Source organism: Furipterus horrens, unplaced genomic scaffold (assembly GCF_987537825.1).
Source record: "Furipterus horrens unplaced genomic scaffold, mFurHor1.1.pri manual_scaffold_5, whole genome shotgun sequence".
NCBI lineage: Eukaryota > Metazoa > Chordata > Mammalia > Chiroptera > Furipteridae > Furipterus > Furipterus horrens.
In genome coordinates, this window is record NW_028327175.1 from 68,004,098 (window position 1) to 68,148,276 (window position 144,179).

Consider the following 144,179-nt stretch of genomic DNA (forward strand, 5'->3'; position numbering starts at 1 on the left):
TCTTAACTACTCAGTAAAATGAAAGCTCAGAGCCAAGGCACCATGTCAGTTTGGTATGCTGTCATTTAAGATGTGTAACATGCATTAAAATAATAGCAATATATGGTGCTGTATTCCTAATATCTAGAATACTAGACTCATAACTAAGTAATAAAAGTACCATTGGTTTCTCTTCCCATTTTCCCTGTCAATCCATTTTGAAAATTTGTTTTTTCTATACTTACAATTCAGACTCTGTTAGATTATAAGTCCTGGGGGAATGCTTCTTTCAGAGGACACAGTAAAGATTTCACTGAACTTGAAGCTATGACTACTACCTTATCAAATTGGGCTGCTGATGCCAGTGAACCAATAGTCAAAGAAAGGAATTGTTATACTGGCAGGAGTAATTGAGTTCAAGTTGGTGATACACATTGAGGAAACGGAAGAGTATGTCTGAGACCCAAAATGTTCACCGAGTGCAGTGCCCAGAAACAAATCTGAGTGGACAATTGCAGCAATCAAGGCCCATCACAGACAAGTCAACTAAGTGCTCAGACTCCTTGAGGACTTGGGTCACCCTCAGACAAGAAATCGACCCTAGCTGAAGTGATGGACTTTAAGAAAAGAGATAATAAATAACAATTTATGACTTGAAATGATTCACAGTTCATGGGACTACAGTTGCCAAACTAACCCTCTTATACAAACTCTTCTGCAAAGTTTATAGCAATCTAACTATTTGAAGAATTTGTTATTGATTGGAGTTAATGGAGGTCATAAACATATGCAATGGTGCACTAGAATTATCATATTAAATACCCTGTGCACTACCTCAAAATTTTTCTGCCTCACCTCTAATTCCAGTCACTGATTCAGCAAACAATATTGGGCAACGTCTCATGTCAAACTGCATTTGGGTGATTCTGGCATATGCTTTGGGATATCTATGGGAGCTACCTTAGAATTTACATGTGTAACTCAGAAGTTCTGGGAATTTAGGGCTCATAGGGAAATTCTCAGTGGGGAAGAGGTCCTGATGGGTAACTGCCATCTTTTTACATCCCTTGAATTCTGAGGTCCTTAGTAAAAATTTCCTCAGTCCAAGTAGGATTCAGCACCCAGTATCTACAGAAGCAGTTGATTTGGAAACATCTTTATACAGGCTTTACCTCCTTTCCTGTTACACTCTCCCTGTGTCTTGGTCTATTCAGTCTGCTATAACAAAACATGATAGACTAGGTGGCTCATAAATAACAAGTTCTGGAACCTGTGAAGTCCAAAATCAAGGCATCTGCAGATTGGTGTCTGGTGAAAGCCTGCTTCCTGGTTCAAAGCCAGCCACCTTCCTGCTGTGTCCTCACGTGATGCAGGAGGTGAGGCAGTAATCTAAGATCTCTTCTATGAAATGCACTAATCCCATTCATGAGAGCACCATACTCATGACCTAATCAGCTCCCGAAGGCCCTACTTCCAAATACCATTACACTGAGGATCAATCAGGTTGAACATACAAATTGTGGAGGGACACAGACATTCAGTTTATGGTACCCTGGTTCCTCACTTCTGCTTCCCGGATGCATTTGCCCAATAGTCTATTTGCATTCAAACACATTTCAGCTGTGTGTTTAAGGGAATCTAAGTTATTAATATGACATAAATATGCAGGCTCTTCTATGAACAGATTTTTTAACTTTAGTGTTATCTCCACTTATCCATGCCTCTGTAAGTTTACAAAATGTCAGAATAGATAAGATCTCTAGAGTTGTGGAGATAAAAGTAGGCTATAGAAAATCCAGAAATACATTTTAGGTAGGAACATAAAAGAGAGAGCTGGCAGGGAGAGAGAAATTATAGTCATTGAATGAGAAATCACATTAGAAGGCTTATATTCTGTATCTGAGAAAGTTTGGGCAGGTGGATTTTCAAATCCTAGGGTCATCCTAAAATCAAACTTAAAAGTTTTGATAATTTGGTAATATATTGAAGAGACAGAAATAGGTTAGTTTTAAAAGTCATTACTTGGAAGAAAGCACAAGACATTTTCTTTCATGGTAACTTTCTTTCAGCTGGATACATAAAGTAAATGGTAAGACAGATATTTGGAAGTGGAGAGCTTTGTACAATGGGTGATGTCAATAGGTCTACAGTTACTTGGTCTTGGTGGTAAGTGCTTGGTTTAGGGTGGACTTCAGTTTTAGTTAAACTTGTAATTTGACAGCAATTCAGGGGAAGTATGTTCAGGAGCAGGGGTAGAAATTGTGTAATTTCTATAAGCAGGGATTATTGAGTATTTCAGTTTTTTCAGATAATGGTTTCTCAAACCCTACTGATTGGGTTAATAAAAGAATAATAAAAATCCAGCTATTATCTGTTCTCTGGGTCTTCTGTCTTAACTGAGTATTCACCACTTGACTACCAACCATGTTCAATGTAGCCCGTGCCCTATGTCTGGCCTCATCTGTGCTCCCCTAACTCCCTGGACACTTTAGGAATAAAATACCTGTCACCAAAGAATATGATCATTCATTTTCTTAGATGTCTTTCTATCTAAGTCTTGATAACCATGTGGATAAGTATTTCTCATGTTTAGTTGAGTAACTGGTAGGTAGCATTACTTTATAAATGCCCAATAATTATAAAATGAAGTATTTTTAGATTTTGCATACTGGCAAGAAATTTGCAAATATATCCATATTAAATGAGTTGATAAATACAAATAAGAAGAACATGCCATCAGAGTCTATAAAATTAAATCAAATTACCCCATAAATGTCGTCGTCGGCAGCCGTCCGTCTCGAGAGACGATGGTGTAGTTTCTTAAGAGTCTATCTGCACGGCCGAGAATGGCTGTGCAGTCCGACTCGGGAGTGACATGGTATCTGTCTCCTCCCATGTTGAATCGACATCTTGCGATGACGCTGAAGCTACAGAGCCTGGGCAGGGTGATATGGAGGGCCAGCTGTTGCCCATGCAGCAGACCCCCGCTCTCTTCGCAGCTGAAGGATCCAAGGGAAAGACGGAGTCAATACAGCTTGGCTTCAGGTGCGCCGCAGGAGTTGCCGGTGTTGACTACAACGTCGAACCGCCTTAGGGACTCCGGCTCCGGATTTTCTGTCGGGGTTTACTCCCTTAGCCTTTCCCCTGAAGAGGTATGCCGCAAGGCAGCGGAGGTTTTTTGGAGTCAGAGTTTTCCTTCTCTGATGTACCCTGACTGGAAGATCGAACCAGCGACACTTAGCTCGCAGGCCGACGCTCAATCCACTGAGCTAAACCAGCCAGGGCTGACCCCATAAATGAATGCCTAGTATATTGATATAAAGAAGGAATGAGAACTATGAATACAGACAATTATTCTAACTCACAGAAACACTAACTATTGCAGTAATGACCATAGAAAATCAGAGAGTATATTTATTTTTTGTTTACTAAGGGCATGTTTTGCCTTTGAAAAGCTCAGCAAAATAGATTTATAAAGCCTTATATTTTAAAAAAGAAAAACCTTGACCTATTAGTCGAGCCTTTTGAGGCATTCCTGAGTGTGTGCACATGGTAATATCAAACAGTTGAGCATGCATTTACCATTATTGTTCTGTACCTGAGAGACAAATGATCTATTTGGACACAATGACCTTATGCCCAATCATGGAGATCAACTAACATAGAATCCAAAGCGGAACAACTCCAGTGGTAGCAATCTTTCCTGGAAAACATCTGCTACCAGCTGAGTGTGTTTACTTTGTGGCAGCACTGGCAGATGTGCTCATAGACAGCCCATCTGTGTGGTGATGAGAGGTTGGAGGTAAGGAGGCTGGGCTGGACAGACAGCAGGGAGAGAGCTTACTGTAATATACTGAGTTGTTCTAGAAATGCAAATTAGCACCTCATAGCATTTTTCTTCTTCCTGTGCTATTAATGTCATAATGCTAATTAGTTTGTGCATATTGCTTACAATGAGCAATAAAGTTTAGCTTTGGGACTGTTCCTAGGAATTTAGCCATGATATAATTAATATTTTAGAAAGAATAATTGTTAATGTGAAAATTAATATAAAAAGGTTAGAGACTAAATGTCAGATTTATTTTCCAATTTGGAAATATTATTATGAAAATATTTTGTTCTATGGGAAAAGACAATACTGAATAAAGTCAGCATTAGCCTTTCTAACAGCAGCTCTTTCCTGTTATCTTGCATTGTTATATTCAGAAGTGTTATCCCAAGTATGGTCTGTAGAACATAATTTCATGGTAGACAAGTTATGTACAAAATTATCTATGCCTTTTTAAACAATAAAAATGTCTTTCTTTATTGCTAAATTTCTCAGACCTTTTTCTGTGTTAATGAATTTTCTGAATCTCCAAGGGAGAGAGATACAGAATTGTCATTTACTGAGTGCATTTTTGTGAAGCAAATCCTGGACTAGTATTCTCTTATGTTTACTTGAGGAACCCTACTTTGGTGATTAAATCAGAAGTCAGCTATAACATAGAAGCAAACAAACAAACAAAGAAACAAACTTACATTGGCATTCAATTCTTTCATATAATTTGTTTATTGAGATTAGATAAATTAAGCAATGAAGTGACAGAACCTATCTCTTAGAAATAGATTCAAATAATAATTTTATTCCTGTATCTGAGGTTTTCTTTCTCCCTTTTTTAACTTTCATGGGCTTGTGCAGAATAAAGGTCATATGTAGCGGGAGTCATTAGCTCCCCCTTAAATTTGGAGATGAAGTTACTTCCTTTTCCAGGATAAGAAGGAAACTAGTTTAAAACACTAATATAAAATGGATGAACTTAGCTGTCTGCACAAGTTCAACCTTAAGATGTTCTTATAAATAGTTGCTAAGGGAGTTGACTGAAACAAATTCAATCAAAATGTTTGTATAGGAACCTCACATTAGACTTTAAGATAGCTGTAATGTAATAAATTTTGTGATACATAAAGTCAGGTCCTAATATAAGTGTTATCTAGCTTGTATTAAAAAAATATAAGAAGAATTTGGAGCAAGAACTGGCAATGTTTATGCCACATCATCTGGACGAAGGCCAGTGAACTAGAAGGCACATATTAGAGATGACTGTTGTCTTTAGGGGCAGGGGTCATATAAGCCTGAACTTTATATCCCTCCTATAGGCATACCTATGTTTTTGAGCTGTGTTCATTAAATAATAATTTATTTGCAAACTTAAGTTTCCCAGGGAATTCCTTGCCAGTTTAAAGAGGCAGCATCAAAATGTTAAGACAGTAGACACTGATGTCAGGCTAATCATGTGGCTTCAAAGCCTGATTCTTTCACTTCTGAACTGTGTGACCTTCTAAAGTAACACAACCTCTTATTTAATCTAATCTGTATTTCTGGGATATTTATAATATGCATTTCATAGGTTTATGATAAGGTCTGAGTATATCCCCAGAATAGATACAAATGACCAATAATATATGCATCTTGGAGATTAAAGGTAATTATGAAAATATAAATAATATCTTTATTCATTAACTGTTGTTAATGGTTTGTGTCGGTCTCTAGTAAATGTTTTAAAGTTTCAGAACGCTAAAAGTGATCTTATGTAATAATTTATGGAGAAAATAGTGCAGAGTCAGAAAATATAGAAAGTCGTGTAGTTTTATTCATCTCCTGGAAGGTGAACGGCAAAGCATAGCAAGTGGATGTAATAGTTGAAATCACAAGTCAAAGGACAGCCTTAAGCATGTATAGTGTGTAAGAAGCCGTTGGCCTCTCCAGCCATGAAGCTATAGGCACTGACTGATGGCTGTAAACTGAATTTAAATGACTAACTTGTGTAATATTTCATTCCTCAACTACAAACAGAATGTGCCACACATAAAATTGTTAAGGATTTCCTGGTGTTTATGGGCTTTTGATTTTGTTCATAGTCCTGTGCGTACACTTCAGAATAAATACCAAATTGCCAATGGCTAGGGCTGAGAGGCAGGGAAGACAAAATCTTGTTAAAAACTAGGATCTTATGTTGATGTAAAAAGTAAAACCAAGGGCTTGGATATAAGAAATAAAAGAAAAATTGAAAAAAGGGGGAATTTAATTTATTTTACAATTTTACAGATCATAAAACAGTAACACCAATTGCTATACATAAACAATAGGGAAACAGTGTTGAACATAATGAATTTGACAGAATAAACCTTATCTTTCAATTCCACAAATTATATAAGAAATACTCAGTAGCAATTATTCTGTGCAGCAATGCTATCTCTGTAAACGTTTTTTCCTGCTATATACATTTGAACCACTTGTGCTTTTGCCTACACAAAGAAACAGTCTCTATTAAAAGGTGCTACTTAAATGGGAGACACAGGACCCAAAGCCACAATCAGAAAACTGCAATTCAAATACATTGCCAGCTTGAAGACAATTTTTTTTTAATTTTAATTTTTCTTTTTTTAAAGATTTGGACAGACTAGACCCTTATTGTAACTCTAGGTATAAACAACATAGAATTCAGTGATAAAGTAGATCCCTCTTAAAGCAGGTTAGGAACTGAAGTCTTAAAAGAACTTCTTTATTTCAAAGTGGTCTTATCTCCAGAGTGCTTCATAGTGCCACCCTTGAAGATGTTAGCATAACACAAATCTAATGTGTGTATATTACAGGCTCCATGTGTATACACACAAACACACATATATAACATTGTATATATGCATCACATGTCTATTTGTACTATATAGACATATCTATAGCACATAAAAAATAAAATATCTATTTCTAGGTGACTTATTTGGATTTTCTTTCATTAAATATGAACAATAACCTCCTTTAACTCAGTTTTTAAAACATTGGTATATTGATGATGTCTGGTGGGGACATTTCAAACTTGTAGAGGTAACAACTAACTCTCCCTACACCCCTTCCACAATTACAGCTATTCTCATGTGAAAACAACTCTTTCATGAACCATACAACATTGTGTGCATTGTGACTAACTGGCTCAATTAGAAATAAATTATTCTTTTCATCCTTTTTCTGTATAGTAGCTTAATAACTAGTTGGTATGTACACTACCCATAACATATAGAAGGCAGCTATGCTCACCACTATACCACCAATGCAAGCATAGCATTATTAAAATAAATTGCTTCTGTAAGCATATATGTAGAAATTTCCATTAGCAACTGATACACATTTCATATGATATACATTACATAAAGACATTTGAGTGCGCAGCACCTTCTTTCAGGTAAAAACAAAACAAAACAAAACAAACAAACAAACAAAAACTTTCTACAGTTATCCTTTCAATTCTATGGGCTGAATAACTAGATTTGCCCGGAAAAATCTGTCACTAATTCATATTTTTTATTCCAGCAACTTAATAGTAAGTATAGAACAGGCTGGGTAATAATGATGAAAATGTTTCCATGGCCCATTCATATCAACAGTACAGTAACAATTATGTTTTCTAAAGGACAGGAATATTTTCACAATCAGCTGCCTGAGCATTTGCCAGGTACAGTGTTAAATCATGGAAAAGAACTAAAAAAAAAAAAAAAAAAAAAAAAAAACTAACTAAAACTTTGAACATATAATAGTACAAAAAAAAAAAAACAACCATATATTTCAAGTATGTATTTATAATTTAATTTTATCAAGATTCCTTTTGCCCTCTTATTGGTTAAATCTCAATTCTTTTTCTGATTCTTGCTGTTAGCCTTTGGTGATCTCCTTGCCCCATCCCTATAGGAAGGCCACAGTAGATCTTGAGGGGGGTTGGAGTGTGGATGGAAAGGTATACAATAGGGAATGAAATGGTCATGTACAGTTTATATTCTTTGAACACTAAGTGCCTTTAATTGAATTTATTCTTGAGTATTGAAAGTTCCCTGAGATGAACGAAAGTAGTCTCAGTTGAAACTGAAGCCCTTTTTATATGCAAAACATTTTCAGAACTGGGCAACACATGTAGAGAAAACAAAGCATAGGGTCACAACACAATGTGAGGTGAAAAAGGCACTACTCAATGCTCTAGGAGATAAACGTCAATGCACAGAACAGTGAATGGCTGGGATGCTTTTGCCGTGGCCTTAAAATTGTTGAAATACATTTGTTGAAAATATAGTAAAAATGGCAAAGGTACTTTGCTGCTGCTTTTTAAGACAAATTTTGAATAATTTCTGAGGTGGATTTTACCTGTAAGAATTTACTTGTGACTTCAAAATTTCCATTGAATTCAAATTAAAGGCTATTCAAACAACTTATTAGCAAATAGTCAAAATTAAATTTCTATAAATCACCTACCTACCTTTGATTTATTAAGTCAATCAGACTTTTAAACTTTACATTCAAAATATGTGCCTTATTCTTTTAAGATTTCCAATATATAGGAGGTTAATGATAAAAGCACATTAGGTTCAACCCATTTTCACTATGCATCTCCTTTATTCATTCTATTTTGTTTTCTTAGAGATACATGAACTCTCAGAAAATATAGTCTTCTATATCCCACAGTTCTACCATATTTTTTAAAATAATACCACATATCATTAATATATTGGGAACTGTACTACTGTGAATATCCTTTTTCATAATAACATATATATACATTCTCCATGTTATTTAATCTTTTTTTCACACTGTGTTTCCCGATAAACAAAACATACATATTCTACATGCTATTCTTTTCTCCGACTGGACTGCCTTGCCCAAAAAACAAGAAGTCATCTAAGTTGTTTCAGGCCAAGAGTAGAAGTGGGAACAAGTACTTCTGCTTTTGAAAGAAACAATTTATCATCAGAATTACCTACCACTGTAGGAAAAGTTACCAGTAAACAGGTCTATTGGTCAATTCTGTTATATGCTAAAACATTTTAAGTTACTTTATTAACCATTTCATGTGCTTTCTAAAAAACACATTAATATGATAATGTGAATAAATTTAACCACAGACAAAATCTTGGTCAATTTAATTCATACAAAGTGCAAAATACTGACACAGTTTCATTGTTAAACCTCTGAAAATGAATCATCCCTGTTATGGAAACAGCACTCTATTAGTCATGTTACTCCTGCACTAACGAAATTTAACTATGGTATGAAGAGCATGCCAATCTTTCCATTTGAATAAGGGGGATTATATCAAAGAACTGGAAGTCACATTTCAGCCCTGTCAACACTTATTCTAAAGGGCAAAATGCTTCCACAAAATTATTATGAAATGTAAAAGCTGTGGAAGTCTTGAGTTTGGAAAATGTAAACTATCTAGAGAAAACTTTCACATTAATAGAATAACACATTTATATATTATTTTCACCAGAGAATGGTCTGTTGTGTAGAAACAGCAGTATAATCTTTGGTAACAAAAGTACATTTTTTTTTTTTTCAGCCAATATTACCATCTCAGGTGACATAGAACATCTTTCCTTTAGAATGGCTCAAGATTACTGGGTGGTGCATTTCAGCTGGTACCTTCTACACCAGTGGAAAAAAAAATCTGTAGGCTTAGAGTTGTGCAAAATAAACCTTTTTAACGAAGTCACTGTGTGATTGCTCTTTAAAAATGTAAGAACTTTAAACGTGATTACGTAAAGGTTATTCATCTCATTCATATTTATCTTAGAATTTCTAAGCACCCCAATACCCAAACCAAAAGAGATTCCAGACAGAAACAGAAACAGAAAATTCACGGTCAGACTCAGAGTACTAACTGAAGGCATTTACTTGAGTTGTTTAAATTTATGAATCTCACTGATCAAACTGTTTGCATCTTCGTATCTGCTGACAAGGATGGTTAACATTCCCAAGGGCTGAAATGGGTTCCTGGGTTCCTCTTCTCATGTGCTTGGCGGTGCAGCGGCAGCCCGACCGTGATGAGCATCTTTGCTTCGGTAACATTATAATGACGAGTGCATTGTTGGATCTTGTAAACACTACTGATTATACATTCAAACTGTGTTCTTCGTGGAAGTGGCACTTACTACGACCCTTGAAGTCGAGATATTTAATTTTCAGAGCACTTTGCAGGTATTTCATCAGCTGGTAGTGTATTTCTCATGGATGTCCTTTATCACCTTTCAGGTCATTGGTGAACGCTGAAACCCAATTTTGTTTTGGATCCTATTTTCAAATCTTAGGAAGCATCTTCAGAAAAGAAGTGCGTATTCAGTTTGTCTGTTTTCAAATGTGCTTTATTGCTTTACACACTTTCCTGTTGTCAGTTTCAGAGCGCCTCTATTATGTAGCACATTTAATGTTTTGAATTCTAATGGCATTCTGTGAGGACTCGCATTAGAAAAGTACCTATATTTTAAGTCATCATAGTAATGATATTTGACGGCTTTTCCATTCAAATCCTTAGGGAATGGCCAGAATCCATACAGGTGAATTTCATCACAGAATCTTGTGGCGAGTGTGTACATGAGGAGGCCTGTACTGGGTCTTTTGATGGGAACTTTGTTTGTCAGCCAGTAACTGGAAAACACACACATACAAACACAGAAAGGATAATTTAGAGAAACATACAATATAGTCTATAGCAAGTATGTAGAATTAAGATAAATGAAATTGGAAAATATCTTTATGAATAACACTAAAAAAATTACTGAAGAAATATATTTCTTAAGCACCTAGAATATTAACACATTTATTTTATTTTCCTTTATCCTTTATTTTCTTGCTTATTTTTGAGGTCATATAATTATCAATGGGAACTGAAATGTAGATGAATATTGCTGTGTAGTCCCATATTCAAAATAAATTAGCAGCAAACATTTATATACTATGCAGAGTAGAATCTTCTCAGGAAGTGTTAAATATGCTGTGAAAGACACACTAATTGTGCAGTGACAAATTAATTCTCCTGGAAAAAGGAATGTGAAACTATGTCTGTAGTTTTTCAAAATCTAATATTTAAATTAAAAATCCAAACAAATAAGTGACTTACCTGTGTTGTAGTAACTGACTTACTAAGCTTCAGTTGTCTAAATCACATTTTATTAAGGCTAATTAAAAGTACTGTCTCAACCCATAGAAGAACAACAATACAAACATATATCTGTAACTAGTCCACTATTTATGCAGTTTAACATTTTGTACAATTGATAAAATATAATTCAGTGCTGATAAATATTTTGTGCTATTCATTGCTCCGAAATGTACAGGCCCAGCATTGTTGCCATGCTTTGTTCACCTGAAGAGCACGCGTGCAAACTCAAGAAGTTAATCATCACTTCTAGTGTGGAAGAGGGTTTCCAATAGTTTTTCACATATTCATTACCTCATGCTAAAGAGTAAGTTTATAGATTTTCTCTAACTTTAAGAGTTATCCAATAATAAATAAAAAATTTTTATTTGTTTTTTTCTAACATCTTCTATTTGGGGAAATATATTCTCTTCCATTCAAATGTAAGAGAAGATTGTTAGATTCTGGTCATTGCTGTATTTAGATACTTGCTTTAGATTTTACATAATACTATTTCCTTTTTAAAAATGATTCATGAAGCTTTTCAGGGAAGAAAAAATATATCTAGACTATTAAATATGAAAATAATTTTATTTTATTTTATTTGATAGAGAAATATTGGACTTCAAACCTCACTACAAACACTGAAAACAGGAAAAATATACTTTGCCATTATCAGTCCCTTTTTTACCTTTGTTCCTTTCCTTCAAACCAGAATTGACCTTTCAGATGTTTTACTTTTTCTTGGGGTGATGGTCACATGCTGAAATGTGCTAAGCAATGTGAAATGTCTCACTGACCTTTCATTGTCACAAGTGTTTTAAGAAAGCCTATTCTCAGTAAAGAAGGTTCATAAAGAGTTTTCAGAGAAGAACATGTAAGAAATTTTTTCAACCCAAAGATAGCTGAATGATAAAAAAAAAAAAAAAACACCATACATATTGGTATTATCATGATGAAACCACGGACATTGGTTTCATGTCCACAGTCTCAATGGTTTGAAAAGACTCTGGCACAGCCTGAAGTTCTCTCAGCTTTGAGGAAGCAGGGGTTGTTTACATAAAGTTATCATTAAAGGAAAGTCTTGTGAGTGTTATCTGTGTGTGGTTAAAAGTGTCACTAGAAGCAGTTGGTTAGTTTTAAAAATACATTTATTATGAAAATTTAAAGTGGGTGAAGTTCAAAGTCAGTAAAAATATAATTATTTTCATCAGGGAGTATCAAAAATTGGAAATAGTTTGGTAGTATGAAGGTCATACTGAGCTTATTTCAGGATGAGAGAAAAAAATAATTATCAGGCAATAATATCATGCTCTATTATGGAATGGGAGTGAAAGATTACATTAACTGTGACTCTATGATTATATTATAAATAAATGTTTTCCATTTCTTAATTCTGGTGAGATTTACTGGAATCTACTTAACTATGGTTGGTCATAGACAAAATACCATTGGCAACTTATATATGTAATACAGGTAAGCAATTCTAATGCCGAAGCAAATGCTGAAGGCAATATTACTGGCCTAAATATTTGAAAATAGTGTCAGAGATGTACAATCACTCAACATTTTTAGATCCAGGCACCTTCTGAGATACCACAGACACTAAGTGAGGTTGTCTTTTTACTCTCAAGTACCTGACATCTAAATGCAGAGCAGGCAAATGAGCATTATGGAAACATTAGCACATCCAGAAAAATGTAATAATAGAAAAATGTAATTCTTTTTTTTTCACTACTTATAACTTCACTTTATTCTTTTTGATTGTATTGTACAGCACATAAATTTTAATATAAATGATAGTATTGTTCACAAGCATATTTACCTTCTTTCTGGTTTTAATATAAATACATAGTACCATTACTTTATCATTTAGCATCTGCTGAATTAAGTATATGACTTATATCTTTATAATATAGAGGTTCTAGTTTCATTAAACATATATATCATGTATATATATGCATATATAATATATACCTCAGTACATATATATACACATTCTATATACACTGTATGTACACTGTATACACTATGTACACACATGCATGTGTGTATATGTATACAATGTATATATACATACATATGTGTATGTGCAAATACAAACACATATACACATATATACACATATAATCTTTTTAAAGTGTATTTTATTGATTAGGTTCTTACAGTAGTCCCAATTTTTTCATCTTTGTGCCCCTCTGCCCATTACCTCTCTACCCTCAAGCAATCCCACCCCCCTTAGTTCATGTCCATGGGTCATGAATATAAATTCTTTGGCTTCACTCTTTCCTATGTTATTTTTAACTCCCTCCTGTCTATTTTATACCAACAAATTACGCTTCTTAATCCCTGCACCATATCCCATTTATCCCCCTCCCGCTCCCAGCTGATAAACCTCCAAATGATCCCCATACTATGATTCTGTTCCTATTCTGGTTTGCTTAGTTGGATTGTTTTTATTTTTTAGATTCAGTTGTTGATAGTTGTGAGTTTGTTGTCATTTTAAAGTTCATAATTTTGATCTTCTTTTTCTTAAGTAAATCCCTTTGACATTTCATATAATAAGGGCTTGGTGATGATGAACTCTTTTAGCTGCACCTTTTCTGGGAAGCCCTTCCATTCTAAATTTTGGCTGTAGGTCCTTGCTTCTCATCACATTGAATACTTCTTGCCAATCTCTTCTTGACTGCAAAGTTTCTTTTGAGAAATCAGCTGATAGTCTTATAGGCACCGCTTTGTATGTAACGCTCTGCTTTTCTCTTGCAGCTTTTAAGATTCTTTCTTTATCTTTCACCTTTGGCATTTTAAATATGATGTGTCTTGCTGTGGTCCTCTATGGGTCTAGCTTGTTTGGGACCCTCTGTGCTTCCTGTACTTGTATGTCTATTTCCTTTACCAAATCTGGGAAGTTTTCCTTCATTATTTTTACACATAAGCTTTCAATTTCTTGCTCTTCCTCTTCTCCTTCTGGAACCCCTATGATTCAGATGTTGGCACTTTTAAAGTTGTCCCAGAGGTTCCTAAGCCTCTCCTCATTTTTTTCAATTTTTGTTTCCTCATTCTGTACTGGTTGACTGTTTTTTTCTTCCTTATATTCCAAGTCATTGATTTGAAGCCCAGTTTTTGGGTTTTTTTTCCCTTCACCATTGGTTTTGTGTGGATTTTCCTTCGTTTCACTTAGCATCACCTTCACTTCTTCCCTTATGTGTTCGCCATACTCAAGCATATCTGTCAAGCCTGTGAGCAGCTTTATCACCAGTGTTTTGAATTTATCATCTGTTAGGCTGGCCATCTCCTCATCTGTTAGGTTGGCTATGTTCTCATCGCTTATTCTCCCACTGGAACCTTGATCCATTCCCCCTTTTGGGCCAACTTCTCTGTCTCCTCATCTTGACAGGCTCCTGTGTTTGTTTGCCTCTGTGTCTTATGTAGAGCTGTCACCCCTGTTACATTGTAAGGGGTGGAACCTTAGGTATTCATCAGTAGAGGGCAATCTGGTTCACCACATTGTGGTGCTGTGTGTTGGGGAGGGGTCTAAAAGGGGTCTGAAAGTGCTTGCTTAGCACTTGTCCCTTTTATAGGCAGTTTTCCAACTTCTGTATGGTACTGGCTACTCTCTAGCTGTTGTGTTGACTGTCATTCCCAGAGTGGGTGGGTCTGCAGATGTTCAATGACCATGGGGGCCCTTTAAACAAGTGGACTCTGTTGAGATAGTGGCAGTTTCTTCTTCTGCCCCAACCCCCACTGGTTTGCAAGGTCAGAAGCAATGAGGTTTGATTTTTCCTTGCGCTGGGACCGTGAGCTGCTCGGTCTGGTCAGGAGCTGGGAATTCTCCCCAGGTGTCATCCCACTTTTTAAAATATGTGACTGTGCTTTCCACTGGCCTGCTGCTGCCACCGCTACCACTACTGCTGCCACCACCACACCATGTCCTTTCTGCCCAGGCTCTGCCCCTCCTACCTATCTGGATGAGTATTTCTTCTTTATATCTTTGTTTGTTGGACTTCCATGCAGCTTGATTTTCTGGAATTTCTGGTTGTCTCTAGTTTTGAGATAACTGTATTTCTTCTTAGTTGTGGAGGGAGACCCAGCATGTCTGCTGAGGCCTCCATCTTGACCAGAAGTACTTAAAAATGTAATTCTTGTGACAATTCTTAACTCTATAATGTGACTTCAGTGAGAAATTTATAGAAGAAATAAATGTATTTTTAATATAGAGGATATACCTATAATATTAATTAATATTAATAAAAAATGTGTTTTGAAAACTACTGATCACAAAGCATCCTATCTAAAAATTATCAGTAGAGATACTTTAGAACTTGTTGTGTCTTAATCTATGCAGTTAAATACTGATATTAATAAACTTTTCTTTAAAAATGCTAACAAAAGAAGAAATTAAGCTTTGTGATATTTGGCTTATAGTAATTTGAGTAATTTTAAGGGAAAATAAATCACACATTTTTCAGGACTTTTTTGAAAAAAAAATTACAAACAAAATGCCATTTATCCATTTGAATAATTTTAGAAATCACAAGAAAACAGACCTTAATAAATGGCATCAATGTGTAACAGATAAATTTAAAAATTTAAAGTAAGTCAAAAACTAAAGTCACAGGTAGTAACATTCTGTGAAATTAAAAATATAGGATCTGATCCAAATATAGTCACTAACAGTATACTATGTGCTTATTATAAATCTAATGTGCTTGAAATTACATAGTCAAGTTTAATTATAAGGATTCAGTATTTGCCCAGAAACATATTCCACATGTGAAAAAAACAAAAATGAATATTAAAAAAAATTCCATTAGCAGGTTAACATTACAAGCAAAAGACCAGAATAAAATTGGAAAGTCATATTTGAAAGTATCTGCTGACATTTAAAAACTATAAGTTTATTGTGATGATTTTATTTTAAAAAGATAAAATATTAATTTAAGTTTTCAATCTTAATTAGGACAAAATTGGATTGAAACAACTGCACTGGTAAAATAATGAACTACTCATAACCTAATTCAGTACAGTTGTTTTGAATTTTATCTCAAATTCGTGTCCATTGTAGCTTAAAATTTAGTAATGCTTTCAAGTCAGGAAATAATCTAGTGTCCATGTACGTATTTAGTTTTACAAAAAAATAATTTTTAATTATAAAATAAATGCAAACTTCCTGTAGAAAACTTGAAGAAAAAAGAAATGAATGAGGAAGAAAAATATTACCTATAATCCATCAGATAGAGATAATAACTGTTATAATGTGCAGCATCCCTTTGTTTCCCTGACAGTTTTGGATATTAAAATATATTGTAATTATTCATAGACATACACAGAATATTTTTCATCAGCTTGGCTGTTTTATTTCAGATATTATTAATTCTCTCTCTCCCTTCTTTTCTGTTGTAATATTATAATACTCTGTCCTGTATGAAACAAACTCACCTTGGATTTTATGTGTAAATTGAGTTTTTCTTTTTCTTTTTTAAATAGATGTAATCATCTCATATTTCTCAGTATGGAAGCTCTGTTCTTGCTCAACAAAGTGTCTTATCTACTGTTCCTCCAACATATCAGTCCCATTTCTTATTTCAGATAAACTCAACACTTGGGATGCTTTTACTCACCAAAGCAGTGTGCTATAGGTGACCAAACTTATGGTCCCATGTGTGGGTGTGAAATAATGTTTTTAAGTCCTTGAAAAAACTAGTTATTTCTTTGGACATTGGTTAATAATATTTAATATATAAGCTTACTATAATCATTAAAAGAGACAGTACATGTGGAAGAATATAGCATAAAACTTGACACATAGTAAGTAGTATTAGTTAAATTTCAAAATATCCCACAACGACCCCTTCTTCAATCCTAGTCACACATCCCTCTTCTGTCTTGGCATCTTTGGTATCTGCATATTGGTTGGGCAATTGAGATCATGCTTCCTTAGTTGAGAAACAAAAACATTTGTTTATATGACTTTGGGGTTTTTTCTACCTGTATGATTCTACTGCTGTTTCAGATCTTCTTTCTCATGAAACTGCACGTTCCCTGACCCATTCTTGGTCCTACTCTGCTTCCTCCTCCCTATTCTGCTCCCTTTACCTTCTTTTGGGTTTTAATGCATTACAAAGTAAACAAGTTACTCCAAAATACTCGGTTTTAAAGCCAGCAATATGTTACATTTTATCTCATAAAAAATTAGATAAGAACCACTTGATGAGCCAAAATATATGATTATTTCAAGAAACCAACATTTTAAAAATAAAATTTAAAAAATGTTATATGCAATACACTCAACATATTAGCAAGTAAGGAATATTAATTCATATTTATTTTTAAACAAAGAAGCCTTAAAGTTTAGAAGTATTATTATATTCTTCTTCTTAAAATATTATAATCCTTCTAACAATTGAACATGATAATTTCTAGAAAAATCTGAATAAAGAGAATAGAATATCACTATGTCAACAATTTTAAACAATATTATGTTACATGCAAAGTTTCCATTTGTGAGCCCAGAACTTCTTTTATCTGAAATGTGAGAGGAAGCACATAGCATAACACAGTGCACTCTTAGTTCAGAGGCGTCTTCTCTGTTTCTCCTCTCACATTTAATCTCACAACTGTGCTCTGTGCTCGGTTCCACAGGAAGACTCTTTAAATGGTATAATATAGCTTCTGGTTCTAAAATGTCTGTAAAGATTTGAGATCTTATAAAAGAATTAGCTTTCTATAATTCATCACCAGAAATATATACCCCACCCCCTAAAAGCCAATTCTTTTATAACATCTGAATAATATATATGAATTTTCAGGGATTGTGTCCTACATGTTTGTCAATATGTTGGGTCAGCTCATTCTTTGTGTACAAGCTATATAATTTTAAACTTAAGGCAGTCATCCTAAGCATAATGAAATAAAATATCTCTCATATTTTGCTTTCAACTATTCAAATAGTCCTGTCATTGTGTTTCCAGTCTGTAGTATGCTATATAACATTAACTCATTTTTAAAAAATTGCTTAAAACCTAATTTTGTTTTAAAACTCTTTTGGTAAAATTCATGATTGTTTTAAAGACTATGAGATGATTTGTCTTGTCACAAAAGTAGGGTTGGTGATCATTTAAAAAGATACAACTTCCAGTACTATACATAGAATAATTCAATTCACCATGAATTAATCAATCCCTATATTATTCCAGGGAAGCAAAAGATGATGATCTTAAATCTGCCTCTCATATGAGGAAACAAAGTGACAGAGGGGCATATTTTATTTGATTTGGAAAGCTAGAAGTAAACCAAGAACTAAAAACATAAGCAATTTATTTAACAGTAGCAATGATAATAATAATTTACTGAGTATTCATAATGGGTCAGAGACAGTGTTATGAGCATTAGGTAGGTTGTTGATTTTTTCCTTCATTTAATCCTCATCACAAACCTATGAATATATGTTTTTTTATAGATGAGGAAACTGTGGCTTGGGAAGGTTAAATAACCAGTTTAAGATCATGGAAATTATAGGTGATGGAACCAAGATGTAAGCTCCTGTCTATCTGGCTATTAAATATTATCTAAAAAGCAGTTGATTTCTTTTACTTCTCAAGAGCACTCAGCTTCTAAAGGCAAGTCCTTGGGACTATTTTTAACACTGAGTTCACATGGAGAAAAATAACAGATCGGTATAGTGTTTTAGTGATGAACAGTCTGTTTTCGGTGGTATGTTTTATGCATGAAGTATTTTGGGTTTTTTGTTTTATATTCAAAGGTAAATAAGACTTGACAAATATACAGGACCTGTGTTTCCTAAGTACACTCTCAACAGTGTTTGAAATCAGAAGAGGATTTTGTACTTTCAATATATAACTCACTTAACCACATTGTAAATGCCAAAGGCAGTGACTCCGTACAAAGGGTAGGGATTTCCATGCATATTTGAATAAGACTTCTTAAAGTACTCTGAAGTGTCATGAAAATGAAAGCAGAAATTTGTAACCTCAGGAGGTCAGTCTGTCAATATTTTTTTTTTTCTATGAGCCCTTTGTTTGCAGAACTCTGAATTAAGTAGGTAATACAAAGAAAATAGAAAATTCTTTGTTCAGAGGCCTTTCTAGCCTACATACAAAAAATGTTTTATCCACCTTCCTAAGCCTAATTTATTAGAGGCATAGAGGACTTACAGCATGGGGAATGGAGTAGAAATACTACGTTAGGCCCAGTAATCTCTATATTCTATTTGGTACCTATTTATGTTATTTAATGTCCAGTATAGGAATCAGACTTTGACCTTAACTCTGAATTTTATCCTTTTCCTTTTTATCTGGCCAGGTTCATAGTCAGTTTACTTATAGATGCAGTGTTAAGAAATTCTAGATCTCCCTCCACTATATTGGTTTTGCCAAGTGTCTCATTTTATTAGTGAACATATAACTCTCATTACTGGGTACTAGTTTCAAAGTACTCTTACATGAACCTCATAAAAATCCTGTGATATATGCTATAGTGTATATTATCATCCCTACCACACAGGGGAAGTAGTTAGTAGCTCAAGAAGTAAAAAAGTTTGTCCAATTTTGCTCAACCAATGCATTCTACATTGGTATGTTGGTAAATGTTTCACAGCAGACACTGACTATGAGTGACAGTTACTGAGATGCAGCATTTGCTATTTTCTGTGATGTAAATATTCCCATCTCAGTTGTTTTCAAGCTTCTATCCTGACATCAGTGAACACTGAGATGGGAAGAGATGGTACGATCAGCTCTGCCAAGCCAGCTCCATGACACCACTGACTGCAGAAAAGACAAAGAAAATATCCTCCTAATCTGTGGCTCCATAATGTTTGTACAAGGAAATGCAAAGTTAAAGAAACTTGTCTCCAAAAAATGTCCCAGTAGTTTTTTTATTTTTACCCCATTTGTAAAGAGAGACAATGGAGAAATAACTTGCATCTCTGTAAAGATAGTTTCAGTACAACTAACAGAGAAGTTTAACATTGTTATATAATGAAATAGATATAACTGAATTTATTTTATGTCATGATATTTTAGCACTGCGCTGAATACACAGTAGGTACTTAATGAGTGCTTATTAATTTCTTCTTGCTGGCATTTTAGAGATTTGTAGTGTTAATAAAATGGAGCACAGTCACGGCTCGGCCACCCCTGAGTGACAATATTCAACACTGGGAAAGCCCAGAAAAAGCTGTAGTCTTGGCTTGACTTTGCCTTTAGCTAACTATGTGATCTTGGGCAAACCCCTCAAACTTACTCCACTACAGATTGCCAACCAATAAAATGAGATTCTTAATATGGTTTCTACCACAACTAAAACTCTCATTTATAAAAATCAACAAGTGGTCTGAATTAATGTTGAGGAACATGAATGTTCAACCAGGTGTAGCAGTATTCTAGCTTTTATATTTTCCTTCCCTTTAGTCACTACTAATACTTTTATAATATGTGATCTGACATAATATGCAGCATTTCCTGTCAATAACATTATGAGCTGTTTGATAATATCATTCCTGCTGAAAAATTTAACGTCATTTCCAGTTTTCTGTGATGCTTACAAAGAAATGACTTACTTACAAATTCATAATAAACTGATTTTTACCCTCTAGAACTTATAAAACTATCCACTATAATTTCAAAGATAAAACTAATAGACGAGAATGATATAATATAGGAAAATGGAATTTTGCTGAGAAATTAGAACAATAAAAGTAAACAGAGAAATCCTTTAGATTTATTTACCATGTCAGAAACCTGAATGAAATTTAAGTGGGTCACACTAAAAGTGCATCATATGTTAGATTTTAGTGAAGGAGAATTTAAAAATGATTATTGTATATAAATGTATTCTAACTGTATTTTGGAACTTCTCAGAGATAATGTTTAACAACCTGAACTGGTATATGGCGGCTATGGCAAAAAATTAAGTAGATTTAATGCTACAGGTTTTAATGACGTTCTCTTTTAACCCAATTTAATTCTGAAAGACAATTGAAATTCACCATCTAAAAAGTTAGAATGAGGAAGTAGTTATGTCCAAACAGCAAAATACTGGCAACATAGATAGGAGACAGCCTTTTGAAGCATGATGATGGAGTTAAATGAGGTTAATGTTAAAGTGCCTTTTGTGTGATCCTTCTTATGAAATCAGATTGCTTCCTGAAAAGCAACAATTATGGAAACCTTACATTTTTCTTATTAAGATTAAAAGGAAGCAATAAAACCATTTTGCATAAGACATGGAGTACTACCAAAAATGAAGGAAGAATTAAAATCAAGTAGGGATAGGTAATCCCAAAACCTAAAAAAAATGTGTTTAATATTGCAAAATGAAAATTATAGTGGTATTTTATCCATGCAAGTTTTTCTTTAATATAAACATTTATTCCAAGTAGCCACTTAGAGATTCTGCTTCCACATTCCCCAGCCAACATAAGAACAGTTTCCCAATAAAAGTTCATTTTACTATTATAACAAAATCTAAACTACTCTTCTAATGGTCTGATGATCTTATTTAAGCTTAATTTAGACTATTTTCAAATGTATATTCTTAGTTTACATCAATAAGTCCAGTTACATTAACCTTCCAGATAGGAGTTGTGCAAAAATCTATTTCAGGAGTAAGGACAAATAATTGTGATCTATAATCCATTCAATAATGTAAAATGCTTGCCAGCAAAATGTACAAACATCAGCTAAAGATCAGAGTTCTTCTCAAAGCCCAGTGAAGTAATGGAATCAAGATAGTCATAAGCAAGTTCAAAGTGGTTCTTTAAAGCTTCCCGAGCAAGTATAAAAATAATAGCAAGTGGGGAGGTTAGTCAAATTTAGGTCATTATTCTTTATTTTTATTCTTGCCATAAAGGATGTGATGCTGAAGGAGTTGACTATTTAGACAATTGTGTTGGCTTTGGCATAAACTTATCACTCAGAAAAGGGTATTCTATGAGCAGATACATTGCGAAAGGGGCTTCCAGCTTAAAAATAAACAAAACTAAACAAAACAAAACAAAACAAACCATAATCATTGCTGAAAGAATGCCAGGGATGTGGGCTTTGAGATTTGAAATATACTCCAAACCTATCTGTCATTAGAAATACTACTATTGTAGTTCTGCTCCACAAAATTAATTAGGGAGTCATTTTAAATTTTATTTAAACTTTTAAAGGCTATAGGGTGATATATAATATTTCATCAATCAAATGTCAATATTTGTTTTTTCTCCAGAAGTCAACATTTATTTGATGCAAGTCCAATCTAATGGGATCAGTGCAATTTTCCTCCCCTTTCTCTTTCTTAGCTTTGATAAATGCTGATCCCTTCAACATATTTTTAAGCAGAATCACTTAATACATACATCATATTTATAAAGTAATTGCTGAATGGAAGACCATTAGTAGTTTCTTAAGTTCTTGTACTTCTGAAAAAAATTAGGAATATAGTTGTAAAGACATTTATATTATGTGATATGTTATTCTTTGCAAGGGAAAAATATGGAAGTGAAAAGAGTACTGCAAAATCTGGCTGTTGTTTAACAAAATGCACATAGTCTGAGACTTGCCCCAATGATGATGTTTACCATAATATTCAGTTAAAATTCAGTGTTGAAAGAATGATGTTGGACCCTTTCCTCTTACCCATTGCAAAAAATTACTCAAAATGAATTATAGACCTAAATTTAAGGGCTAAAACTCTGCAACTCTTAGAAGAAATACAAGAATAATGTAACATGATTTTAGACAAAAACTTCTTAAATATTATACTAAAAGCAGAGTCATAATAGAAAAATTAAATTGGACTTCATCAAAATTTTAAAAAGTTTGTGTTTCAAAAAAAAAAAAAAACCCATAGAATAGATGAAAATATTTGCAAATCACATATCTGATAAGGGACTTGCATCTAAAATACATAAATACTCTTACAATTCAATATTAAACACAAAAAATAAGTTTAAAAATGAGCAAAGGAATAGACATTTTTCCAGAGAAGATAGAAATTGCTAATATGGACATGAAAAAACAGTCAACATTCTTAGACATCAAAGAAATGTAAGTCAAAACCACAATGAGATACTTTTTCACACCAACTAGAATGGTTATAATAAAAAAAGACAATTATATACTGATGACTAGGTGATGCAGTTGAAACCCTCACACATTGCTGGTGCTTGTGCATGAGAATAGAATGATGTAGCCCTTCTGGGACAAAGTCTGGAAGACTTTTCAAAAGATTAAACCTAGAGTCACCTTATTATGCAGCAATGGCACTCCTAGCTGTAAGACTCTCTCCTCAACCAAGCGTTAGTCAGGCTCCTCTGCACCCTTTTGTCATCTAGGACAAGACTCTGGACTTCTGTGCCCATTCTCGCTGAGTTCATTTTAGCAAGAATCCTGCCAAGTTAGTTTAGAAAGAATTCCCCTACTTTTGATACCTGACCACCCTTGACATTTGATTAACCCTTCATCCCCTACTTTTTTCCAGTTTGCTGTGAAATACGAATTTATATACAAATGAAATTTAACATATTATGCTGATGCAATTGTATTAGGAAAGGTCAGTCATGCCACCGATGCACATGACTACATAACACTCAATTAGTGAATCCAAGTTCAGTTTAGTCTTCTTGTTTTTGTTTAAAGAACTTGATGAAGTATTGCCTGCATTATAGTATTAGGGCTTAAAAATAACATAGGAAAACAAAACAAACCAAAAAATCTATAATTACTTCTTTTAACTTTGCTAAATTTTAAAAGGCAAAGAGAAATAATCATTAGGTTTCCATCTAGAATGTGAACTATACAATTCAACTTAATATAGCAATCATGAAATTCACACAAAATTTAGAGGCAGTAGTCTACAATAACCATTTTCATAGTACAGTAGTCCCTCTCTATATCGTGGTTCACTTATCACAGCCTCACTGTATCATGGGATTTTTAAAAATATTATATTTAATTATTTATTGCGGATTTTTCACTGTATTGCAGGATTTTGTGGTACTGTATGCATATCTTGTTAAAGTTACGTAGATTTAAGGGTGTAGAATATGTTTAAGAATATAAGTAGTGTTTATAAAAGTGTGAAAAAGGTTAATGAGGGAGTGGGAAAGTTAATAAGGAACTGGGAATGGTCTATAAGTGTGTGGGAAGGGTTTATAAAGCCTTAGAATATATGTGAATACTAAAATAAATGTAAGGTTCCCACTTCGCGGATTTTCACCTTTTGTGGGGGTTCTAGAATGTAATACCCACAATAAGTGAGGAAATACTGTATTTGTTTTTCTTTTAGCTATACTGATATAATAGAAATTCAGGAAAGAAAGTAATAAAACTCTTTTTTTCCAGACACTTTGAATAAGAATGTAAGTTGATGGAGATAATTAGCTAAGAGTTCATAACAATAAACTTATCAAGAGGGTGAAACATAACTTTCTTTAAAATGAAACTGTAATTGAAATGGCTTTTTGTTGTTGTTCAAGAGCAATATTTCCATAATAAAGCATCTCAAATCACTTGTCTAATGATTGATTCTACTTGGGGAAAAAAACCTGAAGACAGGCAATCTGTGGGAGCTGGTTTACAGAGTATGCCTACAGTATTCTTGACCATCTGCTTTTCTTTGTTAGTGCATTCATGTAACATTGTCTTGTATGCTGACTCAAATTTCATTTGTAATCTTCTTGAATGCATGTAACACCCTTAGAGTGCAGGAAGCAAGAGATGAACTGGGGAATATACAGGTTCAGAAAAGGAGTATACACTACTAAAGAATGAATTACATTTAAACATTGGAATAAGTGTAATTAGCTTTAAAATATTAAGACATCTCATACTGCTTTCTTAACTAATAAAGACACTTCTAAAACATATAAGTTGTTATCTTAATATTCATCCTTTCAAATAAAGAGGAAAAATGAAATGCAACAGCAGAAAAACTACAAATCATTATAATTGGTGGGAACTCTGTAAGAGCTGTTCAGGGGGTCCTTCATTTTGCATTGGGTTGAAAACAAGCCTTTTGTCTTTGGCCTACCAATTGTGGATGGAAGCAAATTCAGGAAGGCAGAGACTGAGCTATGTGTCTGAGGAACATTAATTTAGAGAATCTAAGAGACAAGAAGGTTCCAGAGTAGGCCATCCTGTAGAGTTCCACAAGTAAATAGGAAAATATGCTTATTAAGTTCTTCAAAATGGATGCCTGCATGAAAGACTTTGGTAAATCAGATCCTTAGTCACCTTATTGGGATCAGTGATTATTCCTTGAAGAAAGTGAAACAGGTGGGTTTCTGAAATGGAGTGGAAGTAAAAGCAGCATAATAATATTCTAATTGTTTTGATAGAGTTTAAGTTGTAGTATTTAAGAAGTGTGTGAAATTTCATGATTTTCAAATGGAACAAGTTTAAAACATTTTTGAGGTTAGTCTATGAATTCTACCTAAAAGTATTTTATAATATTAACCTTAAACTTTCTATGTCAGTGGTGTTGAAATGTAGTAATGAACATGGAAATAAGAAGTGCAATGATGGCTGTCTTTGTTCACATTTTGGTTATTAAATTCTGTCTGTAGCCTATGCAGTTCTCAAATCTGAAGTGTTCAAGAACTTGGTGTTATCTAATCTATCAATTGCCAATTAGGTTGGTCTGATAAACCTTTAATTTAAAGAAGGCTAAAAATACTCACTATGGCTATTTATTCCAACAGCAAGAATTATCAGGTCAGAAATAAGCTCTGGAAGTTCAGGGCAGTGGTTGAACTCTGGACATTAAGTGGCCTTTTAGGTCTGGCAACTGGTTATGATAAGAAACATAAGTTATATTGTATACAAATGGAATATCAATGCATATATAAATGTGCATTTTATAGCCATGGACTTATGATCTGTCTTAAGTAGTCTTAAATCATTCTTTAAAAGAAAAGAGTATTTTATTTATAACTTGGGAGAGCTTTCCCTGAAACTGAATTGCCAGTAAGGCTCAATTTAAGTTGACTATATTAAGGTCAAAATTATAGTTACAATTTGTATAATTTATATAAAACTAACTTGGCAGAATAAACAAATCTTTGCCAGAAGAATAGTTTATTTCCTTCTCTCTTAACATTTCATTAGCATTTCCTGCCTTTCCAGAACTCCAATTCTTCAGAGTATTTTGACCAGAGAGAAAGAAACATGGGCAACCTGACACATACAATATACACTCCTTAAAAACCCTTTTTTGAAACTGTGATGAAATTTTGGTTGGTTTGGAATGATCTAAATCTCTTTTTCCCATGTGGTTCTGTAGACTGAAGAAACTGAAGCTCCAGTGCACTGCTCAGTGATGACCTTCCAGTTTTGATTGTCACACAGTCTGGCCAGTTTCCCTGCTTCCTGCCTCTTGCCATATTTGAGAGTTGACTGCATAGTCCAATGTGGGAAAACACTGCTCCTTTTTAAACAGAAGCTCTACATAAGTTTAAATTTCCAGTTGATTCATCAAAACAAAGCTGGTTCAGAAAGGGGAAAAATTACAAATTGCTTACATCTGTTCAACTTAAACATTATTCATACTCTGTCAGTGATGATTGCTAAGCCATCTGGGAAATGTGATAGGTGTTTGTGGGAAAAGTCTGTCACAGAGCAATGAAGAAATGACATGTGTGAAAGTCTCAAGGTTATTTCATAGTTCAGGGATGGCTTTTAGGTATTTTGGGATAGACAAGTTCTGAATTTATATACACACAAACTATAAACACTTATCTGCTAAACATAACAACTAAGCACAGTTGTTAAATTAATGAATTATTGGAAAGAAGAGCTTCTGAGATAAACAAGTGAAATAAATTATTACATGTTATAGGAAATAGAACATTTAATTCTAATTAATAAAGTGAATTGTGTATATTATCAAGTATGGCTATATAATATACAATAGTTATATGTCATATATTATGTTTAAATTTGCACTTAAAAATAATATGTACAATAAATAAACATATTTAATGCATGACTAAATGTATACCTCTAGTTTGCTAAGAAAATACATATACAAACAAACATCCCACAGGTATATAAATAATCATCTAAATATCGGAATACATAGTTAAAATATTGCTTTGAAATCAAAAGTAGTTTGGAATAGCAAGACTTCTTTTTTTTTAACTCTAATGTTAGCTGAATCAAAGTTTCTATCATTTCTTTTTGGCCATTAAAAGGAAGTCTGTCAATTGACAATGCAGATATGTATAATTCCTGATAAGACTCTACCTAAAATGAGGCATTTTGGTTGTGAGACTTATTTCAGCCAGTTTTATTAAGAATGTATCAAATTCAAACATAAAGTTGGTACTTGACCATTTCCTACATTTCAGAAACTTTTAACAGGAACTTAAAAAAAAATTTACTCTAAAATTGGCTTATTGCCTCCTATTTAGACATACCTGAGGGAACATACATGTTAATTTCCAATTAGGAAAATGCTTATATAGTCACTTATCTTATTCACTGACCTTCCCTTGACATCCATGTCACATGTTAGACATTTTCAAATTCTAATGTAACTGTTGGTGTTAGTGCTATAGATAAAAATGTTGAATAGAATAAGTTTGGTATCAAGGAATAAATATAAAATAAATCTTTAAACCTGTTTTCCAAACTTGTCATTGAAATACCTGTGGAGATCTATAACAATTTTGTTTTTATTGAGGAAAGAAAAAGACAAAAAATGCATATTTAAATTTGTATGACATCCAAATATTCTGTGTTCCCCTCAACTACAGATCAAGAGAAATAGTGAACCAGTGTCCCTCCAGAAAATGCTCAGCAGTCAAAGATGAGAAGAGGTAGGGGATCACTTCCACTAATGTGTATATTTAGTATAGACCATCCTGTTGAAAAGAAATCACATTCAAATGTGACCAGAGCTGTGTATTTGTATTCATCCCACCATGGAAACCATTTGAATGCTTTCCTCTGGAGACTTATGTATCTCCCTGACAGCTGCAGTGCTACAATATGCTGAAGTGGCTCATCTTGACAGGTCATATCCTGGATTTCACATTCTGAATGGCAGCTGGGATGCCAGAGAGTTTTCTCACAGTGGGTGGGCCCTATATTTAATCAGGCCCTCCCAGGCTTCAGAGACAAGCTGCACATGTGGCTGCAGACTACTTTAAGAAGTCCAAGATGTACCTTTGTCACTCCCTAAAGAGCAGTGACATTCAGGGCAGCAATCTCTGTGGTTCTATTCGAACACTGCAAAGTGCCTTTTAAGAGCCCAGATGTCCTGTGGCCAGTTGTAGCACTTTTCCAAATGCTACATGCATCATCAGCACAAGTACACCCCTGGCAAACACCGAATCAGTGATTCAAGTTTCTAACTAAAATCAGTATCTACATCCATGGAGCTATGTACACACCAATGTATAAACTGAAGTAAAAATTAAAACACCTTGCTTTACAGTTGTGGGACATCTCACCGATTAGATTACAGCAAATGTGGGACTGCAACAACAAAACTTGAGTCCTCTTCCAGTCACTGGGAAATGTATTACCTGTCCTAGCTGAGTCCTTGCTTTTTTCCAGGTGTGAGATTTTACTTCTTGAATTCATTACCAACCGAGGCCTGCATAAACCATTCACTGTGCAAAACCCAAATAAGCTGACAGGAGATAAATTAATATGTGCTGGCCCATCAAGTTCCGTGCTTGGGCCAGGCCAGCGGCTTTCGAGGGCATTTGCCCAGAGCCCCTGAGATGGCAACTGCCAGCTGGAAGGCCTACTTTTCACTCCCTGAGACCTCAAGAAAACAATCGATACATTTTTTGAAAACCTAATTCAAAGAGGCTCAAAACAGGACAAAAATTTTGTATTATATGGGAACATAAATTGAGTTTAAGATTCCTACGCACATCTTTGCAAAAAGACTTCTTTCCGGCCTAAAGCTCTAGATTTTTTCACTTTAAGGACCCCAGAGATATCTAAGGCTGTGTTTCAGAATTAAACCTGAAGTCTGGCTGTTGAAAATCTAAGTAGAAAGTTCCAGAATTCTAAGAAGAGGATCGGCACTTCGGATGGGGTGTGGGAGGTTTTTAGTATACAGGTGTTGATTCAAGTCAAAGAAGTAAAGGCCTTTTCAGTTAATACTACTTTCTAATTGAGCAAGGGGAGAGTTCAGCGTTTTCCAAGGCTCAGATTCCTGTGAAATGTCCTTAGCAAGTCTTAGACTGAGAAGAATTTTCATTAGCTTAATTATTACAGTCAGGGAAAGAATAAAGTGGCATCAAGTGTCTTATCATAAAAAGTCGATGATTTCCGATGCAGACAGTTTTGTGCCCAAAACACAGACCTTTACCTGTGAACTGTGAATACCCTGAATGTAGAAATATCAGTGTATGTGCTCATACTCACCCCATAGCCCTGCAGACTCTGCTTTCTCAGGACAATTTCTAAAAGTATTCCAGGGAACAGTAGAGCCTGAGAGCCCTTGAGAGCTATGTGAACCAAGGACAGTCCCAAGGCCGTCTATCTCCCCCGTCAAAGCACCACTGTCCTTAGGCCTGATGTCCACCAGCCTTGTCTTTTCTCCACTCACAGATTAGAAATTTAACCTTAGTTCTTTCTCAGACATAAGCACATACAGTGTTCCCTCACTTATCGCAGGGATTATGTTCCAGATCCCCCCACGAAGCAGGAACCTTACATTTATTCTACACTCTTAAACCTATGTAACTTTAACAACATACGTATACAATACTGCAAAATCCCGTGATATAGTGAAAAATCTGCGATAAATAATTAAATATATTTTTAAAAATACCGCAATACAGTGAGGCCACGATAAGTGAACTGCGATATAGCGAGGGAGTATTCCTCTTTGATCCATTTTCCTTGATGCTTCCCAATGACTGCCCAATGCTTTGATGAATCTTCATTTACTTAAAGTTTCTTTTTCTTTAATTCTACTTTAGAACAATAAGGAAAAGTTGAAACATAAGGGTATGGACAGTGGTAAATTGATAATAGGAAAAGAAAAGTCATAATTTGAACAGAAAATGGACATAATAAATGACGTGTTCTTAATCTCTAAAATGCTTGAATATATCCTTTAATATTAACACAATGTTTCTATCTAGTGTCATACTCTTCTCTGAGTAAGATTGATTTTCCTGAAGTACAATTAAACAAGATAAAGAGATATAAAGTCTCTTTTTTTTAATTTTATTTTTTGGTTTTTCAATTACAGTTGTCCCATTTTTCCCCCATTGCTCCCCCCCCAACCCACCCCTTCTCCCACAATCATATCCCTCCCCGTTGTCCATGTCCATGAGTCGTTTATACACGTTCCTTGACTAGACCCTTCCCTTACTTATCCCCCTTCTCTCCCTCCCCCCTCCCCCCTATTGACTGTTATTTTGCTTCTTGTCTTATTTAGTTCATTTGTTTATGTTGTTCTTTAGTTTCCTGTATTAGGTGATAGCATATGGTGTTTTTCTTTCTTTGCCTGGCTTAGAGATATAAAGTCTTTATTATTTATGCCTTACTATTAAGAGTGTGATAGCGATTTTTTTTTTTTTTTGTAATTTTTGGCCATGAATATGCAACATTAAAGATAAGAGGCTTATGTGGCCCAGCCTAAGAGTTTAGTTCTTTATAAAAGTTATTAAAAGTTGTTTAAGAAGACCTGTTCAAATGGACAAATTAGTGAAAGGCAGCAGAGTTTAGCAGATGTACTACTATGAAGGAGTTATGGGCACATGGGAGCCACACTGATGAGGTTCAAGGCTCAGTGCTGCCACTTACTATGTGAGCTTGTACAAGGCATTTAACTTCATTGTGCCTCACTCCATCATCCATAAAATGCGGATGAACCATGACTGGTGTAGCTCAGCTGGTTGGGCATCCTCCTGCAAAGTGAAGGTCTCTGGTTCAATTCCTGGTTGGGGCGCAAGACTGGGTTGCAGGTTCAGTCTTCAGTTGGAACACATACAAGAAAAAATCAACTGATATTTCTCTCTCACGTCAATGTCTCTCTTCCTCTCTTTCTCCCTCTTTTCCTTTTTCTCTAAAAATAACTAAATAAAATATTTAAAAAAATAAAAATAAAATGAGGATGATATCTACCATCTAGGATTGTTATGGAGACTAAATAAGTTAAAATTTGTAAAGTGCTGCAAACAATACCTGACACAGCACTATACTATTTAGTGTTGAATAAAACAGCCAATAAAAAAGCAGATTTTTGAAGCTTAATCCATTTCTCAGCTAGAAACTGTGCATATGCAGCAAATATCCATATAGAACAAAAATTTTATTCTTCTGATTTCAGGATACCCTTTCAAGCCCTTCATAGGCTTATGTTATGTATTTTTATGTAATATTTCTGGATGCTATCATATTATCATAATGCTTTTGAGTTCAGGCAAGCAATCAAGGACACTTCATCAAAAATGACACAGAAAATAACAGTTGTGTTATTTAGACAAAGATATTCTTTTGAATGGCTGCATTATATCTGTGGGTGTGTTCATGTGTGTGCATTTGTGTATAGACATGGAAAAAGCATGTATGTGAAAAGAAATAAAAGTAAAATTAATTTCACAAAAGAACAACTTTCTTATTTCTTCTTAGTCTCAACTGTTCTTAAAAGGAGACTTACAAAACATACTTGAATGAGAAGTTTTCAATATGTGGAGTTATTCTTATTGCCATTGTCCCTGCTACCCATGAAGAGACACTAACTCTTCTCCAGTATATCATCCCTTCTCCATCCTGCTCTGTGTTCATTTTTCTTTCACTCTCCACTACTTCTGCTTGACTCCTTCACCTTCCACTGGAGTTGCGGTCCAGTTTTTAGCCAGATGACATGCCCTTAAGTGGTTTGACCTAATCAAATCTGAGGGGGACTCAAACAAGTCATTTTATTTTTAAAACTCTCCTTATCTGACTCATGATCTAACTTTTCTACACTTTTATTTGAATGGGGGGATAGATGGGTGACGGGAGTTGAGACATGATAGAAACCTATATATGCAAGTGAATTATATTTGAGTAGCTCTCTGCATCTAGAACCAAAACTTTGCTTAAAACATTGATTCTGGAAAAGACTGAGAATGTATCTATGATTTCTAAAATCTAGTTTCATTGGAGAACAATGCTATTTAATTTTGTCTAAGTAGATACAGAATATCAATAACAGAGACTTCATAACTGGATAAGGTAAATGTTTTGTATTCATTTATACTCAAAGCAAGAATTTTGATACAAGTCAGTCCACATTTTAGGTTTTGTCTTTTTTTTTTTTTTTAACTTAGCTCCACATAGATTAGTTTTTTCCTTTGGGGCTCTGTTGGGGCACCATGGTTTTTGCAATTAGACCTAAAATGTAAAACTATATATCTGGGACATATGCCTGAGGGGAGCCTTCTAAATTCTTTAAAAATATTGAGGATATTTCAGTATCACAGATGTTTCATTATTGAAGATATTTCAGTATCATAGATATTTCATTTTCAAATATGATTTGCATCACAGCAACTATAATAATAAGAAGAAAGATTTGCTATTTCCATCGACGAAGTAAAAGAATTGTTCTTATTTTCAAAGTGTAACTCACTCCTCCAGTTAATGTAGGTTAGTGCAGTAAAACCTACTGCAGCATTCTAAAAATTCAGCATACCCTTAGCTAACTTCCACATCTTTTGGTTTCCTTATCTTCTTGCTTTTATTGGCCTGCGTCAGACCATTGTTAATTTGCACACTCTTTAACAAATTAGCCTCTAAAATATTCTTATAGACTCTAGTTACCCAGTATAATGCTAATTTTATGAAAGCACAGTTCTGGTCTTGTCATTTCTTGCTCACAAACCTCTACAGATTCTCCATTTTCAAAAGCATAAAGTTCTTTGTTACATCATTTAAGATTTTTTTTTTTTAGAATGTTATACTAGTCAAACTCTTCAGTAAATTTTCTATGTCCCTACTCAATTATTTACCTTTCCACTCTAATGATTTTGCTCATCCTTTATGTATTAAGAAGTTTCATTTACCTGCTACTCTACCGTTTCCACTAGGGAAATCCAACTCACTCTTTAGGTACCCAATGCCTCTTTTTAATGAATATTTCATGATTTACACTGATGAATGCAAATTTTCCCTTTATAGCACATTGTTGCATTCATTCATTCATTCCCTATATAATAAGGTGTTTGACATTGTGCTCTGAATTCAAAGGTAAATAAGGAAAACTCTGCCCGCATATCATATAGGTGTCTGCTCAGTTGTATTTGTCATAAGTTGTATATACTCTTATCGGTTAGCATTAACACCTCACAGACAAAACTCAGAATTGCAGAGCTTAACTAACTGATCTTTATGTACCTGAATCCTAGCAGGGTACTGTGCAAAAAAAAAAAAAAAAAAGACAATAAATCTTTGCTGAACTCAAGTGAATTCCTAGTCTGCAGTGAACTGTGATTCATAATAAATATATACAGGCATTTTGGTGATTTATGTTATTTGAGCTACTGTAAGCTGGTCTCCAAAATAATTTTAGTGGTTTTATTAGTCACCAAAATGAATACCTAGTGTAACTAATTAAATTTTTACTTTAATGCATTTCCATTGTAACAGGCACTATGGAAGTGAGAGGAAGAATACAGACTCAAGCTATTTGGCTTGGACTCAGGCTTTGCCTTTCACTATTTGTATAAACTTGGAAAGTTACCCCACTAGTTTCTTTGTCAGTTTTTTTATGTGAAAACTGAAAGAAATAACAGAACTAGATTACGGAGTTTTTTACGTAGAGTGAAAACAACTTGTAGTAAGGCTGGGAAGTAGTAAGAGTTAGATGAGTATTAGCTAATATTAAACAATGAAGTGATTGCAAAAAGTCATTTGTCTTTACACGTGTCATGTTCTCTGCCTTACATAGCTCCCACATCCCTACATTAACTAAAACACAAATTTCTCCAGCAGGTCTTTCTTTTAATCAATCTCCCGTTTTTACTTCTTCTGTAAGTGACTTTCCCACACTATCCTGCCCTCCCCAATCATAGTGCTTGTTACACTGCTATAAACATCCAAGTTTAGGTAAGAACTGTGTCTATTTACTCTAAACTTGTACGCAGATCTACATGGCATGCAGCTCATGTTTGATTAAAGGTGAATGCGAGATGAAGTTACTGAAGAAAATTAAAGTTTAGGAAATTCTCTTAAGCAAGCGAGTATAAACATAATAATAAAGGATATTACTATAAAATGCAATTGAAATACTGTATAAAATATATATGTCTATATAGTATTGAGGTCTGTTTTTAATAGAATTAGAAAGTCAAAAATGTCAGAATAATAGAAGGAAATAAAACATGAACCTTTATAATGACAAGAGGAGTTGTTAGTTTGAGGGGAATGTAAAAAGAGTAGAATACCTCAGGATTTATCATTTCTTAAAATCTCATTTGGATATTAAATACAGAAACCTCATGGTTATCTACCTCATATGCACACAAAAAAAGTCCTTATTTGTTAAAACACCTGTAATTTGGTATCAAATGGGGACATTAACATAATTACAGCAAGAAGTTTTTGTGTGACATACAATATTTCAATGGTTTTAAATTTCTAAATGATTAAAAATTATTTGTTTGGCCTTTAATATTTTTTCCTCATTTTCAGGTTGTCACTCTTAATGAAATTGACCATCCTTCTTGAATTAACTTTTTTCAAAGCTATAAAAGAAGGAAAATGTTGGAAACTCTTTCTACTTATATTCTTACATTTATAGCTATGGCACTTTTGCTTCCATAACATGATATTAATTTGGCCTTTTCAACTTCTACACAAAGTTCTCAATCACAAATTCTAAGACTTACAGTTTCAGATCTATTAACAAATGCTCATCTTGACCTTTGTCCCTACTTCCTGTCATAGAGATCCTAAAACCCTTGGAATTTCCTGAGGGGTGGGCATGTGTCTTTTGTTATTCATGAAGAGTCACTTTCAATTACAACTGAGTTTATACTAAGGATATTACATAGGGTGGGGTCCCTACATACCTCAAGACTGGGGCTGGTGATAAGAATGGCCAACTGATAAGTGGGTGAGAACTTTCAGCCCCACCCTTCACCCCCAGAAAGGAGAAGAGGCTGAAGATTGGGTTATAAAAACACTTGACAAAGAGATCCAGAGAGCTTTCCAGTTCGTAAACACACCAAGGTGCTGGAAACTCCTAGCCATCTTCCTTATCTTGCTTCCCCCATCTTGCCATAAGTGTGTCTTCCATTTTGCAGTTCCTGAGTTACAATCCTTATAATAAACCAATAATGGTAAGTAAAGTGCTGTCCTGAATCATGTGAATTGTTCTTGCAAATTACCAAACTCAAGGAAGAGGTTGTTGTGCAAACCCTTGATTTATAGCCAATCTATCAGAAATACAGGTGGCCAGGGATTTGCATTTCATATCTGAAGTGTGGGCAGGCATGTGGTATTGAGCTCTTTTACTTACAATGTGCCAGGCACTGTTTTGTGGGCTTTACATAAAACACAAATGATTCAGCAACCTATGAAGTAGGCACTCTTAGTAATTTTGTTTTACAATTCAGAACCCTAAAGCATGATGAGAATAAAGAAGTGGCCTGAAGTCATAGAGCCGGTAAGCTGTGACACTGTGAATTAAAAAGCAATCTCCCTCCAGAGTCTGTGTCCTAAACATTGTGTTGACTTGAATCTCAGTCGTGTTATTAATTTGGCCATGTCATTTTAGTTGGCATTACATTAATTTCAGAATCAATAATTAAATTACTAAAACATAAAATGTGACTGAGGGTCCAATACTTCATTTTATGGCTTTCTTGGGTATAATTCTGAGATTAGTCATTAGGTGTGTTGCATTAACTGATTAAAAAAAACTGAGCGAAGTTAAAAATCCTTCTAAAATCTAATGTAGAAAAGAAAGTTAACAGGCTTTTTTGTCTCAGTTAAGTGTATGATATAACTTACTAAGCATAACCTGGGATTAAAAAAACTTTCACTTTTCTATAGCAAATCTTAAATCCCATGTTAACTTCTCCAACTTGTCAAATCAAAGTTATTCCATTTCATTGAGGGGAGAAAAATATATTTTAGAACTAAAAAGTAATTTAAAGCAATCAACTTGAACTATATATATAATTAGGAAAGTACTTAATCATCTCCAGATTTTGTTTTTACTTGTATTTAGTAGAAATGATGCTGATACTTGAAAAAGAATAAAACCCATCAGAGAAAATTGCCACTGTTCTGTGCTGACATTAAAATGGAATCCTTTGGAAATATACTACCCAATTTTGGGGTAAAAATATTCCCATGCCAGTTATTATCAATATTGGCTTTAGTCATAAGAGCTCTAAAGGAAGTTTAAGGAGTTTTCTCATTAATGCTAAATCAAACACACACACACACCACAATACCTGAGGGAAATAAGAGACTGTTCTGATTATTAGCTCTACTTTCCACGTGTAAAACCTGAGTCACCATAAATGTAAGAGGTGCTTCGGTGAGCCAGTATTGAATTGTTTTACAAAATAGAAAAAAAGATAGAGAGACAGAGAGATTTCTGCAGTCTGATTTTCCATACCACACTCTTTCTCTAAATTTGAGGAGAACACATAAACCAAAATAATAAGCCAATATAAATCTTAGTTTTATGCACTCATTTCTATTCCCAAATACTGTCTATAACAGCTGTTCTCAACCTGTGGGTCACGGCCCCTTTGGGGGTTGAATGATCCTTTCACAGGGATCGCCTAAGGCCATCGGAAAACACATATATAATTACATATTGTTTTTGTGATTAATCACTGTGCTTTAATTATGTTCAATTTGTAACAATGAAAATACATCCTGTATATCAGATATTTACATTATGATTCATAACAGTAACAAAATTACAGTTATGAAGTAGAAACAAAAATAATTTTATGGTTGGGGGTCACCACAAAACATGAGGAACTGTATTAAAGGGTCGCAGCATTAGGAAGGTTGAGAACCACTAGTCTATAAGATAATTCTAGAATCCTGGAATACAGGCAATTTTACTTTTCTTTCATTCACTACTCATCCCAAACTCAGAGTCCTAATTGTCTCCAAACCAGTAAGCCAAAGAAATAATTTCCTTTGTTACAATTAAAGAACTATTAAAATAACACAGGATAGAGTTCAACAACTGTTCCAAGTGTTTCTCCCAGCATAACACATACACACATACACACACACACACACACACACACTTTCTTCCACTTTGCCTGTCTTTTCACAGACAAAATAAAATAAATGAGGCTGTAAGTCCTGTGAGCAGCAAGTACTTTTTACTAGTATTTGAATGTGCATCTTGAAATCTTATATTTCTTTGCTCTTCATAAATCAAGTGTTACATTTGTCTGTTTTCTAGTTGTTTCTTTCACCAAGAGAAGAAAATTAATGAAAACAAATTGTGCAGATTCATCATCTGTAACATTTAATAATTCTGTGGCACCGGGCAAGCCATAAGCCATCTTCCTGCAAGGGGGTGAACTCCTTTAGGTGCAGTGGTTATGGTTGAACCGCATTCACCCTCGGGGATGAACATAAAAGGTTTTAGATGATAAAATCATTCTCTTCAAATGGAAGATTAAAACTGCTAGAAAATAGAGTAATGATGAACTATGAATGATCTCAAGCATTGTAAATAATGCGGTTCTAACTCCTGTTACTGATGAGATACTTTTTATTATGGAATGAGGAAGAAACACTATTTCACTTTCTTAGCCTAAAACACCTCTGAAATAGATAACTGAGTCCATGTAAAACATGACAGATTAAATAAATTTTCTTTCCTGAAAATCTGAACTGTTATTTTGTATTCATACATCATCTTTTTTCGTTGTAGAAATAAATCGTAATATATATTAATATTTAGTTCAATTAGTTCACTAACATAATGCTTTAGAGTTCTGGAATTACACATAGAATTAGATTCACATTAACTGGAATGCACACATATGCACATGCATAAAACATATATCTATATACATATATATATGTATATATATACACTTGCTATATTTTAATCATGTATTACCAAGTATTAGAATTTACTTGTTTTCTGTATAAAAATTTAGCAAAAACTTTTTTCCTATATATTTAGTTATAACTAAAGGAAACGACAATATAATTTTACTTTCTCAGATGTTATCATTTTTACTAATGTCATCTTGATTTTTAGCTTAAGTAGTTAAGAAATCATATTTTTCCAATTATGTAACTAAACATATTTCATATTTGGAGAATCAATGTCAATACTACAAAGTTTCTAGGTTAAATTGTATAATTTTAGTTCATGTCAAATTCTTTCAAGCATTTATAGTAGAGAAATTAAAATATAAGAATTTTTTCATGTGATAACTACTATTAATAAATTAGGAGTTCTTAATACTTAAAAAAAATAAACATCTAGGTAAATAATAGGTTTAGAGTAATACTCATTTCTGACAAACATCATAAAGTTTGAATACCATTCACAAGCATTTAATCAGACCAGACTAAAAGCACTATGAAAATTTCAATACTTTTTCTTTAACCAATAACATTAGATACTCAGCTTTAGGGGTTATTATATAAGACAGCTATCATGCATGTTTATAGTTAAATTAGCATAATAAATCAGAGATGAATTATATAAACATTACTGATTTTGCTTTTATATGTATCACCATAGTCAGTGCATTTGCATTGCCAGTCTGAACTATGATGACAGATACAATAAAAATAAAATATTCTAATATATTAGGAAGACATTTCTTATAGAGTTGACAGTGTGATAGAGTTTCATTTAAGAAGTCTATGTGTTAATTGTTTGAATTTCTCTGTAATATATACAAGAATCTCCCTGAATTATACATTTATTTTGGTGAATCGTTGCTAGCTTCTTATTGATTCACAAGAACAATTGTTAAATTTTCTTGAATTTTATAAGGTGGTTGACGTCTCACCAATAGCTTAAAATTGAACATGGTGGGAAATGCACATGGACTGTGGAAACAGCAGATGCTATAATTCAGGTTTGTTTGTTTTCCCAGATTGCTGATCGTTAAACACTTACTAGCACACACTGCCTGAAAAGAACCTCTGTTGATGAAATGCTGCTTAATTTCTGCAATTGTTTCACAATCAATTTTTTAAACCAGTGAGAAAAGCATGACACTTGGTGTCAAAAGATGTATGTTTGAGACCAAGCTACTATATATAAAGTCTGAGTCATTTTACCTGCCCAAATATGCCTTCATATCATAATTTTTAATGAATCCTTTGATTAGATGATATGTAGTCTTCTCCAGTTGTAAGACTGTCTAAATCGATTGACATATATGTTTATACCTCATTGTCCCTCCAATAGGTAGAATAATAAAACTAATGGTTAAAAGCTAATGGGAAGAACACCAGGGTAAGGGAATCAGGCTCATTGTAAAGCTGAAGAGACAAAGGGATATGTGGATTGTGACAAACTGGACAATTCTTACACTAGAAAGAAAAATTCAGCTCTAGCTCACAGTTATCAAGAAAATATAAAGTTTCAACATTGCCAGATCTTATGATTTTTTTAAAAAATTAACAAAAATTAAAAGTTTATTTGAAAGATTATGGTTTTTAAATGTTGACCTCAAATTTTATTTTTAAGTGCCTGTGGTTAAACAGATTAGTAGACTGACATCAATACGTTACTCATGAGTTTGCTACCCTTATTCTACAATCAGGAAGAGGAACAGAAAACTATAGGGTGTTTCTACAGGAGAAATGAAAGAAACCAGGGATTTTAATAAAGATCTACATGGTATTAATTATGCTGCTATCAGATAAATACCAACTAGACACTGAATAAAACATTTAAAAAATGTCTTGACCAGGATTAATATCTAAATTATATTTTTTTCATTCCAGTCTAAACATTACTAAATGATTATGTTTGGAACACTATAAAGAATACTAGAGAAAAAAAAAGTCTGTTAAATTCAATATTAAAATTCACAGTCCTACAAGTCATTTGCTTATTTATCTGTAGGAATGTAGTTACTATTTTAATCTGAATTTAAAATAAAGACTTGAGTGCAGAGACTCATGTTCAAGTCATCAATATTGTAGTTACTTGGAATACATTCTCTGGCACTTTTCTCAGGTATATCCTCAAGAATATTTGCTTTGCATAGAATAATAAGTGTGTATAATAGAAAACAAAATTTTCACTAGATAATTTCAACAAATTGTGAAACAGTGACATTTTGATTCTATCACTGTGTCATCCACATTAAACTCAGCAAAATTATTTAAATCATGTTGACAAAGCTTGATCTAAAAACAGAGTATTTTTATTCCTGCAGATTTTCATCAACTTAAAATGTGTAAGAACTGATATTTTGTTATGACACAAATTGCACTTGTTCTCTGGATAAATACATATTTTAAGGTCTCATATTATGTTTCAAATTTCATTTAAAATAAAATATTTCAAATTTACACAGTTTGAGCTTTATAAATAATATGGCACACAATCTATCAATTCTCTAGAAGAGATACTGATTTTACTCTGCAAATGTCAGCTGAAAGCCTGAGTAGATAAGTGAAAGTAAATTTCAAGAAACACTTCAGAACTCAGCTATAGGACTTGTGTTATCTCTTTCAGAATTGAGAAAAAAAGGAATTCTATTTTAGAATTACTTAACAACTTGTGCTTGAAGTTTGGGTTATAAATCCTTAGCTATATAGGTAGTTTATTTATTTGTTTCACCTTCTTCTCTATAGAAAATAATCTCTTCATCTGTGGCTAGGAAATACAAGCCAGAGAGAGCTCAAAATCTGTGAAAACATATAAATAGGAATGCATTCGCTTTCTAAATATCATTTTGGCAAAGAGTACAAAGCTATATAAATTAATAGGTTTTATTATATTGAAAAATAAACATCAAAAAGGAATGATAATATGCACAAGTATTGTAATACTAATATAAAACTACATTATTCTATAGAGATATTGTTGGAAAGTGAGCTGCTCCTGGAATAAGTAACTTTGACTTTGTCACTGAATGTCTAGTCTCGGATTAAACTGTGGGCCTCAACATCCTGCTCTATGAAATGAAAGGTGTCAAAGGATCACTAATATATCTTTCATATATATTAATTAATTAGCTATGTATAATATACAGGGGTGGGCAAAAGTAGGTTTACAACTATAATATAAAATAACACAACAGTTAATAAAGAATAATACAGGAATAAACTCTGTTTTGTGTACTCATAACTAAACCTACGTGTGCCAACCACTGTATTTATATATTTATGATAATTACATTATTTTAATGTTTTCACTACACCTAAAATCTTCAATTATTTTTTAATCCCTCACCCAAGATATACTCTTTGATTATAGAAGGAGAGGAAGGGAGAGAAGGAAAGAAACAAACATAGATGTGGGAGAGAAACATGGGTCCGTTGCATCCTGTACTCTCCTTGATTCTCTGACTGGTGGGGATCAAACCTGCAACCCAGGTATGTGCCCTCACCGGGAATCAAACCTGCAAACTTTTGAAAATGCTCTAACTAATGAGAAATCCGCTCGGGTTTTTAAAATATTCTTGATCCTGATCTCTTGTGTTATACATACATGATTTTATTAGTGAGATACAGCAAAGTTATTTGATGAATGAAATGAGAATATTGTTTTTCAAATGTGTTTAGGCTTTTCTAATCAGATATGAATTTCCTCATTTTTTAAAACATTTTCAAACTTTTTTTTCTGATTTCAGAGAAGATTATAGTGCTATTTTTAAAGAAATTTGAAGCTGAGGATACAGTTGTTTGATGAACACATATAATACATTAGAGTTTCCTTTAAAATAAAATATTGGGAATTTTCAGAGAAACTATGAAACCCATTTTCAGTGTATTGCTATAATGAAAAAGAACAAGCTGTGAAAATGTTCCCTAATATTGTCAACCACTATCTTGGTTAGAAAGTCCCTAATCAAACTTAAGTGTTAAAAGGTCCAGAAGATTGAGAGGGGGGTGCCCAATTCCCCCCAAAATTTATTTCATCATGCGTCAGAAGACTTGCACAACACAGTCATTTCTTAACACATGGACTTGCATAGACAGGAAACCACAGGCCACTATCATCGCCTGGCCAGTAGGGGCAGTATGTCATTTGAATAGTTGAGTTTGCCTTTGAGTCTTTTTCCCAGTGGGCCCACATTTTACATAGATGTAAGAGAATTTTTTAAAATGCAGATAGTTTGCCTAGTGTGTCACCTTTTTCTTTTGTAATTTCTCCTTGTATTCTCCAGTAAGTCCCTGCCCACCTGCTAACCTACTGGCAGTCAAAGTATTCCCCTTTACTGTCATCATCAGTGACTCATAAACAGTGAGAAATTCAAGGACTTAGTTCCTATGCACACTAAGTTAAATATGAAAATCAGAATAAGGGAAATGTCAAACCTACCATATATCATGGTGCAGAAAGAAAAGAGATTCATAAACCTATCTGAACATAATTTTTTCTGTCACATTGTATGGTTCTAAATAGGTAACTCATTTCAGTAGTCATATAAATGCTTCTTTTTATCACCTTCCATATCTAACTAGAATAAATTTTAGCATGCATCCTGAAGCTTTTTGTAACATGGGACTTGGATTAATATTCTTTTCATTCTTTCATTTTTTTAATCAAGCAAAGTTTTGAAGGTACTACATTTAGTTCTGTCGAAAGAGGAATATTATACAGTATATAGCTATGATATAACTTGTGAATAGACACTACTGTAAAGTTTTGGTCTGTACTCTTAGCTGACCTTTAATCCTGCTTGGAAACTCTTCTGTCATCTGTATTTAGTGACCCTGCTCACATAACTCCCTAGAGGGACTCCAAATATTTGCCAAATCCACTGAGCTAGCATTCTCAAATTACCTTGTCCCTTCTTTATGTAAATCTCTGGACTATGAAGGTGGGGATTCCATCACTTGAGGGTGCCCATGCTTTTGTTATCTTCTCTGCAACTTCAGACCTTGCCCAACTCCTGGCACAGAATGCGCTCTTGAAAGAATGTATGTGAAGAAATACATCTATCCATATTTTTCAACACGTGGAATGATGTGTTTTAAAGTATATTGCTGCTTCAGTATAAACTTTTTAAATGAAAAGTTGTGTATTTTATATTTTACCCAGTCTGGAAGGAATGCTATGCTTTGTGCATTACTAAAGTATTTGTATGAAGAACATATTATGTGTTAATTATTTTCCATAAAATAATCAGCTTACTGATTTTGAAAGTACAGCAATTCTGCTGTAAACGTCTGTTCTAGGAAAAAAGGAAAGAAAATATTTGCCAGCTGAATTAACTATAAAATGTGCTTAGAAGCACTGATTCTTCCTGGTAGTGACTTTTATTAATGAAAACCTGCTGGATTATTTAACTCTAACACATATGGACTTCACAAAGTCTCAAGTCCTTCCTTCCTTCTTTCCTTCTTTCCTTCCTTTCTCTTTCTTTTAATAATGCCTATTAGGAAGAAAAACAAAGATGAGCATTTTAGGAAAGTGCTCAGATACCACCAGAACACTGCTTCTTTAATTTTGATTATTTAAAATAGGTACTGTCAAACATTTATAATGAGTGTATAATTTTCTCAAGCAATACTAAGAAACAGGTATTTTAATGTAAGACCAGCTTGCCATATTGTAAAAATTTTATATTTGGTTATAAAATAATTTCTGCAGAAAGTTTACAGAATTCTACTATGAGGAATTAAATTATTAATTGAATAAAATGTAAAATTATAACTTTAGCTGAAAGTAAGAAGAAGTGGGTTCCTATTAGACTTAATTGTCCAAAATAGTAAGAGTATGCCCTGGCTGGTGTGGCTCAGTTGGTTCAAGCATCATCCCATAGCCAAAATGTTGTAGGTTTGATCCCCGGTCCAGGCTCATACAGGAGGCAACCAATCAATGATTTTCTCCCGCATCAATGTTTCTCTCTCTCTCTCTTCCTCTTTCTTTAGAAGCAATGAAAAAAATGTACTCTGGTGAGGATAAAAAAATGAAGTAAAATTGAAAGTATTTTTTTAGTTCTTAAGGCCCCTGCAGTGAGAGCCCCACCATAATACCATTTGGAGTTAAGGATTATGAAAATGAACACTGATCTAAGGAAAAAAAAAAAATTATAAGAATTTGCAACTTATATAATGTGATTTGAATGGTTCTCAGAATAAGCTATTGTACAATCTTTTCCATATATAAAAAAACATACATAGTGTTTAAATATAATCTTCAGAAAACCATATCAAACCACAGATGCCCTAACTTGAAGAGAGAGCACACTTTCTTATCAATATCTAAGAAGGAAGATCATTCTGTATTTTAGTGGGGAACGTTGACTAACCCAGCCTGTTTGAAATGCTCATTGATGAGGGCAAGCTGGCAGGGGTTTCAAACTCAGACAGCTACAATGGTTTCCCCCTTACTACTGAATTCTGGTTTTTGCTAGGACTCTATACAGTAGTCCCTCGCTATACTGCAGTTCACTTATCGCGGCCTCACTGTATTGCGGGATTTTTTAAAACGTTATATTTAATTATTTATCACGGATTTTTCACTATATCACAGAATTTTGTGGTACTATATACGTATGTCGTTAAAGTTACTTAAGTTTAAAAGTGTAGAATAAATGTAAGGTCCCTACTTTGCGGGTGGGGGGGTCAGGAATGTGATACCCATGATAAGTGAGGGAATACTGTAATTCTGATTCTTCTCTTTTCTCTGCGAATATCCTTTTTGTGTCATTTCACCCATGGAATGTGAAAATATAAATCTTTTTTTTTTTTTTCTGAGAAGTCAATCCCAGGTATATGGTTCCAACAAGAACCTGTAAGACAAAGAGTTTCCAGCCTGCCCACAACCAATATATTTTCCCAATGTTGTTTCCTACAATAAAAGAGAACCAAAAGACATTGTTAAAGGGACTTTACAAATATTTAATAGTCAAAGTCCTTGTTCTGGCACAACATGTTTATTTACCCAGTTATTCAAGTGATTTGGGGGTAAGGCTGTCAAAGAGAAAAAGGAAGAAAGATGGTTTTCCCTTTGATCTATTGGCAATAGGAATCATGGTGTGCTGGTATACAGGCCTCTGAATATGCAAACATCTCTATCAGTGACTTTTTCCAACATAAAATGTCTAGTGGGCAAGCTCCAAGTCTTTTGTCTTTTCTTTTCTAATATATTATCTTGACTTGGCATTTCAAATATTTACGACCATAATTTTGAAGTTGTAGCCTGAGGCTATGATCATCTGATCAGTCATATTAGAAGCCAGAAAAGATGATTGACTATAATCAGTCACTTGAAAACACCTACTCTAAACTATTGCTGTTAAGCTATACCAGAGCTAAATTATCTAAAGGAGAAAAGGAACTATAAATCTTTAAAGATTTATAGGACACTTGATTCAATAACCTTATTAAGCAAACTGAATATCTTGTCATACCCACTTCTTAAAAATTCATTATTATATATTTGCTTTTCATTTTAAATTCACAACTAATTTTTTTAATGTTTATAGGAAATCTCTGAATGTAGTAATTGCCCAGTCTCTTGGACTTAAGTTAGAATAGGTTTATGCAGATTAATTTAATACATATTTTGCATATTGATTAGTGTTTCTCTTTTTTCCTGAAAGGTCAGAGAAACAAGGGGATTTCTAAGGTTATTTATGTACTTTCTACCAATACTCATTACAAGATTGGGTCTTGCAAGCAAGGCAATAAAACAACCAAAAGATTGTAATAAATATAATGTATAAAATAAATGCATGAATTTTTTATGTAGCACTTAAATATAGCAGTATAAACCTTTTTCTGAATACTAAATTTCAGTCTTGGATCTTAAAAAATGATGAAAATCAATTTATTTTTTCTGGCTAATGGGTTTGAAATAACAATTTTTCTTCCCAAAATTACTATAAAAATTGTTTTAAAAATATTAATAAATTTATATCTCTCTGTTCCTATCACTCTCTCAATATATATACATACATATGAGGTCTGTCTGGAAATATTCCAAGAATTGTAAACATAACCAGAATGGTTTGTGGCACATGGATGTAACCTGGTAGCCAAGGAGAATGGACTGGAATGTGCATGTGTGAACGATGATAACTTCACTGTATTAGTCAGTGAGGATGCCATTGAGTGAGCATGTATATTGTGTGATTGTCGCATTCAAAATGAGTGAGCGAGTCGATCAATGAATCTGCATCAAATTTTGCATTAAGTTTGAACATTCCTCCATGGAAACTATTCAGATGATTCAGAAGGCCACAGCTATTGGCAACTGGTGATTGGCAGCTTCAGCATGACAAAGCATCTGCTCAAGCATCATGTCTTGTGCAGAGTTTTTTGGCAAAACATCAAATCACCCAGGTGACTCAGCCCACCCCCACCTCTGCCCGTACAGCCTAGATTTGGTGCCCTGCAACTTCTGGCTTGTCCCAGAACTAAAATCACCTTTGAAAAGGAAGAGATTTCAGACCATCGATGAGATTCAGGAAAATAAAGTAGAGCAGTTGATTACAATTGGGAGAACTGTGTGAGGTCCCAGTTGAAGGGGACTGAGGTGTCATTATCCTATGTATAATGTTTCTTGTATCTTCTTCAATAAATATCTCTATTTTTCATATTACATGGCCGGATACCTTATGGACAGACCTCATATATGTACATAGAGGTATATATGTATATAAATATTAGATATATCAGATTTTGAAAGAATACTCAAGATAAAATTCAAAAAATAATACTAAGTTACTAAATTATAAAACTATGGCAATTTTCTCAGGTGGATAAGATGAATTTCAAATGTGCAGTACAAATGTTCCCAAGTGTCATACTTCATTATTATGATCTATTTATTTTTTAATCAGAATCTAATCTTATATTTTCATTCTAACAACACTTTAGGCAGGTAAAATTCAGTAAGCATTGTTTTCACAATTTTGTAGATACTGGACACAAGTTGGTTCTTAATATGTACCAGTTTATTGTTGGCAAAACAAAACATCCATATTCAATCCTCACTTTTTATGACTCAAGCCTTCCTTATGGGAATTGTTTTCTTGTGTTTCAACATAAGCTAAAGTGTGAATATGATCTCCAGTGGTAGCTAGAAGATTACATTTTTTTCTTCCATTTGACTTACTAACCTGCTTCTTTGATTGCTCTAAAGAAGTAATCCTAGCCCTGGCTGGGTGGCTCAGTTGGTTGGAGCTTCTTCCTGTGCACAAAAACATTGCAGGTTCCATTCTGGTCAGGGTACATACTTAGGTTGCAGGTTCAATCCCCATTCAGGGTATGCATGAGAGGCAACAGAGATGATTCTTTCTCACATAGATGTTTCTCTCACTTTGATCTATCTCTTTCTCATGTGCGCATCCCTTCCTTTCTATCTAAAATCAATAAACATATCCTTGGGTGTGAATTAAAAAATTCTAAACCAAAGTCAACACAACTTCGCCCTTTTCATGACTTCTTTATCCACCCTTCTATACCTGTGCTTCAGCCCGAACCATGACAAGTATGGGGCTATCATGCTTCTAAGGTAAAGAGATAAATAAATCAGTCTTTGCTCTTGTGAACTTTACAATATAAACAGGCAGAGAACGAAATGAACAATAATCATACATTCTGATGAATGTTTATTAGAGACATCCATCCCTTGTGAAGAGAATACAGAGAAGAGACACCCAAATCTACCTCAGAGAAAGGGCCAAGAGTAAGAAATTGTGCCCAATTGGAACTTACCTTTCAACTGAAATTTGCTGAAGGAGTAGAAATTATCCAAGTGGAAAAGAGAGAACAATGCATACCAAGGAGAAAAAACAGGATATGTCAATGTTACTGAATGCCATGAAGGCTTCCCCACTTCTGAAAAGATATTCTTGATATTCTGCAGAGCTTTTTAGTTTCAATGAGAGACCCAAGAATGGAAAGCATGTTGGGAACTCTGTTTCCTACAGGTTTCTGTTTGAGCCACACGCCTGTGAATGACTTCTGAGATATAAGCTATTTCTATTTTCATATTCCAGGATGATATATGAATGGTGGGAGCTGCTGGGAAATAATAACATAACTTCAAGAGCAAACAGATTAAGATATCAGGAAATGGGATAGCCAAGTCTCCTGCAAGGGAAGAAGTACTCCATAATGAAAATATGAGGCTTAAAATACTTATAATGCAGTGTTTACTCAAAAACATTAACAGAGGATACATGCTTCATAAAGAAATACTATAGCTATGTTGTTGGTCAAAATAGAAACCATATGAAAATGTTTTTGGCATAAGACTAAATTTAGAACAAGTAAGCCATTTTCAGAAAGCATTTGGAATGAATATATCCATTTTTAAAATTATTCTTTAAATTGCTTTTACATAAGTGACTTTGAGTTGATTCAATATTCCAAAACAATTCATTTGAACAACAGTGATGAACTTGTTTCCTGAAGTCTGCTAATGTTCTATTCCATCCTACATTTCTACTGGAGGCTCTATTTGGAACCTAGACTGACTCAAATTCTTGTGCAAGCATGTGCCATTCATATGAATTTAGCTTGCAAAGGATCAATCTAATTTTATAGGCATTTCTGGGTAGACTCTTTTAAAATTGACAAATTTTCACGTATGAAAGATGATCGCAGTAACTAAAGTCTAAGAAATAGTATTTTTGTGTTCATCTTAAAACTGGAATAATAGCTGATGCTGGAAGATGTGTGAAAATACAATTTGTTTATTTGTTAAGAGCCACATAAAAAGCACATATTAGCAACTAATGTATGCTTCTTTTAATAGTTATACTGGACCAATGAAATATTTTACAACAGAGTGACAGCTACATAGATAAGAGGTTAGCTAGAAATGTCACTTTATTCGACTTCAGTAATGCTTGTTATTTCTGCCTACATTTAAATCAACAAGCAGGAATTATCACCGTGATCATTAAATTATGAATCAGCCAGTTTACTGGCTGCATGCCATAAGGAAACATCAATGATCCAGCAAAATTCTGGAAAATATGAGAGTATATTAAGTGATACCTCATTGTTCAACATAATTTTATTTAATTACAAAAATGAAAAAATAAGTATACTACTCATGAAATATGCAGATTAATTAGAATATTGTCTTATATTCTGAATAAAAATTATTTAAAAGTTATTTAGTCAGAGTAATTGTGTAAAAAATACTTATCCCCCCAACACAAGAAGAAATTACCAGGAATAAATTCAAGACAGCACAACAAATACCAACAACATAAATATAAACTATGAGAATTTTGCTATATATTAAGCACAACAAAATCAACTTTTCAAAATCCCACATGACAAAAAATTGAATATGAATCAACACTGTATCAGAATTATAAGGAAAGTCAATGTATTATTGATCCTGTGTCTGACATGCAAAAGGTCTAGCAAAGCAACTTACATGAAATAAGTTGTTTTATATATACATACATACACACTATTGATATTTATATATTCTCTAATTATATATAACATTACATTGTATTACATACTTTGTAAGTATATATGAAATATTAATAGTATATTAAATATTATTATATATTGTGTGTATATATAGCAAATGTGTATACTACTTTTATTTTTCATATATGCAGCATATACTACTTCAGAAATAATTTTCCATAATTTTCATTTATAAACAAAGTTATAATCTTTAAAAAGTTTAACAATTTCAGAAATCAAAAAAAGAATATATTCAATAGACTAAATGGCATCATAACAAACACATATACCTATATCTTCTATATCTATATCTATATCTATAATCTATATCTATCTCTCTATCTATATACATATTTGTGTGTTTGTGTGTGTGTGTGCATCTTTTACTGTTAATACTAAACATTAGATTAGGGTGGGTTACTTAAATTATGGTACTGAAGAATATGAATAATACTTAAATTACAAGAGAAATATCTTTACAGCAGGAATGTTTAATAAATCACCCCCATTACTGTGATGATTAAAAGTTAAATGAACCTCTTTTAGGTTATAGAGAATACATTCCTGAGGATATTTATGAAAATCAAGTACAAAGGTTTATTGTAGTGGTTTGAATACTCACTGTAGTAAGAATAAAGTACAGAACCAGTAAAACTTAAAGACCAGATTAATCCAAATGCTTTTTTATGTCAATATCCACATTTTAAAGAATACAAATATGAGACTCAAGATTGAAAATAGTCTTGTCTACAGTCAGAATAAGAGAAGTTGTTCTGACCTTTCTTGGAACTCAAACCCTTAAATAATTATTGAACATTCTCTTAGTAAATGTTCTCTGTTTGCATCAATATAAAAACATGTTTTAAAGAGAGTATGAACATTTTCTCATACTCTGCAATATGTATCTATGAACTCTAATATGAGGGGTACATAAAACATTTCAAATAAAAATCTTAATTCTGAGTATAGTGAAAGCAGTAATGTGGTCAATTTATCTCACACTTACACATTTTTTGTAGTTGTTAAATTATTCTTCAAGCAAAAAACATCGGGAATATTGGTCACATATAAGGATAGCATATGAATAATGTTGCTATGAACAAAGGAATCCCCATATTATTTCAAATTGGTGTTTTGGCATTCTTAAGATGTATTCCCAGAAGTGGGATTGTTGAGGCAAAAGGAAGTTCCATTTTTAATTTCTTGATGAAACTCCACACTATTTTCCACAGTGGCTGCACCACTCTGCATTCAGCATTATTCACAATAACCAATGTCTGGAAACTGCACAGTGCCCATCAGTAGATGGGTAGATAAAAGAGCTGTAGTATATTTACACAATGGAATACTACAAGGCCATAAATAAGAATAAAATTTTACCTTTTGTGACAGCATGGATAGACATGGAGACTGATATACTAAATTTAAATAAGCAAGTCAGAGAAAGACAAGTACCATACGATTTCACTCATATGTGGAATCTAATGAACAAAATAAACTAATGAACAAAAGAGAAGCAGAGGCATGAATAGACTGACAGCTGGCAGAAGGCTAAAGGTAGGGGTGCAGTGGACGAAAGGAGGTGAAGGGATTAGCCAAAGATCATATATGCACAACCTATAGCTACAAACAATAGTGTGGCGATGGCCAGAGGGAAGGGGAAGTTGAGCAGGGACGGAATTGAGGCGGGGGTGGGGAGCATCTGTAATAGTGTCAACAATAAACATAAAGTTTAAAAAAGAGGGTAGCACATACATTCTCGACTAAAATTTAAAGAATAAAAGTCACAAGTAGAACTCATATCAAAATTTAAAATATCTACATAAACTGAATTTATCTTTTTCTTAAAAATCATTTTATTGAAGATGTTAGTTTATAAAGTTGTTGGATAACTTTAGCATTGCTATAAAAGTGATATCATACAACATATTTCTATTACCAATCTCAATAGTCATCAGTTATTAATATTTTAATAATAGTTCATAATAATTGCAAAGGAGCAAAAGATTCAAATATAAATGTTTGAATATTTTTCCAGGACTGATTGTAAACAAATCTAAAGTACAAATTAATTAATCTCTTAAAAGTAAATATTTGAATCGAGATCAGAGCACTATAATAAGAAATAGAGGAATGGATATGAGAACCATAACAGCAAATTCTCTAAAGTGCATATATAAAAAAAAAGTACACAAGAGTATATATGACTCTAATCTAGAACTAAGAATTTATATATACTTAGTTATCTAAAACATAATTTAAAACTATGCTCATTTATCTATCTATCTCTTGGGAGAATTCTTAAGAAATTATCCACTGCAGTTGGTGGCGAAAGAGGATCTACTTTTTAAACTTTAGTTTAGTTAAGTTTAGTTCAGTAAACTTTAGGGGTTTTTGTTTGTTTTGTTTTTTGCTACCATGTTAAAAGATAGAAAATTAAGTATAGCTATCCCACTCTAAAATCAGTACTCAGCTAGTCTCTCTCTCTTTTTTTTTTTTTTTTACTATTGAAAAGTTTTATTAATAATCTAGAAACTGAGATAGATTTTGAAAAATAAAAATATGGAACACTTCACGAATTTGCGTGTCATCCTTACGCAGGGGCCATGCTAATCTTCTCTGTATCGTTCCAATTTTAGTATACGTGCTGCCGAAGCAAGCACAGTACTTAGCTTTTCTTAATCAAATTACACTAATTATAAAATAGGATGTTTTTGCCTAACACTTGATATTTTATAAAAATATTTTGAATGCCCTATATAATAATTTAAGATTATATATTAAATTAAATAACTAGGTTAAATGATTTTTAGGAGGTTTTAATTTATTGATAATATTATAAATGCATCAAGAAAAGAAAACTTGATTTTTATTTTTTAAGTTCCAATGAGCCATTTTATATTTTCAAAATCCCTGCTTCACTCTTAAACTCATATAAAAATAGTCCCATTCTTCACAAGAGCTATAATAAAATAATAATAAAAATAAGTAGACATGGAGGACTTCTAAAGAATACTAATGAAAAGCTTGTAATCTCAAACCAGTTGAATACATTTAAATTTGTAATAATATCTTTTAATTTTCCCTGTTAAGTTACCCTTTCCTTATTTGTAAGATGTTTTAAAATTAGAACCCAGATACATTTATTCCCTCCTGTTTTACTTAATATGGCTTGGGAATAATAATTATACATTAAAACATAAGAATGTCTTGGAGTCTTGAGACTGATAATTATATTTTTAGAACTTTTTAAAAAATCTACAAATAAATAAATGTTTAAAATTAGTAAACCATCATAATTTTCAGAGAGGAAAAAGTTTAAATAATGAAGCTTGACAAAACAAAAACTACCTAAATGATTCTCATTCTATTCAAGAGCCTTTGCTTTCCAAATCACTTAAACTTTCTACTTGTAACTGCAGTACTTGGCAAGGCCTTCACACTTTAACATTGTGATTTTGTGCACCCTAAAATGCATGTATTAAGTGTCCCAAACCTTTCATGAGAAACATCAAACTCTAGTGATTATCAGAGGATATGAAAATCTCTAAATTACTTTGCTTACTTGTATTAACCAAATCATTTCAGAGAGATGTAAAACATACATAAAGAACAGATATTTTGGGAACTTTGCCCTTATTTCTTATCATGTGAACTTTGTTTCATCACTTCCTTATTTCCTTTTAGCATTTTAGTAGCTGTGTAGCGTACAAACATTATGTCAAAATGCTATGCTATGTGCATCAATATATTAACTGTATTCCATAAGTGAAATTACCTTTCACATATACCATGTGTACAAATTCCTAAATATTTGAAAGGTGAAAAGCATCTATACTGCTACTTTCTATATTCTGGGCCACAGTTTAGACCTCAATCACTTGACATTCCAGGGGGAACATGCAGAGAGATACATGACCAGGAAAGTAGCAAGGCAAGTTTTTCATGAAGGTAAGTCTTGTCAGAAACACCTAAAGCACAGGCATCAAAAGGAAGCATACCATTGACATAACCAGTAGTCAGAAGTTTGGTCTTGTTGCTCTTTGAAATAAAATGCTTAGGAATTTGTGAAGTAGTTTATATTCATAATGATTATGGAAGAAAAGTGCTCAAAATATAAAAGCAGAGTGCTGATGAACTAATTATTAAAAGTTGTATACTTTCTATTTCTAATATAGCTGTAAAATGCCCATATGAATTCATTGTTGTTAATAATACATAATTCTATCTGGATTCTAATTAATTGAAAATGCCCTATCTGAACAACATTTCTTATTTTATGTTTTACTATTGATAGTAAGCTGAAAAAAATATAAACTAGTTTCTAAGGAACAAAATTTCTAATTTTGAAGATTATATGAAAGGCAAAAGACCCATAAGAGTTAACACAATATTGATGGATAAAAAGTCAGTGGACACTACCCAACTTCAAGAATTATTATAAAGCTACATAATCAGGACTATCAGATATTGGTGGGTAAATAGACAAATAGATCAACAGAACAGATAAAGAGCCCAGAAAAACACCCATATAAATAATGTTAACTACTATTTGATAAAGAAGCAAAGGTAATACAATGAAGATAGTTTTTCAACAAATGGTACTAGAACTACGGGACATCTACATACAAAAAAAAAAAATTCTACACACAGATCTTACACCCTCCATAAAAGTTACCTCAAAATAGATGCCAGATATAAATGTAAAATGCAAAATTATAAAACTCTTAGAAGAAAATCTAGATAATGTTGGGTTTGGCAATGATGTTTTAGATATAACACCAAAGGCATGATCAATGAAAAAAATAATTGATAATTGGCACTTCATTAAAAATAATAAATTTATGTTCTGCAAAGACAATGTCAAGAGAATGAGAAGACAAGCCATAGACTGGGAAAAATATTTATAAAAGATGTATCTGATGAAGAACAGTTATCTCCAAAATAGAAAACCCTTAAAACTCAACAATATGAAAAGTAACAATTTGACTAAAAACTGGGCCAAAGACCTTAAGATCTCACTAAAGAAAAGCAACAGATGGCAAAAAGCACATTAAAAGATGCTCCACATCATATGCCATCAGAGGAATGCAAATTAAGATATCAGACAGAACATACCAAAATCTAGAACACTGGAAATACAAAATATTGGTGAGAATGTGGAACTACAGGAATTTAATTCATTACTGGTGGGAATATAATATGGTACCACCACTTTGGAAGACAGTTTGGAAATTTCTTACAAAACTAAAGATACCCTCTCCTATTATAAGATCCAGCAACCATACTCCTTGGTAATTTCCCAAATGAGCTGAAAACTATGTCTACCCAAAAACCTGCACACAGATGTTTACAGAAGCTTTATTCATAATTCCCAAGACTTGAAATCAAGCAAAGAATGAATAAATAAATTGGTACATCCAGGCAATGGAATATTATTCAGCACTGAGACATGAAGGGATCTTTAAAGCATATTTTAAGTAAAAGGAGCCAATGTAAAGGGGATATATACTGCATGATTCTAACTATATGACACTTTAAGGAACGGCTGAACTATGGAGATCAGTGCTTGTCATGCGTTAATGGGGAGGAAATCACTGTTGAATAAAAATGATCTAATTATAAGAACGCAATTTAATTGTGCACAGAATTACACAATCCAAGAAACTATATGGAGTCATAACAAGGAAATGGTAAATCTTTGAGTATAGTATCTCAATAAAAAAAACGAATGAAAACACTTGCCCAGTCCCAGTTATAGTATATAGAACAAACTATTTTTAGCTCCGGGCTTGGAAAACCATTGTCTTTCAGGACTTTTAGTCACTGTATTTGGTTGGTCCCCTGAACTTGCCCTTCCTTTCTATGTCCACTGGTCATGTTCTATGTTTTTATTATCTTATGAGTAAATTAGTTTAAAAAGCCTAATTGGTCTTCATCCCTCTCACACCTCTCCTTACCAATGCAGAGTCTGAAGTTACAAGAGTTACTCTCCTAAATTCACACAGCTAACTGTGCTTAATGTAGGATAAAACTGATTCAGATCACAAGTAATTTTTTCAACTCTATATTACAAAGCTCCACAATAGTCCAAAAGTTTACTGTGTATTTAGTGACTTTCTGTCTCTGTTTGTTCTAATGATGCAATAGCTTCTCTTTGGTTTTCTCTTTCTCTCCCCTGAGAATTGTTATTTTTAAAGTCTGCATCAAATGTTAGACTTTTAAGACTTCCTTGTTAACCTGAGGGATATATTCTACACTCTTGACAACATACTCCCTGATCATGTGTTTATGCCTTAGCTAGTTGTGCATACCTCTGTTTCCACCATAAAGCCTATGCATTCATTTAAAACCATGGCCGGTTCTTTTTGTTTTTTGTTTTTTGTCTCTACAGCATCTGATCAGTAGATAGATATTCAATAAATGCACATTATTGCTTATCATTGTGTTATGTATTTCACACACACGCACACAGCTAAATTTGGTATTTTGGTCATTTGCCTCTTTTCAACAAGAGTCCATTTCTTAAGTTTGCCTTTTGTGTTTAAGTTAATAAAAGGGAAATGTTTACTAAAGTCATAAAAATAGCATCTGTAACTTTTGGGGGGAAGCCAAAATTATTATCTCAGCCAGCCTTCTCTATCTCTAGTAGGCTTCTTCACTACAGATGGGTTTTAATTGCTCCTCAAATACATTTAACATTTATGTTTCCACAATATTGCCCACTAGCCATTTAGCACTTCTGTTATTTTCTTCCCCAAAATTCATCAATTTTACTATGTATTCTTATTATTCTTTAACCCAGAGAAAAATATAAAAAATCAGTAGTTTGTTCATGAGCAGATCTACATAAAAGTGTCAAGTTCAAATATTTGCCTTTTAAGAAAAACTGAGCTAAAATATTACAGCACATAAACAAATTTCAAGTTGGTGAATAGAGTAGCCATTGTAAAACAATGGAAATGTCTATCCGTTGGGAGATTTTATTGAGGCTTTTCCCTGCCTAGGGAAAATGTGTAGTTATGTGTTCCATGGTGCCAAGGACAGACTGGTCCTTTCCAGACACTTACCCTCTGACAGCATGAATAAGTCTCAATGATGGATAGGCAGTTCTCACTTTCAGTTTATTCTTAAGGATTAATGCATTAACCCACTCCACGTGCTTCTCTCCTCCTTTGACCATGAAAGCAGGGATCCAAAGGACGCTGTCATTCAGCATGGAGAGTCTATGCACAAATTTTTCTCTGTCACTCTCATTCCGGAAGCCTCCAAATGCTCTTTGCACAACTGATGGATTCATGGTAATAAAATCTGATTTAGTTCCCACATCTGCAGCAAACTCCACCACAGGAGCTAGATTACACCTGAAGAGAAAAAAAATCAATGAACAAATGAAAAATAAACATGAAACATTTATTCCTAAAATGGTGTGTATGGAAAGAAGAATGAGAAATTAACATCATTTTTATAATCATGTGGGGATAAAAATATAATCTGCTAAAATTATATTTTTAACAAATCACTATGCAAAAGTAATATTGTCTTCAAGAGAAGATGTGCACTCCTGATACAGGGCTCGAATTGCCATTTATATTAATTCAACCTGTTGTTTAAGACTATTCTTTGCTTTCTATCTTCATAAAGCCACACAATATGAATTCCTAAGAAGTGAATTTATGATGTTGTGGTCATGCAGTATGGAGTCTAAACCATATGCTGTAAGTGAAACACATGAGACCTGATATTCCAATCTGCACCACTTGTCAAGCTTATTTCACAGCTTTCTAAACATAAGTGACGATGGCTTTTCTGTATCCTGGTGTTAAGGGAAAACTATAATTCTTTATAGCATTTTGCACACACATATTATAATTGCCTTCTAGAGGCCTAAATGGCAAATAAAAGTAAGAAAAATGGAGCTCTCACATTAAATATGCCATTTTGAGATGTTGAAAACTGTGCAAAAGCCATTACTATAGGGTCAAGTATCTTTCTGTTTCTTTTAGTACATCCTCAAAATGCTTGTTTTTTCCTGCTAACAAGCCATGTGCCCTCTGTGGAGGAGGGACAGATTGGTTGTCCTGTTCTCACAACTGAAACTCTAGAACCTTGCAAAGTGCCTTAGCCTGATACTGTTCTTGAAAGCTGATTTCATTCTTATATTACAAGAAAGCTTTGGAAAGCACCTAAAATTTTGTCTTCAATGGATTTGTGATGCTGTTCTAATTCTGTTACATAAATCTATGTATACTTAAAAAATAGTCTTTTAGTTTATAATATTTTAACTTGCTAAGAAAGGTACATTTTAATTAGTTGAGTAGTGAAAAATTAGATTTTTAACAAACAAGATTTTGCTAATTTGGAAAAAAAATCATATGTATCTATTTAATCTACACCTTCATGAAAACACACACATGCATGTGTATAGGCACAGAGTTTCTTCTTCTTTGCTTTTCGTTTCCTTATATCAGCCTTGCAGGGGAAGGGAAAATAAACTGATTTCCTCTTTTTGCATTTTACAGATTTGACTGCATTATGAAAGTTTCTCACATTTCTCTTTTGCTATATTAATTAAATTCTCAAACAAGATAAATTTAATTAAAAAGTAAAGTGTATGCTCTGCTATAAAAAATACTGGCTTGTATACTCTTCTTATCTCTTTTAATTAATACGTGTTATTCTTACATCTCTGAAATCATTTAGCTACCACAACAAATATCTTTCATCTTACACTATAAAGCAAAGCTTGTATTATCCAGGATGAGCTACTGAGAGAAAACAAATAAAAATTAGCACATCATTTATTTAGAAATAATATTTTCAAGTTATACATATTTAATTATACCCACTATAATATATGAGATTGTATTTTTTTCTCCACCCATGACCCATGCACTGTTTGATATTAGATATTATTTATTACTACCATAGTCAGAATATTATGAATAGAATTACCCTGGAAAAGAACAGCTACATGTGAACAGAAGCCAAAGTGAACATCCAATAATGGAACTCATGGAAGACTGAGGACATATAATTTCTGAAGTCCAAAAATGCACTCCACACCAGCTCTAAAGATAGTCTAAAATTCTAACCGAGCAGATTATAAGATGAATTAAGATACTGTGGAGAAAATGCATTCTGAACATCTTTATTATAAACACTTCTACTTCCTTAGGTAAAAAATAGACAACACCTGTTAACATTACATTTAACATGTTCCTGTCAGGAGAGATGGCTATAGATATATCTTAATGCTACAATAAATCCTCAGCAATTATTTTCAGAAGATTTCCACCATGGAAATATTTTTCTCTATACTTGTAAAAATTATCTGAGCTAACCCAGATTAAGAAAACAAAAATAACATTCTACTGAATTATCTTTTCAGGAAAAAAGATCACATAATTACTTTATGCTTTTTATTACTTTTTCTTATCACGTATTTAAAAGTTATTTCACTACCAAGTTCACTAAGACTGCTCTTTTAGGACTGACTTGGCATGTTTCTGAAACAGGATTGTCTGCCCACATGTCATTTCAGAGCTAAAATGACGTTCGTGAATAAAGTTGGGTATTGAAAAATAGCTATTTTGTACCTTGGAAGCAAAAGGAAACTAATAGAAGAACACTTCTGGAAAATAGGATTGATCTAGGAGATAAACCAACATATTTGATGCTATCAGATAATTCTAAGTGACCACAGTGCTAACTAAAAGGAACCAGGAGATCAAAGAGCAATTAATCCACATGAGCTTTATTGTAAATTTTCATGACCTAAACAGAGCCCAACCAGACTTTGTGAGGAACGGAAATAGTGACACTGAAAATAGCATGACAGAAGGACACATAGTAAAATAGAATCTATTCTGGCCCCAGAAGTCTGGCTGGTTGATTTTCCTTAGAGCAACTATGTCTAAGTTTTCATTGGAAGGGAAGATTAGTATCATGTCCATATGTGGCCAGTAAATTAACTACTCTGTGGGTGAGTCAGATATTTAGTCATATAATTAGCTGAATGCCACATAATCAGGGCAGGCATTAAGTAAGCCAAAATAACAAACCAGGATAAGGAACCAGCTGTGTTGTACTCCAGCAATTCAGTAGACTTGTTGTGAACCTCATAGAGATACTAGTAGCAATACTGCTGATTGAACAAGATTATGAATAGGTTTCCTATCACACATTCTTAATTTTCCTTCATTTAAATATTCTTAAGGATTGTAATATTTAAAAGTAGCCAGAATGTGTTGCAAGCCTTTATGAAGTAACACATTATTTTAGACTTTATTCTTAATCTTATACAATTTAAGAGTGGACAATTTTTAAATGATGAACTTTGTGAGTCAAAACTACTGACTACATAAGAATATTTAATATACATAAGCTCTATTTCTTTAGCCAAATTAATTTTTCACTGTCCAACTAGTTTTGACATACTAAAACCTGAAGACATATACACAGAATAAGGTATATTGACCAAACCACCTGCTTATTCTAAGCTGCTCAATTTTCAATTTATTTGTGCTTATTTTCCATCATTGCTGAAAATCCTAAAGAAATGTAGCTGTGTCCTCTTATTCTCTAGACATCTTAAATTTCTTCTGTGATCTGATACTACATCTTCTGTGATCTCATACTACATGTGATTGCCTTTCGACAGCCCTTTTATGCAGAACTGAAGGTACTTCCATTTATTTCAAGGCCACATAATTTTAAGAAATTCATTTGAATATTCATTCATTTAATTCATTTCATGTATAACACCTCAAGACCACAGAATTCCCTAGGAAGACTTACCTTTTAGATTTGTCAATATTCTCTGCCATTTTCCTTAAGTGATAGTTCAACAGACTAAGTAAGCAAATAAGAGGCCCCTCTTTCAATAGCTCAACAGTTCTCTTGAGAGTTCATTGTGAAAACACCGCATCACATGCTCAGAATTATTTTCCAGCTATCTTACTATCTGATAATGATTTCTTTTACAATGGTATGATCTGGCCAAAATATAACCTTGACACTTATTATTAGTAATATCATTAAAACAATATTCATTTAGCCATGTCTTTATTCCTCCCATAGTACATCTTCTATATTTGTGTTAGCTACAGGACTAGTCATCCATGATACTGAGGTAAAATAGTATGTACTGTGATATAGGAAGTTATCAATTATTTCTTTACACATGTAATATAAATTAAATGAGAAGAAACTATACTGACTATATTACAGACTAAACTCTACACTTTCTCATGATTAGTAAATGTTCAGACAAGTTCCAAATGCACAATTTGCATCTTTTTTCTCCTTTGGCCAATCCCACTGTGTGTTTCTCTGTATAAGCACTGAAATACCTTAGCCCAAAACATTATTACCAATGGAACCACATTTTCAACCAACAGTGAACAGGGAGCTAGCCTTTTCTCTTTTCTGCCCCCAGAGGAAGCTTATGATTTCTATCTACATTCACCTTGCTTTGAGCTTGAAGAGCCAAGAGAACAAATATTGTTTGATAGCTGGGTGTTTTAGAATTTAGGGTCACCCACTCAAAATCACTAGGGGAAGATGAAACATGCAATTTATCAGTCTCTCTGACTTTCCTGAGGTGAGGGTAGTAGGCCCCAAATAGATGTGAAACCAATACTCTTTTGCAATACCTTGAGGTAAGGAGTAGTATTATCTCCACTTTAAAGATGAAGAACTAAGGTCAAAGTGGCTAATAAACATTCCAAGGACATAATGCATATAAAAGAAAAGCACAGCTACTTTAGAATAACTCCAGCACAGAAGTTTTAAGTTACATTATTTACACATGTGATTTCTTTCAGAGTCAGAGGAAATGTCTATATATTCACCCTTCAACCCAACTTCCTGTAGGAGAAAGAATAGTTTACATTTAGGCTTAGGTGATAGTCTCAGATCCTGAAGACTTAAGCATATGATATAAAGCAACTCAGTTACAACTCTCCCCAAATCCTGAGCAGTTATTAAACAAAATCATTTATGAATATGAAAATACTATTCATACTTAAGATTATTGAGAGTGAAATCTTTCAAAATGCTGGCAAGCAAAGTGTAAGAAATAGAGATGAAATATCATGTTGAAGATCTGATTTTTCAATATGGTGAATGAATACAAATATATACACATTACATTTTATGCTTGCTAATAAAATAATAAGAAAACCCTAAACTTCATAGAAATAATTACTAATGACACATATCATGAAAATAACTGACTAAACAGAAGGGGAAATTTTTCACAAATCCAGATTTGTTTACATTACTGGCAAGGTTATGAAGAACAGTGTCATATTATTTCTAGGGAAATTTCAGAATGAAAAAAAATCAAACTCATTCTAGAAGACAAAGATGAGAGTACTGAGAAATATATTAGACTATGTCATTTCCACACTTCAGTCAAAACCCAAATGGAGTCATTAGGAAAATCTGCTACAACTACACAGATATTATTTAATAACTAAGTTTGGGAGGAGAACTGAAGGGGAAGATATGTCAAGAAAAAGCTAAATTGTGCTAATAAAATAAAATGTTAAATATGCACCTAAAATAATATCCAACATTGGCTTATATTTTAAGAAATAAAATGTTTTCAGCTTAGTTTCTGCCCTCAGCCATTTTTGAAATAGTAGCTGTATGGGCATTGGTGTTCACATTCCAATCTGTGTCCACAGGCAAGTTAATAACCTCTCTGAGATCCAACTTTTTCTATAATTGAGCCTATCAGCACTGATTGGCATGCTATTGGGAAAAAAATGAAACAAAAAATCTAAATAGCCTCTCAGAATTGCTTGCTTAGAATTGATAATAAATATTAGCAAATGTTCATCTTTTTCTTTTTTTCTTCTTTTCTTTCTTTCTTTTTCTTTTTTTTTTTTTTGCTGGTGCAAAAGGAAAGAGGTTTATTCAGGTGATGTGACCTGGAAGAAAGGTGGAGTCCTGTCTCAAACACCATGTCATCTTTCTGCTCTAGCCCGTGGTTCTTGGTTCTTATTTTTTCTTTCTTTCTTTCTTTCTTTTTTCTTTCTTTCTTTGTTTCTTTGTTTCTTTCTTTTGTTCTTTCTTTCTTTGTTTCTTTCTTTCTTTCTTTCTTTCTTTCTTTCTTTCTTTCTTTCTTTCTTTCTTTCTTTCTTTCTTTCTTTCCTTCTTTCCTTCCTTCTTTCCTTCTTTCCTTCTTTCCTTCTTTCTTTCTTTTTTTCTTTCTTTCTTTCTTTCTTTCTTTCTTTCTTTCTTTCTTTCTTTTTCTTTCTTTCTTTCTTTCTTTCTTTTCTTTTTGAAATTGTTTTACTATTACAGTCATTTCATTTTTTCCCCCATTGCTTCCCCCCACCCAGCCCACCCCTTGTCCCCAGTCATTCCCTACCTCATTGTCCATGTCCATGGGTTATTTATACTAGTTCCTTTGCTAAACCCTTCCCCTCCTTGCCCCCCTTCTCCCCCCCCGCCTCCTTGATAATTGCTACTCTGTTCCTTGTTTAATTTTTTTCATTTTTTTGTGTTGTTCTTTAGTCTCCTCTATCAGATGATATCATATGGTACTTTTCTTTCATTGCCTGGCTTATTTCTCTAAACATAATTCTCTCTAGTTCCATCCATGTTGTTGCAAATGGTAGGAGTTCCTTCTTTCTTTCTGCTGCATAGTATTCCATTCTTTTTTGCCTGCTCTTTCTTCTTACAACCTGTTGTGAGAGCTGAAAGCAATGTATGCAGGCAATTTAAAGAGCCTGTCAGATAGGGAGAACTTACTGAGCAACAGTGTTGACAAAATATCTATTTATAGGCCATTTAAAAAACATTTTGTCTGGAATTTAGGCACCGTTGAGACTAATATGGGCTACAATGGTTGACTCAATGACTGATTGTGAACATCTTAAATATTAGACAGAACAAAGTTTTCTAACTTTTTGTGATTACCCACCAAACTTGTCACAGTACCATAGTCTTGATATTTAATTTTCTTGTTTGTCAAATTATAAATATATTTTTCTACTTACTTTCTTTGAAAGTACAATCTATGGTTGAGAAATTATTTCTCCAACTTAGTACATATGATTTATTTGACACTTTGTCCTGCAAAGAAAGTTAGTATATGGACAGAGATTTAGGCATTCTGATACCAATCAAACATTCAGAGCAGTATTGTATTATGAGTGGATAAAAATGAATGTTTTATTTTCTGATATCATAAGTTAGGCCAAGGGAACTTCACATTCATTACATCATATTTATTCTAAGTGCTCTCTTTTAGAAGAAAGTCACATTTTTGACTTACTCAAAGTTCTTGGTCTCTGTAATTCCTTATATTCCATATCAGATTTATTACAAAGCCTTGAAAATTCCTCTCAGAAAATTTTCCTGATTATGTTCTTTATTTCTATTAATATTTTCTCAGCTCAGGTACCACATTTCTCTGAACTATCATTACAATAATCTAATTAATTATTTTTTAAACAATTAGCTAGGCTCATTGGTGGATCATTAATTAAATACGGGGTTATTGATCAGCAATTTTTAACAAATGGTAAAGAATAGAATGAATTATAATAGAAAATTTCAGGTCTTCTTTCACATAATATCTTGCACATACTCTTACAATGCATCTTTATAAACAATATTGAAAAATACTGCTCTAACCCAGTGATTTTCAACTGGTATGGTGCAAGAGGCACACTGGTATGCCACAGAATTTTTTAAATATGCAATACCTGATTAGTTAGTTAGGGAAACTGATCTCTTTTTCCTTAGATTGTCAAATTTAAAAAATGACAACAGCTAACACAATAAGCAGTCTGGTATGAATGAATCAAAATTATACCTATTTTTCCATCAAATTGGCAATATATATATTTTTGGTGTACTGCAGAATTTTAGTAATTATTTTATATATGTCTTGAGATGAAGAACATTGAAAATTACTGCTCTAACCAGTTCTTTAACACAAAGATTCCAACATAATCATTCTCTATTTCAAGAATGGTATCATCTTATTAAAATGCACATTTGGTCATCTTACTAGCCTAACAAAAAATCTTCAGTGAGACCAGTCTAGGGTTTTATTACTTGTCCCTACCCTTGCTTTCCAGAATCAGACTACTCCATGTACTTTTCTGTGTCTCTTTATTTAAGATGCTGCATTTACCTGACATGATCTCCCTCTAAAAGACATTCTAGCCTCTAATCTAAAACAAAAGCCGTAACTGTTGTTAAAATGCAAAGGTTAATACCTACTGCAATGATTTCTTTGGCAGAACTGTTTGCTTCCACTGCAGCATTCTAAACTATTTGCTTATAAGCCCTGGCTGCTGTGGCTCAGTGGATTGAGAGTCGGTCTGCAAGCCAAGTGTCACTGGTTCGATTCCCAGTCAGGGCACATGACTAGGCTGAATGTCCGGTCCCCAGTTGGGGGCGCAAGTGAGAGGCAACCACACAGTGGTGTTTCTCTCCCTCTCTTTCTCCTTTCCCCTCTCTCTAAAAATAAGTAAATAAATAAATATAAAAATAATTAAATAAAATATTTGCTTATACATTTATTCTACTATTCATGAAATTCTGTCAAATTTAGTTGTTTGCAGAGAGTTGGTTTCTTTAAAGAAATTAGAAAAGTTAACCATAATAATAATGAGAGGTATTCTGTGTACTGTGTGTGAGTGAAATGCAAACGTTTTAGAACAGTATTTGATCGCTCAGGCTTCTAGAAGCACTGCTGATGCTCCAAACCAGGTCTTGAAAACATGCAGGCCCTTAAACCAGAGGTTAATATAACTTTGAAAAGTGTGTAATATTTTTTACATATTTCCCAATTTAAAGAGGATAGCCTCTCCTGGGTCAATGTTGATAAACACCAAACAACAACATCGATGTGTCTACCACCACAATTGAGCTCTCAGGATGTCAGTTTGGATCTCTGCACTAAATCTTCTGATTCCCTGTACACTCACTTCAACATTTATTTTTAACTGTTAGTTCTGTTAAACATGTTAAGGATGTTGCATTAGAAAGTTGACATAGTGTGTTTTGGGAGGTGAGCTAAGGAAAACAAATGTGTTAAGCTGAAAACTGAATTTTAACCACAGTTGTTACAATGTTTAATTTTCAGAAGCTGTGCTAACTAAAACAGACTAAAGCCTTTTTAAAAATAATTCTTTCAAGTTGAAATTACTTAAACTTAAACAGGAAATACAATCTATTTCACTGATATGCCTATTTTAGATGACTAGTGTTGTCTGTAAGCAGAACCGTCATTATCAAAACAGATTAGGAAACTAAAGAAGTTCTAAACACTGATATATTTTTTTAATCCTGGTTTTTTTAAGAGACTCAAGAGTCAAAATTTATCCATAATAAAAGTTGATAGATAAAGATGGAAAAAAATGCTACAGTGTTTAGCATTCTTCCAATTGCTAGGGTCTCTGGCCCTTTATTTTATTATTGTATAACAGTTTCAGTTTGTGGTTTGTAAAAATGAAACTCTTAGTTCTAGATGAATCCAGATAGTGTTCTGCTTTTCATTGAAGATCACATAAAATACTGAGATATGCTTAAAAGTCAATTGTACATTACAATGTAGTTTCAAGACTTAGAAATTAAAGAATAACTTGAATAATTAAGAATAGATCAAAAATATCTTTAATATAAAAGGCACAAAGTTAAGCTTCCCAAATATTAATCGTTTTCTCAAATTACACAGAAGATGATGCCTGGAGAATTTGAAAAATTAAAGTGAAGAGCAAGTCACATCAAGAAGCTGGGTAGGATTATTATTAATGATCTCAATAATCGAGGCTAATGAGCATGAAAAGCACTTCCACAGAATACTTTGATAAGGTGATGTGCACCAAAAATAAGGGTAAAACTATTCATATAAGTATGACATTCTTCAAATGAAAATTACTTTTCTTGTCCCAAAAGAAACTGCCTTAAAACTTAGATTTATTCATTTTATACTTAATTTCTTCTGTCTCCCTGGTGGCAATACTTTGTTTCTAGCTTTATATTGCTGTTACTGTCCTATTTTGTTATTTCTCTCTAGAGATCTGTCTTCTCCATCAGACTGAAAACATCAAGAAGAATAGATCACATAATCTATCTTTCTATCCCTAATATATCCTGAGGTCTTTCAGAACTTGTCATCTAGTGGCTGCTTGATAATTGTTTGCTGAAGAAAGCAATAAATATTGAATAATGTGACAACAGATTGATGAAACAACCAATTCAACTTTTAAATTTCAAATATTTTTAAATGTTAATAATCATATTTGTGAGCCATACACTTAATGCCAAAGATCAAACCAGAACTCAAAAAATAATTATGAAATTCTAATTTTGAACATATTTCTTAAACAATGAATCTCAGCAGAAAAATCACTTCCAATTCTTTATAGGATCACCATGCTTCTGACTCAAGACTACGTTGTCCAGTCCAATCATTTATATAATTAACTAATCATTATAAGAGCTAACAGTTACTATGTACCTTATGCCAGTCACTTCATATATAGGTTATTCAAACCTAAAGAACAGCCTTATAATTGAGTATCAGTAATGATATTTTACAAATAATTGGGGAAAAGCTTCAGTTTACAAATCTTCATAGCTGTGAGTTGAACCCAATTTTGAATCTGAAACCTTATGAATCCAAAACTTATTGCATTACACACTACTGCAAATGCAAATGCTTGATTATCTTAAGTATTATTTTCTCTCTCTCCCTCTCTCTCTCTCACACACACACACAGACCACAAATAACATTTGATGCTAATGAGACAATAATGAAGACTATGGCCTACAAAATCTATAAGATGAAATTTTATGTTCATTAAAAACTTATTTAATGTCTAATATCACTCAGGTAGTGCTAGAGTTGAAACATGAGCCCAGCTCTCCTAACTGCCAGTACATCAGCTTATTTATCTGTACTCCATATTTTAACTTAATTTTTTAAATTAAAGTTATATTTATTCCAAATTTAGAAACATTATTTGTGTTCACTGCATGAGAGAATATACACACATTCACACACACTAACACACACTATCATCAGAACCATAAACAGAAGTTAAGCTAATTTTCAAACATAAAGCACTTGTAAATTTCCCTCTAAGACAATCACAGTTAACAGTTGATACCATACTGACTAGCATGTTCTAAATGAAAGCTTCTAGTAATGGCATAAGTCAAATAATATACTGAAAAGATTGCTTTCCAAGTATTTCAGTGGTTGCCAGCTAAGTATATATGGAAAGTAGGAGGTCTTATCTCCCAGGAAATGTCAGAGTCCCTGTTTCAAAACTATACTAAACAATGTTGATGTAAAATAACTTCTCTATCCTTTGATAATACTTGTTTTTAGTAGTTCTTCTTTATATATTTTGTACATACCATGACTTCCCAAACCCCTGACATCATCACATTTTCAATAATCTGTATGAATTTTCTTCCCCCCACCTTTGGCTAAGAAGTCACAGTCATACTCTTCTGATTTTAAGTCTCACCATTTGCTTGCATGCATCAGTAAGAAAGGCAATACCCCAGGGCTGAATGAAAGAGCCAGATCAGAGGATGCAGTATTAAGTGGAAAATATTATTTTTACAAGTGACTAATGAGGAGGGAATTTATTTATAAAACATAGCAACCAGAAGGAAAATATTCAAATAACAATGCAAGTTGACAAGACAATTCCAAAGGTATCTACTGAATTATATGAAAACAGAGTCATGGAGTTTTGAATACAGAAAGAAATTTATGAGTCCATCAAGGTCAACTGCTCATTTTGGCATATCAGGAAACCAATGTCCAAAGTGTTTTATGTTATTTTTCAAAGTTACACAGCTATATTTAGCAAAAGTGCCAGCAGGGGATCCAGGTTTCTGACCTCTCAGATAAGTATCATTTTAATTACACTTCATGGGACAATACATACAACAATGGCCATTTAACTGAAAATATTTATATTTTCTGTGTATGTAGGTCACAGATACAATTTTCTCACCATGGATATTAATTCTATCTTGTGTGTTTCCAATTTTAATTTGAAAATAAGATATTGGACTTTGAGGAGGAGCGAAAAGAAGCTCTGTTGTAGCCTCCTTCTACAACTTACTGTGTACACTCAACAAAGTCACTCAAAACTCTGTTCTATGGGAAAATGTACTTAGTTAACCTAATCCTATTTACCTCAGAGGAACCAATGGAAAATAATTTGGGTTCTTCAAGATTCATTTCCTGTCATTCAAAAATATAGTTACATTTTAAAATGCAGCATATTCGTGATCATTATCATTTATACTTTCCATTTATTATACAATTCATATCATTCCTTGATTTTCCTGATTTGTTTCCACATCTATCCCCACTGTCACTCTCTTACTGTGTCACTCATTATCTCCACTTCTAGCCTTTTTCATTATCACTATCTTTGTCTCCCACTAATTTATCTATCTCCTAGAAATCTTCACAAAATTTAAATTTGATCATGCCATTTCTCAACTGAGTAGCTTCACAGACAACATGTGAAATTAAGCTCCACCTCCTCAGCAAGGAATAATGGGCTGGACTTGACATTACCTGTCTGTCAGCCTCCCTCTTCAGCCTAACCTGTATGTGTTAGTTCTTAAAAGTTTTGGAAACAAATGAAAATGAACCCATGCCGGTCAAAAATTTGTGGGGCACAGCAAAGGCAGTCCTGAGAGGGAAGTCTGTAGTAATACAGGCCTACCTAAAAAAAGATAGAAAATTTTCAAATAAACAATCTAACCCTACATCTACAAGAACTAGAGGAACAACAACAAACAAAGTACAAAGTGAATAGAAGGAAGGAAATAATCAAGTTCAGAGAGGAATTAAGTGACATAGAAACTAGAGGAATAATTCAAAGGATCAATAAATTCAGGAGCTGGTTCTTTGAAAATATAAACGTAATCAATAAGCCTTTAAACAGACTAACTCATCAACAAAAATAGAGAGAGGGCTCAAATAAGTAAAGTCAGAAATGAAAGAGGAGAAATTACAACTGATACCATAGAAATAAAAAGAATTGTAAGAAATTACTATGAACAACTATATGCCAAGAAACTGGACAACGTGGGTGAAATGAAAAAATTGCTGGAAACATATAATCTTCCAAAACTGAATCAAGAAGAAGCAGAAAGCTTGAATAAACCTATAACAACTAGTAAAATTGAAGCAGTCATCAAAAAACTCCAGGCACACAAAAGCCTGGGACCTGACAGGTTCACAGGTGAATTGTACAAAACATTTAAAGAAGAACTAGCTCTTATTCTTCTAAAACTATTACAAAAATTACTAGAAATGTAAAGACTCCCAAATTCTTTTTATGAAGCCAATATTATCCTAATTCCAAACCCAGGTAAAGACACAAAAGGAAAGGAAATTCCTGGCCAGTGCTGCTGATGAATGTATATGCTAAAATCCTCAACAAAATATTGACAAACCAGACCCAGCAATACATTAAAAAATAATACACCATGATCAAGTGGGATTTATCCTAGAGATGCAAAAGGCACAATATTCACAAATCAATAAATGTAATATACCACATCAAAATGAAAGACAAATATCATATGATCATATCAATAGATGCTGAAAAAGCATTTGATAAAGTACAGCACCTATTCATGATAAAAATGCTCAACAAAGTGGGAAAAGAGAGAGCATACCTCAACATTAAAAAGGCCATGTACAAGAAACCTACAGCCAACATCATACTCAAAAGTCAGAAGCTAAAAGCTTTCCCCCTGAGAACAAGAACAAGACAAGGCTGTCCACTTTCACCACTTTTATTCAACATAATATTGGAAGTTATAGCCATAGCAATCAGACAAGAAAAAGAAATAAAAGGCATCCAGATTGGAAAGGAGGAAGTAAGACTGTCATTATTAGCAGATGACATGATCATGTTCATGAAACCCGATAGGCTCCATCTAAGCACTGCTCAACCAAATAAGTGAATTTGGCAAAATAGTGGGGTACAAAGTCAATATTCAGAAATCAAAGGCACTTTTGTATACTAACAATGAAATATCAGAAAGTGAAACTAGAAAAAAAGTCCCATTTACTATGGCAAGAAGAAAAATGAAGTACCTAGAAATAAACTTTACCAAGGAAGCAAAACATCTATACTCAGAAAACTACAGAAAAATGAGGAAATAAATCAAGTAAGACACAACTAAATGGGAGCATATACTGTGTTCATGGATTGGAAGAATTAACATCATTAAAATGTCCATACTACCAAAAGCAATTTATAGATTCAGTGCAATCCCTATTAAAATACCAATAACATATGTCACAGATTTGTAACAAATATTTCAAAAATTTATATGTAATCAAAAATCACTCCAAATAGCATCAGCAACTTTGAGAAAGAAGAACAAAATAGGAGGGATCACAATATGAGATATCAAACTACAGAACAAGGCCACTGAAATCAAAATATTCTGGTAGTGGCATAAAAATAGATACATAGATCAATGGAACAGAATAGAGAGCCCAGAACTAAACTTATGTCTCTGTGGTCAATTAATATTTGACAAGGGCAGCAGGAGCATACAATGGAATAAAAATAGCCTCTTCAACAAATGATGATGGGATAACTGGACAGGAACATACAAAAAAAATGAAACTAGACCATCAACTTATATCTTACACCAGAATAAACTCAAAATGGATAAAAGACTTAAATGTAAGCCATGACACCATAAAAGTCCTAGAGGAAAACACAGGGAGTAAATTTTCAGATATCCTACACAGCAATATTTTTGCCCTTTTATCTCCTAGGCAAAGGGAATAAAGGAAATGATAAACAAATGGAAATACATCAATCTAAAAAGTTCCTGCTTAACTAAAAAAAAATTAGCAACATGAAAAGTGAACCAACCTTATGAGAAAATATATTTGTCAATGATACCTTGGACAAGAGTTTGATCTCCAAAATATACCAAGAACTTATATGACTCAACACCAGGAAGACAGTTAAAAAATGGGCAAAGGACCTGAATAGACACTTCTTCAAGGAAGAATTTAGATGGCTCATAGACATATGAAAGGATGCTCAACATCACTAGCTATTAGAGAGATGCAAATTAAAACCACGATGAGATACCACCTTGCACCTGTCAGAATGCCCATCATTAATGAATCAACAACTAAGTGCTGGTGTGGATTGGACAAAAGGTAACCCTGGAGCACTGTTGGTGGGAATGCAGACTGGTGCAGCCACTGTGGAAAACAGTATGGAATTTCCTCAAGAAACTAAAAGTTGAACTTCCTTTTGATCCAGTAATTTCACTTCTGGGATTATACCCCAAGAATCCTGAAACACCAATTCAAAAGAATCTATGCACCCCTATAGTCATAGCAGCATTATTTACAATAGCCAAGTGCTAGCAACAGCCTAAATGCCCATCAGTAAAGGAGTGGATCTGAAAACTGTGGTACATTTAAAATGAAATACTACACAGCAGAAAGAAAGAAGGAATGCCTGCGTAACATGGATGGCATCCCTGTATAACATGGTACTTCTATAACATGGTTTCGCTCTAACACAATATGACTGCAGAAGATATTCAAGAATTGCTGGTAGAAGAAGAAACTGATGAAGCATTTTTGGTGGAAATGACATCAGGAATGTGCCAAGATAACTTAGGGGATGATAGCACTAATGAAAATGAAGAAGTTAAACAGTTTATTCTAAAAAGCATAAAGAAAGGCCTAGACTTAGCCAAACAGTTAGAGTTATATTTCTTAAATGAAAATCCTTGCACTGAAAGGGGCACAAATTTTAAGAGAACTTCAAAAGTGCTCAGCACCATATAACAAAATTTATAAAGATCTTTCAACTAAAAGCAATCAATCTAAAATAACAGAATTTTTGAAAAAGTAGAGTATAGAAGTCAAGATAATGCTGATGAAATTTCAGAGGATGAGGATATCTTATCAAAAAGAAAACACATTTGGTTAATAGAGCTTAGTAGTGATGATGAAGAAAACATTACTTAATTCATATTAATATGTAATGCTTTTAAAGAAAATTACTTTAATAAAGATACTTCTCTTAATTATAAAAATATAATAGAATTTTTTTTTGTAACTTAACTCTCCTTTTTGTACTAGTTCTTTGTTTTATATAGCATGGATTCACATAACACAGCATTTGTTAGGAATCTAACAATTTATACGGGGTCACCTGTATTATGCTTAGTGAAATAAGCCAGGCAATGAAAGACAAGTATCATATGATCTCACCTAACACAGGAACCTAATGAACAAAACAAACAAATGAACAAAATACAACCAGAGGCATGGAAACAAGGAACAGACTGACAGTGACCAGATAGGACAGAGGAGGGGGATAAGGAGGGAGAAAAAGAGAAGGGTCTAGTCAAGGTTTAAATGACTCTGGGCCTGGACAATAAGATGGGGATTGGCTGTGGGAGCAGGTGTTGGACAGGGCATGGGAGAGCAATAGGGGAAAATTGGGACAACTGGAATTGAACAACAATTTTTTTTTAAATCCTGTATTTTTTTCATTTAATAAATCAATAACAGATACCTCAATGTACCAATTTCAGTGCAAGATCATGAAGATACAGAGTAGGTAAATCAGATTTGCTGGAGAGTTCAGGATGCCTAAAGCATATGGTCTAGGCATATTGAGCTGTTTGCTACGTCTCAAACCTTAATGCACAGAAAATACCTGAGCAATCTGAACAAATGCTCATTCTGATTCAGCAGCTCTGGTGTAAGTCTGAGATTCTATATTTCTAACAAGCTTGAGATGATGTCAATGCTGGTAGTTTAGAACTGTGGTTTGAGCAGCAAAGATTTGCTTATATAGATATGGTTATATTTCAACAGATATTTTAACTGTCACTCATTGCTGTTCTTATATTTTTAGAAAAAAATATGAAACAAGACCAAATTAAAAGGCAATTGGTCAAGCATGGCAGGAGCTGAAGATCAAAATAAAAAAGGGGACAATTAGAAGAAAGTGGTCTAAGACTAAAGGGAAGATGGGGACAATGGAGAATGGAGGAATAAATAAACAAAATGGAAAATAAATAAAATAAAATTTAAAATGTATCTAGCTTTAACAGAAGAAAAAGTGTTTTTGTATCTCTTAGTACCCATTTCTGAATCACTTAAGTCATATTAATTATTTCTAATATATATTTAAGCACAGTGAGCAGTGGCATTTGATGGTTAAAAAATATCATTTGCCAATTGTAACTTAATTAACTCTTCCCCCAGAGAGCCCTATAACATCAAAGACAATAGAATGTGGGACCAAGGTTAGTTATCAGCTGGACAGTCTCTCTTCTATGGAAAACCAGTACTGATGGGCTGCCTGATATTTCATACAATTCCCAGGTAGCCCAGAGAATGGAAAAAAAGCACCCTCTCTTTTGCATGCCAAGGGGGCAGGGGAGAAGCTTATGATAAATGGAATGAGGATTTGTTCGCCAGCATCATTCATCATTAATATTATGAAATATTTCAATATTTTTCTCTCATTAAAAAACCACTGTTGTTAACTTTATAAAATTCTTGAATATATAAAGGTCAAGTATTAGAATGCACATTTTTGTAAATATATACAGGTGTAAATTATTTTTAAAAACTTGAAAAGCACATTGAAGATTATTTTTCAAAAATCCAAGAAAAATTAATGACTAACAATATTCTTTAATGTAAAATACATACTGTTTCAATAATTTTACAACTACACATAGTAAAAAAAATATATATCTAAAGATAGTTTTAAACAGACTGCACAAAAGTAGCTTTCTAAACCTGTTTTTCATTTTTTTTCCCTATGATGATATATAAATATGTTGTCTTCTAAACTCTAAGTTCTTGAAATTTAAAGTGTACCTTTAGATAAATAAGTACATATAGGGTGAACTTAGGGCAGAGATTTTTGCAGAGGCAATTCTATCACTTTGTGTTCTCTATAAATAAGAAAATTGTAACACCCTAGGTAAAGAGAAATAGTTTATACAATAATCTCAATTTCTACATTAGAAAACTGAAGTATAGAAAGGCATGCAACTTTGTCCAATATCACAGTGAGCTCTGCTTGGGCTTTTGGACTCTACGTTGGGTAATGGTTTTCCTACAGCACTGATCTTCATATTCTCTCTCTGAAATCTTCTTTAAATGTATTGAGTGTGATTCTAAAGATTAGTTATCTATCATATTTAGAGTTACTGTGGAATATTTCACAGACATTAAGTAAAATTCTGAGTTTAAATGGTCTTATTCAGAAATGGAGGCATACCTATTTTCACTTTCAAATAGTTTGTAAGTCATTCAGCATTGAAATCATAGAGCTGATACATAGAAAATATTTTAAACTACTATGTGTTTTCAGAGACTTCTTGTTTCAGAGATTTTTCCTGACCCAACATAACTCCAGGCCTCATTCAGGAAGGAATGCACAAATAATAATAATTTCTATAATTATACTCCTCTCATGACTGGTCTATTGTTGGCACTCACAAATGTTTGTTGTATGAATAAACTACTGTTATAAGTTATTAGTACATTTGAGATAAGAGATAAAAACTTAATGTTTACCTTTTAACACATTTTTTATTATTAAATGACCATAAGCATAATGCCAAAGAAATGTTTTAATAAGTTGAATTATAGTTGATGTGGTACCTGTGTGTGGAAAGAATTTTAGGGAATTATTTGTGGAGGCTTCTAAATTTACTAGTCCTATAAGTACTGATATAAAGGAGTATTTCACAATTTTAAAATATATTTTTAAAATTCTTTTGTTTACACACATCATTATAATTGATGTTCGACATGGAAATTCTGTAATTTCTTTATTAGTTAACAAAACAAAGCTACTGTAAAGCCTAATACTGCACTTCTCTTTATTTAAATACACAATAGACATAGATGTTATATGAAGAAAAGAAGAGCTTATCCCAGAGAGGAAAATGTGAACATTGGAAATAAAATTATGCATTACACACAGCATACTTTTTGTATAGATCCTGGCCTGTGCTGACTCTGTGGATGCACTGGCATATGAAGGAAAGTCACTCTTTCCTCCCAATTTAAGGCAGTACATCCAGATAATTAAAAATGCCTGCCATTATTGCAATAAATAGATCTGATAAATAACATTAAAATAATATTTTCCTTCTTGTCATTTATAAAACGTGAATGAAACTTGAGGGTATAATACTAAATTTTTTAAAAGTCAGAGAAAGACAAATACTGTATATCATCATTTATATACAGAATTTTATAAAGCCAAACTTATAGAAATGAGGGTAGAATGAGGGTTGACAGAGGCTGGAGGTTGGGACAAGTGAGTAGATTTTGGTAAGGTTACAGACTTCCAGTTAAAAGATGAGTAAGTTCTGAGACTAATGCAGAAGATTGCGACTATAGTTAACAATACTGTATCATGCTTGAAAGTTGCTAAGAAAGATTTTAAATGTTCTCATAATCCATAAAATATAGGGTGGGAATTGACTGTGGGAGAGGGGGTGCGGGCAGGGCAAGGGAGAGCAAGGCAGACAACTGGGACAAATGTAATAGAACAACAATAAAAAAAATAAAAAAATAAGATAAATATGTGACCTGAAGGAAGTGTTTAAACTGCAATATGAGTGTACCAAATCAACACATTGTGCATTTTAAACTACACAGTGTTACATGTCAATTATATCTCAAGAAAGCTAGAAAAATAAAATAGAATTTTCCTTCTATGCCCTTATTTCCTTTTCTTCTAAAGAAGGTGGAACAAGGTATATAACTGACATATAATGCCAGATTAAATTACATCAAATTAAATTTAAAAATTTCACAAGAGCTTTATCATCCTTTATTAACCTTTCCTATCAGAGAGAGTTACAGGTCAAGAGAAATAAAATATTTTCAATTTGAGGGAGTGATCGACTACCCATGATTCTTTGTCTTGGCCAACCTTCTTCCCTTGCAACATGGCATTGACTAACTGAAGAACCATGTGTTAGGTGTCTTGAGGGATGCACATATAGAAAAACTCCAACCAAGTGGACATAACATTATTAATTGAATTTAATTTTAAACATTTTTATTAAGACAGAAAATCATTTCTCTTATTTTTCTTTTATTTAGGTATATATGTGTATGATTCCCAGATCTTACAAATCAGTTCACTGTTTAGTCAGTCATTAGGGAATCAAAACAAGGTTTTGATTTTCATGTATTTATTTAACTTTAAGTAGCATGTAATATTAATCAGGGCTTCTATTTTTGTAATATTGTACTGAAATCAGTTCTTAATTGATGATACAAGCAGCCACGGAGAGAGTATCCTTTCCAGGAGAAAAAAGTGCATGACAATATATGAGTATGTCTGTATTTATGTAGAACTACCATTACATGCCAAATGTACAACATGGGCACTATTCACAGGCTAATTGGAAAATATTTATGTGCGATATTAAAATTAATGTTTTCCAAAACTCCTCTTTATAGGAAAATAATGCCATCTGTATGTACCTTGTCCTTGCCCCCCAATAGAAAAACTGTTTGGAGCAAGAAATTCCTTTTACATTTAACAGTGCATTCCAGTATATCATTTTTTAAAAGATGGCATTTTTTTTATAAAACCTTTGCACAAAAAATAAAGGTGAAGTTTAAAATATAATATTGAATGATGATTTAATCTAAAAATAATGCTTTGGTTTATAAAGTTAAATGTCAAGTTGAATATAACACCTGGATGAATCTGATCCTTGAGAGGTCAGTGAACTAATTATTACCCCCTGAAAGCAGATCAGGCATAATTTATCCTAACCAGCTTACTATCTAAAGGGAAAAGTGGGAACAGAAGTTCTACATGCAAACAACAAACAAAAACTATATGTAGCTATGCAGATGCACATGCAATACACCTTTGGGACAGTGAAAAATTTGAAAGATTCTATAAGTTGTTACTAAAATTTTAACAGTTTTGACCAGTTTGAAATTCATGGGAAACTATCCTCAGAAATGAGGCTTTGATTGAATTTTAAATTGAAAATTCTTCTTGATGTTGTAGGGTAGAAGAGACATGTGTGCAATAACAAGAGGCTACACATACTTGGGGAAGGAAATGATCTGGCACACAGACAGTGAGCCAGAATGTCATGGGAAAGACAAGAGCTTGAGAAAGGATGGAGGTGTGGTCATTAATGTTGTGTCATTGAAGATCCTTGTGTTCATGAGACTCAAAAAAACAAAAACAAACAAACAAACAAACAAACAAAAAAGAAACGACTCCCCAAGTAGGAATTATACAACAAAGATAGTTTTCCTGCAAAGATTATTTGTTTCTAATTATAAGTGAACTCGATAAATTTTTTCCTGGAAAATCAGAAACCCATTTCTGATACATTTCCTAATACATACTTTAATCTAGAGCATTCACATTTTTATTTTTGGAAACTAGTAATAATAAGCAGAAAAGAAAAAATAATTATGGTAGTTATTTGCATGCCTTCATTAAGATGCTTATCCTCAATTTTTATACTTCTCAGTAACATCATAACAGAGTTATACATCATAGGATTGTCCACTATTGTGTTCTTGTTAAGCAAGTCTTAAAAATAATCATAGCTTAGAAAAAGATAAAGAACTTCTTGAAGTTCGATTCCTAAGAGCACTCTACCATTTACAAGTGCTTAAATGCCAATAAATGACTTGAAACAAGTAGATAAATAACTTCTGGAGATCTATTGCACAGCATAGTGATTAAAGTCAACAATACTATATTATAAACTTCAAAGTTGCTAAAATACTGGATCTTAATTGTTCTTACCACAAAAAAAGAAGCTATAATTATGTAACCTGATAGAGATGTTAGTGAACATTTATCGTCTTAATTTCAGAGTAAGACCTGGGGTTGAACCCCAAGAGTTTTATAGATCCCAATGCTAAAGTGAGGGATGTAAGAACAAAGAGTCAGTCACATTTGGATTCTGTATTTTCCAGTATTAATCAACTTTAAACACTATCTTATTTACACTGTAATAATTTCCATCATGCTCTAAAATCTTTACTTCTTTATTTTACCTGCCTTATAAGTTCAGTCTCTTCGGAAATTCTAGCTATGTTTTTTCTTCACAACAATACTTCACACAGAAATTTTGAAGTTAATTACTTCCACTTCCATTGTCATTCCCTCATCAAACATTTTTACCTGCTCTTTGTATACAATATGGTCTGCATATCTACATATTGTCAGAGTTTTTCTCTTAGTCCAATCAATTTAACAGTTCATATTTTAAAGACTCAACTGATGTCAAATGAATCTCTGGCCCTGCATCCAACTGAGAAAAGGTAAGATAACAAAGCAAAATATTTGTAGTTATATTAATTGTTGTAAATTATATTCATCTGATAGTGTTCTAGTATTATTTTTTGGCTTTTATTTTTCTATGAAAAATTATTGTGTATTTATGATAGTACTTAAGTAATTACTTATATTTATTTTTAAGACTATATTTCAAATAGATATTTTTTCAACACTGATACTTTGACAGGCTATATTTCAGCATATTTAAGACTTCAGGTTATTTGTACACATGGAAAATCGCAATACTTTCTTATCTTTATATTGCTCTATTTCATATTTTAGTACACATATTTCATTCAGAAAATTTTTCTAAAGAACTAAGACAAGCCAAAAAATCTTTTCAGATATATAAATTGAGAATTAAAAATTGTTAATATTTATAATGCATCACACTCCCATTTCTACTGTTTCTGTTTTCAGATAATAGTTGACCAAGCACTTGACTCATCAAATATCTGTTGACCATCAATGAAAAACAAACAGGTACATTTAACCATGCATGAAAACTCAAAAATTAAAATATACTAATATACAAAAATATCGTGTATAAAGAATAATGAGGAGATTTGGCCTAATATATCTAATACAAATTTGTTAAATTATATCTTACAATCTGCTAAAGAATTATCATTAAAAAGTCAAATCAATTTACATCTATTATATCATTGCATATTAATGTTCATAATGTTTATAAATAAGTAAATACAATATATTTAATATAGACTTATTAATATAATTAGGTGAATTAATTTATTCACAAATACAATTAATTATTATTATACCTATGAATAAATTAATATTAAGTTAATGAATATGAAGAAGTAATAATTTTTAAAGTTGTCCGTTGTAGTATTAAAACTAAGAAAATTTCCATTGGCAAGAAAATGCTGGTATGAGTCTTTTCTTTCAATAATACACTAAATTTGATTTTATATTTTAGGGTAAATGTAAATTTGGATGCTCATAACAAAAGATATCATAAATATTTGTGCGAGCTTCCAATAATCCTTGATATTAATGTTAGGTTTAACTATTTCTGCCAGTTTTGTATTTCTAAATTAAAAGTCTTTGAAGAAATTACAGTTTTTAGGAAAGCAAGAAAGCTCACCTTATTACAAAATTGTGACTGTCAATCTCCTTTCCACATTCACTGTCTAGCAGAATGCCAGAATTTCCAACCACTGCACAGGTCTTAAATCTGCGATTTTTCATTGGTGAAACTTCTGGTAGGAGGCTGTGCAGGTCCTGAGAAATATTTAGTGTCCGGCGCCTGTCAAGCACATAGTGGATGACATCACCAGGCTTAAAACTGCTCTTGACCACTGAAACATCTCGTTCTGCATCTAGGAAACGAAGAATGTTCTTCCTATATTTGAAATACAAAGTGTTCCATTAATGACAGCTTATCAAAGAACTGGGGACATCATTTACAAAGTACCATATGATGAAATGTAAATTGGTAAATTACTAATCTTAAAAATCATTTGCACACAGTGTCTCAATGATTTTCTAAAAAAAATACAGTATATACCCCCATTTGTAGAGTGAAAAAAGACCCTTTGTCTTCCAAAACGTACAGGAAAAGTAGTTCAGTAAATAAAATATAATTGTCATAACTTGACTTTACAACATTAGATATTCTGCTAGCTTTAATTAATTTTCTATAGTCATCTATTTGGTTTAATATTTTCTAATTAAGGTGAATAGAAATAACTTGAAATTGTTTGGAATTACATTTTAATAAACTCTATTAAATAATTGAGCTTTCCAATTAACTTATATACATATACCCAAATTATGTGAACATTATAATTATTTGAAGAAGAATAAAAATTATAGCACTATGTGTATTAAAAAACTTGCTTCCAAGCTCAAGGATCCAGGAAGTAAGACTAGTATCATACATTAGAGGAAAAGATAGGTAGAACACTGTACTCATGCAGGGCAGAGATAGCTAATTGCTCCTTAGTGTTCTTTAATCCCTTCTTTCTTTTAGTATTGAGTCTTCTAAGTTTTAATTGAGCACATCAATGCTCAACTGGAATATTTCTAAGTTTTCAAACCCAAGTGCAGCTGGGATTGGTTTTATGAGTTTGTTTTCTTAAATGATATATGAGTGAATCATGACCATGACCATATGAAAGAAAAATACATTTTCAGCTTGTTTGAACTACTGCATTTTAAGGTCTTTTTTAAATGAAAGCTTAGCCTATCTCATGACTAATAAAAAAATTGATAAAATATTTAAGATGCTATATAAACATACACACACACACACACACACACACATATATATATATATATATACATATAAATACTAAGATTGATCATTAAAAATGAAAAAAAAAGATATAGTGGTCTAGAAAGCTGGTCACTTTTGACATGATATAGCAAAGCTCCTGATAAAATTGTTGTCTGTAATAATTTGGAAGTCATATTATATATCTAACAGGCTTCTATTCTTGAAGAATTGTTGAAAAAGTTTATATATTGTTTATTCCATTCAGCAAGACCCTAAAAGACTGGCAAAGTTAGTCATGAAAGAGCCAAATTGCAAGCTGAAATGAAAGGGAAAAACTCTGGTAATAACCTCAAATCTAAACTGTGTGAGAGTCAAGTAGGTGGAACCTCCCCGTTGTTCCTAATACCACAGTGAGCAAGAGATGCCACTGTAAATCACAGCCATCCCGTCAGCAACAGGGATACAGTATTGTCTTCCTGCCTAACTATTTATTCAAATGACTTAAGAGTAGCTGCCATTAAATTAAGGAAGCTGGAAGACTGAAGAGCTGTGTTCAGACGTTTTGGAGTAGGTTATTATATCAGAAACTAATTACAAAAAAGTAGCTCATAAGCCTAATAAATGTTTTAGGAAAATTATATTGCCAAAGAAATTATAAACCTGTCTAACAAAGTCTGGGATTGCTTGATCCTTAGTCTACCTAACATATACCAGCTAGAAGCAATTTGAAAGTTGTATATGATTACTAATGTGCACTTATTGAAGCTTGTATTTTCAGAGCTAAAAACAATGCCAATATTATAACATTCAAGATATGACAGACAAATTTTTCCTGTAGTGATATTATTGTTTAAGCTCCATCACAATTTGTACACTTTATTACTGAACACAAAATATGGCCTCCTTCTATCACTCAAACAAAAAGGCAATTCTCCAAATCACACTTATAAGCCAGAATCATGACTAGCAAAGAGAGATGGAAAATAACTAACTCATATCTTTTCTTTCTTTTCTTTATTTTGACTTGCTCTAAATAGGTCCCAGTTTGATGTGTAGTATAATTAGAAAACCAGGTAATTAAAAACTATTTTACCCAATTTTATATGGGAGATGTTCATCTTTTCTCTGAAAAAGAAAACATTTTTTTGAAAACTTTTCCTTAAGTTTTCTGCATACATGTCTTTTGCCTATCTATACATTGGAAAAAGTAATTAAGGATGATACAAGTAAGTAGAAACATACACAGTGCTCATGGATTAGAAGAATTAATAGCATTAGAGTGTCCATACTACCCAAAGCAATTTATAGATTCAACACAATTCCTATTAAAATATCAATGACATATTTCATAGGTCTAGAAAAAATATTCCAAAAATTTATATGAATTCAAAAAAGACCCCAAATAGCCTCAGCTAAATTGAGAAAGACGAACAGAATCTGTACAGGAAAACCTGTATAATTTCCCTACAAATGAAATTTAAAAATTAATATAAATACTAACAGACACCATAACAGTTCATTTTAACAACATACAGATTATATGAGAAGGAAATTTCCAGTGAATTCATCAGCTACAGGGTATGTGAATTGCAGAAAAATTGAGAAGTCTTTGATGATATTAAGCAAATACGATTCTTAACAAAATTTAATAACAAGTGCCAAAAGTAGCAATGCATAGAAACTTTTATACATAGTTTTGAACTACAATTCATTTGTTTGAGGAAAAAAGTAATGTCTGACATGTGCATGTTGACAAAAATTTTTCATTTCCTGTGAAAATGACAAGGCTGACTCTAAAGTCGAGAATGCACGGATGTGGTCAAATCACCAAGCAAGATGGTATTATCATTTTCCTTTGAACATAATTCGAAGGGGTTGATGTAGATATCTGAAGATGTAACTCACAAGTAGTGGCATGTTTGCAAGTATGAAGTGAATAGATTTTAGGTTTAGATATGAAAGAAAACTGTTTAGAGTTTAGAAATCCCTTTCCTCATGAATAAAGTTAACACTTAAATGCTTGTCAACTGATTGCAATACAGACTTTCCAATAACAGATAAAAAGCAGCAAAAATATTTTGAAGCATTATGTCTTTTAAATTCCTGAGTATCAGTGGACAGCTTTAATTTATTTACTAAGGAAAAATTGATATAAAAAAGTGGACTATTAGAGTTCAGAAAAGTTTTGAAAGACATCATATTGTTCTTGGAAGAAAATAATGCTTAATGAGATAAATAATTATTAAATGCAAATGATACTATGTATTGTGTGTGTTCTTCCAATGCTGTTATAGGTTCAACAATATATTTTTAATAATTTCCAAGGCAAAGTAAATACCAATTCACATAGACTAATCAAAATATAAAAATATAAGTTTTTAGGCAATCAGAAAGATTGTTCGCGTAGTATTCGTTTTTGTTTTTGTTTTTGAAACTAAAGTTGGTGAGGAGGAGGGAGAGCTTGAATGTCTCCAGTAAGTTCCTTTTCTTATATTAAGTCAAACATTTAGTTACTCTTTTAGGGCTTAAATTTATGGATGAGAAATTATCTGAGCTAAGATTCCTGGTGTAAGATGTAAGAAAGACTGAAAATAATTACAGAATAAATAACATTTTGACTTCAATGCTTAACTTTTTTTTGCAAACATAAGAAAAGTTTAGTTCCTTTTTTTCCTTCCTAGCAGACTGTGGACTTTTTCTTTTAGATTATAGATGCAAAGGACTATAAAAAATCTGTGGATTTGCTAAATCTAGTTGTTTTTCAGTCTGTAGAACAAAAGAAGAAAACTAGTGCTTAAGTATAATTAACTAAATGTCATTAGAAACATGAAAAACTCTTGAACTTACTTGGAACTGAAACAACAATTTATCACCAAGGAAAAAAGATAAGCTTTTTCTCAGAAGATAATTGATATGAATGAAAAGAGCATGCTAAACAAAATTACTTCAGAATGAGAGAGATAGAAAACTCAATTTAATTTCTGGGCTCTAAAGAAACACGAATTAACAAAAGTTAACATTTAATTTACAGGCTGAACCAGTACTATAATTCCTCATGTAATGTTGTGGAGAGGTTTTTAGAAATTGTGCCTTCAAGGGACAGAAGACATATAACAAAACTAATTTTGCCATAGGCTGATTGATATACGTGAGTTATGTTCCTACAATATATTACTGGTCACAAAACATCATCAAACTTCTAAGTAAAAACTCAAAATATTTCAAATATTAAACACTGAAATAACTGTGAATTACACATATACTTATGAAGGATCAATAAAAACATGGAAGAGAATTCTTTCCCAATCCTCCTATTCCAGTTCAGGTCACAGGTGACACAAGCCTATCCCAGAACTCAGAGCGCTGCCCTCGACAGGTCAACTCTTCATCCCAGGGCCACTCATATCCACACCCACACCTACACTCAGACTGTGACAATGTAGATGCCCCAGTTAACCTCATATGTGTGTTTCTGATGTGAGAGGAAATCAAAGGACCCAGAGAAAACCCATGCAGATACGAGGAGAACATGCAAACTCTACAAAGACAATGGCCCTGGCCTGGCCAGGATTTTTTATTTTCTCATCTTTGCTATAACAGAATGATGTCAAGTGAAACTACATTATCCAAGGACCTCTGTACAAGCTTTCCTATATGTAGTCAAGTTATTGCCAGTTATTTAAAGCAAGGGGTCATATTTTCTGTGTGTGACTTAACTAAACAACAAAAAAGATTCCCTGCATGTCTTTGTCATTTCGTGAACATAATGTAACTTTTGAAACTCCATTAGATAAGCACACCTAAATTCAGCAACTGTTTTAATGAGAGAAATAACTGAAAAAAACCTGAAAATGTTTCACTTTCAGTGAGACTTAAAAACTCAGTCATAAAGGTCATTTTTTGTTAGGCAACACTGGCTTAAACTGAAAGGTTGGTTTAGACAGTTAAACTGACAGAAATAGATTCGATAACAGAAACTTTTCAACTGAATTTTCAACTAGAACTTCCCTTTCAACAACACCCATCACTTGAAATAGTAGCTGCAAAGTCTCAGAGAATTAATTTACTAAACGTTGTTTTCACTTGTGAAATGTTAAATATAGCTAACATATCACCGGGTGCCACTCTTTCTCTTCTTTAGGTTTCTTGTCAACAACAAACATATATGTTGTGTCAACTAAAATTTAATCTAAATAACATTCTTGACCCCATCAGCAAGTATTATGAGACAAATCTTCACAGTTGGAATGCATCACAAGTTGATAAGCTAATTAGTTATATATCATAGGAGTCAGTTTTTGTAAACTTTGGGCTCCAAAGAGTACTGAATCCATTCAATTGTTACTTAAATGGTTTACTAAAAAGAAAAAAAAAGTTTAAGAAAAGCCAGGCATTTCATTATGTCTATAAAGAGCAGAAAGAACACAATTTTTTTTTTTTTTTTTTTTTTTTTTTTTTTTTTTTTTTTGTCTCAAGAGATTATTTCTGTGAGCAACGCGCCTAAGACTTCTGAGTGAACATAACCTGTAGCTTGTTTCAGGCTTCTGAGCTTAGGGTCCTCTATGGTATGAAATAAAAAGGCAAAATTGTCTCAAAATGCTTTAAAAAAAGCATTTTTTTTAGTTTAATTTACACCTTTGGTAGCCATTTAATACTTGACCCAGCATTTGGTAATAATGAATGCATAATATATTTTATCATTTTAGTGTATGAAACTCTTATGTACTTCATAAACATGCATTTAATGGTATACATTCAGTATTAAAGTATGGTTTTCAAGTGAGATAGGCCTGGCTTTGAAGCTTGACTCTGCCACTGTGAAGCTGTGGTCTCCTGGTCATTTACAGAGCAAAGTAAGCAGAAGTATTTGAGATTTTCTAAAGCAAATCAATGAAGGCAACAGCAAATTGTTTTTTACAGGTAATAACATACAAATTTGCAGTTATGTGTAGTTGACATGCTAGCTTTTTATGTTTAGAAACTTTGATATATGGTAATACTAAGAGTTGAAAATATTTTTTCTGACTAATTATGACATGCTTAGTCTGTCCTGATGAGTAGCTGAGCTCATACATTTTTATACATCCATGTTTGGTACTGTACTTCTTTATATTTCTGTTCAACATATGAAAAATAAAAAAAAAAAGAAAGATAAGAAACAACTTGAAGATGGAAAAAACAAAGTCACAAATGTTGGACATGACCAAATGTTACATCAGTACAGTATTCACAGATTTATTCACATCTTAAGTGTGTCATTTTTTAGCTTACAATAATAAATAAAGAATAAAATAAAATCAAGCCTTTAACCAAGATAATAATTTTAATCATGAAGTTAGTTGTAGAATGAATAAACTCCCCTAAATCATGATGAATCTTCAAAGTGCAATGAACTTATACATGAAACCATTTCTCTTAGACAACTCCCCAGAGGTACAGTTGTTGGATGAATATATATGAATTTATTATTGATATGCTTATGAAAGTAGCAGAGTACATATGGGGATGAAAGAATTAGTGATAAAAAAGAAAATCATGTCTATAAATGTAAAAAAATTATCTTCAGTGACTGTTTTACATTTTAATGTAAATAGATAAATAATTTATTAGGAATGTCACAAGAGCATTGTAAGTTTAATGAGATTTTTAAAATAAGAAAGGTTTGTAAGCATGGTTCAATCATGTAAGATAAAAATGATTAGTTATAATGTCTTAATAAAAAAACTACAGTGTTCATTTTTTTAAATCCTCACCCAGGATATGTTTACTGATTTTTTGGAGAGAGAGGAAGATGAGAGAAAGAGAGAGAGAGAGATATTAAAGAAGAATCTTGTAAAATTACCCACATCCACTCCCTGACAAAAAGTAATATGTTCTTCATAAATGCTTTAGATATGGGGAAAAAACAAAGAAAAATAATCCAAAATACTTTACAATTAGTTTTCAGTATGACTTTAAAAAAAGATAAGCTAACTATAAGACATTTTTGTATTCTAAATTTTTTATTACAAGTGTCAAACTGATTAATAATCACTAGTCATTACTGCTATAGGCAATTATAATTTTAATGGACTGTTTACATGTTGTGCAATAATGGTTTTACAAATTATTATTTTGTTGTAAGGAAATGACAACTTTGTATGCATTATTCAATATTCACTCACTGTTTAATTGTTTATTTATGTGTTAAGAAGAACCATATGAAAAAGTACTAATATTTTATACATATTATCAGCTGTTATAATTGAAAATAGATCACTCTCAAAGATATGAATGCAACTCATTAATTTGTAAAGTTGCAATAATGAACTGATTGGATCAATTTATCTTTAATACCTGTAGCCTGAATATCTTAAGAATAGCAAAACATACCTCTGTAACCTCATGCACATCTACAGTATTCATTTTTTTTAAATCCTCTCACCTAAGGATACGTTTATTGGTTTTTTTGAGAGAGAGGAAGGATGAGAGAGAGAGAGAGAGAGAGAGAGAGAGAGAAACAATGGATGTGAAAAGGTGGTCATCAGTTGCCTCCTGTACTCACCCCTACTGCGGATGAAACCATAACCTAGGCATGTGCCCTGACCGAGGAAGGAACCTGCAACCTTTTGGTGTATGGAATGATGCTTCAAAAACAACTGAGCCACCTAGCCAAAGCTACAGTATTCACTTTTTTATATATACTAGGAAGTCATTAATTTAACTATTGCAAATTACTAATTTAATTTACTTATTAGATTTTACTTTATCTGATATACTATTTAGCATGTCTAGATATATTAATTAAACTGTTTTAATTTATTATTTTACTTTGCTTGCTGCCATTACCTGATCTGTATAGCCTTACCTAATTATCCCCCTTATTGCCAAATCACTCAATTTTGAAGTACTCTTTTAGACATCCTTATAGACCAAATATTTTCTTTTTATTTATATATTATTAAAGTTATTGGGATGACATTGATTAATGAAATTATATAGGTTTAAGTGCATAGTTCTATGATATTGTACTATGTGTGTTTACCACCCAAAGTCATGTCTCTTCCAAGAGTCAACATACATTTAACCCCCTCTACCTTTTGTACCCTTCCCCCACCCCTCTTTCCCTCTGGTAACCACTGTACTGTTGTCTGTGTCTATAAGTTTTTGTTTATTTACTTATCTTATTTTCAGAGAAGGAAAACTCTGATTCCAAAAAACCTCCGCTGCCTTGCGGCATACCTCTTCAGAGGAAAGGCTAGGGGAGTAAACCCCGACAGAAAATCCGGAGCCGGAGTCCCTAAGGCGGTTTGACGTTGTTGTCAACACCGGCAACTCCTGCGGCGCACCTGAAGCCAAGCTGTATTGACTCCGTCTTTCCCTTGGATCCTTCAGCTGCGAAGAGAGGGGGGGTCTGCTGCATGGGCAACAGCAGACCCTCCATATCACCCTGCCCAGGCTCTGTAGCTTCAGCTTCACTGGAGAGGACACTCCAGCGACATCACAAGATGTCGATTCAACACGGGAGGAGACAGATACCGTGTCACTCCCGAGTCGGACTGCACAGCCATTCTCGGCGGTGCAGATAGACTCTTAAGAAGCTACACCATCGTCTCTCGAGACGGACGGCTGCCGACGAGTACTTATCTTATTTGCCCATTTGTTATTTTCAGTTTTATATTCTATATATGCTTGAACTCATATAATTCTTGACTTTATCTGACTTATTTTGTTTAGCATGATATGCTCAGGATTAATCTATGTTGCAAATGGCAGTATTTTATCTTTCCTTATAGCCAGCTAGTACTTTGTTGTACCACATCTTCTTTATCTATCAAGGGACACTTCAGTTGTTTCCAAGCCTTGGCCACTGTGAATACTGCTGCAAATATTTCCTTTTATAATGACCCAGATTTATCTCTTTCCAATTTACCTCCAAGGAATACGAATCCTTACTCTGTTCTAAACTAGACCACACCTGAATTTTTGACCCCTCTAGTCCAACACCCTGCAGCATTTTTTCTCATCTCATGAAGGGTTTCCAAATTCAAATGTGGGTAAAAATGTGTGAGAAAATGAGGAAGATACTAGGTAGGTATCATGAGGGATGGGAGACCCAGGTGTAAAAATGTCACACTGATGAGACCTGCCAGGTCTTTGCTTCAGCCAAATAGTTCTGAGGGGTAATCCAGAGTTGTCAAAGTTTTCCACTTTTCAAGAGTAATGAAAATCTTTACTCTCATAAGGAATCTAATAATTTTTAATATTGGCTTTTTTTTTCTTATTCAGTTAAAAGAAATATTGCTTGCTGAGCACATTCTACCAAAAAAGACACCAATTTATAAACTTTGTCATCAGATTCTATTTATCTTCACGTTCTTGTACTCTACCTACAAACAAGCAATATTTTCCCTAAACTAAAAGCAACCAAACATAAAACACTTGAGATAGCTGTGGTTTGATTCCATTTTCTCTTTACAGTCATAGCCAAAACTTGAAAACAAAATATTCTAACCATTCTTATATTTGCTTGACCCATATCTTTAATTTCCAGATATTGTTTCAAGTATATTTTAACATGTAATGAGTTCCTTTGCTGCCATTAATTCTATAGTGCTATGCATACTTTAAAGATGAAGGTATAAATTATTCCTTTAATTTGCTTATAATCTACATTATATGTGGGTAAAATCAAAGAAGTGAATAGATAGAAACTCACAGATCAGATGTTTATCCTCTTAACCACTAACTACACTTTAAAAATCGATATTAATATCCAATAATTGAATAATTAGCTTTTTGCCAGTACTAGATATATTTAATAATTTTATTGTATAAAGGATGATCATTCTCTTGAACTTTTAAAAAGTTTTTATTTACTAAAATGCTCTTATTAAAACCTACTAAATAGCCCTGGCTGCTGTGGCTCAGTAGATTGAGAGTTGGCCTGCGAGCCAAGTGTCACTGGTTCAATTCCCAGTCAGGGCACATGACTAGGTTGCATGTCAGGACCCCAGATGGGGGCGCAAGTAAGAGGCAACCACACAGTGATGTTTCTCTCCCTCTCTTTCTCCTTTCCCCTCTCTCTAAAAATAAACAAATAAACAAACAAACAAACAAATAAATTATTAAAAAATAATAAAGTAAAACCTACAACCTGACACAACAAGTAACTATAGAGAAAAATTATCTGCTTGCTTCCCACATACTTAGAAAGGTCTGGTCCTACCTTTCATTCAGTAACATTATTATAATTGAAGAAAATAAAATATAATAAATATCAAGTTTGATTTCAAGAGCTTGTTTCAGCTAAAATGTTAGAAATAATAAACCAGGACTCCAAAAAGTATTTTCTGATTTTTACCTGTTTAGGATATAATTATTGAGACTTTGATTACAGAAGCTCACATAGAAATACCCATTGATAGAATAAGTCAATTTAATATATAATTGTCAGCAAAATAGGAGTTGAATGGGTTCTATTTTTATTTAGTGTTAGAAAACTCTAGATCAGTATGAAGACTTAATAGGAAAGTTAAAGGTAATTCTCAAAATATATGGCTATCCTGAGTAATTGAGTGAAGAAAAGAAAATATGTTAAATATTAGTACTCACTTAAACATCTTATTCCATTAGTATAAGACAGTATATTCAAACTCACACATTCATCTTTAAATTTGTGACTGTATAATGATTTCAGTTTTATGGTTTCATATTCTTAAATGAGTAACATTTAGTAGAACTGTTTAACTCTTATATTAAAGTACTCATACTTAAACTTTAAATTAAGCATTCAATACAAGTTTGCCAAGCCCAATGTATTCTGCCTTATTAAAGAAACTCACCTTATCTCCAGGACCAATGAGGAATTGATTTTCCAACTTTCTACAGAGTGCTGGAAAATTGAAGAGCCAGCCTTTCGGATGATTTTATCAGAACTATTGACAAGGGATCGACTCAAACACAGTTCACCATCTCTGAAACAAAATAAAATGCCCGCTTTGTTAATGAAAGAAGCATTTTGTTTAGGTAGCATGATACATAATTTGATTTAGATTACTACTGACAAATTGTAAATACAACTTTTTCTACATGTTTCAATAAGAGGTATGACCATGATAAAAAGTATTATAAAGATTAAGTGAATAAAATACAGCTAGTTTCATATAAATAAAAGTCTTGACAGCAAAGAAAACTATCAACAATATAAAAAGGCAACTTACTAAATGGGAAAAGGCAGATCATTCATTTGATAAAGTGTTAATATCCAAAATATATAAAGAATTCTTATAACTCAACAACAGAAACCAACCCAATTTAAAAATAGGCAGAGGATCTGAACAGACATTTTTCAAAAAAGACATATATTTGGCCACCAGACATATGAAAAGATATTGAACATTACTAATTGTTAGAGATATGAAAATCAGAACCACAATGAGATATCACCTCACACCTGTCAGAATAACTGTTATCAAAAAGAGAAGAAATAACAAGTGTTGGAGAGAACGTTGACAAAAGAGACCCCCTTGTACATTGCCAGTTCGACTATAAATTGGTTCACTCACTATGGAAAACAGTATAAAGATTCCTCAAAGATTAAAAATAGAACTAACATATAATCTAGCTATTCCTCTTAAGGCTATTTATCTAAATAATATGAAAACACTAATTTAAAAAGACATATGAGGTCTGTCCAGAAAGTATCCATCCACATACTATGAAAAATAGAAATATTTATTAAAGAAGATATAAGATACAGAAAACATTGTATAAAGGACAATGACATCTCAGTCTCCTTCAAAGTGGGCACCTTAGGACCTCACACAGTTCTCCCAATAGCCACCAACTGCCCCCGTAGTATTTTCCTGAATCTCACTGATGGTCTGAAATCTCTTCCCTTTCAAAGGTGATATTTAGTTTGGGGGGAAAAGTCAAAAGTCACAAGGTGCAAAATCTGAGCTGTAAGGGGGCTGGATCACCTGGGTGATTTGATGTTTTGCCAAAAATCTCTGCCCGAGATGTGATGCCTGAACGGGTGCATTGTTGTGATGAAGTTGGCAATCACAAGGTGCCCATACTGCGGCCTTCTGAATCATCCAAAAAGTTTTCATGGAGGAATATTCAACTTAATGCAAAATTTGATGCAGATTCATTGCTTTACTCACTCATTCATTTTGAATGCCATGTCCACTCAGTATACGTGCTCACTCAATTGCATCTACTGGCCCCACTGACTAGTACGGTGAGGCCGTTATTGTTCATACATGTGTATTCCAATCCATTCTCCTTGGCTGCCAGGTTACATTGATGTTGTGTAAACCATTTTCATTATATAACAATGGTTCGAATTTTTCTGGACAAACCACCTATGTACCTCTTTGTTCATAACAGCATTATTTAAAATAGACAGGGTATGAAAATACCCTAAGTGCTAAGTGTCTATCCACAGAGGGATGAATAACGATGTGACTGAGATACACACCCACAAACACAAATGAAATACTACTCAGTCATAAAACAAAGATAAAATCTTGTCATTTGTGGCAACATGGATGGATCCTGGAGATTTTTTTACTGAGTGAATTAAGTCAGATGGAGAAAAGCAAATACCCTATTATTTCATTCACATGGGGAAAGAAGAAAACCAAAATAAATAAACAAAAAATGTACACAAACTTATAGAGGCATACAACAGATTTGTAGTTACCAGATGGGAAGTGGCTGGGGTGGAGTGAAATGAGTAAAAGAGATCAATTGTATGGTGACCCATGGAAACTAGACCTTTGGTAATGAGCGTGCTGTAGTGTATACAGATGTTAAATTATAACAAAGTAGACCTGAAACTTATATAATGTTATAAGTCAATATTAACTCTCATAAACCAATATAAACCAATGTAACCTAGATAAAAAAAAAAAAATCCTGGGGGGAAAAAGGCCTTTGTGGTATTTAAAGGAAAAAATTCTCATCAAAGCTCTGTTCCCCTTTATCCCATCCTTATCCACTGTGTTTAGACAATAGAGACAAGATGTTTGGCCGATTTTTCTGCATCTGTATACTTGGGGCTCCCAAGATTGTAACTTTATTTTCACAGAAGGCACATATACATAATCGAAAGAGCTTTTGTTTTGGACTAAGAAGACCTTGGAATATCAGGTGATCTGGACATATTGGTGATTCTATTACTTGCTAGCCTGTATGACCTCGGACAGTATTTTTCTTTCTAGGCCACTAAGTCCTTATCTTACCTTGAATATTGCAATGACATTATCTAATTTGCCATGACTTTGTGAGGATTAAGTGGGACTCTGAATATGAAAGTAATTTATAAAGCACTAATAACATGTTAATTTCTAAAATTACTGTTGTGTCATCTCAATAAAAGATACACCTGATGGTGGTGGTGAGGAGACAGAGATTGTAGTGGGGAGAAAATTCACTGAGTAGCCATTATTATTGGTATTTTCTATTACGTCAAAGGAACCAACTGTGCTACCTCCCTCAATCAATAGTGTCAGTCAAGTATACCATGTGTCATGGTAGTAGTAGGGGTATTGGAAATAATGATGATGGTGAAAGATACCTATGATCACATTTATGCCATTAGAATATCATTAATAGCTGAACTAGTTCATTGTTTAAGACTATTTTCTTGGTACATTATAGGTGTAAATTCAGACTTAGAGAATCTAAAAGCCGCTTGCTTATGGCTTTTCAACATTTGTATTTATTTCCTTACATGTTATCTTTTACTTTTTTAGAATCTCAGAAATATAATTAAAAAGTAACATGACTATTTGCTCAATTATAAAGTTTAAATCTGTGTTTATTACATAGACAATCCTCTCCCACTATCAATGGGAACACTGCTTGTGTAACAGCTGTTAGATGAATTATGTAATTGGAGGCTTATAGTTTGTTATTTTGGTCTGCAGTCTTTTTGAAACATGTACTTCCAGTTTTAAGCAACTCAATGCATCATATACAACTACTCCCTGTAAAATTTAGAACTCTGTAAAAATTAATACTTAAGTTATCCTACTGATGAAAATGATACATTGGCATGCTTATGCATAGCTAATAATAATAATTTTTAGAGGTCATTTAGGATGCAGGAAAACATTTGAAGCAATTTACTACTCAGTGGCCCAGAAGTCTATTTTTATATTACATTTCTAATGATAATAACTATGTGTGAATGAAAATGTGGATATACACAGATTTTAATCTTCACACTTTTGGAGGTATGCCTTTAAGAGTGTGGCACAAACTCACCATTTCTAGGTGTAGGAATCTTTCCAATCTTCATCTTGTTAATAACTGGCCTGTTAATAACAATTTTTTCTAACCATAGATTACTATGATTATAATACTTATTTTCCCCACCAATAACTTTTTATGGAGAAGTAAAAAATATACACACAGGCTGACATTTTTTAAATATCCATGGAAGATTGCTTTTTTGATATAGATACTGATACATTTTTACATGGCAGAATGATTGTTATGATATATCTAGCTGTATGGAGCTTTTTCAGAATCTCTCAGATTAAAAAATAGTCGCTTAAGTTTAAATCAGTTTGATATTAATGACATGCTACTATATTTTTATACTGTTTAAATTATTGTCACTGAACTGGTGATAAACCACATTTCAGACTTTTTCACTGGAAAGGACCTTGAGTGAAAACAGCTACAACTAGTTAATTTCTTGGAGTCAATGAAATTTCTGTGTGGACTTAGTGCAATGTGAGGCTCTGGAGCAAATTTCTTTGTATTAAGTGAAATGGGTCTCAAGAGATTTTCACTTGTGACCTTGGTAGCATTCTGTTTTAGAAAAGGCTTTTCGTTCCTGTGAAATACAAGGCACAAAGGATGTTACCACCCACTCTACTCGTTTCTCATTCCATATCAAACATGATTACTAAACAACTACACTGAAAACATTTCTTGTATACTTTCTATATACAGGAAGATTCACCGTGTACTTCTACAGGGAAAATTACAAGACACATCAATGAAATCATGCAGCATAAAGCAATATATATTATAAAGTATTCCTGCTTATATGGAGCTAACAGAAACCCTCTTAGATGTTCATCTATGCAATACTAGTGAAAGAAGGTAATCAATAATTATGTTACTAATATTCACAAATACTTTTTCTATTTGAAATATGAGTTGTCAGGCATCACTATAATTTGTTCTGTTAATTCTGAAGTATATAACAAATATGATTAATTTTGTTTTATGAAATTAGGTCCCAAAAGCCTTGCATTCACCCACATTGAAAAACTCTTCATGACTTGGTTTTGGAATGAATGTGTTTCCTTTGAACTAGGTTAAATCTCTTCCTTAATAAAATACATTTTAAATCATTTAAAAGAAAAATCTTGCTTCCAGCTAAGCCTGAACACAAACAGCAGGCAAGTTTCTGTTTTAATTGCCTGCATGTTGAACACCTAAAGATAAAGATGAGAGGTGTATTACCAAAACATACAGCTTTATGGTTTTTAGCAAAATTCCAAATGTAACATGTGAAGTAAAGTACAGGTTCTGGGTTTCCTGATTTATGAGTGTGTTCTATCCTACAACAATCTGGAAGTAACTTTGCTGACAATGGTAATATTCTAAGTGTGTATGAATGCTTGTCTCCACCAGCAATTCTGTCAAAAATTTCAGAACTAATACTGTTAAGAAAACATAAGGTACACAATCAAATTGAAAAGATTTCTCAATGATAAAATAATGTAATTTAAAGTCTTGTTTGTGGTCAGCCGGGAAAATTGTACACGACAGATTTTAGAGAATAACAATCAAAATAAATATTTGTATGATATTAAAGTTTCTGTTACAATCTCAAATATTTTATCTCATTAAATAAGCATACCCACATATTCTTACCTATAGGACACTTAAGTTAATATTTTTCCAATTATACCCAAAGAGCACACAAAGAACCAGTGAAATCATAGGCCAGTTGTGAGACGAATGTTATTTTCTTCCATTAAGAAAAAATGTCAGTCAAGAATAGACTACTTCATACCCCCAATGCCCTTTGAGTTCAATTTTATTAACTACATCCAGACAATTAACAGGTTTGCATGGAAGGAAAACTCATTTTTAAATGTCTAATAATTATTTGATCTATTCTCAAATAGTCCCTTATAGAAACCATGCTGCTAGTACTCCTGTGAACATATGAGATTGTGGATGGTTGGTAGGAAAGTTGGGTTGGTGTTCTTTCCTTCTGTGCGGAATGAGGGCTCCACGTTGTGTGTAAGAGTAATGCTGTGTATAAGTGATTCTAGATGGGACCTTCAGTAAAGAGAAGGGTAAGTCCAATAGCCAAAGAAACTATCTTCCTATTAGAACATGGTAGCGCGGAAGCTAAATGCGAATCTAGGAGGATATTCTAACACATGCGGAATATGGAAGGCCCTTAATTGAATCTACTGCCCACTCAGAAGGTATGCAGTGTCACCCAAAGATCAGAGACTGCCTTTCCTACCTTACTTTTGAATACTGGCCTGGGCTCTGGAGCCAAACCTCCATTCAAGTTTACTTATCTCAAAACTAGACCCTCCACGTGACTTGGGTAGTCAACGAGATGATCGTTTGATGAGTCAATTCCTCCACCAGAGGCACTATTTGGGAATTGAAATCATGAACTAACATCACAGGTTTTTCCGTTGAACGTTTTATCCTGAGTGAAAAGTGGCTGTCCTCACATTGCTCCCGGCAGCACCAACTCCACGATCTCAGGGAAGAGCCCGTGGAGCCCGGCGAGGATACTGCGCGGCATGAATAGAAGCGCAACGCCCGCAGTCAGCGTTCTGCGTTGCCCCGCACATCTGTAGTTGCGGGTTTTAATTAAGGAGGAGGAGCAGCTCAGAGCAGACTGAACGGGAAAACTGATGTTCTTTTAAGGGGCCTGGATGCTGCAATAAAGGCTCCCTCCATTCCCCGTCTCCTCACTCATTCTTCCACGCTCGCTCCCAGCTCTGGAGAGCAGTGGACAGACCTAGAGCACACCTCGCTTCCTGGTGATTAACTCCAGCATCCACACCAGGCTTTCTCAGGGAAGCAGGGAACAAACTGAAGCTCAACCCGAAAAAGGTGCCAGCGAAACCAAGCCGGGCCAGCCGAACCGCCGCGCCCGAGCCTGCCCGCCCCCTATTCCTCAGCGCCCACCGGTACGCGGTGTCCCGCAAAGCGCCAAGGGAGCAATATTGCCCCTGAAATGTGCAGCGTCCCAGGTCGGTTATTTCCCCTGAGTGACTCGACCCGGGGTGCGCGCTTTCTTCCTGCCCGCCTGTTTGGGGAGGCCCGGAGAGGGCATTTTGGCAGCATGTGCTGCCTTATCTCCCTTCACTCGTCCCGCCCACTACTGCTCTACAGAGTAGCGGGATGTGGGCCCGAACCCTCGGAGTCCTGGCGAGGCTTGGCCGCTTTGTCTGGGCTCAAGCTTGTCTCCGGAGCCCACCAGCCCGGAAGCGAACAAAGAGCCTCGACCCCCACTCTCCAGCCTCCGCCTCTCCCCCACGCGCGGGTTCATCACCTCCCCAAAGACCCCTTTGTCTGCCTGGGAAGCGCAGGTCTGCCGGGGGTGCCCTCACGCCCCGCCCCAAACCCGCTTTTTCCTGTCAGTTGAGCTAGATCACATTTGCAACCCACCCACTCCTTGTGTAAACGACCTCATACAGTTCGGCACCCACCCCACTCCCCCAGAATAGACCATATATAGATTTGTTGATGCATAACGACCATCCAGGCCATTCCTTATTAGCTTTTTCATTCTGTTCCAGTTCCTTTCGACTGTCTGTATGGCTATCTTAGTTTTCTATAAAACAGCAATTTCTTCCCTAAGGATAAGCCTGTGTCTTGCTCACTTGAATGCTCATTACTTAGGGAGGAACAGGAATATTAACAAATGGAATACATGAAGTTTGTGTGCGTGTGCACGTTTTAGCAGTCCTATTACACACACACACACACACACAGAGGCAAGGAATTTAATTTCGTTTTAATAAATGCCAAGGAAAACAAAAACCAAGCAGGCATCTCTGCCAATGTGGAGTTTCCGATAGCGGACGCCCCCGGGTGAGGGAGGACTTCTAAAACAGGACTTGGAACACAGTTGACAACTAGGTTCACATCCTCAGAAAACGCTTCTAAGCCATGTAAGCAACACAAAGTTGCAGCCACCCCACTGGGTAAACTTCAAAGACACCGAGACCAGGGGCAAGGAGGAAGGAAATGTGATATTTAGAGAACTTACTGAGGTGGAGGAACATTTTGAACTCATCTAGACACACACAAAAAAGGGCAGAAATATAGACTGTTTCAAGAAGCTAAAGTACCCAGTTTCTAAAACTGTAACCATGACGCCCATGCGTTTTATCCACGGAAAAGCAAATAAGAAAGTATCCTTGGTTGTACTTGAGTTTCTAATTCAAACTAAGATACACAATCTACCCCACGCGAAAAAATGAGTATAGATAGAGTCGAGACACATTTCCTACTTTCTCGGCTTTAACTTCAGCCTTTCTGAAAGCCAGGTTTCTCTAGCATCTCTTAGATTGATAAGGTAGAGAAAGGAGAAGGGCAACGAGATGGTGAATAAAGATATCTCACTCGAGTTCTGCCCACAGATTAAAAGGACAAGGGCACACGTTCTTTGTTGACACTCCTGCAGTGACTTCCCCTTTGGCGTGTGAGCCAGGCGTCAACACAACTGTCACTGCCACCAAACAGCAGCAAGTTAAACTCTTACTGGGAACATGCCTAGAGAAGCACACACACACACACACACACACACACACACACACACACACACACACACACCTCAACAACTGCCTTTGTTATTTAATCCATGAAACAGGACACACACAAGCTCATAGGAACACACACACTATCTCAACCCTCACTCTATTGTCTATATTCGCATTTCATTATGGCTCGACTTTTTGCCATATCCTGAAATGAAGCTTTGCATTTACCCGATGAGTTGCGTCTCCTGGTGCTCCTCAGTTCTTGCTATTTCTTTTGTCTTATAAAAGATCAGGAGCAGACTTATCGTGCAGATTGTCCACCTCTTCCTAATGGAGCGCATCTTGGGTGCCAGGAAAGTAGTGGTTGCCTCAGATCCCGCACCTTCTCAGGATAGAAAAGCTCCTCTTTGGGGGATATGGTCGGGGGAGGTGGCGGGGGGCGGAATCGCTAAAATGTGAGGAGAGCGTGGAGCCGGGATTTCAGGAGTAGGTCGCCAGGGTCCTCTGCGGCCACGCTCACACTGGTGCTAGAGCGCTGCCCAGCGCTCTTCCTCGCGGTTCGCGCCAGCCCTGGCGGGTCCGTCCGCGCTGTCTCCCCTAGAGCTCAGATTTCTTTAAAGACGAGACATCTTGTGCTTTGGAGGTGACGGCCGCTTCTGCAGCTGGGTTCGGGGTCGTCACTGGCCCTTCCCTTTTCCTAGCAGGGAAATGATGAGCCGAAGCAGCCAATCAACGCACTGAGGAGGCGGAGGCTGCTGTTGCCTTGCGTTGCTGGAGGCTGCTTGGAGAGTAACGTTGCCGGCTCTACTGCTGCACTGTGCTGGGAGAGGAAACCTATAAGCTCAGAGTCGTACACACATACTCTCTCTCTCTCTCTCTCTCTCTCTCTCTCTCTCTCTCTCTCTCACACACACACACACACACACACACACACACACACACACACACACACGCTCATAGGAACTTGCTCTCCTACACCCCGGGGAGAGCTCAGGGAGCCAGGCGGCTTTCTGAGAACACCCGAAGTGTCAGCTCCCTGAACAGGGTAGCGCTGAGGTAGCCTGTCCTCATCCGTGTGGAAAGGGCACTTCGGCTGCGGACAGATTAGAGATGCTTTTCGGTGGAGAAATATTACAGACAGAGATGGGAGTGCGTTGCAGTAAGGGTCATTTCTTCCAATCACTTTCTAAACATACACACAGGCGCGCACGCACACACAACCGCACGCCTTCCAAGTAGAGTGAATTGGAAGGAAGGGCGAAGGAGGAGGAAGAGGACGTTTTATAATCTGTGAACAGCTCAATCTGGAAAGTATAAAAACACACATGCACTCAGGGTGGGCGGTAGATGATGACCCCTACTCAGGATCCTGTAGGAAACAACTGATGTCAAAGGTGCCGTTAGGCACTTTACAGATATTTAAGTAACTCTCGTTGTCATTTGGAAACTCCTTACCCAGAAGTCAAGGAAACTTCAACCCCACTTAAGCTTCACTGAGAAGAAACAGGATTCTGAGAAAAAGCAGTCATCAAAGATCTTCTTTTTAAAGTACAAGTACACCCACACAGGCGAATGAAAACAGGAGAGAAGTTGGAGGAAGGAAGGGAGGGAGGGAGGAAGAGAGGAAGGAACGAAGGAAGTAACACGCTTTTCTCCAAGTCTCAATGATATGTATTTATCCTCTGGTCTTCACCCTCTCCTCCCTCCTACTGTCTCCTCACTTCTATTGTATTATGTGACAAGGGTATTTTTCCAGTCCTGGGTTCCAGTTTCATTCTGAATATTTCTCCATTGTCCTTTGGTTCTCATGCTCACCCAGAGAGAAGCTTGCCGTTGTTCTTGGCTTTTTACCAGGAGGCAGGTAGGGTGGATCCGGAGGCACCCCTAACGTGAGACAGTGCTTGAAGGCCAGGGTTTTCCCCAATTTATAGGTGATGATCCCACTTTTTTCTCTTCCCACCCCCACCACAAACCTCTTAATTGAATTTTTTGTTCCTTCAGGTTGAGCAGTGCCTCTAGCTCATTCACTATAGGCCTTGTGGTTTACACATCTACAAGCAGGAAAGTAGTGAGGCTCTCAGCCAATCTTATGCTGAAGCAGAGCAGGAAAAAAAGTTATGAGTTAACAGTCCCAAGATACCTTAAAATAATAACATGTAGCTCTTTTGCATCAAAAGAAACCAGGTCCCCAGCAACGTTTGACCTTCTTTGCCTAAGGTTTAGGAAGTTAAGAACTTCTCAGTTCTGTAGCCTCATATTCACAGCAGAGCAAACTGGGGGTAAAAGGTGGGGAGGGGTTTGATCAAAGGAGCAAGTAATTATGAGCCTTTATTGAAACTACAAGTGGCCCTCTGGGAGCCTTTTGAGTTTATTGATGTCTAAGAAAATCCCACTTGCATTAATGCATCTCTATCACACTGACTTCTCAACTTGGAGAAACTATAAGAACAATACAGCCTATTTAAGTTAAAAGGGAACTTGGAAAGGGAGAACCTGGGCAATACATGGTTAGGATGCTAAATTCTAGTTATAGAAACATGAAAGACATTTTAAACAACTAATATATTTTGAATTTTAAATAAAACACCGCTCACTGATGGAGATGGTGTAATATGCATCACTTAAATTTTTTGACATATCTTGAGCAAGTACCATGGGGCAGGCAATGTGAAAGACATGTAAACATACAGATGATTAAAATTTAGCATCTAACCAAACATGAAGTTCACTCACTCAGAAAGGGCAGATTGTAAAAGAAATAAGTTGCAATATGGCACCATGACTAACAGAAGCTTTTGATGCATATACTTGATATCTTGGATAAGCTACTGGGTAGAAACAGATGGAGTATTTAAGTTTTGGGCAGCAAGGAAGGTGAGCTTCCTGGGGAGGGCATGCAAAGCATAGGTGTAAGGCAGTCAGAGGGAAGATAGAACATTGCAAGCAAATGAAACAGTATGTGTGATTTCTGAGAGAAATACAGTGCTGGTGCTTTGGGGAACTTTGAAGTAGTTCAGTACTGTGGGAACAGAAAGTGGGAAGGAAGAGTAGTGAGACAGAGCTTTCAGAATGATCATAATATTCTACAGCCCCAAAATGTCTAGCTGTCTTCTCTAATGGGAAAGTTGCAACAAGAGAATCTCCAAGAGGCAAGTGTATTAAGCTTTAAGTTAAATTAAGGGGAACTGTTCATCTGGCCCTAACAGAACAAAATAACCCACCAACAGCAGGTAAAAGTACACCAAGCACTAGTTATAGGAAACAGAAGACCTATTTAGACATCAAGAAGAGAAAAAATGAACACCCCAATTGTATAATGCCACTGTTCCTAAATTTGTTAAGCATGGTACCTTTTAAATTGAGGTAATAATTGATAATGATTCAGTGAGACTCAAGAGCTTTCCTTTCCCATATACGAATAATTTAATGTTTAAAGTGTATTTTAGTGTTATTTGTTTAATATTGTTAGACTTATTAAGTATGCATCCATATTTGGCAAGTTAATAAAAAACATGCAGGCCAATACTTGGGCCAAATTGAGGACAATCTGGTTCTTCTCAATATGCAATCAGGTATGAGAACCATAAAAATAAATATCATGTAAGAAGTCGTATTCACACAAGAATCTTTCGGACTCACTCCTTTCCATTAGAATGCGTATTTTGATGACCCTGAGAAATTAAATGTCCTGAACTTCCATTCTATCTTTGGACTATAAGTTTCTCAACAAAGAGAACACATTTGTCTTTATTCAGCACAATTCTGCAATTACTCAATACCCTATGAATAAATAATGCAAGTAATGGCAGCTGCTTTTAAAATGCTACTTTATCCTTTAACTTAATGTAAATCATGTTTTAATTGCTGGCTGTTCCCTCAGCTTGAACTACAAATAGGTGGATAGACACTTGGAATTTCACAGTGGGATTTTTAATGGCCCATAACAGTTTGTTTGTTTTTTAATAAACTATTTTTAGGGCAGTTTTAAATTTACAGCAATATTGAGCAGAAAGTACAGAGACTTCTCATATACCTTCATCTCCAAACATGTACAGCCTTCCCCACTATCAACATCCTACATCGGTACAGTATATTTGTTAAAATCAATGAAGCTGCATTGACTTATCATTGTCAGCAACATTCCATAGCTTATATTAAAGGGTACTCCCGGTATTGCACATTCTATGGACTTTGTTAGATGCATAATGACATATAAGTATCATACTGAATGGGTTCACTGCCTTAAAAATCCCCTGTGCTCATCCTAACCACCCTTTCCTCCCCAATGAACCCTTAACAAACATTGAGCTTCTTAGTGTCTCCATAGTTTTGGTTCTCCAGAAATCATATGGTTGGAGTTATACAGTAGGTAGCCATTTTATGTTGGCTTCTTTTACTTAGTAATATGCTTTAAAAATCCTTCCATGTTTTATGGCTTAAATACTCACGTCTTTTCAACACTGAATGATATTCCACTATCTGTATGTGCTGCAGTATTTATCCAAATACCTACTATAGGACCACTTGATTACTTCCAAGTTTTAGCAATCATAAAGCTGCTATAAACACACCCATGTCAAGTTGTTTTTTTTTTTTTTTAAATGTAGATATAAGTTATCATCTCATTTGGGTAAATACCAAAGAGTATATTTGCTGGTAAGATTGATGGTAAGCCTATAGTTACCTCTCTGAGAAATCTGAACTGTCTTCCAAGGGCTGCTCTATTTTCCATCCTACCAACAATGAATGAGAATTTGTATTTCTTAACATCATCACCAATATTTGGTGTATTTGGTGTTTTGAATTTTAACCACTAAACAGATGTGCAGTGGTGGTCATGGTTGTTTTAATTTGCATTTCCCTGATAGTATATAGAGTGAAACATCTATTCATGTGCTTATTTGTCATCTGTATATCTTCTTTGGCAAGATAGCTGATGAGATTTTTTGCCCAATTTAAATTGGATTTTTCATTTTTTATTGCTGAATTTAAGGGTTCTTTGGTATATTTTGGGTAAGACATTTAACATGTGTTTTGCAAATATTTTCTTCTAGCCCTTGGTTTGTCCATTCTTTTGACAATGTCTTTCACAGAGCAGACATTTTAAATTTGATTAAGTCCAGCTTATCAATTATTAGTTCATTCATTATTATTTGATGAATCTAAAAAGTCATCATCAAACCCAATGTCATATAGATTTTTTCATGTTATCTTCTGGGAAAGTTATAATTTCCTATTTTATATTAAATCTGCTATTTATTTTGAGTTAATTTTTATGGAGAGTGTAATTATATGTCTACATTCTTCTTATTTTTTGTTTTTATTTTTATTTTTGCATGTGGATATCTAGTTGTTCATAGACCATTTTTTGAAAAGCCTATCATTTCTGCATTGTGCTGCCTTTGTTTCTTTGTCAAAAATCAGTTGAATACGCTTTAATGGGTCTATTTCTGAGACTTTATCTGTTCTACCAATCAATTTGTCTATCTTTTCACAAATAACCACATTGTCTTTATTATTGTAACTTTATAGTAAGTCTTGAAGTCTGGTAGTTTCAGTCCTCCAACTTTGTCCTTCAACATTGTTGGCTATATCGTATCTTTTGTCTCTCAATATAAGCTTTAGAATCAGTTTGTCCTTATCCTCAAAAATAACAAGATAAGGTTTAGATTTTAATTGTGTTGAATCTGTAGATCAAGGTGGGGAAAAATGACATCTTGACAATATTGTCTTCCTATCATTAACATGGTTAATCTCTTCATTTATTTAGTTATTCTTTGATTCATTTCTTTAGAATTTGTTAGTTTTCATCATATAAACCTTGTACATATTTATATTTATACCTAAGTGCTAGCATAAATGGTTTTTTATATCAAGTTCCAGTTGTTTCTTGCTTGTACCCATGTCATTTTTTAAAGTACCTTTTATTGATTATGTTGTTACATTAGTTCCGTTTTTTTCTCCTTTGCTCCCTCTGCCCAGTAGCCCTCTTCCCTCCAGCAACCTCACCCCCCTTAGTTCATGTCCATGGATCGTGCATGTAAGTAAGTTCTTTGGCTTCACCCTTTCCTATATTGTTCTTAACTCCCCCCTGTCTATTTTGTACCAGTCGATTATGCTTCTTAATCCCTGCACCAAATCCCCATTTCTCCCTCTCCCTCCTCCCAACTGATAACCCTCCAAATGATCTCCATACCTATGATTCTGTTTTTTTTCTGGTTTGCTTAGTTGGAGTTTGTTTTTATTTTTTAGATTCACTTGTTGATAATTGTGAGTTTGTTGTCATTTTAGTGTTCATAGTTTTGATCTTCTTTTTCTTAAGTAAGTCCCTTTGACATTTCATATAATAACGGCTTGGTGATATGGACTCCTTTAGTTTCACCTTGTCTGGGAAGCACTTCATCTGCCTTTCAATTCCAAATGATAGCCTTGCTGGATAGAGTAGTCCTGGTTGCAGGTTGCCTTTCATCACATTGAATACTGCTTGTCAGTCCCTTCCTGCCTGCAAAGTGTCCTCTGAGAAATCAGCTGATAGTCCTATAGGCAACCCCCGTAGGCAAATCTCTGCCTCTCTCTTGCTGCCCCCGGGACTCTCTTTATCTCTCACCTTTGGCATCTCAATCATGATGCATCCTGGTGTGGTCCGCTCTGGCTCCAGCTCGCCCAGGACCCTCCGTGCTTCCCAGACGTGTATGTCCATCTCCTTCACAAAATTTGGGAAGTTTTCTTCATTTTTTTCAATTATTGATTCCTCATTCACTGGTTGACTTTTTTTCTTCCTTATGTTCCAAATCATTGATTTGAACCCAGGTTTTTTTTCCTTTCACCATTGGTTTTGTGTGGATTTTCCTTCGTTTCACTTAGCATAGCCTTCACTTCTCTTATGTGTTTGCCATACTCAAGCATATCTGTCAAGTCTGTGAGCATCTTTATCACCAGTGTTTTGAATTTTGCATCTTTTAGGTTGTCTATCTCCTCATCTGTTAGGTTGACTATCTCCTTGTCGCTTAGTTCTCTTACTGGAACCTTGATCCATTCTCCCTTTGGGGCCATACTTCTCTGTCTCCACATTCTGACAGGCTCCTGTATTTGTTTGCCTCCGTGTCCCAGGTAGAGCCATTGCTCCTGTTATGTTGTAAGAGGTGGAGTCTTAGGGATTCGTCAGTATACGGTGACCTGTTTCACCACATTGTGGCGCTGTATGTTGGGGAGGGGTCTTAGAGGGAACAATGCCACCTTCCCAGTACTCGCCCCTTTTCCAGACACCCCTCCCACCTCTGCACTGGGCTGGCGCTCCTCCAGCTGCTGCCATGGCCGTCATTCCCAGAGTGGGTGAATCTGCGGACGTTCTAGGACTGTGGGGACCCTTTAAAAAAATGAACTCTGCTGAGAGACTGTCAGTTTCTGCCTCCACCCAAACCCCCACTGGTCTGCACAGTCAGAAGCAATGAGGCTTGATTTTCCCCGGTCCTGGGACTGTGAGCTGTGTGGTCTGGTGAGTAGCTGGGAATGCTTCCCAGGTGTCTGTCCTGACTTTAAAACATATGACTGCTCTTTCCACTGGCCTGCCATTGCCACCGCTGCTGCCACCACCACACCACATCCTCTCCGCCCAGCTCCACCCCTCCTACCTGTCTGGATGAGTATTTCTTCTTTATATCTTTGTTTGCTGGACTCCATGCAGTTTGATTTTCTGGAATTTCTGGTTGTCTCTAGTTCTGAGGTAGTTGTATTCCTTCTTTGTTGTGGAGGGAGATACAGCATGTCTGTCTATGCCTCCACGTTGACCAGAAGTCTCCCATGTCATTTTAATAGTGGAAATGTTGGTGTATTATGCAACGATGTCCAGAAAAACAAAACCAATAAGATATGTGTACATACATAAATATTTATTTTAATGAACTGATCATATGGTTGTGAGGCTTGCACTTTCCAATTAGGATGGAAGAAGAAAGAGTTCAAGTTGTAGCTCAAGTCTAAAGACAATCGGAGGTAGACACCCATCTTCCTTAGGGAAACTCAATCTGTTTATTTTTCTTAAGGCCTTCAATTTACTGGATAAGACCCATCTACATTATGGAGGATAATCCGATTTACTCTAAGATTTTTTAATTTAAATATTACTCTCATCTAAAAAACACCTTCATTGAAACATCTAGACTGGTGTTTAACCAAATATTTGGGTACTATAGACTAATCAAATGGGAACATAAAATCATCACAGATGGGCTGGTTAAAATTTTTGTTAATGACCTTACAATATATTGAGAATTGTTCATGCAAATCATTTTACCTATGAAACCAAGATCAGGAAAAACAGAAAGTATATTAATGAGAAAATTTAGCTGTTCACCACTAGATAGCTCAATAACTTGTTTTTTTCTGGACAAAATATCTAGTTTTTAAAAATTTATTCTAAAATAATTCATTTTGCCCATGTAAATATGCATAAAAGCTTCACTGACTTTTGTTCAGTGTGTATATTCATTGTCCTTCTGTTACTTTTGTTTTGTTTTGTTTTCATTCATAATAAGCAAATGTAATCACAACAGAAGGGTAATCTTGACTTTGGGTACAATATACAATTGTAAACTTAATATAATTTCTCAAACAACAGGAAAAAATCTCATCATTGTTATTCTCAGTTTCCCTCACTATCTACCCCACACCACTTACAGTATTGTTTGTATTTATTAATGAATCTCTACTTAAATATGAATATCTTTAGAAAAGGCAATTCTTTTGCATTGTTAGTCAAATATTCTTCAATTTATAATATCTTTTAGAATGTTCTCTGAGACATCTTTTAACTGCTAGTCAAATATACTTCAATTTGAAATGAAGCTTCAATTGCTTATAGTCCACATTTAATTGTTTATAAACCCTTATCTTTTTGGTTCCATAGTCCTAGCTCATGCTGTTTTATTTCCTATTGTGAAGACCCCTGAAACAAACAGATACACTAGTCCTCACATGTTTTGGAAAATCATCAAAGTCACTCCTTATTATCCAGCAATATATTTTGTGTTCTATTTTGCTGTGTTTCCATGCTTGGTGGTGGTAGGAGAAACTGTCTGGTAGAAATAGAGTAATTGTCAAGCTAAATATTACCCTAAACTGCTTTCTTATTGAAGAGTGATTACATAAAAGGCAATATTCTGTGTCATTATCTAGGGTGTTTATTGTTTAGGATTATAATTTTTTAATTTTAGTGTGCTTTCTAAGTCTCTGTATCTGATTTAGACAATTTCTTTCTGCTCCATTACTATCTTTCTTTTCTCATATTGCTCAATCCAAACATCCACTTATTTCTTTAATATAACCTAGCTTCTTTTTTATTATTTTAAATTCATCATAATAGAGGACAAAAGAAATAATAGTATAAATTGTTCAAGACTAAAACATTTACTTGTGTAGATCTGTCTCTTTTTAGATATGTACATCCATGTATTTTTTTTAGTTATATTATTTTTCCAGAGTATCTCTGGAAAATATTGTTTTGATATATATATATATATATATATATATATATATATATAATAAAAACATGAAATATTTCTAGATAAATTGAACTCTGTAGCAGAATTTTAAGTGATTTATTAGTTTATTATTTAAATGTTTTAAAGAAAAATAATATTGAGATCATTATTTACTGGCACACTAGTGATGGATATAGCCTCAAGTAGACTTTTGTTTTCCAAAAAAAGTGGATCAATATTGCATATATATATATATATACACATACACACCAACTAAGTTCCAGGAGAGCAAACTTATTTTCAAAAATATGGTAAGACTTGTTAATAGCAGGCTCACTTATTCTGATAGAAACAGTGAAGCAGCATTAGTAAAAACAACTGTTTCATCTCTCTCCACAATTTTTGTTTATTACGAAATTTTTAATTAATTTATTTTATATACTTAGTCCCTGCATGTATTTGGAGTTATAATACTGCAAGTCAGTATTTCTATTAAAGGATATTCAAATCATGATTTACCTGTTTAAAGGATTGAAATTTTTGATACTATTGGCTTTTGTAAAATGAATAGCTGAGCAAATAACTAAATGAAGTTCTTTTGAACTAAACTTTTGAATGCTATGTCTAGAGATACCTAATCTGTCAGCAGGAGAAAATTGCTGTTGGAGAATGAATCAATACATACCTATTGGAGAAAGCCCATGGGAATAAAGGAAAAATAATGAGTCCAATTCACATCTGACCTGTGCCTCATAATATGAATAATTGATCTGTCTTCTGCATAGACATAGTTATATTTTCCTACATTTCACCAGAACACCTCACCTTGCAAATACCTATGGCTAACATAGGTATTGTGGTTAAACACATGCTCACAAATTCATAGCTCATGCAAATTGTCATAGGTTATATTGGTTACAATTCTGCTCCTATTATTAGAAAAATAAACAAATACATTTTAAAGGTCTGTTGGGGAGATCCAAATTATCTGGGCATTTTAACACGTCTTGTGTAACCTAAATGCAAAATGAGTTACATTTTGGCTATATATGTTAAAGGGAGATAGAAAAAAGAAAGTAGATTGAGTTTATCCACTTATAAACTTTTTGAAAGAAGAATAAATTTATATGGAATTCTCAAAGGTGACTAGATTATTATAATATTTATGATGTGTAGAATTCCTGTGGAGATTAACTTAGGACCAATAGAGATATGAATGTGTGTTCTTGGTATCTCAGACACCTGTTATGAACATTAAAGTGAACAGAGGTGCTGAGCAGTTGATGATTCTTTCCCATGGGTTCTAAGATCCCTTTGAAGATGAAGTCACCTATAGGAAGCATCTAAACTATGTTTATATCATCAGGTTCTCTGATGAAAAGTGGTAGAACAAGTGCAAAAAACTCTTTAAAGTACGAGTTGATTCAAGTACCCAAGTAACCCCATGGTACAGTTATTTACAAACTATAGTCAAGAAGTGAAAAATGGGACTTGAATACCACAGGAGACTTTGGAAATCATATACTATCATCTTTCTACTCTACAGATTTAAAGAATGCATTAAAATGTTATCTAGTGATTTGCATATGATATTCATTCATTTATTAATTAGTTAAAAATATTTCTTGATTACATATGTTTTGCCAAATATTAGTCTCAGCATTAAAGATACAGCAGCTACAAAGCAGACAAATGTCCTCCTCTTGAGAGGGTTTAGCTTCTAAATGTTGAAAGATATGAAAAAGGGGAAAAGTGGTGATAACTGTGATTAGTACTGTGAAGGAATCAACAGGGCAGCATAAAAGAGGGTAATAAAGAAGTTCTTTGAATAAGATAGTCAGGGAAGGGCTCTCTGAGGATGTTACATCTGAAGGAAGACTTGGAGAATAGGACCAGGAAACAGCATAGCAAATGCAAAAGCCAGGAAGTAAAAGATGTCAAGGCATAAATGTCAGAAAATAAAGAACATAATGGAGATCCAAGATGGCAGAGGGATAAGTGGAAGCTACACTAACCTCCTCCCAGGACCAATCTGGAATTACAACTTAATTGTGGAGAAATCATTTGGAATAACCAACTGAGCACTAGCTGGAGAGAAGTCTTATTACTACAGAGAGACAGAAAAGGCCACTTAATCACAACAAGACTGATAGGACGTGTGGAGATGTGAAAGGGATAACTGGGGTCACAGAGGTGGCTGCTGAAGGGACTGAGAAACAGCTCAGCAGTCATGGGTTCCCCCCGAGAAGGGCAGGGTCTAAACCCCCAGCTGGGGTTCCCAGCCTATAGCAACAGAGTGGAAAGTAAAATAGCATACAGCTGTGAAAAGCAAAAAGCTACAGTTTTTTTTGCTGACCTGAAAGAAACAGCTGGAGGCAAAGAGCTCTTAAAGGGGTCACATACAAAAATATTTTGGCACCCACTTACCCTGGACTTAAGCAGAGGAAGGGCAGAGAGGACTGGAGACTATTGGGGAGAGTTTGGGGCAGTGGCTTTGAGGAGAGAACTGAGGGAGCAGCCGACCGGGTCCCAGTGCTGACTCATCCCCAGTACTGCAGTCAGACCATTCCCCTCCAGGTGGCATCAGCCTGAGGGGAAGCAAAAGCCCTGCCTGCAGGAATTAATCTGTCCAACCCTCAGTGTTTAAGCCTGATGGATGATCACAGATTGACTAGATTAACAACTAAAGGAGTCAGACAAAGGCAGTAGATCTCTGGTAGTCTCCACAGGCTGCCTAGGCCCATACTGGTATTGATTTGTTGCCACCAGGGGTAGATCCAGGAAGTGCAGATCAATATAAGAAGTAGGAACAAACAAGAAGAGTCACAAAAGTGGGGAGACAGAAAAACAACCCCCCATCGAAAGGAAAGGAGGAATCCCTATAAAGATTGCTAAATGAAATAAAGAAAAGCAAACTATTAGAAATGAAATTCAAAACATGGATTATAGGAAAGTTCAATGAGCTCAGTGAACTAAAAGAAAACTATAAAGAACTCCAGGAAAACTACAAGGAAATTATTGAGAATTACACCAGCATGAAAAAACGACATAGAAGCTATAAATAAGAACCAGAATGAAATGAAGAATATGATTTCTGAATTGAGGAACACAGTAGAAGGAATTAAAAGCAGGCTAGAGAAAGCATAAGATTGGGTCAACGAGCTGGAGGACAATGTAGAAAAAAATTCCCAGACAGTGCAACAAAATAGAGACTGAAAAAAGAATGAAGAGGTTTTAAGAGAGCTGCAGGACAACATGAAACATAATAATATCCGTATCACAGGAATACCAGAAGAAGAAAAAGAGAAACAAGGGTTAGAAAATCTGTTTGAAAAAGTAATGACAGATAACTTCCCTAACTTGATAAGAGAAAAAGTCATGCAAGACCAGGAAGCACAGAGAGTCCCAATGAAGATAAACCCAAGCAGGCCCACTCTGAGACACATCATAATTAAAATGTCAACATTGAAAGACAAAGAGAGACTCTTAAAAGCAGCAAGTGAGAAACAGCTAATAACATACTAGGGAGCTCAAATAAGGCAATTATCAGATTTCTCACCAGAAACACTATAATGAAAAACAAAGGCTTAGAACCAAGACTACTCTACCCAGCAAGGCTCTCATTCAAAATGGAAGGTGAAACAAGGAGTTTCCCAGACAAAAGAAGGCTAAAAGAATACATCTCCACCAAACCAGCATTGCAAGAGATGCTAAACGGTCTGCTTTAAGATGATGAAGAAACATAGAGAGACAGAGAGGAACACAAGTACAAAGGGGGAAAATGACAATGAATAAGTACCTATCAATAATAACCTTAAATGTAAATGGACTAAATGCACCAATCAAAAATGTAGAGTAGCTGAACTGATTAGAAAGCATGACCCACATATAAGAGACCCACCTTGAAAAAAAGATCTACACAAACTAAAAGTGAAGGGATGAAAAAAAAAAAAAATTCAAGCAAATGGACATGAAAAAAAAAGCTGGAGTAGCCATACTTATATCAGACAAAACAGATTTTACAGCAAAGGTCATAAAAAGAGGCAAAAAAGAACATATAATAACACTTAAAAAAATCCACCAAGATGATATAACCTTTGTAAACATACATGAACCCAACATACAAGCACCCAGATATGTAAGGAAAATATTGAAAGATTTCAGAAAAGACATAGACAGCAACACACTCACAGTAGGGGACTTTAGCACCCCATTGTCACAATTGACAGATCTTCAAAGCAAAGAAACACCAAAGATATTGAGGCATTGAACAACACTCTAGATCAAATGGACTTAGTTGATATATATGGAAATTTTCACCCCAAAGAAGCAAAATATACATTTTTTTCATGTGCACATGGAATATTTTCAAAGAGAGATCACATGGTAGGATATAAAACAAGCCTAAACAAATTCAAAAAAATTGAAATTATATCAAGCATCTTTCAGATCACAATGGCTTGAAACTGGAAATCAACTTCAAAGAAAAAACTCAAAAACACTCAAACTCATGGAGAATGAATAACATGCTATTAAATAATAAATGGGTTAACAATGACAACAAGGAAGAAATAAAAAAGTTTCTGAAAACAAATGATAATGAACACACTACAACCCAAAACCTATGGGATACAGCAAAAGCAGTCCTAAGAGGAAAGTTCATAGCAATACAGGCCTACATAAAAGGGATAGAAGAATCTCAAATAAAAAATCTAACTTTACAGCTACAAGAATGAGAGGAGCAACAACAAACAAATCCCAGAGAAAGCAGAAGAAAGAAAATCATCAAGATTAGAGCAGAATTAAATGACATAGAGACTAAACAAGCAATTCAAAAGATCAATAAACCAGGAGCTGGTTATTTGAAAAGATAAACAAAATTGACCAGACTTTATCCAGGCTCATCAAGAAAAGAAGAGAGAGGATCCAAGTAAATAAAATTAAAAACGAGAGAGGAGAAATCACAACCGATACAAAGGATTGTAATAAATTACTACAAACAAATGTATCACAAAAAATTTGACAAGCTAGATGAAATGGACAAATTTCTGGAAACATATAATCTTCCTAAACCGAATAAAAAAGAAACTGGAAGTCTGAACAGTTTGATAACAACTGGTGAAACTGAAGCAATAATAAAAAAACTCCCGACACACAAAAGCCCTGGACTGGATGGCTTCACAGGTGAATTTTACAAAGCATTTACGAAAGAACTAACTCCTATCCTTCCCAAACTATTCCAAAAAATCTAAGAAGAGGGAAGACTCCCAAACTCTTTTTATGAAGCCAGTATTATCCTAATTCCAAAACCAGGTCAAGACACAACAAAGAAATAAAACAACAGGCCAATATCGCTGATGAACATAGATGCTAAAATCCTCAACAAAATATTGGCAAACTTGATCCAGCAACGCATTAAAATGATCATATACCACGATCAAGTGGGATTCATCCCAGAGATGCAAAGATGGTTTAATATTTAACCAAATCAATAAATGTATACACCACATAAACAAAATGAAAGACAAAAACCACATGATCATATCAATAGATGCTGAAAAAGCATTTGATAAAGTACAACACCCAGTTATGATGAAAACACTCAGCAAAAATGGGAAGAGAGTGAACACCCCTCAACATAATGAAGGCCATATACAAGAAACCTGAAGCCAACATCATACTCAATGGGCAAAAACTGAAAACATTCCCCCTAAGTTCAGGAGCAGGACAAAGATGTCCACTCTCTCCACTCTATTCAACATAGTCTTGGAAGTTCTAGCCATAGCAATCAGACAAGAAAGAGAAATAAAAGGCATCCAAATTGGAAAAGAGGAATACAGCTGTCATTATTTGTAGATGACACGATAGTATACATAGAAAACCCTATAGAGTCCACTAAAAAGCTACTCAATCTAATAAGTGAATTTGGTAAAATAGCAGGGTACAAAGTCAATATTCAGAAATTGAAGGGATTTCTGTACACCAACAACAACAAAAAAAATCAAAGATAGGAGCTAGAAAAAGAAATCCCATTTACTATAGCAAGAAGAAAAATAAAGTATCTAGGAATAAACTTAACCAAGGAGGCAAAAGACCTGTACTTGGAAAACTATATAACACTGAAGAAAGAAATTAAGGAAGGTACAAATAAATGGAAGCATATACTATGTTCATGGATGGGAAGAATCCACATCATTAAAATGTCCATACTACCCAAAGCAATTTATAGATTCAATACAATCCCTATTAAAATACCAATGACATATTTCACAGACCTAGAACAAATACTTCAAAAATTTATATGGAACCAAAAAGGATTCTGAAAAGCCATAGCAATCTTGAGGAGGAAGAACACAGTAGGAAGAATCACAATACCTGATACCAAATAATACTACAAGGTCACGTTAATCAAAGCAGTGTGGTACTGGCATAAGAACAGACATACAGATCAATGGAACAGAATAGAGAGCCAAGAAATTAACCCATATTTATATGGTCAACTAATATTTGACAAAGAGGGAAGGAACATCAAATGGAGTGAAAAGAGCCTCTTCAACAAATGGTGTTGGGAGAACGGGACAGGGACCTGCAAAAAATGAAACTAGACCACCAACTTACACCATACACCGGAATAAACTCAAGATGGCTCCAAGGCTTAAATGTAAGCCGTAACATCATAAAAGTCCTAGAGGAAAACACAGGCAGAAAAATTTCAGAAATCCCATGTAGCAATATTTTCACTGATATATCTCCTAAAGCAAGGGAAATAAAGGAAAGAATAAACAAATAGGACTACATCAAACTAAAGAGTTTCTGCTCAGCAAAAGAACACATCAGCAAGATGAAAAGGGAACCAACCATATGATAAAATACATTTGCCAATGATAGTCAGACAAGAGATTGATCTCCAAAATATATAAAGAACTTATATGACTCAACACCAAGAAGACAGACAATCCAATTAAAAAATGGGCAAAGGACCTGTACAAACACTTCTCCAAAGAGGACATACAAAGGGTCCATAGGCATATGAAAGAATGATCAATATCACTAGCCATCAGAGAGATGCAAATAAAAACCACAATGAGATACCACATCACACTGGTCAGAATGGCCATCATCAACAAATTGACAAACAACATGCTGGCGAGGATGGGCCTAGTGCACTGCTGGTGGGAATGCAGACTGGTGCAGCCACTATGCAAAACAGTATGAAATTTCATCAAAAAACTAAAAATGAAACTGCCTTTTGAACCAGTAATTCCATTGTTAGTATTATACCCAATGAATCCTGAAACACCTATTCAAAAGAACCTATGCACCCCTATGTTCATAGCAGCACTATTTACACTAGCAAGTGCTGGAAAAAACCTAAGTGCCCATATGTAGATGAGTGGATCAAAAAACTGGTACATTTACACAATTGAGTACTACATAGCAGAAAAATAAGAAGGAACTACTTCTATCATTTGCAACAACATGGATGGAACTAGAGAGAATTATGCTTAGTGAAATAAGCCAGGCAATAAAAGACAAATACCACCTAATACAGGAAACTAGTGAACAACACAAACAAATGAGCAAAACTGATCCAGAAGCATGTAAACAAGGAACAGACTAACAGTGACTAGGGGAGAGAATTTGGGCCAAAAAAAAAAAAAAAAGAGAGAGAGAGAGAGAACATAATGGAAACCATTATATAATGCATACCCAATTAAGCAAACTACCTTCTGAAATATCAAAGCCTGGGAATTCTAAATTATTTAGGACATGTTGTATTATTTTTTGGAAGTGTTACTTGTCTACTTAAAGCTTTAGCTCATGAATTAAAACAGATTTGTCAGCATAGATATGATTATTTCTAGTACAGTTGAGTTGTAAAGAATTTATACACATAATACATATACTTGAGTTAAACCAAAGTTGAGGTTTTGCCAGAAATTTATAGGAGAGAAAGAAAAATCAAGAGTTGAAAGTATTTAAGAACTCATAAAAATAATGATAAACCACATAATTTAAGATGGTAAAAAGTAAAAAGGAGAGTAAGACAGAAGGGGACAGAAGATTAAAGACTACAAGACAATAGGATGAATTCTCAATATAATGGATTAATTTTAAGGACTACTAGAGAAAGTAAGCTGAAAAGGTGATAGATGGTACATAGAGAGTGAGATACAACTTGGATTTCAGAGCACAATACGGTAATGGTAGTGCAAGATACAGAATTACTATGGGAATTAGAGACTAATGGAGATCTAAACTGAGGTAAAACTAAATTTTGTTAGATATGAAAAAGACAAAGATAAAGAGAGACTACAGTTTTGAATCATCCATATGATTATGTGAGGTCTTTAAGCATTATGAACAAAACTCAGTATGGGTTATGTGAGTTGCGTAGACCTCTAATTGCTAGGAGGTAACTGGGTGGTTTCTAGATGGCAGCATGAGAGGTGGCAGATGGAGATACCACTGATGGCACAAGTTCTGATGGGAACCAAGAAGAATATGGTTTCTGTTCCTGGCCATGATTTACAGGACATGCCAAGAAAAATCACCCTTCACTTCAAAAGCCTTGATGGTAAAGATATTTCTCCTCAAATGTTCAGAAGTGATCATTAAGTGATGAGAAGTTTAGTTAACTTAATGTTAAATTATTGTAACGAAAAGACAAAGAAATTATGTTTCTCAGTAACTCTGGATTGTGTGCCTCCTTATTTAAAATTTTAGATTTTGTATTGTTATAATTTTAAATAACTTTAATTTTATTCTTACTTTTGTTTAAACTGTGTATTTTTTATTCATTTGACAGGTCATCTAATTTGGATTCAAATTTGCAGTTCAAATTTGCTGTTAAGATGTTTCATTTTGATTATATCTTAATCCAGTAAGTTAATTTTATTAGCTTTATTAATTAAAAATGGTCCCCAAAATTGCAGTGGCTTACAATACACACACACATTCATTTCTTGTTCATGATAGAGGTCAGTGGCTGTGGGACAATTCTTGTGTTGTCTGTTCAATATGTCTTCTCATTCCAGATTCCAATCTCAAGGAGCTGGCCTTATTTGGACCTCCAGAAAGAGAACTGGCAGGAACTCTTGATGCCCCCTAAAGTTTCTTCTCGGATATTTCTGTATATTACATTTCCTCAGATTCCTTTGTCTAAATCTTGTACTGTGGTCAAGCCACAAATCAATGAGACAGTAATGTAGCACCTCCTTCATGAGGGTCCTGCAGGCCACGTGTCTATGAAGCAGGCTGGATAAAGCCTTTACTAGGAGAGGAGCAAGATTTTAGCAGGAAAAATAAGGTCTACCACTGGGAAGCAGCACTGATACCTCACACAAGATAAAATATTATAATAGATAAATCATTAAGAGACTAAAATTCAGGAGATAAATCCACACTGGGAAGATAGACAAAAGTCTGCCGTGGGTAGAAATCCAAATGCTGACAAAGCCTTCCAGGTCCAAAGGAATAGGAAATTTAAAACAAAAAAAGTGTCAAGAACATTTTTTTGTAAAAATCATAGGAAATAAAAACAGGTGAAACAATGGGAACAGTGCTGTTAGAAAAGAAAGGGTAGCTAGTCCACATACCCAAAACCCTCACAAAGTGACAATTCTTCACAATAATTTTTTCATGATTTAATGTCTGGCTCAGATAAATAATTTCATCACTTATTTACAAGTGCTCCATGTTTCAAAGGGCAGATTCACATTATCAAGTGCTTGAAGCTAATAACTTGTTTTATTCATCAAAGCATAAGAATGGGTTTGCCAGTGGGCTAGACAGACGTACTTGAAGGCTGATGGTCAAAGCTCTCTTTCCATAGGACTATGCTTGACTGGGAGCTGAGAAAACTCGTTCCAAATTTCTCTCCTGCAGTATCTGGTATAATCTTACCCCTTTCTGATTGCCACATTTATTCTTTAGTATTTTTATCTGTACTGTCAGGTTACATTGGTGTATTCATGGCTATGTAGCTATCCTGTTTCCTTCATATAGCATCGTATCTCCTTTCTTTCATTTTAAAATTTCTCTTTAAGAAGGCAGTCATTAGTCTACTCCATTCCAAAAATTTAAAGGATTTATCTCATTGTAATTCTAGAAAATTGACATGATATACACATATTCCTGATTCTTAACCTTGGAGTACATTTTCACTTAATTATGTCACCTCAATAAATTAATGTTTATATTTGAAAGGTAGACTTTGAAACTCTGGAATGTCAAACCAACAGTCGAAAATATTTATTTCATCAAGACAGAAAAACTTAATTAAAGGAAGGATCAATTGGTTATGAAAACAGATGTTCGCAAAGGAATAACAATGGATTTAGCTTTTTTTCATTGTCCCCTGTGGACTTTAGCAAGAGGCATTTTTACTTTGTTAATATAATAATTACATTCAGTGAAATAAACTGTTCTTTGATTAGTTTGGTAAAATCTATAAGCAATAACCAATACTTGGATCAGAGCATAGAATATTTCCCTCGTCCTAGAAATGCCTTTTCTCTTTTTCTCCAGACTCCATCTACAATATGCAATGATGCTGTATTATATATCTCACCATAGCTTAGTTGCTCTTGTTCTTGAGCTCCATAGGAATGGACTTAGGTAGCACCTACTCTTTAGTGACTTGGTTTTGAGTTTTCAAAGATATGTTTATTGATAATTTTTATTTTATAATCTTTTCCATTTTTTACTTTTCACTTACCTTTGCCTTTATATTTAAGAAGAATTTAACAATAAATATTTAAAAATCAAGTTTTATAATTTTAAATTGAAATTTTAGTCCATTTTTAGTCTAATTTAAACAAATTATTAATACATTTTTATTTAGCTATATTAATTTAATATTACTTTCTACCTGATTTAGTTTTCTGTTTTTCTTTTATTTTTTTGCTGTCTTTCCCACTTTTTTCTGGATTATTCCAATTTTTGACCATTTTATTTTATATTTCCTATATATTTAGTATATTTATATTTACTATTTTTACAGAATATGTGTTATAATGTTAATTCTTAAAATGCAAATATTGTTAAACTTCATGCAAAATGTAAGAAAATTGTAAGTAGATAATTCCATTTATCACCTCTTATTTTGTGCTGCTGTCATATATTTATTTTGCATATATTATAAACTGCACAATACAGTGTTATTGTTTTCACTTCACTCAGTTAACTTTTAAAACTTTAAAATAATACAAAGTAAAAATATTTGTTTATATTTGTTCACATATTTACCATCTTTTTTTTGTTTTCTTTGTTATTTCATACATATATGAACATCCACGTGGCATCATTGTTCTCCTACTTGAAACACTTCTTTTAATGTTCTTTGTAATGCAGATCTGCTGGCAACATGTTCTTCATTTCACTCAACATTATGAAGGATATTTTGGCTTGACATAGACCACTGAGTAGTAAAAAAATATATATATTATTCTTGTTTTAACACTATACAGATGTTGTTTCATCCTATTTATTTCTCTCTCTCCCTATTTATTTTTTATGAAAAGGCAACTATGTCTCATATATTTTTTCCTGCATACATTTTGGACTTTTATTCTGGTGTTCTTTGACATTCTATTTTATATCTTTAATCTTCACCAGTCTGATTATTATATGTGTAAGAGTTGTTTAAAAAGCTTTCTGGAAATACATATGACTGATGTTATTCATAAAATTTGGAAAGTTTTGGCCATAATTATATTCTTTTTTATTAAATTTATCAGTTGTTAAAATTATATAGGTTTCAAATGTTTAAATCTATTGTAGATAATCTGTATAGGCATTGTGTTTACCACTCCAAGTCAAATCTCCTTTTATCACGATATATTTGACCTCCTTTACCATTTACTGTGTCCCAGCCACAAAAAAAAATTCCTTGTAGCCAAAGCATTCCTGAGAAAATAGAACAAAGCTGGAGGTATTACATTCCCTGATTTCAAACTGTACTACAAAGTGACCATAATCAGAACAGCATGGTATTAGCCAAAAAGTTGACACACTGACCAATGGAAAAAAATTGAGAGCCCAGAAGTAAACTCACATGTATATGGGAAAATAATTTTCAAAAAAAGAAACTGAAACATGCAATGGAGAAAAGAAAGTCTCTTCAATAAATGGTCCTGGGAATATTGGAAATCCACATGTAAAAGGATAAAGCTAGACTGCTGACACCATATACAAAACTTAACCCAAAATGGATCAAAGACCTAAATATAAGACCCAAAACAATACATTACAAAGAAGATAACATAGGTACTAAATTTAAAGACATTAGTCTCAGAAAGGATTTTATAAATTTGACCCCAAAAGCAAGGGAATTAAATGCAAAAACTAATGAATGGGATTATATCAAACTACAAAGCTTCTTCATAGCAAAAGAAACCATTAACAAAACAAAAAGGCAGCCAACCAAATGAGAGGAAATATTTGCAAACAATATTGCTGATAAAGGGTTGATATTAATATTTAAATATGTAAAGAACTCATACAACTCAACACCAAAAAATAAACAATCAAATTAAAAATGAGCAAAGGACTTAAACACTTTTCCCAAGAAGACACAAAAGGCTAATTGATATATGAAAAGTTGCTCAACTTCAATAGCTATTAATGAAATACAAATCAAAACTACAATGATCTGTATGGCTGTTTTTATGCCAGTACCAGACTGTTTTAATTATTATGGCATTGTGGAATAGTTTGATAATAGTTTGTTCTCCTTTCTTAGGACCACTCGCTATTGCTATGTGGGGCTTTTTATAGTTCCATATAATTTTTTGAAGTATTTGTTCTAGTTCTGTGAAATATGTCATTGGAATCCTGATAGGAATTTATTGAATCTATAGATTCCTGTGGGTAGTAGGGACATTTTAATGATGTTAATCCTTCCTATTCATGAGCACGGTATGTGTTTCCACTGTTTGTATCTTCTTCAATTTCATTCTTCAGTGTCTTATAATTTTCTATATACAGGTATTTTGCCTCCTCAGTTAGGTTTACTCCTAGAAATTATTTTTAAACAATTATAAATGGGATTTTTTTCTAAATTTCCTTTTCTGTTAGTTCATAATTGGTGTATAAAAATACAACTGATTTCTGGATATTAATTTTGTATCCTGCGGCCCAGAAATAAACTCACACCTTTACAGTCAATTAATATCTGACAGAGGAAACAAGGACATATAATGGGCTATAGATAGTTTATTCAATAAGTAATATTGGGAAAATTAGACAGATACATGCAGAAAAATGAAATTAGACTACATTCTTACAACACACATAAGAATAAATTCAAAACGGATTAAAGACTTAAGTGTTAGGCCCAAAACCATAATATCATAGAAAAAATATATGCAGCAAAATCTCAGACATTGCTCACAGAAAATTTTTATTGGATATATTTACCCAGGCAAGGAAAACATAAACAAATGGGACTACATCAAACCAAAAAGGTTTTACTCAGCAAAGGGAGTCTTCAACAAAATAAAAAGACAACCCACAGAATGGGAGAACGTAATCACCAATACATCAGATAAGGGGTTAATATCCAAAATTTATGAAGTACTTGCAAAACTCAACACCAAAAAAAACAAACTATTTAATTAAAAAATGGGCAAAGGACTTGAATAGACACTTCTCCAAAGAGGACATACAGATGGCCAATAGATATATGAAATGATGCTCAACATCAGTAATCATCATAGAAAAGCAAATTAAAACCACAATGAGATACCATCTCACACCTGCCAGCATAGTTATCATCAATAAGTCAACAACAAATGCTTACTAGAAATGTGGAAAAAGGGGGAACACTTTTGCACTTTTGGCGGAAATGAAGATTGGTGCAGCCACTGTAGAAAGCAGTGTGGAGATACCCCAAAAAATTAAAACTGGATCTGCCCTTTGTCCCAGTGATCCCACTTCTGGGAATATATCTAGGGAACCCAACACTAGTTCAAAAGAACATAAGTGCCCCTATGTTCATTGCAGCATTATATATAATCACCAAGATATGGAAGCAGCCCAAGTGTTGTCAATCAGTAGATGAGGGGATAAAACAACTGTGAGACATTGACCCAATGGAATTCTACTTGGACATAAAAAGGAAGAAAACTTTACCCTTTGTGACAGTATGGATAGATCTGGAGAACATTATGCTAAGTGAAATAAGCCAGTCAGAGAATGACAAATACCATATGATTTCACTCATGTGAAATCTAGAGAACAAACTGAACTAACAAGCAAAACGTAGACAGACTCAGATGAAGAGCAGAGGACAGTGAGTGGCAGGGAGATTAGGGATTGGAGGGACTGAGCAAAAGCAAAAAGAACTCATAGACATGGACAGCAGTGTGGTGATTGCTGGGGGGAGAGGGGTACAAAGGGAGTAAATAGTAATGGAAAAAATACAATAAAGATTAGATTTTAAAAGAAATATAAGATTTGAATTATTATATCTTAAAAAAAGAACTACAATGAGAACTACTTCACACCTGTCAGAATGCCTATTATCAACAAGAGCAGTGATAACAAGTATTGGAGGTGTTGCGGAGAAAAGTGAACCTTCATTAACTGCTGGTAGGAATGTAAATTGGTGTAGTCTCTATGGAAACTGTATGGAGATTCCTCAAATAATTGGCCATCATTTTTGCACTCTTTTCTGACCAATATTTTTCTTTTCTATAAAACACCAATAACATATTATATCACTTAATATTTTAACACTAGTCTCTGAGATAGTTTTTCCTTAACATTTTTTTCTCCCTCTATTTTTAAATTTAATAATTTCTATTGGACCATATGCAAATTCACCAACAGTTTCTCATGCTCTATCACTCTCCCACTCAGCTTGTCCATTACATTTTTCATTTTGGATATTGTACTTTGTATTTTTGTGTTTTCTTTTGGTTTACTTTTATAGATTTTAGAAATCATTTCTAAGAGTCCCTATCCACTTCTTAATCATGTTCAATTTTCTTTATAGCACATTTATTATACTTATTATAGCTGTTTTAAAGTCCTTTTGATAATTTCATATCTGAGTTATCTTGGGATATTTCTCTATGCATTATTTTCTTGATTGTGGGTCATATGTTTTGATTGTCTCATTAAAAAAAAAACTGTATGGTGGATTTTGAGAATAGATTATACATTTTAGGAAGTCTTGGATATATCGAACTCTAACACCCACCTACCTCACATGACCTTTGGTAGCTCCATTAGCTCTCACCTTGCAGCAGTCATTGTTTTAGGTCTTATTAAGACTCACTGTGTACAAATGGGGCCCTGCCTTCCAGTAATAATGTCTGAGGAAACCCAAACTAGCAGAATCCTGGAGCTAGTCCTCTGTATATCTCCATCTTTCTTTTTTTTTTTTTTTTTTTTTAACTTATCCTGCAAAAGCCAGTCTATTCATAGGTCCATAAATCCAGTATGTGTTCTGCAGCTCCAAAAACTGTATTCTGTTTGGTTTCTAACTTTTTGCCCTTGAGTCTGGAACATGGTATGTAGGTACTCAGAAATTAGTGTGAACATGAGTTCACCTCAGACATTTCCTTTCTTTTAGGGACCACATGTGTATTAGTTCATTTCCTCAAAGAAGCAGAAGCCAAGAGCGGTTTAGGCACACAAATAATGTACTGGAGGAAAAGGCCGAGGAATGTGAGGAGGCAGCCAAAGGAGGTGGGGAGAATGGTCAGACTGTTATGCAAGCCTCATGCCTTTCTCCACATCCTTGCCAGCACTTGTTTGTTGATCTATTGATGATAGCTATGCTGGCAGGTGTGAGATGGTGTCTTATTGCGGCTTTAATTTGCATTTCTCTGATGGTTAGTGACATAGAGCATTTTTCCATATGTCTATTTGCCATTTTTATATCCTTTTTGGAAAAGTGTCTGTTCATGTCCTTTGCTCACTTTTAATTGGATTGCTTGTATTTTTGGTGTTGAATTCTGTAAGTTTTTTATAAATTTTGGATATTAACCCCCATCAGATGTATTGCCAAATATATTCTCCCATTCTATGGGTTGTCTTTTCATTTTTTGATAATTTTCTTTGCTGAGCAAAAACGTTTTAGTTTGTTGTAGTCTCATTTGTTTATTTTTTCTTTTGTTTCCTTTTCTTGGGTATATATATCTGATAAAAATTTTCTATGAGAAATGTCCGAGATTTTGCTGCCTATGCTTTCTTCTATGATATTTATGTTTTGGGGCCTAACATTTAAGTCTTTAAACCATTTTGAATGTATTCTTGTATGTTGTGTAATAAGGTGGTCTAGTTTCATTTTTCTGCACATATCTGTCCAATTTTCCCAACACCATTTATTGAATAAACTATCTTTAGTCCATTGTATGTGCTTGCTTCCTCTGTCAAATATTAATTGCCTATAAAGTTGTGGTTAATTTCTGGGCTCTCTCTCCTGTTCCACTGATCTATGTATTGGTTTTTATTGCAGTAGCATGTTGTTTTGATTAATACAACCTTATAGCATAGCTTGATATTAGGTAACTTGATCTTTCTAACTTTGTTCTTCTTTATCAGGTTCTCTGTTGCTATATGGGGCCTTTTATGGTTAACCATTACTCTATAATTTCTGATAAATCACTTGCCTCCATTTTATATATTCTGGAGAATTCTCTTGTTCTTTCATTTGGGGTCTGTTTCTTTGTCTTCCCATTTTGGCTGCCTCTTTGTGTTTGTTTCTATGTATTAGGTAGATCTGCAAAGACTCTGTTATAGGCATTTGTCAGATGCTGCTTGTGACTGGACCTGAACAATCTGTTTGGAGCTATCAGTGATCCACAGCTTGTGGCTTCCTCTGCTGGGCCTGGGTGTGTGCAGAGAGAATATGGCTATAGACCAAAGCTGGCTTTAACCAGCACTGGGCCCAGGGATGGGTCAGCTGATGTCTCAGATCCTGAAGATCTGCCTTAATTGTTAAACTAATTTCTGATATAGCTTCAAGCCATACTCAGCTGCCAAGCTTACACACCACAGGGTGGGCAGAGTAATTCCTGTGGGGCAGGGCTATTGCTTTTCCTCAGGCTGATGACAGTTGGAAGGGAGTGCTCTGCCTGAAAAAGATGGCTTCTGCAGTGCAGGGCATGACTCTGTACAGGGATCCCACTGGCTTCTTTCTTTTCTTTCCCCAGAGCCACCAACCTCAGATTCTCCTCAAACATCTCAAGTCCACTCTGGCCTTCCTCTGCCACAGCCCTGGGTAAATGGCTGCAAACAGAATTGTATGTGATGTCCTTTAAGAGGCTCTCTGCTTCTCCAGCCATCTCTCCCCAGTGGACAGAAACCCAGCTGCTTTTCAAAGCCATATGTTATTTGGGTTCCTTTCCTAGCTCTCGTGCTGTAAACTGGGGAGCCCAGCTTGGAGTTTAGACCCAACACTCCTCAGGGGGAACCCCCAGCTATTGAAACATCCCTCTAGCACTTTGGCTGCTGTGCATGGGAGCCCAGCTAGCCCTCTTGTGCCTCCTCTGAAATCCCTACTAGTCACATTGTGGTGATGTATCTTCTTGTTTCTCTCTGTGGTTATAATGCTTGTCTTCAGGTAGTGTTCAGTTGGTTATTCAGGATGATTTTTCTATAATTTAATTGTAATTTCAGTTTGGTCCTGAGAGGAGGTTAGTGTAGCTTCCACTTATTCCTCTGTCAGCTTGGGTCCCTTTAAATAAAATAATCAGTCATGTATTGAAAACTGAATTCCTGGCCTAACTGGCTAGAATTTAATACAAACTGCCAAGTAATAAAAGTAAAATGTTTTTTTTTTTTTAAATCAAGAATTTCTTGTAAACAGATAATGCACCATTCTTCTGTATTAATGAAGAACTTTTAAATTGAAGTCCAAGTTTTCAAATTTGTTAAGATGCTTGTTGAGGTCTGGAAAAGTGTCTACTATACCCTTCACTGTCAATTTTCTTGAGGGCTCTTCTTTTTTCTATTCCTAAAGTTCCCTTTTCCCTTGCTTCTTTTTCAACTATGCATTCTTGTTCTAGTTCTGACAACTTCTATTCAGTCAACTCCACAGGAACCACCTCTAGGAGTTCTTTGATGTCATCATTCACACCCAGGTTAAAGTTACTTGCAATCTCAACCACAACCTTGTTATTTTTTCCAGCTTCCTCATCCTTGGAAAATCCTGTGAAGTGATAGATGAACCCCTTGCATATCTTCTTCCAGGTGCCATTTATAGACTCTTGGTGACATCACTTCATACTCAAGTAAGATTTTTTATGTAGTCATTGGTGTTGTAATCCTTGCAGTTTGCATCATGTTTTCTCAGTGTCTTCCTCAGTTACAGTAATAGCCTGGGCAACTGTCATATTCAGGTAGTAGGCCTTAAAAGCTGTCAAACTCCTTATCCATTGGTTAGATCAAAGAGGCAGTGTCTGATGGGAGAAATATCACTTCAATATTGGAATGATGATCACCAATAAAAGAGGAATGTCTAGAGCATTATCAACAATAAGTAAAATCTTAAGAAGTATTTTATTCTCCAAGTAGTACTTCTCATTTCATTGGCCTAGGAATTCAAGAGGGCAATTTGAAAGAAGTTGTCACCCATGGCTTCTTATTACTTTTACGGCACATTAGCAGTGTGTGCTTATCGTTATGCTTGAAGGTCCTGAGGTCCTCACTGTGTCAGAGCACAGAGGGTTTCATTTGGTAGCCTGCAACATTGCCCCGAAACAAGACCATTATCTTTTTTTTTAAAGCCTTGAGACTTGACATTGACTTGTCCTCCTTACAGAGGACAGTCCTTTCAGGCATCCATTTCCAGAATAGGAAGGTTTTGTCCATATTGCACATTTTCTCTGGCAAGCAATTTTCTTCAACTATCAACTCATCTAGAGTTTCCAAAGATTCTGTTGTCTTCACGTAAGCACATGCATAGTCACCACTCATTTTCACATTACATAATGAATAATATTTCTTGAATTGTTTAAAATACCTAGAGCTAGCAATAAATACCTCTAGAGCCCAAACTGAGATTCAGTGTTACTCCTATTCAGAGGGATAAAGCCTACATCATGATTGGCAGGTTTGCCCCACCTCCTGTTGCTTTCTCCCATTTTTTTCCTCGTGAGAATTCTTCACCCGATAAATCTGTTTATCTAATCTTACCTTGATGTTTCCCTGTAAAACAATGTGAAATAATGCAAATAGTACCAATATTAGCTAAATACAGTGGTGGAGAAGTAACAGGCTTCATGAACAATACTCTTTAGACAAAACAAATAAGAAAACATGCTGAATTCTAGATAGCAAAACTTCCTTTGAACTGGAAATTAGTTTTATGTTCTTAAAGTACTATGAATGTATGACTAGGGTGGATAAAGGCATGAAATAGGTCACATTATAGGATATTAGGTGGGGAAATGGTACTATCTTGGAGGATTATAAGTACCTATTAAATAATTTATTGTCTCAGAAATCTCCCTTTATCATTTAATTGTAACTACCATTCTTCATCATAAATAAAGTACTTCCAGTATCCAGGAAAGATTGCTAGAGACAATGGCTTTATGCTCCGTCAAAACTCCAACTTTAATTCTTTATTCATAATCGTCGTCGTCGGCAGCCGTCCGTCTCGAGAGACGATGGTGTAGCTTCTTAAGAGTCTATCTGCACCGCTGAGAATGGCTGTGCAGTCCGACTCGGGAGTGACACGGTATCTGTCTCCTCCCGCGTTGAATCGACATCTTGCGATGACACTGGAGTGTCCTCTCCAGTGAAGCTGAAGCTACAGAGCCTGGGCAGGGTGATATGGAGGGTCTGCTGTTGCCCATGCAGCAGACCCCCCCTCTCTTCGCAGCTGAAGGGTCCAAGGGAAAGACGGAGTCAATACAGCTTGGCTTCAGGTGCGCCACAGGAGTTGCCGGTGTTGACTACAACGTCAAACCGCCTTAGGGACTCCGGCTCTGGATTTTCTGTCGGGGTTTACTCCCTTAGCCTTTCCCCTGAAGAGGTATGCCGCAAGGCAGCGGAGGTTTTTTGGAGTCAGAGTTTCCTTCTCTGATGTGCCCTGACTGGAAGATCGAACCAGCGACACTTAGCTCGCAGGCCGACGATCAATCCACTGAGCCAAACCAGCCAGGGCCTTTTATTCATAATACTATTCAAAAAATTCCCATTCCTTCTTCAATTTATGTATGTAAGTTTTGTATTAACCTGTTGCCCAATTATGGATTAGATTCTTGGATGAACTGAAATTATTTGGCATGTTAGTACAGACATATCTTCTTGTTTTATTGCACTGTCCTTTTTTTTTTCTTTCTTTTTTTAACCAATTAAAGCAAGACACTCCACCAGCAAAAAGATTACTATTCGCTTTATTGTGATACTCACTTTATTGCAGTGGTCTGAAACTGAACCCACAATATTTCTAAGGTATGCTTGTATAGCTAACTGATAAAATTTTCCTTAAGGAGTGTGAATTTTATTTGGTACAAGAAACATACTCTGAGAGAAAGGCTTGTATATAGAAAATTTGTCAATTATCTTGTTATCAACATCTGTGTTGAAGTAAAGGAGGAAAGTTTGGGCAGAAAGACGGTGAACTATGATTCAGTCTTAACAAAGCATCACCCTATCCATTAAAGGACTCTAAATCTGGAAAGCCCCATTGGTGTCAACCAGCCTTGAGGCAGGGTTGATAAGTCCTTAATATATTTTTACTGACCAGTCACTACATGTGGGTTACTCCAGGGTGGAGCAAGACAACGCTCTTGGACTGAAGACAATAAATGGAGATGGCCTCAGCTGAGAGCCACATCCGTTGGTGGTTCTGAAACAGGATCTCTGAGCTGTGCACCACAACATCCACTGCAGTCCACCCCTTTGTGCTATTTTAATCCACGTCCACCCTGTAATAAATCTTGAAGATAATTTATTTGCTTCTTGTTGGATTTTTATTCAAGAGAAATTTCAAAAAGAAAGGGCAATGCAATGAATTATCACCTCTGCAGAAGTAGTTGGTTTTAAAACTGAAGCTGTGCCATGCAGAGGATTTCCTGTCATTGTTACCTTTCAGAGCTACTCCCAAGAAGAACTATAATTAAAAGTAGATGAAACTCAACTTCTTTTCCATTAGCAAGACAGACAAAACCCTATATGATCATAAATGTAAGCAGAAAGAAAGGTGCTGGTACAGGGTGGTGGGTATAATGAGACTTTCAGCCTCTTGACCCTTGGCACTTTTGTGTTGTATGTGGCTCTACAGATTTCTGAAATTACATGTGTTATTTCCATGTTACAATACATTGCTACTAGGCCTACCTTGGTTACAACTTGGAGGATTTTGCAGACCTCAGCTCAGGACTGGCAGCTCAGACTGAATGGTTACTTTATTTCACATGGTGTTAGGCTCTCCTTCTGTACCAGTCCCTAATAACATGCCAGAAGCAACGGGGTTTTTTTTGTATGTTTGTTTGTTTTTGAATAGTGTTATGAGTCTTCCCTGAAAATGATATAGTCATGGTCCAGAAACATAGACATCTAACTTTGATTCTCCTAATGAAGTTTGCTATTAAAAACAGAAGTTATCATTTCTCATTATCCAAACCTCTGCCAGGTTGGTGTAGCTTTTACCTACTCTAGTCTTCATGTGCTGCAGAACACTCTTCTGGTCTGGGCGCTCTTCAAAGATGGCCGCCTCACAGATCACTTTGAAATGGTTCACGGCAATATTCTTAAGTGTGAGATTTCTCTCTATCTGTATCTCCAACCCCTCAGCCCCCCACCCTCCCTCTCTTCTTTTTTCACAATGGGATCCAGGCATGAAAACTGACTGAAATTCAGAAACTGGGCCAGGAATCACAGCATTTTATTGAAGTGGCTGCCCTTGGCCTACTGACCATCTATATTTAATTTTTTTTTTATTGTAGAGTAATAGCTTTGTCAGATGCACATACTCAGATACTGTGTTTATTAACTACTTTCAAACCTCTCTAAATTAGTATCTATGATAGCCACTTCAATTTTTCCACTCATCCTGATAGTTGCACCAGCTTTGCTTCTGATGGTTAGGTACTGCCTTTGGTTTCTATATTTTAGAGATTCTATAATCCTTCTTACAATCACAGAACACAGTTCTGCACAGCATTGGCTATCATGAACCCTACCAATAGAGGGCAGCTACCATTGAGTCTCTCAAGGATGATGGTGTTTCTTTTACCAGTGCATTACTGTTGCTTTGGGAAATGAGACACTTTCCAGGCTCTCACAGAACATGGTTAACTGGTGGACTTTCTAACTTTACACAGTGTATCAGGTAGCTTGGCCACTTTTTTGAATTTTGTAAAATTACTATTTCCTATGTCTGCCATGCCATTTTCTGCATTTTTACTTTACTTACAATGGGCTATCCCTTTCCCCATGCTTACAAGAACAATGTTAACAACGTATCAGCATGGTTTTCTAGGTCTTTGCCAAAACATTGAATCCTTTATCAGGGGGTAGTTCTCCCTTATCAGGAAAGTAAGGAATCCTTATCCAATCTCATGTTCTATCTTTTTTATATAGGACTTCCAGGATGTAATCCCAATAATATTCTCCCAACTTCTCCCAGTGTATATTTCCTAGATCCTTCAGAATCGACTATTAGTTTATAGGGAGGTGCACCCAGGTGCTCTTCAGGGCACAGTCACATCTCTTCCTTAGCATGTTAGAACTTCCCTAGTTTGGAGGTTCAAAGAACACTACAGCCTGGTGCTGAAAAGTACTCATGATGACTTGTGAGCAGAGAACACTGCCTCATTTTCAAGCAGTGGAGGCATGCTGACCTTCCGTAGGAAAGAGCAGGACTCTTCTTCAAGCCCAAAGGATTCAAGAGATCTGGAGTTCATGTTTATGAGTTCATCATCCCGAATGTTCCCAACTCAAGCCTCAAAGTCTCACTCTTTCCAACTAGGAATCTTTGTTGTAAAGACTGACAACTCAACCTTCTCTGGAAGGCTCTCTGCTACTGTTATAATTAATTTCTCCCTTATTGCCAGCTGGCTGTCAAGACATCCAGCTTCAATACCTCATATTAAAATCTATTTAGACCACTAACACTAATTGTCTTACATCAAGATTTCCGCAAGACAAACTTTGAGATGGAGATCTGCATGTGGGACATGTTTGGGAAAGCACCCTAAATATTAACTTTATTTTAGGAGTAAAGACAAAGGAATTGGGAAAAGAGAAAACCTGAATGTCGATGCAGTTACAAGGATGAGCTTATATAGTTTCATGGGAAGCATTGGAATTGGGATGGCCCTTTAGAATTGTCTTGCCTTGATACAAGGAAGCCATGACTTTACACCCCTGTGTTTACAATGGTTAGGTTCCCACTTGGGTTGGGACAGATTGAGTACATTGTATAGATGTTTTCTTCAGCTAAACTAAATTTCTAGACAGAGAACCAGCTGCTGGAATTCCCAAAAGGGGAAGGGGAGATGAATGTCTCAGTCCTACAGAGGGAGTCTGAGTGGCACATCACACTATCCACTATGGAAAATGACTGAGAATGACAGTGTGCTGGTTGGTCACACTTTGATTTTGCATTTATATGGATTTTAGGGTCTGATTCCCTTCCTGTTTTTACCATAATTTATGGCAGTATAAAATAAGTTGCTTTCTGTTTCATTAGATTTATTCTGTATTGTCATCAATACTAATGTGCTATTTAAGTGATACATGTTGGAAAGTTGTTGTTTAACATTTCTATGAGAATTACAATGTATTTTTCCAAGGAACTCAGGATTTTATAGAAAGTAAGAAACTTATTTCTGATACCTCTTACAAAGGCTAACTTCAGCAAGTCCAATATCTCTGTAGGCTTAAAAAAATGAGCTACTTAATTAATTATTTGTAGACTTAAAAGAAAATAAAAAGAATGGAGGACAAAAAATAAATACCTCTACAGTTTCAAGTAATTTTTGTTCGACTTGCTGTTCAAAGAAACCCATTGTTAATTTTGGAAATCCTTTACAATGTTTAACTTTCAGATAACCTTTAATGCCACTGAGATTTGTTATCTAAATAAAACAATCAAAATAAGATACAGTCATATAAGTGGCAAGTACCTCTGCTCTACTCTCATTTGCAGTGGAATAATAAAGCTCTGGTCTGTTGATCAAGACACCACTGTGTAAGAGCATCCCATGGCTCATAGCACAAAATCCCAAAGATGATATGTGGAGAATCATGCTCTAATATATTAAAAGCCCCATAGTAAGGCAATGTATAACATTATGGTTTGAACAAAGAATATTTTTTGTGAGAGATTGCACATTCAAACATATTGAATGCTCAATGTGGCATTTATTTGGATGGGCAATGAAAGATTCATATAAATGTCTATGAATAATCACATGGTTGCACATCATGTTCAGTAACACTTATGTAAATGTTTCATATTGCCATGGGATATATTCATATACAAAGCCTGAAAATGCACCGTGGAATGTATGATTAATGAAAACAGACCTTGTTGATATTATTCTAGCATTATCTACTCACTTTAATGTTTACATAGGTCTTTATTTTGTTTCCAAATATAAAAATATGAGAGCTATACAAACATTTTACAGATTATTCTGAAAATATTGAGCCATTTTCTATTTTTTATAGATTAAAAATAGTTTTTAATAAGTGTTAAATCTTGTGGAAATGGAGGTGGTTCAATTACCTTTGAGTACTTGGAAAAGTGCTGTTTTTGACATAAATGACACAAAATTCTGTTTCTTTATTCTCTGTTTCACCCAAGAGACTATGTAGCTGAACCAAAATATTCCTAATCCTGAAGAAAGCATTTAATTTTGAGGATAAGGATAAGAACCAAGAGAGAATAGAAATTGTATGTATTCTAAGTATCCTGGAAGAAGAAAAAGGAAGAAAATAAGTTAGCTGGGGAGAATTCCCCACAAATAAGTCAGAAACACACTAGTCCTTTGGCTCCTTCCTTAGGACCAATAAGAGAGGTTAAGAAAAAGGCAACAAATAAAATTAAAAATCAATCTGATTATTGTGAATTGGGAGGGAGAACAGGAACTCCTTTAACAAAGTTTAATTCTTTAATTATTCCTGTAAATAATATTATTTTATCTATAGGAATTTTTACAGTAAAGATAAGATTGAAAAATATTATACCCCTTTGTGTAATTAAAACTGCTAATTAATTTTCACACTTACACTAGGTTTTCACATATCATCCTAGAAGTATCTGGAAACATTAGTACTCATGAATCTTCATGCTATCCTTATGTGCCTTTGGTATGTTAAGCCTTTGAGACAATAATAGACACTTCAAAGATTTATTAATAGAATACAAAAATATACCACTGTTTCACATTCTAAGGCATTTTTGACAGCCTCTACCTCCTCACAACACCTCTTCTCCATTATAGTGTATAAAAGAAGCATGTTGTGTTAGTTTATCATACACATTCATCATAAGGTGTTTATCTTCTTGTCAGCATTTTAATAAGGCCTATGGGATTAATATAAATTCTATTGTGATGGTTAATTTTATGTATCTACTTGTAGGGGGTTTGGGGATGAGATTAATACATAAATTGATGAGTGCTTGGTAAATTAGATTGTTGCCTTCTATAGTATAGGTGGGTCTCGTCAAACCAGTTGAAGTCCTGAATAGAATAAAAACATCAACTTCTCAGAGCAGGCAGAAATTATTTAGCAGACTGTCTTTGGACTTCATCCACACCATGGGCTCTCTTGTGCTTTGACCTGCTGATCCATACTACAGATTTTGAACTTGCTAGCCTCCATAACAGTGAGCCAATTACTTATTCTCTCTCTCTCCCTCTCTCTCTCTCTCTCTCAGATAGATACATATGGATATAGACCTAACTATACCTACATATATTTAATATATCTATCTATAGCTATAGCTTTATCTTATTGGACCTGCTTCTCTAGAGAACATTGACTAAAACAGCTTTCACATAAAACTTAGATACTCAAATTAGATAAAAGTATATTTTAGAACTTTAACCATGGTCATATTGTTAGCATCTCTCCATGATTATATTTATGGCTTTAAATTCTTTCTGCTTGGGCAGCATAGCTTGCTTAATGAACAGGTTATATCAATAATTGCACTGCCAGGGCAGATTTATGATTACATACAAGTTATCTCTTTAAAGAAACTGACAATAAAAGCAGTTTATTTAATGTGTAAAATATAGACATACAACAATATCAAATACAAAAGGAAAGAACAAGTTTAAAAACTGAAAATATCAATATCACCTGTTTTAGGAAAAAGATGACAATATATCATTTTAGAATGGATAGGTCAAAAGTTCCTAAAGTCACTGTTAAAACTTGAATTTTTTCAAGTTTCCTTGCTTAACACTTTTCTACCTGGGAGAATAAATAAAAATATACAACGATGTTGTAAACTTTAATTTTTTTTACATATTTGTGTTTTTAATTCTCCAAACAAACAATGTACAAACAGTGTATAAGAGCATTCAAGCTACAGCAACAACAGTAAGGTAACTTAAAAAGTAGGATTTTGCCATCCTAAAACACTGAGAAACCTTTACAGCCCTTTAATCTCTTGTAGATTGTAGGGAAGAATAGTAATCTTTTTTTTAATTTTTATTTTTGTTTTGTGTTCTAGCAGAAGTAAAAATAAGGTATGTAGTGAAATGCCTAAAACCAGTAAGAGCTCCAAGGACTGTCATGCAGATAAGACTAACCTCCAATGGATTTATGGCTTAGAATTGGCAAGACCAGCTCTCTCTAACATGGTAACTAATTCCATGTTGTAGTAACCCCTGATATTATTATACACTCATTACCATACTAACTGTCACCCCCTGCCCCAGCTGCAATGTTATGAAATAAAAAGCCCATATAAGGACACAAAATGGCCACAGTGCTTTTTCAAGAAGTCTCCTCCTCTTTCCCAGAAAAGTCCTGAATATTTGTCCCCCTTATTGAGTCCCCTATCCCTTGATTAAATGAGCCTCATTAAATAAGAAAATCCCACTTCAGAGGGGCTGCACATCTGTGGAGTAGCCTTCTTTGTGACACACTGCTTCACTAATAAACTCTTTCACTTTTAACTCTGTACTGGCTTGACTTTGAATTCTTTCCTGTGTGAAGCCAAGAACCCACAATGGGTCATGGACCTTAAGATCTCCAGACCACCAGAATGCCTGTATCAGAAGTGTCCAAAGTGTTCCTCAGAAAAAAAATGTGTATTGGTAGAGAGTTTTTGATTGAAAGATCTTCATAAAAACTACATAGAGAATTTTTGCTCCCAGGTAAGGCCTCGTTTCCCTCTATAAACAACTAGAAAATTAGACAAAACAAATATTTTCAGATAGTGGACAACATAAGACTATTAGATAAGAGAAACAAAGGAGGGTAATGCTCTGAATTTTTTTTTTTTTTGCTTGCTCTTTTTGTTTTTGTTCTTTGGTTGTTTGTTTAGAGGCAATTTCTAAATCCTAGAATAGGAGACCCAAGTCTAAAGACCTGTGATGCACTTTTTGTTTGAGGAGTCAAGTTTGCAGTATTTTTTCACACTCCACATTTAAGTGCCTAGAATAATTGGAAGCAGATAACCGTGGAGGAGGGTGTTACAAAGAGAAAGAGCTCTGGAAATGTGCATATGGATTCTCTGGAGTCTATGATGGAATATCAATCTATGTATGTAAAGTGAAACTCTGAGAGCAGACAAAAAAAAAAAAAAGTTCAGAGGAAAGAATAATGACCAGGTATTTATAAGACAAACAATAGCTGTACTTCAAACAGGGCCATAAATCCTTCTAAAATCTAGCAAACAAAGTGAAGAAATATCATTAAATATATGAGGCATTTAGCAGAGTTACAAGAAAAGCCATGCTTTAGTAACAGGGCTGAACTACTCCTGTAAAACATTACTCTAGACAAGGGGTCGACAAACTAAGGACCAAATCTCACCCACTGCCTGATACAGTAAACAAAGTTTTGTTGGAATACAGCTCTTCTAAATCACTTACATATTATCTATGGAGGATTTGTGTTACAACAACAAAGTTGATTAGTTGACATAGAGACCACATAGCCTGCAAAGCTTAAGAGAGACACTGAATGGTCTTTTACAAAAAGTTTGCTAATTCCTCCTTTTGATTCATCCCAATCAAAAGGATTTTCATGAAACTCAACAGCCTGTCAGAACAAAGTCCAAAATCGTTAAAAGTCAGAAACAAAATTCAGTAACCAATAATTTAAAATTCACAATGCCTGCCATCAAACAAACAAACAAAAAAGTTGAAGTTTCCACCAAGAAAGCAATATAGGAAGCTCATAAACTCCCTCCTTTCATGGATACACAAGTGAATGAAAAAAAAGTACTCAGATTAAAATGAATTAGGTAAGACTTAGACACACTCTTGCCATAAACCTCTTGTCCCAGGCAGAGTGCCAGGCAATTGGGAAGGAACTCCCAACTTACAGCTTCACAGCAGCTTGCAACCTTAAGACCTACCAGACTACAGCAAACAAATGATAAGTTGTTAATGAGCACAGTGGCACTCCTTTGGCTGTGGCTGTTCCCTCCGGGGCTCGGTGTAGGCAAAGTCCCTCATCACCCAGTCTTTCCCGGAAAGGAGTTCACTACATGCTTTGAAAGTGCTGCTTGAGAGTTAGGCTTCTCATTTAGCATACATCTGGAGATAAAGATACCACTTTGTTCCTATTTTCAGTCCTTAGCTTTCAGATATTTTTTATTTTAATCTCATTTTATTTTAATCTCAATAGTGGTTTTAATGGAATTTGAAAGATAGAGATTGAGATACACTTGGTTACCTGTTTTATAGTTGAGAGACTTATTATATATAGTTTTGACAGTTGTACTGAAATAATCATTGTCTTAAATTTAACGGTACCAGTGCTATACTCATCCTACTACAGCTGTTCTCAAGGTAATTAATAATGCCCATTGAGTAGATCACTCCTTTTAAATTTCCTCCTATCTGTTCATGGTATGTATGTTTTTGGCTGAATACACTGGGGAACAATTTTTAACATAATTCCTGTTGGGTTTGATTTTTCAGCTGTTTTAGACTTAAATAAGCATGCTGATTTCAAGACTGCAGGTCATTTTCTTCTATCACATCACATTTTTCTATATAGCTTATCTTAATGAGACCACTCTAGGCTGAATCGAGCTGAGATCGAGGGAAGCACTAGTGCTCTCCTGTTGGCTGAGAGCAAACCTCCCTCAAGTGAAGAGGGGTAGGGGACAACCTTGGAGACCAGTGACAGGTTCATACTTGTATAGGTTATTCAGTTACACATGAGACAGTGTGGTGAGAGGTTGTGTGCCGCTCTGTATAGTGAATCGTATTCCGAAGTGTAGTCCAAGTTCTTGTCCGTATACAAAGAGTTAGCAGAATTTATTTTTTGATTTACATATGTACTTATTTCCTTTCTTTCAGATCATGTCTGCCTCTGCTATTTCTCATCATAAGTGCCTAAACAACCCTGATTCATTTTGTTATATCTGCGGCACTTGCACCATTCCCAAAGGACAAACATCAACGCATTTGCCAGGCAAGCCTATTTTGCATATTTTAAAGTAAAACTTGGTGATCAAGATAAGTGTTGAGCCCCTCACAAGGTGTGAAAGCAGTGTGTTAAGAGTTTATGGATGTGGATGAAGGGAACACGTGATGAATTGCCATTTGGTATACCTATGGTTTGGTGAGAGCCCAGAGATCATTCAAGTGACTGTTACTTTTGTATCCTGAAAATGTCAGAATAGAACAAGAAAAATAAATGTAAAATAGAGTATCCCAGTCTTCCAATAGCTATATGCCAAGTGCCTCATTCAGCTGAAATCCCACTGCTAGTTTTCATTGAACTACCCTCTTTCAAAAAACAGGAGTGTGGTGAAGAACTAAGCGACAGCAGTGATGAAGATTTTGAAATTGAAGATGACTGGTTTCATAAGGGATTTGATCAGGATGAGTTGAACGATTTGGCACAAGATTTGAAACTATCGAAAAAGGCTTTAGAACTCCTAACGTGAAGACTGCACAAGAAAAACTTGCTTGAAAAGGGAGCAAAGGTATCCTACTTTTGATTAAGAGAAAGTGCATTTCTTCAGTACTTTTGAAATGATGGTGGCTTTGTGTATTGCCATAACATACATGGTTTGATGGAGGAATTGGGAATTCCAATCTATAACACAACTGAATGGCCACTGTTTATTGACAGCTCAAAGTGCAACTTAGGATGTATCCTCCTCCACAATGGCAATTTATTTGGTGCAGTCCCAATTGGCCATTCAGTTTGTTTTTGTGAAGAATATGAAGATATAAAGAGAGTCATTGATCTGTTGTAATATCACAAGCACAATTGGATCATCTGTGTTGACCTTAAAATGGTCTGCTTCCTTCTTGGTTAGCAATGTGGATACACCAAGTATCCCTGTTTTCTGTGTATGTGAAATAGCAGAGTTCATGAGAAGCATTGGGTGGAGTTGAATTGGCCTCCAAGATCTGACCTCAAACCTGGTGATCCAAACATTCTACATGAGCCACTTGTTGACAGAAAGAACATTATATTCCCACCTCTGCATATAAAACTGGATCTCTTGAAGCAAGTTGTGAAAACTTTGCCAACTGAAGGAGACTGTTTCAAGTATTTTATTTTGGACTTTCCTAGCCTATCATTTGAAAAGATAAAGGCAGGTGTGTTTGATAGTCCACAGATTCAGCAGCTCATTAAAGATGAACATTTCATCAAGACAATGCCAGAACTCCAAAAGAATGCTTGGTTGTCATTCAAAAACTTTGTCAAGGACTTTCTTATAAATACATAAGCACAGAATTACACCAAAATTGTCCATAAACTCTTGGAGAGCTTCAAAATGTTTGGATGCAACATGAGCATCAAGGTGCATTTTCTGCATAGCCATCTTGTTGACTTCCCAAAAAACCTTGGTGCAGTCAGTAATGAGCAAGGTGAATGATTCCACCAGGATCTGAAGATCATGGATCCTGGTATCAGGATAGATTAGATGTACATATGATGACTGATTATTGTTGGAGCATCAGGTGAGATTTTCCACAGATTGAACACTCCAGGAAAAGCTATAAGCATAAAATTTTACCTTAATAAGTATGTTTGGTAGCAGAACTTTACTACTTGTACCCAATTTGATTTAAAGTAATAATATATAGCTTTAATATGAATAAAATAACTCTAAATAAACAGTATATTCAGGTAATGTTTTCTTTATTTTCCTTTGTATGTACATTTTCTATGATTTTGGGGACTAAGGGAGGGTATCCTGTACCTTGACAGGATAGAGAAAAGCTGGGATCATTTTTGGATTCAGATGCCAAAAGTTAGTAAAAAAAAATTGTCAGGTCTAACTCAATGAAAATTGTGTTTCCCAGTGATAATATTATTACAATTTTACCTTTACATAGTTTAATAAATTACATGATTAATTGTATTGAGATTATATTTTAATATAAATTCTAATTTTTACTGGATTACATGGTTCAGGTAGACTTACCTGAAAAAAATTTAGCTATTTATATATATTAGAAACTTTTGGTCATAATTTTTTTAACACTGTGCTATCTTTAAATAGTTATATCTACTCATCAGTAGATGAGTGGCTAAAACAACTATGGGACATTTACACAATTGAATACTACTCGGTAATAAAAAAGGAGAAAAATTTACTTTTACAACAGTATGGATGGACCTGGAGAACATTATGCTAAGTGAAATAAGCCAGTCAGAGAAAGACAAATACTATATGATTTCACTCATATGGTAATTTAATGAACAAACTGAACTAACTAGGAAAATGGGGACAAACTCATAGATGGAGAGAAGGATGATAGCTAGTGGCAGGGGGGCAGAGGTGATGGGGTGGAGGGGTTAAGCAAAAAGGGAAATGGGCTCATGGACATGGACAACAGCATGGTGAGTGCTGGAGGGGAGGAGGGTATAAGGGACAAAATAGTAATGGGAAAAATACAATAAAAGTGAAATTTTAAAAAAGTTTATGGCACCTAACTGAAATATAATATATTTTCAATGACCCTAAACATTGGTATAGAAGACTTTTTTATTATTAAATCATTTTTTTTATTTTTATTCTATCAGAGTTGTCTCAATTTTTCCCCCTTTTCCCTCCTCCACCCATCCTACTCCCCTGCTCCCACAGTCAATTCCCACACTGTTGTCCATGTCTGTGGGTCATTCATACATGTTCTTTGGTCCCTTTCCCTTCTTTCCACCACTATCCCGCTTCCCCTTCCCTTCTGGTCATTTTCAGTCTGTTCCATGTTTCCATCTCTCTGGTTCTGTTGTATAGGTTAGTTTGTTTTTGTTCATTAGGTTCCTCTTATAGGTGAAATCATATGGCGTTAGTCTTTCACCACCTGACTTATTGCACTTAGCCTAATATTATCCAGTTTCATCCATGCTGTCACAAGAGGTATGAGTTTCTTCTTTATTTCTGCTGTGTAGTAATCCATTGGGTAAATGTACCACAGTGTTTTTATCTACTCATCCACTGATGGGCACTTAGGCTGTTTCTAGCACTTGGCTATGGTAAATTGTGCTGCTATGGACAAAGGGTTGTATAAGTTCTTTTGAATTTGTGATTCAGGATTCTTAGGGTATATTCCCAGCAGCAGAATCACTGGATCAAAAGGCAGTTTCATTTTCAGTTTTTTGATGAAATTCCATACTCTTTTCCACCTTGGCTGCACCAGTCTGCATTCCCACCAACAGTGCACCAGGGTTCCCTTTTCTCCGCATCCTTGTCAGCACTTCTCTTTTGATTTGTTAATAATGGCCATTCTGACAGGTATCAAGTGGTATCTCATTGTGGTTTTAATTTGCATCTCTCTGGTGGCTAGTGATGTTGAGAATCCTTTCATATGTCTACGGGCCCTCTGTATGTGCTCCTTGGAGAAGTGCCTATTCAGATCTTTTGCCCATTTTTTAATTGGATTGTTTGTCTTCCTGGTGTTGAGTCCTATGAGTTCTTTATATATTTTGGAAATCAAATCCTCATCTGAGGTATCATTGGCAAATAATTTCTCCCATACAGTCAGTTTGCTTTTCATTTTATGAAGAAAGACATTTTTTGAATCAAGTGCTAGCACTTTGCTTGAGCTATAACAATGCAAATTATAACATTGTATTACAACTCTGAGACTTACTAAAAAAATAAGAGGCATAACGCTAATTGTGCCAGGTGGTGCATTTCACTTGTAATGACAAAGCTTATTACTACACAAAATGAGTTTACTATAAGAGAATGTTAAGAATCTATCTAGCGCATCACCGATTTATTTAATTACTCCCTGTTACTCTGTCTTCAATAGCAATAAATGGTGCTGACAAGCTACCCAGAATTAAATATTTAAACGATATTGCACATTTATTATTAAATGAAGTATTTAAATAAGGCAAAAAGAACTTTGTATTTAATAATTCTCAGTTATGTGAATGAAGATTAAAGCAACGCATGTTCTCTCTTAGGGAACTTGATAGTAATTGCTGAGTTTCTTTAATAATGAAAAATTGGATTCAACCAAATATAAAAATACAAATAATCATATATTTAAGTGATTCAACATTTTAATGTGTTAATTACCTTCAAAGATATTATTTTGCCGCAAAGCCTCCTTACATGCTGAGGAACATATTGAGGAATTATAAACATGTCATGTAAAATATGTTGTCATATATCCTGCAGTAACTGGATTTCAGGAAGGAGCTTAAAAATAAATAAAAGAGTTTGGAATGTTATCTGTCTTCATCAAAGGCAATAGTTTGTCAATCAAATGATGTATGATAATCTTGTGGAATGCAGAAATTAAGATACATCTATGCAATAAAATAAAGTGTAACCAGTAAATCATATTTTATAAGAATATTTAAAGTCATTAAAATGTCATGATATATTAAATACAATTACAGAAAAATATATGCTTTATGATGAAAATAGTGTGGGGGAATGTCCTATATGCGTATATATGTATATATATAGTATATGTAAAAAATTTGAGAGAAAGAAACAGACAGACATTGCTAGTTAGCACCCTGAAAGAATTATAACCAAATGATAATAAGAATCAGCTGGGTAGTGTTCTTATTTTCCTTATTATATTTTAATATTTTAAAATTTTTATTATGAATATATAATGATTATTAGGCAATGATAATTCCTGGTTGCCCTGGCTGGTTTAGCTCAGTGGATTGAGCGTCGGCCTGCGAGCTAAGTGTCGCTGGTTCGATCTTCCAGTCAGGGTACATCAGAGAAGGAAAACTCTGACTCCAAAAAACCTCCGCTGCCTTGCGGCATACCTCTTCAGGGGAAAGGCTAAGGGAGTAAACCCCGACAGAAAATCCGGAGCCGGAGTCCCTAAGGCGGTTTGACGTTGTAGTCAACACCGGCAACTCCTGCGGCGCACCTGAACCCAAGCTGTATCGACTCCGTCTTTCCCTTGGACCCTTCAGCTGCGAAGAGAGTGGGGGTCTGCTGCATGGGCAACAGCAGACCCTCCATATTACCCTGCCCAGGCTCTGTAGCTTCAGTTTCACTTGAGAGGACACTCCAGCGTCATCGCAAGATGTCGACTCAACACGGGAGGAGACAGATACCGGTTATAAGCTCATCTGATTGGCGAAGGAAACGAGCGCCAGGGGTCTCCTCTGACGGTGGGAGAGGTCATCGCACCTCACTGGACAGCTACCGTCTCGCCATGGCTCGCCTGCCCCACTGGGTGCATGGGGATCAGAGAGGCGCCTCTCGAAAAGTGGGCCACAAAACACCCGCACCAGTTAATTCCAAGCAAACAACAAGAAAGAAGCCTCCGGCTCTTCGCCTCGCTAGCTGGAACATCAGGACCATGTGCCCCGGACTTACTGCAGACCTTCCGTGGATCAAGGGTGCCAGGAAAACCGCTGTCATCGATAGGGAACTGGCACGACTAAACATCGACATTGCGGCTCTACAGAAGACCCGGTTGGCCGACAACGGAACTATCAGAGAAACCAACTACACCTTCTACTGGCAAGGGAAGTCTCCGGACCAACCAAGACAGCACGGTGTTGGGTTCGCTGTGAAGAACACGCTTGTTAACTCCATAGAGCCACCCACAGGAGGCACAGAGAGATTACTTACCCTCCGATTGTCAACAACTTTCGGCCCAGTCAGCATTCTTAGGACGTATGCCCCAACCCTCTGCGCCACCACCGAAGAGAAAGAACAGTTCTACCATGCACTGGACGAAGCGTTATCCAAGATTCCCAGAAGTAACGCTCTCTATCTCCTTGGAGACTTCAACGCAAGAGTAGGAGCCGACCACATGGCCTGGCCCACCTGCCTTGGAAACTTTGGGAGAGGAAAGATCAATGAGAATGGTCAGCGACTGCTTGAGCTTTTGTGTCACCACGGCGTGTGCGTGACAAACACATTCTTCAAGTGCAAAGAGATCCACCAGGTGTCATGGAGGCACCCCCGCTCCCGTCATTGGCACCAGCTTGACCTCGTCATCACCAGAAGAACGGATATTGGCAGCACCCTCCTCACCCGCAGCTACCACAGTGCAGACTGCGACACGGACCATGCCCTCGTGGTAAGCAAGGTGCGCATAATGCCGAAGAGGTTGCACCACTCCAAGATGAAGGGTCGCCCACGCATCAACACCAGTTGTGCCAGCAACCCAGTTAAGACCCAGCAATTCATCAACAAGATGGAAGATGCACTCGGCGAGGGAGTGGCGGCAGATGACTTTATCGAATCCAATTGGCCACGTCTC

At 34.6% G+C, this 144,179-nt stretch overlaps 1 protein-coding gene and 1 non-coding gene across 2 annotated transcripts; both read right to left on the reverse strand.

Moving 5' to 3' along the window:
• Positions 1–9,445: 9,445 nt before the first annotated feature.
• On the reverse strand, positions 9,446–99,658 carry ST8SIA4 (ST8 alpha-N-acetyl-neuraminide alpha-2,8-sialyltransferase 4). The gene is made up of 5 exons (XM_090279012.1): positions 99,092–99,658; positions 90,932–91,063; positions 79,974–80,231; positions 56,548–56,841; positions 9,446–10,426 (listed from the first exon to the last, which is right to left on the reverse strand). Exons 1-5 carry the CDS (start codon positions 99,202–99,204, stop codon positions 10,144–10,146), a joined length of 1,080 nt encoding a protein of 359 aa, XP_090135138.1. The 5' UTR covers positions 99,205–99,658; the 3' UTR covers positions 9,446–10,143.
• Positions 52,034–52,140, reverse strand: LOC150008759 (U6 spliceosomal RNA). The gene has a single exon (XR_016511615.1). It is a non-coding gene; the product is annotated as a U6 spliceosomal RNA (small nuclear RNA).
• Positions 99,659–144,179: the final 44,521 nt, after the last annotated feature.

Excerpts from the sequence above, each read along its gene's own strand:
- ST8SIA4 (XM_090279012.1), bottom strand. The coding sequence starts at position 99,204 with ATGCGCTCCATTAGGAAGAGGTGGACAATCTGCACGATAAGTCTGCTC. Across the intron at positions 56,842-79,973 it reads AGTCACAATTTTGTAATAAG|GTGTAATCTAGCTCCTGTGG; the intron begins GTGAGCTTTCTT and ends TTTTCTCTTCAG. Across the intron at positions 10,427-56,547 it reads CTTATTCATGCTGTCAGAGG|TTACTGGCTGACAAACAAAG; the intron begins GTAAGTGTCTGG and ends TGTGTTTTCCAG.